This window comes from Oryza brachyantha, chromosome 5 (genome assembly GCF_000231095.2).
Source record: "Oryza brachyantha chromosome 5, ObraRS2, whole genome shotgun sequence".
Classification (NCBI taxonomy): Eukaryota; Viridiplantae; Streptophyta; class Magnoliopsida; order Poales; family Poaceae; genus Oryza; species Oryza brachyantha.
In genome coordinates this window covers 8202247-8329719 of record NC_023167.2, presented here as the reverse complement: position 1 = coordinate 8329719, position 127473 = coordinate 8202247, and the positions used below count along the sequence as shown (strand labels likewise).

At 42.6% G+C, this 127473-nt stretch overlaps 5 protein-coding genes and 2 pseudogenes across 40 annotated transcripts; 3 read left to right on the top strand and 4 right to left on the bottom strand.

The window, feature by feature from the left end:
* Positions 1-8000: 8000 nt before the first annotated feature.
* LOC102710787 lies at positions 8001-21316 on the top strand (annotated as a pseudogene).
* A 4814-nt stretch (positions 21317-26130) lies between these two features.
* LOC121054533 (endo-1,4-beta-xylanase 2-like) lies at positions 26131-29918 on the top strand. The gene is made up of 2 exons (XM_040524545.1): positions 26131-26763; positions 28536-29918. Exons 1-2 carry the CDS (start codon positions 26131-26133, stop codon positions 29658-29660), a joined length of 1758 nt encoding a protein of 585 aa, XP_040380479.1. The 3' UTR covers positions 29661-29918.
* An 11047-nt stretch (positions 29919-40965) lies between these two features.
* LOC102700337 (leucine-rich repeat-containing protein 40-like) lies at positions 40966-65637 on the bottom strand. 33 transcript variants are annotated; one of them, XR_005811795.1, is made up of 40 exons: positions 65627-65637; positions 65169-65534; positions 64994-65087; positions 64770-64883; positions 64401-64571; positions 64206-64270; positions 63654-63766; positions 63123-63201; positions 62728-62798; positions 62523-62607; positions 62339-62418; positions 59513-61521; positions 59142-59194; positions 59004-59060; positions 58753-58834; positions 58614-58663; positions 58439-58538; positions 58087-58184; positions 57932-58016; positions 57281-57401; positions 57026-57188; positions 54959-55096; positions 54527-54693; positions 54265-54452; positions 53934-54062; positions 53365-53540; positions 52740-53263; positions 51864-51958; positions 51463-51590; positions 50206-50304; positions 49878-50116; positions 49573-49778; positions 49443-49496; positions 49205-49276; positions 48631-48721; positions 48335-48517; positions 48168-48235; positions 47940-48007; positions 47710-47845; positions 45271-45335 (listed from the first exon to the last, which is right to left on the bottom strand). XR_005811795.1 is itself a non-coding variant. In XM_040523885.1 (8 exons), the coding sequence occupies exons 3-8, from the start codon at positions 48493-48495 to the stop codon at positions 41455-41457; spliced, it is 579 nt and encodes a 192-aa protein (XP_040379819.1). In that variant the 5' UTR covers positions 48496-48517; positions 48631-48721; positions 48858-49181; the 3' UTR covers positions 40966-41454. The 33 variants fall into 33 exon arrangements, 1 of the variants encoding a protein (XP_040379819.1); XR_005811806.1 differs by lacking the exon at positions 54527-54693 and adding an exon at positions 51673-51750 and having other exon boundaries at positions 54265-54526; XR_005811799.1 differs by lacking the exon at positions 54527-54693 and adding an exon at positions 50429-50549 and having other exon boundaries at positions 51440-51590; positions 54265-54526.
* A 17246-nt stretch (positions 65638-82883) lies between these two features.
* On the bottom strand, positions 82884-87181 carry LOC102710208 (E3 ubiquitin-protein ligase MIB1-like). Of its 4 annotated transcripts, none has more exons than XM_040524108.1 (3): positions 87098-87181; positions 85198-85994; positions 82884-84455 (listed from the first exon to the last, which is right to left on the bottom strand). In XM_040524108.1, the coding sequence occupies exons 2-3, from the start codon at positions 85942-85944 to the stop codon at positions 83172-83174; spliced, it is 2031 nt and encodes a 676-aa protein (XP_040380042.1). In that variant the 5' UTR covers positions 85945-85994; positions 87098-87181; the 3' UTR covers positions 82884-83171. The 4 variants fall into 4 exon arrangements, with proteins under 4 accessions (XP_040380042.1, XP_040380044.1, XP_040380043.1 ...); XM_040524110.1 differs by lacking the exon at positions 87098-87181 and adding an exon at positions 86518-86815; XM_040524109.1 differs by lacking the exon at positions 87098-87181 and adding an exon at positions 86096-86506.
* A 14461-nt stretch (positions 87182-101642) lies between these two features.
* Positions 101643-105318, bottom strand: LOC102701543 (signal peptidase complex catalytic subunit SEC11A-like). The gene is made up of 8 exons (XM_006654166.2): positions 105151-105318; positions 104407-104519; positions 102927-102998; positions 102747-102782; positions 102593-102638; positions 102354-102441; positions 102209-102266; positions 101643-101890 (listed from the first exon to the last, which is right to left on the bottom strand). Exons 1-8 carry the CDS (start codon positions 105227-105229, stop codon positions 101840-101842), a joined length of 543 nt encoding a protein of 180 aa, XP_006654229.1. The 5' UTR covers positions 105230-105318; the 3' UTR covers positions 101643-101839.
* A 632-nt stretch (positions 105319-105950) lies between these two features.
* On the top strand, positions 105951-107263 carry LOC107304178 (annotated as a pseudogene).
* Positions 107264-121219: 13956 nt separating this feature from the next.
* LOC107304177 (WUSCHEL-related homeobox 3-like) lies at positions 121220-121876 on the bottom strand. The gene has a single exon (XM_040524660.1). The coding sequence runs from the start codon at positions 121874-121876 to the stop codon at positions 121220-121222; it is 657 nt and encodes a 218-aa protein (XP_040380594.1).
* Between the last annotated feature and the right edge of the window lie 5597 nt (positions 121877-127473).

Genomic DNA, 127473 nt, shown 5'->3' with positions numbered 1-127473 from the left:
CTTAATATCCAAATTAAACCATATAACTATATACGACATGAGATATATACTAGTAAAAATTGTTCTATTATATTTAAACACATACAAAGCCTTCAATGATTTACTCCCACCATCCTTAAATATTTGACGTCGTTGAATTTTTTTTACATATTTGACTATTCGTCTTATTCAAAAATTTACATAATTATTAATTATTTTATATCATTTCATTTATTTTTAAATATACTTTTATGCACATATATCTTTACATATTTATAAAAAAAGTTGAATAAAAATGAACGGTCAAACATGTGTCAAAAATTAATTCAACGGTGTCAAATATTTAGGGACGGATGAAGTATAAAATAAGAACAGTTTGTACATTATTGTGACGTTATTTCCAAGGCAAATAACTCTTAATTAGGAGTACATTTCTAGATGAAATTATTTTTCTTTGAGAATATTAATAAAATATAGTGTCACCGTTTCATAGTATAAGATGATGTATCTCTTCTAAAATTTATATAGGTACAAATACATCTAGACATACATATATAACATATACATTGTGTCGGAGCGTGAGCTCCTTGAGCAGGAGTCGGAGAGACCCCTTTTTGAGTTCGGCCTAGGGGTGCAAGTTGGAGCCCAAAAGCCTCGGTGGGAGCAAAAAAGTAAATGCGAAGTAGATCCTGGGATCAGGCTCCCCGATGGACAGAAAGGAGTTAGACAGGTTCAGGCCACCGCGAGGTGTAATACCCTATTCCTGTTGCTTGAGCACTATGTGAGTAAATGTGTTCAAGCTTATGTGAGAATGTTCTCGTTCTTTTTGTCATCCATTGGCCAGGGCCTCCTTTTATACTAGCAATGGGACACCACGATGGCCGCCATGTTCACCAACTATCAATACATAGGTCATCATTCGGCTATGACACGTAGGTTGTCATCCTTCTTGGGACCGCTGCGGAGGCCTGCTGGTGCCACGCTGCTTCCGTCCAGTCTCATCAGTTAGAGGTTAGGCGGAGGGGGGCGTCCATGCCCCTCTCATCCGGTCCCATCGGTCAGCGAGTAGGCGGAAGGGGCGATGCTCCTTAGGACTCAGCGGTTCGAATAGGGCAGCCGCCCTTGCCCCCTTGCAGTTGTACGTCGCATTTAATGAGACGACGATGGAGGGGGATAGCCCATCCCCGCGGTGACAGAGATGTCATTGTGTTGTCAGGATGCCCTGTCCCCTCTTGCCTTTTCCCTGGGGAGAGCAAACGGGGAGGAGGGGGGCGTGCGTCTGCGCCACATTTAATACGATGCAGGCGCATGCCTGCACCCATCATGAGGGCGACGCGGTGCATCAGGCGCCCTCCCATCGCAATAAATCCAGCGGTTGGGCACCGAGGCCACGCCTGATGTGGGGTGGGCCCCGTGATACGTAGCCCTCGCGCTGAGGGGGTTGGGGGTGCCCTGACCTCCAGCGCTCGTTCAGTTGGCCCCCTTTCGGGCTTGACCCCCTTCCCCTTTCCCCTCTGGGGCTTGGGCCTTTGGGCCCACAGTCGCCGCACGCCAACCATACACAGGGGATATCCCCAGGCCCATATCTCCGACACATTGATCCATTTATAAATTTAGATATAGGTATAAAATCTTATAAACATAACGAACAGGGAGAATAGAATCTTGTGTGTTCGATTCAGGCTCCTTTTAGTTCACGAAAAGAAAATTTATGGGTGTCACATCGAACGTTCGACCAGATATCGAAAAGTGTTTTTGGACACAAATGGAAAAAAAATTCATAGCTCGCCTAGAAACCGCATAACAAATCTTTTGAGTCTAATTAATCTATCATTAGCACATGTGGATTACTGTAGCACTTATGGCTAATCATTCGCTAATTATGCCTGAAAGATTCGTCTCACGAGTTCCCTTCTATTTGTGTAATTAGTTTTTTTTATTTATGTTTAATATTTTATTTAAATGTTTAAAGATTTGATGTGATGTTTTTGAGGAAAGAATTTTGAAAACTAAACAGGACCTCAGTAGCTCAACCAATCAAACGGAAGGGGTAGAATTTTGTGCGGTCAATTCAATAGCTGAACGAATCAAGGAAAGTAGGCAGCCCAGCCCAGTGCTGAGCTTGTCCGCTAAGGATGACGGCGCCGCCGGCGTGCCCGAGTTCGCATCTTGCCGCCGCCGCGTGCATAATTAATGACGGCGCACTGCACACACTACGCATGAGCACATGCACGACCCCAAGAATATCCAGATACCAGTTCGTTGAGGCGTAGAGCGTTTGCAATACATGCCTTGAAGACATGAAAAACGGCTGAAAAGCTGAACAAAGTTTATAAATAATACTCCCTGTCTAATATTATTATACTTTTTCGGTTTTACGTAGATTTCATAAGTAAACATGCAAATCTAGATAAGATCAAAAGTTTTTATAAAGTGAAACAGAAAAAAAATATGAAAGTAGTATGGAAGACGGTGGAGCTATTATATCGATCGATCGATCAAGCCAAGCTTGCTGTGTAGTGTAGTGTGTAGGCTGTAGGCACACATACATGCATGTGCATAGTTGGGATATTTTTATCTTTCTTTTTCTTACAAACGCAGATTAAAATTAAAGTTTTTAATTTTAAATTTAGAGTTGATGTTTGTGTTTTTTTAGTTTATTTTTTGACCTTTGCATTTAAATCGTCGAGTACCTATATATATATATAGTATTTATAAATTACTTTTATTTGTAAATATATTATTTTGTTTTTTCTTAGTAAAACCAAACTATTAACTCCATTCTGACCGAACATTCTAGCTTAATTATGCAGCTTGGTGGCGCAATCGATCGGTTCTCACGTACGCTACGGGCAACGGCCGGCGGTGAGATCGTTAGGTGCGCGTTCGTGTTCAGTAAAAAGAAGTTAGTAAGACATTCCTTTGGTTAATCCACTCTTGAATACGTACGTCTTGACCGTCGACGACTGCGCAAGCAAGCCGACCGCACCATGCATTCGAGTACGACGGCTTACTCAAAAACCTTCGGCTACCTATCTAAATATACGGATAAGTCTATTTTAGCCCTGAACTCTCCTCTAGAATTATCCCAATGATACGTACTTGAGCAATTTTATAGTATTTGAGATGAGAATGTACCAGGAGATACTAAAATTATTTTAGGATGCGTTTGGTTTGTGGATGAGGTGGGTTGGGTTGGCTCCATCCCTTGATTATAAGATGAGTTAGTTCTATTTTTCTGTTTGGTTGGATGGATGGGCTGGAACCTGTTTTTTGTTTGGTGGAAGGGATGAGATGGGATAGGTTGGACCTGTTTTTTGTTTGGTTAAAGGGATGAAATGGGATAAACGTTACCTCTCATATCCAAAATAAAATATTAAATACTAGGATTAATATATGAATAACCTAAAGTAATTGAATGTATATTTATACAAGTAATATAAATAAATTTAATAAATAAAATGAACACCCCTCTGGCATCGTGGTCGTCCTAGGACGGATCCGTCCCACCATTTTGATGGGATGGGTTGGACCTAGATCTGGAAGGAATATTCTTCTTCTAGGTTCAACCCATCTCACTTATCCACCACCCAAACAGGGTCAGGGATAGGTTGACTCTGTTCCAACCCATCCCATCTGGAACCAAACGCATCTTTAGTGTAAAATTTTGGTATCTCATGATATCTAAATACTAGAAGATACCAAATTTTACACTAAAATTTTGGTACCTCCTGATACCTACTCAAGGACTATAAAATTACTCTACATATAATACAAAATCTAGATAATGAACAAGTAGAAGAAAAGGTTATCCTCAAAATGCAACGAGGCATATGCAAATATTGTGGCCTCTATGCAAATAGTTATTGCATCGCTTCCTTTGTATAAATCAACTTAAATAACCACATAGAGAAGTGTGTGGGGGTCGTGCACTCGTGCGTGCTCGGACTAGGATCCTATGCCATTATGTATTGCCATACGGTCACTAAAACGTGGGTCGCATTCTCAATTAAATTCGTACTTCAATTTCATGGGCTCTTATTTTCGGGCTCTAGAGGCTAGATGGCCAAAATAAAAAAAAATAACTCTAAATTTGGAATAGATCATTAAGAACACGAATAAAAAATTTTATTCATAAATTATTTTATTTATAAATATGTGGTACTCACCCCTTTAGTAGACTATATGCAAAAAGTTTTTTTTGCCATCCTCAAGTATCTTGAGTTACCAAAATTTTTTAGTGCAAAATTTTGATACCTTATGATACGTCTTACCTCAAGGTCCTAGATTTATACACTGAAAAATATAGTATCTCAAGGTACTTTTTTTCGATTCTTGAGAAAGTAATGGAGGAACCATCATCTATAGTATAAAATTTAGTATCTTTGGATGAGATACTAAAATTTTAAGCGTAAATTTTGATACTATGCTTTTCAAACATGATAAAATTGATCGGTGAAAAAGATCAGCTACGGAAAAGTTTCTACAATGGTTCTCAAACTTAGTGTTATTATTATTATTATTATTATTATTATTATTATTATTATTATTATTATTATTATTATTATTATTATTATTTATTATTTCAGGTTATCTAGGAAAATCTGGCCGGCGATTAGATAGATCATCCAATTTTTTCTATTAGTTATGAATTTCACCTATCAAACCATAAAAAAGCCTACAAGTAAGACTATAAAGTAGAGCAATTTTACAGTATTTGAGAAGGCAACAGGAAGTACTAAAATTTTAATGTAAAATTTTGGTAACTCTTGGTACCTAGTACTATAAGGTAACAAATTTTACACTAACATTTTGATACCTCTCAGTATCTACTCAAGGATCGTAAAATTGCTCAAAAGTATAAACTGAATGCAAATCGATATTCATTATTACAAAATTTAAAATTATTAAATCATGATCCAATCTTTTGATATTTTTAAGGGATAATTGCATATCTGACCCCACTTTAAAGGCTAATTATGGATCCGACCCTTCTTTTTCAACATTGCAAATTTGACCCTCCTTTTCAAAAGCGAACCAGCCTTCTGACCGTAGTTGATGCATGCCGTTAGGGTTTAGGGCGAATGAATTAAAATAAATAAATTTGGAATATGAATGGACTATTTTGCCCCTCAAGTCATATTTTCTCTCTTTCTCAACTCATTGCCTCTCCGATCTGAGAGGAGAGCCCGAGGGAGGACTGAGGAGGCGGTGCCGAGCGGGCCCGGGGAAGGAGCGGCATCAACCGAGGCCGAGGGAGGAGCGGCGCCGAGCCAGCCCAGTGGCGTCGTCGGGCAGTGGGCGGCTGGCCGCCAACGGGCGCGGTGTGGGAAAGCCGATGCATGGGGGAGGCGGCGGTGTGAGGGGAGGCGACACCGGCGGCTGTCGGTCGGCAGTGGGGGAGGCGACGGCAGCCACAACGGGCAAGGAGGAGGCGGCGCTGGCGATGGCCGGCTCGGCCACAGTGAGCAGTGAGGGAGGAGGTGGCGCCGGCGGCCGTCGACAGTGGGGGAGGCGACGCCGGCCGCAGCGGGTAGTGAGGGAGGAGGCGGCGCCGGCGGTGGCTGGCAGTGGGGGAGGAGGCTGTGAAGACCCGATCTGCTCTCAACTCACTGTCTCAACTTTCTAGGTGCCGCCGTGGATAGATGAAGACCCGATCCGCTCTCTTCTATACCTGATGTTGTACTGCAACGTAGGTAGAAATATTGTGTGAATGTTGTACTGCAACCTAGGAAGAGGAAGAGTTGCAAGGAGACAATGTGCTACTAGAGATGGTAGTACCGATTCTCCTACAACAAACACATCTAATTAAGTTCTTTATCCTCCTTCCTTTATTTCAGGTTGAACGTTTTTGCGAACTTTAACTCTCATAATAGTGCAAGTGAACGTAGAGATCGCGGTGGTAGAGGTGACGGTGGTAGGGGAAGGGGTACAACAAGAGGAAGAGGTGGCAGTGGTTTAGGTGCATTGTTTGGTGCCTAACCGTGGTCTGATTTGGATTGGGAGGTGCTTTGATCCATTAATGCTTGATGCTTTGGGACTGATGATGTAGTATGTGACTGATGATGCTTTTGTTGGGCTTATTGGACCTTGAATGTGTTGTTGGAGACTTGTCATTATGTTGATCGATATGTGGACTTGCATGTGTTGTTCAATCCATGTTCTTTTGATGTTGGATATGATTATGTTTTGAAAATGCATAGACCTATGCTTGTGCTTCCTATATGTTGCTCGAAATTAAAATAATACGTTGTTATGCTGTCAAAATTTTGTAAGATCATCTAACAATGATTGTACCTATTACATTCAACTATTTCAAACCAATAATTTTGAATTTTATTAATTCAAGTTGAAATTATATATATCAAATTAACCTCAAATCTATCAAAGAAAACTCAAATTTTGAAGTACATTAAGTTACATATCAAATTTATTGAATTTAGAATTATATATATCAAACTAACCTCAAATCTATCAAATAAATATCAAATTTCGAATTATATTAATTTAAATTCAAATTTATCAAATTTGAAAAAATATATATATTAAACTAACATCAAATCTATCAAATATAGTTCAAACTTTATTCCAATCTTTCTGAATAACTATTTACATTTATTTCCTATAAGTTAATATACAATAGGGTCAAAAGAGCAAGGGCAAATCGGTCAAGTTGCCCTTCACTTAACGGTGTTAAATGACTTAAACGGAGTAGGGTCACTTAGCTGCTTCGTTTTTGAAAAAGAAGGCCAAATCTGCAAAGCTAAAAAAGTAGGGTCAAATTCATAGTTCGTGTTTAAAGTAGGGTCAGATTTGCAATTGTTCCTATTTTTAAATATCCATAACAATAGCCATGCACGTACATTAGCGACCGGTAATGATAATAGTGATTCAGATGGACTGGTAGAACTAACATAATGTGTTACGGCTGACGATTTTGCGTGCTTACATAGCCTTGGCCGAGTAGTCAGTACAAATGCACATATACCCTGTTTTCTTGTAGAGACAACAGAGGGAACACTGTCTCCACCGTTTTTAATTGTAAGAACATTCATTCACATCCTCACAAACTTTATATACTTTTTTCATAGTTAAGGGATACTGTTTTTTGAACGTAAGGACAGGAGCTCCATCTGCCAATCAGGATTAACCTGGCCTGATCTCCTGTTTTGCGAAATCTTTACTGCTACTCAATCTCAGATTCACCGCGTGCGTGGCCGCCATGCTCGATCCGTGGAGCGTGATTCTAAGCTCTCTCGCGTTTCCTACTCGGTTTCTCGTGTATTACATGTTATCTAAAATCTTTTTAGAGAAGAGTATTTTTACCCAGCCTTTATATCCACTCGGATATATATAGCCATTTCTCGTCTTTGTATTCTATCTAAAATTTCTTTCTTAGATAAGGGTATTTTTACCCGGCCTCTATATCCACTCGGATATATAGCCATTTTTTATTTTGGAAACTTAGTCTAAGTAGGGAACTTAGCTCCTCAAATACTCAATCTGAAATTCATGCTCCTATGGAGATTTGAACCTAAAAGCTTATGTGCTACTTAGGTCACTGCAAACACTAGCCTACATGCCCTTTCACACATACATGCTATCTAAATAGTTATTAGAAAATATAATTTTTTTTACACAAACATGCAGGATAAAATATAATTTTTATGATTCATAACAAAAAAATAACAAATTAAACTGGAAATAATATATATATACTCACGATCATATATTCGTTAGTTTTGATATGGATTGTAGAAGTCATATTTTAACTTGCATGTTTGTGTAGCGGATATATAACATATTTAATCTATCTTCACAAAATTTTTTATATTTTTTAATAAATATTTAGATAACCTACGATAATCGAGGGACGTCCGTCGAGAGCTTAAAAACAGTGTGCGCACTCACCACCACCGCAAGGCAGCAAGCAGGCAAGAGAAAGAGAGAGAGAGCGAGCTCATTTCTTGCACTCTTGCTAACCGGCTAGCTAGCTCACCGAATCACCGATCACATTTGCCATGGCTTGCACCGAGGAGGTCGCTTTCGGCGTGAATCTGATCGGGGATGGCGGCGTCAGCTGGGCGCCGCTCGGCGCTCGCACGACTCTGTCCAAGGAGCACTACACGTCGAGCAGGGTACGGCCGTGGCCCTGGACGTGCACGGCGAGCGCGGCCGGTACGTCCTTGCGGTGCGCCGTGACGGCGAGGACGACGGCCGGGCTGCGGCACGAGGTCCCGGGCGGGCGGGCTCGTGCCCCGCGTCACGTACGTACCGTGTCGCCGGCTGGGTCGCCGTGCAGGGTGACGGTGGCTGCGCCGGCGGCGAGGTGAGCCACGTGGTGCGTGTCAGCCTCCGCGTGGACGACGGCGGCGACGGTGGGTGTCGGTTGCTCGACTGCGGCGCGGTGTGTGCCGGCGGCTGGGTCGAGATCAAGGGCACGTTCCGGCTGAAGGAGACCCCGGCCGGCGAGGTGGCGGTACACGTCCACGGCGCTCCCGCCGGCGTTGACGTGAAGGTGATGGACCTCCGTGGGTTCGCGGCGGACCGCACTACGCCAGAACGTCACACCTGTGACAGGATACCACTGACGGACCAAAGGTCCGGTCAGAGCTATCCATCATTTCTGACGGGTTGTAACCACATCCGTCATAGGTGTGGCATCCTGCCACGGACTGAGCTAGGCCTGGCAGCGGCCCGTCATTGGTGTTCGATATCAATGACGGGCCAACGTGGAAAGCCGTCACAGGTGATATCCCATCACTTGCGACGGGCCGTACAGCTTAAACCGTTTCTAGTATGCCATCACCTGTGACGGTTTTTCTAGTTACAAACCGTCACAGTTAACGTCTCACTATCTTTGGCAGGTATTTCTATAAAGATTAATTAGATCGATGCCATTATAAATATGCTAGTTTAGAAAAATGCCATTAAAATTTTTGTATTTATATAGATACCATTATAATTCCTTCTCCATCATAGAAATGTCATTTTCTACGTCTAGAAGACTACCGGGCCCACGTATAGGCTACTGTAATTTCGTATTCTCCGAAATACCCCCTCTCTCCACATCACTGGCAGGTGGGTCCCACCCCACAGCCCAGTCCTCTTCCCCAACTCCGGTGCGGTGACGTTGGAGTGGCGTGATGGTCTCTACTCGCCGAGTCGACGGCAGCGGCCATCCGGCGAGGCGACAGCGTGACGGCGAGGGCCAGTGTGCGACGACGGCTGGGGTGGCTTCTGCTGGACGAGAGGACGGTGACGGTGGCAGCGCCGTCGATTCCCTTGCGGCGGCCGTTTCGCAAGTACACCGGCAAGGCGCCGGAAGGGCATGCTGGCACCACCGTGTTCCATGCATGCAGCTCAACGAATCCCTGAGCTTTTTCCAAGATCTTCCTGTGTTTTTCCTCTTAGAGAAAAAACTAAAAAGATTTCTTGAGCTCCTCGTGCTCAGCTCAATCTAGTACTACCAAATGCCCAAATATAACATTGAGATTCCTCGTTCGAGCTACTCAATAGCCCATATGCCTAAGAAATGTCCAAAACCACTAAAAAGATGAGAACAAAGCAAACGAAAGCTATGAACAAATCCTGCGTAGTTTCTGTTTCTTATCTGAATCAAGCATCGTCCAAGATTTCACCCCACACCGAGCATTGCCACCAATAAATCGACAAGAAACAAAAAATGCATCGCGCGGAGAGAGCGTGCAGCACAAGAACTTGTTCAAAACCGCAGGAAATCCACAGCCACAGCCACTGGGAGCAGCAAATCACCCAAGGAGGGAAATGGACAGAGCTAGGGGCGGAGCGAGCCCTGTGCCTCATAGCCATCGATCGAGCAGAGCTGAGCTGAGCTCCTGGCCGCTGCTCCTTCCTCCTTCCTTGGGTTGCTTGCTGGACGAGCTGAATCGAGGGGAGGGAGGATGGAGAGCAAGGCACGAGCAGCGCGAGGTGACGAGATGAGATGAGCAGTGGAGCGCGAGCCTGCACCACGCCGTGGATGGAGGAGGGGGGCAGGGCTGTTGGGTGGGGCCCACCTGTCAGCGAGGGGGTATTTTAGACAATACAAAATTACAGTGGTCTGTATGTAGGTCCAATGGTCTTTCAGTTGTAGAAAATGGCATTTATACTATGAGGGAAGAATTGTAATGACATCTATACAAATACAGAAATTTTAATGGTATTTTTCTAAACTGACATATTTGCAATGGCATGAATCTAATTAACCCTTTTATAAAACCGTCTAAGACGTGTATTTGTGCTATAAATACCCCCACTGCCAACTGTTTTCTATCTCGACCAGTGCATTGTTCATAGTTGGGTTGGGAGGACAAAGAAGGCGAATTTTTGCAAAACTTGGAGGTAAAATAAGATGTTTGACTTTTTTCTTTCAATGTTTGACCATTTGTCTTATTCCAAAAATAATGAAAATATTTTATAATATTTTTTCAATCAAACATCATATAATATTTCTCTATGTTATTTATTACAGATGGATCGGAAGTGGATGTACATTGTTCATCATTTATCCATGGAGTATAGGGAGGGGGTCACTGAATTTATTAAATTTGTGGACAATGACAGAAAAAGCAGGATGAGCCTGTATATATGTGTCCATGTAATGACTGTAGGAATGAAAAGATGATTCCTGATAGTTCAGATGTGCATTCTCATTTGATAAGGAGAGGATTCATGGAGAATTATACATGTGGGAGCAAGCATGGAGAGCAAGAGGAACCTGATGTTGATGCTCATGAGGAAATGTCGGATCAAAATACAGTGAACGTCGTCGCAGCTCCAGAAAGCATGTTTGTATCGTCTCCGTTAGGTGGAGATACCATTGATTTCGACATTGAATGTCTATCTTAAATGTTGCATGATATTGAAGACGCAAATAACAATGACAGAGACTTTGAGAAGTTTAATAAGTTGGTGGAAAACTATCAAATGCCCTTGTATGATGGATGTAAGTCAAAGCACACCAAGTTGTCCTGTGTGTTGGAACTCATGAAGCTTAAGGCAAGTAATGGATGGTCCGATAAGAGTTTTACAGAACTTCTTAAGCTATTAAAGGACATGTTGCCAGAGGGGAACAAATAACCACAGATGACATACGAAGACAAGCAAGTGTTATGCCCGTTGGGTAAGTTAGAAGAATTCATGCATGTTCGAACGACTGTATTTTGTATTACAAGCAATATGCTGACCTGAATGTTTGCCCTGTATGTGGGGCTTATAGATACAAACGTGCAAAAAGTATAGGTGAAGGAAGTAAGTCAAAGAGGGGATGACCTGCAAAGGTTGTGTGGTATCTCCCAATTGCGAAGCGTATGAAGAGAACATTTGCGAATAAGGAACAAGCAAAACTAGTGCGTTGGCATGCCGAAGAACGGAAAGTCGATGGCAAGCTAAGACACCCAACAGATTCAGTACAGTGGCGGAGAATCGATAGGATTTACCAGGAGTTCTCAGAGGACCCAAGAAGCATGCATTTTGCTATGTGTACAGATGGCATTAATCTATTTGGTGATTTGAGCAGCCGTCATAGTACATGGCCAGTTCTTCTTGTGAACTATAATCTTCCTTCCTGGTTTTGCTTCAAAAGAAAGTATATTATGCTTGTCATGCTCATTCAAGGACCGAGACAACATGGCAACGATATTGATGTGTTCCTTGAACCAATGATCGATGACTTCGCGACGCTTTGGAATGAGGGCACACGTACATGGGACGCATATGGACAGGAGTATTTCAACCTCCATACGATGGTGTTTAATACCATCAACGATTATCCAGCCCTTGGCAATCTTTCTGGCCAAACGGTCAAAGAAAAAATGGGCGTGTTTGGAGTGTATGGAGGAAACAAGAAGCAAATGGTTGAAGCATTTACATAAGATGGTCTACATGGGTCATAGGAGATTTCTCCCACGGTATCACCTTTATAGGAATATGACAAAAAATTTCAACGGCCAAAGAGATACAGCCAGACCCCCACAACAGCTAACAGGGACAAATGTGCACAACTTACCGATGGGAATAGCCAACAAGTTTAGAAAAAAGAGAAACGCTGTAAAGGGAAAAGATAAGAGCATGTGGAAGAAAAAGTCAATATTTTGGAGACTACCATATTGGAAGGATCTTGACGTTTGCCACTGCATAGATCTGATGCATGTCGAGAAGAATGTATGTGAGAGTTTGATTGGGTTACTGCTTAACCCTAGTAGTACAAAGGATGGTCTGAACGCCCGACGAGATTTGCAAGACATGGGTGTTCGTCCGAAGCTACATCCCGTTACCATGGAGTCCAGCAGGGTGTACCATCCTCCAGCCTGCTACACTCTATCGAAAGATGAGAAGATAAATTTATTGACATGTCATAGTGGTATAAAGGTTCCATCTGGTTACTCGTCAAGAATTAGTAGGTTCGTTTCACTGCAAGACCTTAAGCTGGTAGGAATGAAGTTGCACGATTGTCACATTCTTATCACACAGCTGTTGCCCGTTGCAATAAGGTATATTTTGCCTCCAAAGGTGCGACACACGATAATGCGGTTGTGCTCCTTCTTCCATGCTATCGGCCAGAAGATCATTGACCCCGAGGGACTAGATGAACTACAGGCAGAAATTGTGAGAACGCCATGTCATTTGGAGACGTACTTTCCTCCTACTTTCTTTGATATAATGGTACATCTTCCAGTGCATCTTATCAGACAAACAAAGTGTTGTGGCCTGCTTTCATGACGCAGATGTATCCGTGTGAAAGGTATATGGGGATCCTAAAGGGTTTTGTACGGAACCGATCCCACCCTGAGTGAAGCATCGTTGAGAGTTACACCAGTGAATAGCTCATCGATTTTTGTGTGGACTACCTGTTAGAAACCTCTTCAATTGGATTACCACGATGTCATCATGAGGGGAGGCTTGACGGTGTGGGTACCGTTGGACGGAAAATAGTTAGGATGGATCGAAAGGTGTATGACAAGGCTCATTTCACGATACTCACACATATGACCGAGGTAGTGCCGTATGTTGATGAACACTTGGGATTTCTCCGACATGACAACCCAGGCCAATCAGATAGTTGGGTTTGAAAAAAGCACATGTCTTCCTTCAACGAGTGGTTTAAGAACAAAATTGCGATCGAGCAGAACTTATCCAGTGAAACACTGAAGTGGTTGTCACAGGGTCCTGAATGGAGTGCCACAACCTGGCAAGGATATGACATAAACGGATACACCTTTCACACAATCAAGCAAGACAGTAAATGCACAGTGCAGAGCAGTGGGTTGCGCATTGAGGCCGGTAGCGATGATGGTGGTAGGCGTGATCAGTACTACGACAGAGTAGAGCAAATATTGGAGCTAGACTACTTGAAGTTCAAAGTCTCGTTGTTTCGTTGTCAATGGGTCGATCTTCGCAATGTAAAAGTTGATACGGAAGGTTTCACCACTGTCAATCTGGCTAACAACGCCTATAAGGATGAACCTTTCGTTCTCGCCAAACAAGTTGTTCAGGTCTTCTATATGCTTGATCCGTGTAACAGGGAGCTACATGTTGTTCGTGATGACAAAAGAAGAATTGTTGGATTGGATAATATCATAGACGAAAATGACTACAACCAGCACGTGCATGGCATAGGTCAAGAAATACCTCTAGAAGAGGAGGAAGAAGAATATGGTGTTCAACATGCCCGCGTTGACCATGAGGAAGGATTATTTTTGTAATTTATGTCCACATGCACGCGCAGAAATGAAGTGGATGAATTTTTCGATGAATTTTGAATTATTATGATGAAGTGCATGAATTATGGATGAATTTAGGATTATTTTGATGCAGTGGATGAATTTTTCGATGAATTTAGGATTATTTTGATGTAGTGGATTAAATTTTTGATGAATATTAAATTATTATGATGAATGGATGAATTTACGATTATTTTAGTGCAGTGTGTTTTTATTTTACTAATTAATTAGAAAATAATACACTGGGTTAACTTTCAAGAGGCCGAACCCTAGGTCAACTAGGGTCAACCTTACCTTTGACGGGTTGCAACAATAGAGCCGTCAAAGGTCCTGACATCTTTGATGACTCCATATCTTCAACCCGTCACAGGTATGTTTACCTGTGACGGGCCTGTTGTTGGCGCCCGTCACAGATATCTTTGACCCATGTTGACTTAGGGTTCGGCTCTTCAAGGTTAACCCGAGCAGTGCGTCTCTCACTCCCTCCCAAACTTCGTCGCCGCCTCCCCGCGCTCCCTGCCTCCGCCGTCGCCACCGCCAACGCCGAACCTCACCCCGACCTTGTCGTCGGCTCGCCTCCCCAACCTCGCCATCCTACTGTGCCGCCGGCTCCCCGACGTCGCCCTCTGCGCCGCCTCCACGACGCCGGACATCGTCTTCGTCGCCGCCTCCCTATCCTCGGCATCGGCTTCGGCTTCGGTGCCGCCCCGACCTCCACTGCCTCCCCGACCTCGGCCCCAACCTCCACTGCCTCCCCGCCTTCCCGCCCGCCCTCCCTGCCTTTTCTCCGACCAGGTAGGCCGCCCCCCTTTTGATGAATGGATGTTTTTTTGATGTATGAATGCATTTTAGTTACTGCATTAGATGAATGGATGATTTTTTGATGAATGTAGTTAGTGCATTACATGAAAGGATGAATTTTGGATGAATGAATATATGAATTTTGGATGAATGGATGCATTTCAGTTAGTGCATTAGATGAATGGATAAATTTTGGAGGAATGAATGGATGAATTTTAAATAAATGAATGAATGGATGAATTTTAGACACATGAATGAATGGATGAATTTTGGATGAATGAATGGATGAATTTTAGATAAATGAATGAATGGATGAATTTGCGATAAATGAATGAATGTATTAATTTTGTATGAATTTGAATGCAATGTGTACATTTCTGTTAGTGTATTTTAGTTCATTGAAATAATGTTCCTGTATGAATTTTGCATTTCAGTACATTGAAATATATGTGAGAATGTTCGTATGAATTTGATGTATTTATATTTTTTTATTTCGATGGATGAATGGTCAGTGATGAATGCTCAAGAATGGATTAGCTACACTTGATTGTTTTGTTAGTTTTAAGGTTGCCATTTTTTGCTTAAGAATAGATTACCGACAATTGGTCTTTCTAGGTTTTCATGTCAGCTGTTTTATGCTGACAAACAGATTATGTCAACTTGGTCTTTTATAGGTTTTAATAACGGATTTCTGCATAGCTCAAGAGCATATTAGCTACACTTGGTTATTTTTTTGGTTTTAAAGTTGCCATTTGTTGCTCAAGAACAGATTACCTGCTTAGTCTTTTTTAGTTTTCATGTCGGCTGTTTTATGCTGACAAACAGATTATGTCAACGTGGTCTTTTATAGGTTTCAATGACGGCTTTATGCTTTGCTCAAGAACAAATTAACTACACTTGATTATTTTTGTGGTTTTAAAGTTGCTGGTATTTGGCTCAAGAACAGATTATCTACACTTGTTCTTTTTTTTGTTTAAAAGTTGGTTGTTTTAACGTCGCATTTTTTCCTTTAGGCAAATGATGATATTTGATGCATACTTTCTGAGCAAATCTGAGGCCATACCTTAGTACAATCAAGTTCTAAAAAAATATGAAATTACATGTTGTAACAATGATAGAAGGCTTGTAAGCGTTTACAGATAAATTGACCATGACAACGCCCGCCGCATCCCCGTCCGCCGCGACGCCATCGAGGCAATAGGCAGAACACGACCAAGCCACAGAGGCGGTCAGGGCAATTGAACCGACGACGTCAGTGCTGCAGGCACAAGAGGACACAACTCTGGAGCCGGTCCTGGCTGGTGATCCATCGACGATGACGGCGGCCGGACAACTCGAACCTTGAGGTAAATTGTAGAACAAATTTGCAATACATGACAATTTCGCAACACCAACGTCCTATCTATGTTACAGCTGCGCCGCAGGAACAACAGACCTCGATGTCGGGGGGACTAGTGCAAGTAGGTCGAGTAGAAACCCTCAGACACAAAACAAATGGCCGACCACGGTGCAGGTCATAAGAGATGTCGATGCTAGTGGTAGGCCCACAGCGCCGAGAAGTGTCATAGCAAGATGGTCTAACTGCTGTGGGGTGGCGGCACGTGACAATTTTGGTATCCTACACAAGGATATAGGGAAGGTCTCAGAAGCCGAGAAGGAGCGAGCTTGGACGACTATGGAGAAAGGGTTCACATTTTCGGATGAAGCAAAAGACAGGCTTAAGCGGAAGGCAATCCAGAAGATGGGTAAAGCTTGGAAGAATTGGAAGTCCAAGCTCCTAAACGAGTACGTCATCCCGCCCGGCAATCGGATGTCGTTCGCTGAGTACCCACAAATTATAGATATAGTGTGGGAGCAGTTCCGCCAGCTGAAGAACACCAACGAGTTTAGGGAGTCAAGCGAGGCACATCGCCGACTACAATAGCGGAATGAGCACCTGCATCGTCTGGGCACGGCCGGGTACATTGGCAAGGAGCAGATATGGGTCCAAGAGGATGCAGCCGCTGTAGCTGCGAATCTCCCCGCCCCGTTCTCGGACATTCTAGAACCTCGAGCTCGCAACTGGGCAAGGGCAAGGGGTAAGGTCAACCCGGACGGCTCCATCACATTTGAGAACAAAAGTGATGCCGTCGTCTATCAGGACCTGGTAAGATCGCACCTTAGCATTAGTAATTCACGTTAGTACGAGGTGAATGATTATTAAAACTTTTCTCACTTTTTTATAGTTGAATTTGGTTGCCGAACAAGCCTCATAGAGCGATCTGAAGTCTGTGCCAAAGATGCGCGAGGATGACATTCTTACGAAGGCGCTCGGGACCAAAGAACATCCTGGCCAGACACGGGGAATCGGCGTCAACGTGCCCTGAAAACATGGTCTGCCACAGTACAACTCACAGTACAGGAAACGTAAAGTCTCCAAGGAGGAGAGGGAAGCTTGTTTGAAGGCTGAGCTTAAGGTGGAGGTCATTCAAGAGCTACAGGCAACCATGGATGCCAAGGTGGAAGAAAGGGTTAACAAAGTCTTGGTCGACATGAACATACCCCGAGGCACACCACAAGTTGTTCATCCAACTCCTCAGACACATCATGACGCGAGCCCTATCTCTGGTAGGAGCAGTTGTGCATCCACAAAGGTGCGGCCCCTGGTCTCCCTATCGCACCACCACTAGCGGCAGTGGACAATATAGAGGTAATTGATGTTATCCGATCCAAATGTACTCCAACACTTTTGCACGTTCAAATATTAATTCATAACTTTACAAATGCAGAACGTAGTGCAATGTGCCCTATTGGTGAGGGTCCACCCAACTTTCTCTCAGGAAGTCGCCGAGGGCATGGCTTTCAAACCATCGGTGACAAAAAAAGTCCATGGCGCAGCACTGCTATCTGGGTACGTCAAGGTGTCCATCGATTCAGTAAAAGATAACTGGTCAGCCTATCCACTGCCTGTGCCCCCCAATGATGAAATCATGACTTTGGGTGATGCGTGCAAGACATTCATACAGTGGCCTAAGGAAGACATAGTTGTCAAGATGATTCCTTGTCCAAGTCGACCGACGGAGCTCACACCTCCCAAGTCTCCCAAGTCAAAGCTTTCTATCGAGGGACCACTGAAACATGACCGCGGGGGCGCTAAAGGCAAGGGGAAGGTCGAGGAGTCGGCGCCGGCACCCAAAAGGGGGAAGGCTGCAACTTCAGCGGGGGACACCAAATTGAGGAAAGTCGAGAAGGCGCCGGCCCAATTTGAATTGGGCAAGCCATTGGTGGACGACCATCTGTTAGTCATGATGGGCATTGCTTGTAGAGAGCTACATAAACAATACATGGAGCTGAGCAATGCCAAGCGGAAAATGAGGGACTCATCAATAGTAGGACATCACGACCACCAGCCTTTCATGTCAGCGCCTACCTATATAACTATTGGCTTTGATGACCTCCTCGACCTGTTCAGGATCCGGAAGTTGGACACAGGTCTTCTAAAATGCTACTCCTTGTAAGTGCAAAACTTACTCCTTCCGATATTACTGAAGTATGTCCTACTTAAATTAGTGCTAATACGTACATGATTTAAGGTTGTGTTGGATCGAGAGTCGTCGCCTTGGTAACCAGGTTGGGTTCCTTGATCCATCGATGATCAACGAGGTTACTTTACGGTAGAGCTTCAACGACGTAGTTGAATATGTCAACCGATGTTTATGGGCCCACCAAGACAAGGAGTACATCATGTGCGCACACAACCAACAACAAGAACCCAATACTCTTCGTGCATATCACTTCTGAAGTTACGGTTCTTAGTACTAACGCTAGCTAACCACCCTGCAGGCAACATAGGGTTCTCCTAGTCATCATATCTAAATGGAGTAGGGTCGCCTATCTTAACTTCAATAAGGACAAAGAGTATGATTTCATTGAAATCATCAAGGCCTTAAATTTGGCTTGGGGCCCATATGTGGCAAAGGGTGGTAGGCACAAGGACGGCAAGAACGAACTTTATCATGACACCAAGTTCGCATGCGCACAACAGATCGGAGACCAATGTGGGTTCCATGTGTGGCACAACATGTCAACACTTATAAGAGCGGTGAAAGATTTTGACCCTGAGGTTGTTGCTAATGGCAAAGCTCATTTTGACATCAACTTTATTCTTCTAACCATTTTAACCCCTGATTTAATTAACAGAAAGGTAAAGCTAGCACGAAGATTGCACTCATCAACCCTCCTGCTATCAGAGGAGAATTGTGTGCCTTCATTCTTACCGAAATAATGAACAAGAAAGGACGTTTCCGCGCCACTTAGACATTTGAAGTAGTCTAATTTATTGTGATGTACAAATTAACCATTAGCTTGTGATGTACATATGAGCACAATACAATTTGTCCTTGTTTTTATGTTTCTGTGCTATGGAATGCTATGTAATTTACTCATTTGTACAATATTACGGCAGTTTGCTAAATTTTCGTCAGTTTTAATCAATCACTGATTATGTTGGACTATTCAAATGGTTTCTCAATTTTAAATACGACAGGGAGGTTCACAACGACGACATGATATTTGCAAGGTATGAATGTGTGGCTTTCATGCATTTGTTGGGTAAAATGCTGTCAATTTCAATCGTATATGTTGGGCAATATGTTGATATGGATGTGTGATTTGTATTGCCGTATGTGAAGTTGTGCAATATGTCAAGTTGGAGACAATATGTGAATTTGAGCAATATGTGACTTAATTACCTATGATTTTTTACTGCCATGTGTATCTGTGTATTTTCAGAGGACATGGCTAGCGAGTCTTGAGGCTAGCCAATTTTTAGTATTTATTTTTTTCTGAATTTAACTCATCACTGATGGGTCGGTATTAAAATCCGTCATAGCTAGTTACTACTCTTGCGTGTTCTCACTCAAGGACCGTCACAGGTGTGTTACCTATGACGGCTGCTACCTTTGGGCCCGTCACATGTGTGTTACATCTGATGGGTCCTAACTGACCCAAGGGTTGCAGAATTGTACACCTCTAACGGGCCGACAAATATATACCCGTCAGAGGTGAGAGTCACCTCAGACGGCTTTTGACCCGTTAGAGGTGACTCCACTCATCAGTGACCACTGATCACAAACCATGGCCTAAACTGTCACAGGTGAAGGTTTGAGCCCGCCACTGGTGATCATGTCCAGTGTAGTGCCGGAAGACGAGGTTCAAGCAGCTCAAGGAGAAGACTGACAAGGTGACCTATCCTTCGTATCGACCAAACTCGTACAACAACACTCACACGATATGCATGATCAGTTGAACACACATTTTATCATTTTCTAGGCAATATATAATAGCCAATCCTAAGTTAATTTGCTGCTAATTAAATGATTGTCCATTTGTTTATGCCAAGTAAGTACCGTGACGTCGGCATCCCATTTACTGGGTGCCTCGGCCATATGTGTCACAACCTGATAAGAGCAAGGGAGAGTGACGCAAGTGCACAAGTACATAAACATGCACCGAGTACATATTAAATATGATAGCTCTGCACAAGTACATAAACGTATAATTGTTTTTTGTATTTCGAGCATAGCTATTTTCCTCATTGAAAACAATTCACACTGAAGTACAACTTTCCAGTTCAATTACCTCAATTGACAGTAATCGTTCTACCGAACAGCGTAACTACCTAGATCACGACTATCACATCTGATGTTTTTGCAGGTTCGCAAGCGCGACGTCGTCCTCAAGTTCGGCGGCGCAGCCGGAGTAGCCGGGAGCATGTCCGGCGCGAGCGTTCGGGTGGTGCAGATGGACACACCGCCTTCCTGCTGGGCACCTGCATCAACGGCTCCGTGATCCAGGACCCCAAATTCGTCGACTTCTTCACCAACAACTTCTGCGACGGAGGCGCAGCGCGGCCAGCTCAACTACCGCGACGCCGACGCTGCTCGACTTCTGCGACCGCCACGGCAAGCCCGCGCGAGGCCACTGCATCTTCTGGGCCGTCGACGGCGACGTGCAGCAGTGGGTCAAGGACCTCGGCCGCGACGACCTCGCCTCGGCGGTGCACGGCCGGCGCCTCAACGGCCTCCTGTCCCGCTACGCCGGCCGCTTCCGCTCCAACCCCGACGGGTTGGAGTCCAACCCGTCGGGCGAGGTCATCTGCGACGCGCTCGACCGGCTCGCCACGACGGGGCTGCCCATCTGGATCACCGAGCTGGACGTGAGCGAGGCCGACGTTTCCCTCCGCGCGGACGACCTGGAGGTGGTGCTCCGCGAGGCGTACGCGCACCCGGCCGTGGCCGGCGTCGTGCTGTGGGGGTTCATGCAGAGCCGCATGTGGCGCCAGGACGCGGCCCTCGTCGACGCCGACGGCAGCGTCAACGAGGCCGGGCAGAGGCTGGTGAATCTAAGGAGGGAGTGGATATCGGACGCGCGGGGAAGCGTCGACGGCGACGGCAATTTCAGGTTCAGGGGCTACCACGGCACGTACGTCGTGGAGGTGACGACGGCGTCGGGGAAGATGCTCAAGACGTTCGCCGTTGGACAAAGGGGAGACCTCGCTTGTGGTGGACATGCAAATTTAACGGCTACGTGGAGTTATGAGATCTTTTATTCATACTGATACATATATAATCACATATAGCACCAAACTAATTCAAATTTATGGAGAACACGACGGACATTGGTACTAACGATTCTACAACGGAACAGAGGATGTTCGCCTTATATTTTTAAGTTGGTATAATGGTATTGTAAGACAAATATAAGATACTGTATCCGGTAAGATTTAATGGATATGAATAAAGTAAACGAGTTATTTCTCGTTTTATACAACTAGCTAGTATCACTGTAAGAAAAATCATTTTGCTAGGCGAGAGTATGATAACTGCACAAGAGGGCCGAAATTATACCCCGGCCCGTGCAACGTGATTGGTGGCCTAGAGCAAGCAACAGCTGCCTTTGGTATTGTCATAGGCTTAGGAGAGGAATGATGTTCTAGCCATTTGAGATGTGTGCTTAAGATAACAAGAGGAACACACGCACGTATGGCATGAATGTTCGTCAAAATTAGATCCTTGTCCTTGTGTACACACAACTATATTTTGCAATTTTGTTTTGCTGCAATTCGGCTGCAATTTGATTTTGTTTTATCCGAGTATCTTGGTGCATGCAATGATATTGCGGTGTGGAGTCCAGATAAGATACACATGACTTACCCGGTTCGGTTATGTGAAGTAGATATAAGACATGCGCTCTGATCACGTATCCTGTAACCTTTATATATACCGAGCCACCGCTCCATCGCAGAACATAGAAACAAAAAAGCAATCTAGTTTTGCCTCCTCCTCTTTACTGTCCCATCACTCGTACTCTACTCCGTCCCGCTCTTCGGCATGCACCGGTGATCAGGAGAGCAGGTCTTCGGAACCTTTTCCTTTTGACGTCCTGTACTGGAAGAACACGAAAATATGGTTTTGGGTAGCGTATGCGCGCCTGCCCACTGATATTCCACAACGGCTCGTCTACCTCTAGTCTCGAGGGTTGTGCGCGGACGACACCGGCTCGTCTACCTCTAGTCTCGAGGGTTGTGCGCGGACGACACCATCCAACACCGTACGTCGTTCCTCTAGTATGCACAATTCCTCGTTAATACGATCAACAATAAAACCAGAACACTCGGTATGTATTCATCATATCTTTTATATATGATTTATTCATGTTTTACTGTCTATTTTAGATGTATAGGTCATATGATTTGAGTATCATAGTTTATAGGTTTAATGTCATGATTTATTTATGAAATAAATTAAATATTATATGTTTATATATTCAACAAGGTGAACCTAACAATTAATCATAATGTGATCCGTAGCCTGATCCAGAAGAATCAATCACTACCACCGTAGCCGCATCCTCCAATCTGTGACGTTTGGAAGAGTCTTCAGTACTGCTATTTGGATCGTGAGAATTAACATTATTTTAATGGAAAATCGCAAAATTAGAGGAAATTCGTAAAAAATCGCAAATTTAGGGTCCTGTCGAATGTCCAGCAGTCGACTAGAGAGGAGATCGGACTAGATCGCCAGCGTTGCAGTTTGACAGGGTCTGTCTAACTTTGGCAATTAGACAGGCCCCAGCAGTTGAACGGGTGACCCTGTCGAACTCTCTCTGTTCGATTCGCCCCAGTCGAATGCCCACCGTTCGATAGACCCCTAAATTTTCGTTTTTCTCTATGTGGCCTTCACTTTTAGGATTTTCCATTAAAATAATATTAATTCTAAAAAAAATTCGATCCTCTTATCAGTTTCAATGGTGGAACTTACAATGATGTTTGCCCCCTCCCTGACATCCACATCCATGCACCATAATCCACATATATAGAAATGGGAACAGTTTTTAGCACACAGGCTATCTAAATAGTCATAAAAAATATGAAAAAAATTGATAAGATAGATTATATGAGTTATATCACTCCACAAACATACAAGTTTAAATTTAACTTCTACAAGTTGTAGAAAAAAAAACTAAAACTAAGTATACGCAAGCATATTCATAATTGTTTTTGTTATTTTTCTGTAACCTGTAGAAGTTGAATTTAAACTTGCATGTTGGTGGAATGATATAAATCTCATTAAATATCTTGTTAAATTTTTTTATATTTTTTGATGACATGCAAACAACGGGTGTAAATACATCCATGTGCTAAAAAACTACTTCCATATAGAAATCAACAGATAAAAGGTCAAGAACTTTCACAAATCAAGAGGAAGAATATCCACATCAAATACATTGATTAGTTATGTTCAACTAGCATCATCAACGAGACCAAAACACATTGAGGTCTAAGCTTGTAACAACAACAAAAATCTCTTTGTGTCATGTTCCATAGCAATCTGGTATGTAGATCCGTACGAGTATTAGAGTGAAAAGCTTAAAAAGAACATATGGATTGAGAGAGAAGAGAAGGAGCACCATAAGGGATGAAGACTTAATTATCTCGTTCCATCCCTATCTATAACCTTGTCACTCATATGCACGTGGAGAATCTACCACCTTTTCCGCTGCCTTGGAAGGGAGTTATCACCGTCAAACATGCCGCACTGCTGATCTGACGACGCCCAAACATGTGGAAACCAAATTCACACTTCCATTTTTCCCTTTTGCTTATGTTTATAAACTAAAATTTGAATTCTCAACCTTAGACTTGGAGTCGATTTTATGTTTTTTCACAGAAGTTTATTTTCTATTGGTTTTTAGATCGCTAAGAATATGTTTTTTTACATAAGTTTATTTTCTAGCATTGGTTATTAGATTGCTAAGAATACGTATATATCAATTTTATTCATAAATTATTTTTTTATTTGTAAATATATCGTTTGACTTTTTTTATAAAAAAACCCAAAGAATTACCCCCTGAGCTCATGGCAACTACATCAAGCTCATGGCAGCTAAATTGGTGATGGGACTCATGTGGATTTAAACGAATGCTCACCGAAGCTATGGCCCCAACCAGGGTGGTGAGGGAGATAGTCATAGGGTGGTGGGGCATTGGGACTTGGGAGGATGACAGAGATGGAGAGCAAGAGGTGGAGAGGAAAGAGTTAGGCCACGCTCGGAGTTGGGTTAGTTATCTAAACCCAAAAAACATACTAATAAATTAATATATGATTAATTAATTATTAGTTATAAAAAATTAAAGAATAGATTAATATGATTTTTTAAAATATATTTACTATATATTTTTTTTAAAAAAAACGGAAGCGTGCACGTGAAAAACGAGATAATCTGGATTAGCAGGAAGGGAAGAAGAACGCTCAAGTTGAGAGACTAGAATAGGGAAAGATAAGAGCTAATGGGGACAGGATGACTAATTAAGCTTAGGTCTTGTGAAAAGCAGTTTTTTTAGCACACGGGTGTACATACATCCGTTGCTTGCATGCCATCTAAATAGTCATTAAAAAATATAAAAAAATTTAACAAGATAGATTAATATGAGTTATATCACTCCACCAACATGCAAGTTTAAATTCAACTTCTACAAGTTGTAGCAAAAATAACAAAAACAATTATAGATATACGTATACTTAGTTTCAGTTTTGTTTGTTTTTTGATACAACTTCTAGAAGTTGAATTTAAACTTGTATATTTGTGGAGTGATATAACTCATATTAATCTATCTTGTTAATTTTTTTTTACATTTTTTGATGACTATTTACCCGTGTGTTAAAATCTGTTTCCCAGGTCTTATGAGATCTGCTCACTTTTCCTGTATCGACTATTTACGTAGGTAGACCGGCACCGATAAGAAGTCATCAATTAAGGGTGCACTGAACCGACACTCATAATTCCTCTTCACCAGCACTGGTCATTTGTACGGGTAATATATAGTTTTACGTTTTAGCAGTTATGCATCAGTGAATTGAATATGGTTTGTGGGAAGAAGAGAGAGGCTGCATGCGGTATTTGGCCCGCAACCGCAATGCACGAGATGGCCGGTATTGTCGTCAACGCATTAACCCATCCTCCGTGGACACGAACGGATCGAGAGGAACGAAGAGCCGCAGCCGGTTCTCCACGATGACGCCTGCATTTCGCCCCGGCCGTGTGATCACATCTCTATCCTTTCCCACAAGTCAGCGACGAGCTAGGTTCAGAGCGCAGCGGCATCTGAATCCTACAAGTCAGAACTTGCTGCTTCGCACAAGCTACACAGTTACTCATAAACACGGGAAAGTATTCTAAGCTCTTCAGGATCCCCTCATCTATTATATGCTATCTAAATAGTTATTAAAAAATTTAAAAAAATATGAAGATAGATTAATATAAGATATATCACTACACAAACATAAAAGTTCAAATATGACTTCTACAATCCATAAGAAAAATAATAAATTAAACTCTGAATAGTATACATATACTTATAGTCATATTTGTTATTTTTGTTATGGATTGTACAAGTCATATTTGAACTTGTATGTTTGTGTAGTGATATATCTTATATTAATCTATCTTCATAATTTTTTTTCAAATTTTTTGATGACTATTTGAATAACATGCAATAAACGAGATGATATGGTTTAAAATCCACTCCCATAAATAAGCATGCATGCATGCATCCATATGCACAGAGAATTAGATTTTGAGATATGCATCGTTGATCTGCAGGTAGTTGCTTCCCAGTCTCTACTCCCTGTTTGGGCATTCCCAACCCAATGGCTAGAATAGTATCTATAGGATTAAATAAGTTGTCACTTATGATGAAAAATGATGTGGCAAGTGAATAGATGAGAAAAGAGAATGAAACCATATCTCGCATGAGACATGGTTTCTACATAACATCCAAGATATCATGTGAGATAAGTAACATTAAATTTAAGTGAAAAATAGTGGTGTTTGTATTGGAAGAGTAATGTCTAATACTAGTTTCTTGATGATAGGGAGTTTATAGAACATATCTAGTGTTATGGGTCGGGAATGCACTTATTGCATTCGACTATCTATCCATCGAACAGTAGACGAGATATAGCAATCCGCCGGCGACGATGTCACCTATAAATACGTACATACTGCAGCCATGTTCAAGCCAACGCAAGCTAGCCACTAGCAGGTTAATTATTAGATCTTAATTGCAATGGCGTTAGCGCATGATCAGTTTGCCTTTGGCGTGGACCTGATTGAGGTTGAGCACGGCCTCGCCGGCTGGTCGCCGGTCGGCGCGCGCACGGCGGTGTCCGCGCACGTCGAGCGCGAGCGCGACGACGCCGCCGTGCTCCTCCCGGCCGTGGCCACCGAGGGGCAGAGCGAGCGGCGCAGGCCCAGGCCCAGCGGCCCGTACGTCGTCGCGGCGCGCCGCGCCGGCGAGGAGGACGGGATGCGGCACGCGCTCCCGGCCGGCGCGCTCGTGCCTCGGGTCACGTACCGTGTCGTCGGGTGGGTCGGCGTAGTGCAGGTGCAGGTGCAGGTGCGGGTCGAGGGCGGCGGCGGCGGCGCCGCCGGAGGCCAGCAGCACGCGGCGGCGGTGCGCGTCGGCCTCCGCGTGGACGACGACGACGGGTGCGGCAGATGGATAGACTGCGGCGCGGTGTCGGCCGCCGGCGGGTGGGCGGAGATCAATGGCGCGTTCCGGCTCAGGACGCGCCCGCTCGCCGCGGCTGTTCACGTCTGCGGCGCGCCTGCCGGCGTTGACGTGAAGGTTATGGATCTCCAGGTGTTCGCGACTGATCGGAAGGCGCGGTTCAGGCAGCTGAAGGAGGAGACTGACAAGGTGAGCAATAAGCGATAGCATGCAGTCATCAGTCGTCACAATCACTCCATATAATTTTGCACGATCGATGTATTTTGCTGCAGCTACTGTGTTACGTAAGTTTCGGTTAATAAGGAAAAAGAACTTCGATTAATTATATCATACAAATTGAGACAAACCCCACAAAAGGAAAAAGAAGCATGCTGTAAAAAGTATTATATTTTAGTGAGGATAAAATTGTGAGGGTAAATTTTAGTACTTAAAGTTATTTTCTTAAGAATGACAAAATGCTTAAAAAAGTTGAGGTCTTTCATTGTTACTGCGTGACCTAGACTAAATATATCTCCCATTGTTTCATATCAAAAAATAGTTAAATATTTTGACATGTACTTTACGTTGTAAGTTGCAAATATATATTTCACTGTAATTTCATACATGCCTCGTAAGGTATTCCAACTTCCAAGTGTATAAAGAGGTGAATAGTAAAAGTTAACACATTACCCATATAGGGCCGTGTTCGGGAGTGTGGGTGGAGAGGGTTAGTTATTTGGCGTGAAAAACGTAGCAATAAATTAGTACATGATTAATTAATTATTAAAAAAGTAAAATAGATTAATATGATTTTTAAAACAATTTTCCTATAGATTTTGTTTTGCAAAAAATACACTATTTAGGGGTTCGGAAAGTATGCACACATAAAACGAGGAGTTTAGATAACTAGGAGCAGGTACAATAGCAGGCTATAAGCCAGCTATAAGCATATTTTAAAGAGATAAGAGAGGAGAGAGGAGAGAAGTGGGCTACTAATTTGTAGCTAGCTGCGCATAGATTCCAAGACAAAATGTCTGTATGATATGTGGGACCATGTATTGATGTTTTGTAGGTAACTATTGTATGAGTTGGCTATTAGATTAACTATAGAGAAATTAAAGTCAGTAGTTGGCTATACTATTAAACTTGCTCTAAGCCTAAGAGTGAACGCGACTTAGGTAAGACAACAAAAATAATCAATACAGTAAAAATTAGCTGGAAGAAATACGTAGACCTGCACATGACAGAAAGTTGACGACAACATTGTACTCGTTCTCTTTTTATTTAACGTTATGAATTGATCTTTAACCGCTCATCTTATCTAAATTGTTATGCAAATATGCAAAATAAGTTATGCTTAAAGTTTATTTAATGATAAATCAAATTAGAACAAAATAGTTAATAGTTATATAATTTTTTTGATAATATGAGTGGTCTAACGTAGACTGAAGAGTCAATGACATCAAATAAAAAAAGTCGAACGACATAGTAGAATAATTATATTTGAAAGTTTCCTCCAAAGACTATTAATTGTTGTATAGCTACACCTTTGGAAAAAAAAAAGAATGAAACCAATGAAAAAAACAAGAAACTATTTTTTGTCGCTCACGTGGATTTACACTCGTTTTATGCGTGCCATCCAAAAACTTACCAGTACATTTGAAACTTGGTCGGTAAGATCAAACATACAAATGCAAGATAAACTTGAACCTATTTGTTATGTTTGTTTCTATCTAAATCTAATTTAAATTTATATATTTGTACAGTGATATGCACATATTAGTCTGTTTTACAACAAAATAAAACTTTAACGACTTTTTGGATATATAAGTATATAACTTGCATAAAACGAGTGTATGTGAAGGATAAAATGCAGTTCCGAGAAAAATACATAGAATGAAAATGAAATAAATGCAAAAAATATGGCACCACCTCTTCGCAGTCACCAAAATGAAATACGGTGCGAACTTGCGTGCATGCAGGTTCGCAAACGAGAAGTCGTTCTCAAGTTCGGCGGCGGCACCGGCACGACCATGTCCGGCGCGTCCGTCCGCGTGGCGCAGCTGGAGAACCGCTTCCCGTTCGGATCCTGCATCAACAAGACGGCCATCCAGAACCCTAGGTTCGTCGACTTCTTCTGCGACAACTTCGACTGGGCCGTCTTCGAGAACGAGCTCAAGTGGTACTCGACGGAGCCACAGCGCGGGCGGCTCGACTACCGCGACGCCGACGAGCTGGTGGGCTTCTGCGAGCGCCACGGCAAGCCGGCGCGCGGCCACTGCATCTTCTGGGCCGTCGACGGCGACGTGCAGCAGTGGGTCAAGGACCTCGGCCGCGACGACCTCGCCTCGGCGGTGCACGGCCGCCTCAACGGCCTCCTGTCCCGCTACGCCGGCCGCTTCCGCCACTACGACGTCAACAACGAGATGCTGCACGGCCGCTTCTACCGCGACCGGCTCGGCGACGGCGTCGCCGCGCTCATGTTCCGGGAGGCCGCGCGGCTGGACCCGGCGGCGCGGCTCTTCGTCAACGACTACAACGTCCTCCGCGGCAACGACCCGAACGCGACGCCGGAGAAGTACGTCGAGCTGGTGGACGCGCTGCGGCGCGGCGGGGCGGTGGTGGGCGGGATCGGCGTGCAGGGCCACATGGACAACCCGGCGGTGGGGGAGGTCATCCGCGCCGCGCTGGACAAGCTCGCCACGGCCGGCGCGCCCATCTGGGTCACCGAGCTGGACGTGAGCGAGCCCGACGTGTCCCTCCGCGCCGACGACCTGGAGGTGGTGCTCCGGGAGGCGTACGCGCACCCGGCCGTGGAGGGCGTCATGCTCTGGGGTTTCATGCAGGGGCTGATGTGGCGCCAGGACGCCTACCTCGTCGACGCCGACGGCGCCATCAACGAGGCCGGCCGGAGGTTCCTCCAGCTCCGGAGGGAGTGGAGGTCGGACGCGCGCGGAACACTCGACGTCGACGGCCATTTCAGGTTCAGGGGCTACCACGGCACGTACGTCGCGCAGGTGACGACGGCGACGGGGAAGATGCTCAGGACGTTCACCGTCGACGAAAGAGATAGCTCTCTCGAGTTGGATTTGGATATGGAAATTTGAAGCTGAAATGTCATCTCCGTCGTACTGAACTACGTACTGTTCATAAATATGCTACTTTCATTCTAAAATAGTAAGGATTTGAATAATATGAATGTACAGTCAAAATATCTTCACTGGAGTTATTGAAAAATGCTGTAATATTGAAAATACTACTGTGAGAGATAAATGCTATTGATCAGACGCATATTCCCAGTTGAATCAATTTAACCAGCATTATGAGAGATAAATACTATTGTAATATTGAAAAATGCTGTAATAAAGGCCTTGATAACTTTGATCAGACGCATATTCCCAATTGAATCAATTTAACCAGCATTCAACCAAAATTTTAGGAAACTCGGACATATCTGATATATGTGAACCATCTAGGCCGTGTTCGTTTAAGAGCTAGTTAATTAACTTACACCGGTGTGGAAAACGTAGTAATAGATTAGTATATGATTAATTAATTATTAATTATGAAAAAAATATAAAATAGACTAATATGATTTTTTAAACAACTTTCCTATAGAATTTTTTTTGCAAAAAGTACACCGTTAGCAGTTCGAGAAGCGATCGTGTGGAAAACGAGGGGATAAGTTAACTTAGAGGGGTGGCCGATCGCGGCCCTAGTACTATCAAATCTAGACAGAGCAAGGTATTTTTTTGACCTAGTAGTGTAAGGTATTTTTGGATAGACGGTATATTTTCAAAATGAAAATGTAAACGGCACATCATATATCAAAAGGCTTGTCTCAAAATTAAGACGGTCGTTATAGAAATATCTTGTACATATGATTATATAATTTCTTTGTTTTTTTTCTTATTTGAGATTTCGTTTACTTGACCATTTATCTTATTTAAAACCTTTTTTCAAATATGTAAATTATAAGTTTTTTAAAAATTACTTTAGTAATAAATCAAATCATAACAAAATAATTAGTAACGAGTAAAATACATGAATCGTCCTTAAACTTGGAGCGGATAACATCTAAATCCATAAACTTTAAAATTGAACATTTAGGCCCTTACACTTAGGAACAAATCTCATTTAGGTCCATAAACTTTTAAATTGTACATCTAGATTTACCCTCTTGGTTTAATGAATCGTAGTTGGTTCAAACCTCGTTTGACTAAAGTTGCCCGCGGACGTGGCATTCCATGTAGATTAATCATAATAAAATAATTAATAATTATAATAATAAATAAAATTATAATAAAATAATTAATAGTTATATTTTTTGTGAGGACGTCCCAAAGCCTAGGTGGTGCAACGCTCCGAGGCATGTCAGCGTGAAATATTTGGATGGATGGGGTCTCAGATAAAACCCAAATTGTTGCAGTAACCATCCAACCTCATCGCAGACCCCGACATATCTTGAAGAGGGTACTACAAAGGCTCTAAGCCATCGGATATGAAATAGAAGACATAACTATTGGAATAGCCACGCCAGTCATCTACGTCATACGTCCGTCAACCACTCGATGGTGGCAACCAAAAGCGTACCCCAGAGATTTGATCTCAACAAAGGCATATTCCTTGGTTATCTCAACCATTTCAAACCCATCCTCATGTGGGACTAGTCGCCCAGGAATGCAAAATAGTTTCACATAAATCATCTCAAGCATGATATCCGAATCATAAGTGGTTCTAAGCATAAAGCATAAATAGTCTTAATAAGTTCTAAGTAGTACTTGGCAACAAGCCATACATATTGGTTCATGCGGTAAGCGTGCTACCCAAAAGCCCATAGGTAAACCGGCTAGGGTAAATCCCTAGTTAGAACCATCCTGGAAATCACAAGCTGCATCAAACTCCTCATCCAAATAGTCATTACCTGCAGCAGGGTCTGAGCCAAAAACAAGTAAAAGAAAGCAAGAAATCAGTACATTAATCAAATTAATGTACTGGCAAGTCGGTGACAACCCTAACATGCTACATGTTGGCCATATTCAAGGATAAGTTGTGTATAGGTAAATTTTTGCATAAATGCCAATTTTTGTTCACAACATGTTTCGCAACGGAAATTTTATAACAATAGTATAGAGTAAGTAAAACTTGTTATGTAAATAAATAAATAACACACATCTACCCCTCAAGATAGATCATCACCACTTACCATCATATCATCACCATTCACCGAACTTTATCCAAGTTCACCAACAAAACATTCCAACCATTTTCCAAGTTCACAAGAGTTTATCAAAATCACAAACTATACTCATGACACTTCACCATGCCGCTCATGACCGTGAGCACGGCTAATCGATTAGTTTTAGACTCTGCAGAGTTTGTACAACTTTTAAGCCCACATGATATGGATCGCTCTAGTTTATCCGATACCCGTCGGTATCGCCACACTCTACACATTGAGTGTGACCTAGAGGTCATAACGAAACCGTTACATTGTTTATTGTCTAGCCTTGCACCAGCACGATGTGTGTTTTACCCAGGCTACTAGCAAAGTAGCGCCACTAGGTAGCGGGCCCACGCTTTAACCTAGCGCCGTAAGGAACCCTACCCGGAATCCCTCACGAGGCACGGCACCGTTGTATTGGACAGACTGCCCGCTCAAATCATCACATACCACATGTCATTAATCAATTTCAACAAATCACAAACCATAGAAAGTTCCGATAAGTTACCAAAACCCGATAACCCATACTCTTCGGCCTACCAAGATGTAAGGCTAAACTCTAAACAACTTAATAGGTTAAGGCCAGCCCATACTTAGCATATGTGGTTTGTACTGTTTTCATTTGTTGGTGACATAGAGTGAGGTCCTTAATCGACCCGGGCGAACGCTCCCCCTATCGGTGCACATCTATCACCATATGTACACCACTCGCCGCCCAAGTCTAAAAACAAGTCTTCTCCATTTTCTGTTCACAATACTCACATATTTAAAATTCTGTCCAGCAGCATCAAAATAATTTTTTTACATATAACATTTATCAAAATGAGTACTTTGTAAGGCGCTAACCGAATATATAAGCATATAGCGGCAATATAAGCATAGCATAATCCCAAATAACACAATAATTGTATCCAAGAGAACCCTATGGTTGCAACCAGCAAGGATTCAATATTTTAAGGTGGGTTATGCAGCAATTAGGACATATCTACCATTCCCATATTTATATAATTTATTTTACCAAAATTAATACTAGCCAACGTATGCATGTTTGCAATAGAATCATTTAGCCCAATAAAACATAGGATCAAAGTGGTCAAAGGAGGGGCTGATTTGCCTTCGTCCGCAAACACCTGAACCTGGTCTTCAACAAACTCACCCTCTTCTTCTTCGACGTATTCTCCCTCTATTCAAAATACGCGTATACGATAAATACAAAAATGCATAAAAATAAAAAATGCATGAAAATGCATAAGACTTATGCGGTGAGTGTGTGCTGGTCTCAGGTGGCCTCTAGTGAAGGAATTTTTATTTTATCACTTTGTTTTAAAGAGATATGCATTTAATAATTAAAAAGGTTTAAAAAGGGCTAAGTTTTATTAAGCAACATTTTTGTACAGAAGTGAAGAAAATTACTTTTACAAAGTTACACAGCATGAATTTAGAAAATTAACATAAGTGGTTTCACAATTTTTAGAGCTATTTTCGATTTGTTGTGGATTTAACAAGCTCTAGGAGACATTTAGGGCAAAACAAAAAAAGGAAAAATTTGTACAAAAAGTACCAAGTTTTATATTTTTCTAAAATATTCCACAGCTTCCCGGATCTAACAAAACTGGTTTCACAATTTTCGGAGTTAAAATGAATTTTCTACAAATTTTTGAATTCTGCTTATTCTCAGCTTAAAAAAAAAAGAAATCAGTTTTCAAAATTTAATTCCAGCCGGGCCCACATGTCAGTGAATGGCGTTTTCTGAAGTGAGGGGCGTTTTTCAGAAAGGCCCTCGGAAGATATGAAATCAACCCGCACTCTCTTGCTACAGTAATATATGTTTAGACAGTTTTCGGATAGGACCCTAGCTTTAGTCGAATTCTCCGAAGAAGGTCCCCGGTCGGCTCAAACAAGGGGCAGCCATGTGTGAGTTGGATTTTCAACTCGCCGGCGACGATTGGTGGCCCGAATCGATTCGAGTGCAAAAGAGAAAATGTAGAGGGGGTACTTGTGCATCCGTGAGTGGTGGTGGTGAGGGGAATGGTGGTCCGTAGCCCATGGAACATGAGCAACAACAGTGGTATGTCTTGGTATGCCCATGCATGTGCTTGCAATGGCTTGGTTAGTGCATGCAAGGGCTCGGTTAGTGCAAAAGAGTTAGTGCAAGAGCTGTCTCAAGATACTAGGGTGCTCACCAAGCGAAGAAACGGAGGAAACGATGTCCACGGGAGCGGCGAAGACGGTGGTCGGCGGCGAGGTCGTTGACGCCCACCACTTGTTCGATAAATTGCTTCTTGGGCAAAAGAGGCACGGATGAGCTTGGCGTGATACATAGATCACGTTCCATAGGAAGAAAGTGAGAGGGACTCACCGAGGATGGAGAACGACGACGCCTAATTTGCCGGTGCCGGGAAAGACGGCCGACCTCCGGGCAATCTAGGCATGGGATGCGTTTGCTCGGGCTTGGAACGCGATGTGTGAAGGATGCCTTTGCTACTGGCGCGCTAGCTTGAGAAATAAGCAAGAGTGAAGTGGGGGAGTGAGAGAGAGGTGGCTGGTGCTATGATGGGGTTTCTTGGGTACCCATTAGGCATGGAGGGCGGTGTAGGTTGTGAGGAGAGAGTGGGAGGCTGCCATGTGGGTCCTAGGGGGTGTGGAGCCCACTTGTAAGTGAAAGAAATTTAAAATCTGGCTTGGAGGCTAAGTCAAGGAGAGTTGGCTGCAAAGTATCTTTGGAGAGGATTTAAGGGAGATTTTGTGCAGCAAGAAACCTGGACAAGTGATCCTCTTGGTCGGGGGAGATGTGGAGAGTAAAAGGGCTGAAGTGGTTTTGGTTAGAAGTCTTTGGTTTAGGCTTAATAAAGGAATGAACATGGGTTGACAGCATGGTTAGCAGACGTTGACAGTGCAGTTAGCAGCTGATTCGATTTTTGGAGGGAGCGAAGAAAGGGTTAAAGAGTGATCCACGGTGTGCCGCTCCTCAGGCCGTTAGAGTAAAGTTAGCAGAAGACTTTGGCTGAAACAAAACTTTAGAAATAAGTTTTGAAATAAATTTTACAGAGAGAGCAAGTTTGAATCTACTAAGCAGTTTTTCAGAATTTTGGAGAGATTAAAATAGATCAAAGAGATAGCAAAGCTTAAAGAAAAATTTTGAAAATTTGAGGGTTGATTTCTGACATATCAAGTATTTTTCAGAATTTTTGTAGAATTTTTGGATGCATACAAATACCATATTAATTGTTTTTGTGACTCTAGGTCTATTATTGCATGTGATGATGAGATGATTAAGATCCAAAAACAATTAAAATCACTTCCAACCACATGATGCATTTAAGTTAAATTTAGTTCTCGGGTTTACGGGCTTGGGTATGTTATATTTTTTAATAAACTGAATGGTTAAACATAGACCAAAAGGCAACGTCGTCAGTAGAAAAAAATAGAGTATCAAGAAATAGGTTTTTTTTTTTGCTGCAAAGGGAATATCACGATCCTGTGAAATGTGGTGAGTTACAGGAGTAGAAAGTGCAAGCATGAGGGTTTGTGATTGGGGAGGATGATGGAATAGATTGAAGCTCTAGCTGGGAAACAGAAGCAATTAACTTCATCAGGACTCATTACCATTTGCTTCAGCATTTCCATCCATTTCAGCATCAAAAGCGGTATCGTCAGTACCGTCATTCACAGTGTCATGGTTGTTTGTTTTTTCATGTAAAAAGCCAACCAATAAATTTTGAAACGAAAAATGATATGTGAATAAAAATTTTATAAAAAATAAATTAATTTTGGTGAAAACCACCAAAAGCAACTTCAAATTTAAAGTAAAAAATTTATATTTTGCCTTGTGCTTTGAGATGGGACTTGGGCCATGCCAAGCTAGCACGGCCCAACCTATTGTGCTTCCCACCGAAACAAGTCGCGCTGGCCCAGCATGACATACTCATCATGCCGAGCCGGGACGATATGCGCTGGTGATGTCATGGCCCAAAAGCATGCTGGGCCTATTCAGGTTGTGCCGTTCCAAGAAAGCCTACAACTGGTTGCCTAGTCTGTTGACAATCTTTTTAATTTGGACTAGACAATCTTCCATTAGGTTGCTTTTTTCCCTTTACCTTAGTGTTTGCTGAATTTTGAACTAGGTATTAACTAGTATTTTTATTTAGATTAAGTTTTGTAATAATATATATTTGAACCAAATTATCAAAAAATATAGTTTTTTTTGTAATTTAGCCCTTTTGAAAAATTATTTTATAAATAGACCTCTAAATATTGCAGCAATGGATTTCTTCTCTCAGTGCAAGGGTCATTAGCATCGAGGTTCAACATCTCGGCGCAACTATATATGCTAGTGTCGACACGACCGCTCACATTAAGGGGGGCAATGACAAAGATTATCATTCAGAGCCTAGTTGTAAATAAATTAGTATACAAATAGATCCTTGATATCAATCTTTCACACCGAGGGCCTATTTATATAATAAGTTATTTACTGTTTCCCTTATGAGGATCGATTTATAAAATAAGTTATTTATAAATAGATCCTTGTCACCGATTTATTTGACGCTGACCCTCTCAATGTCAACATTGTGGGGGGGGGGGGGTGATTGTTGGCATAGAAATGTTAGAGTTCGGCGTCATATACCCTAGCACTGAGTAAAGGATATATTTATTGACTAAGTTTTTGGCAGGGTCTATATATAAATATGTTAAAATGGATAAAATATTATAAATATCTAGTTATCACAAAACTATAGATTTTGGAGTTTAAATCCCTACTACCATTATTTTTTTAGTTACAAATGTTGTTAAATATGTAGTTTTGGGACAAAGTGATTACAAAATGTGTAGATTTGTGATACTTCAACTTAAATCTACATAGTTTTGTGATAATGTTTATGTCTTTTAGAATTAATAAAGTCGATGTTAAATATGTAGTTTTATGATATAACACTTTAACCTATAATTTTGGGATAATTTGATCAGAATATTTAGTTTTGTAAAATTTATACTTTTATTTAAGGCATTCCTTGCTGCATAGTAAAATATCTTTAATTTATACTTATATGTACTCGATCACATAGTTTTCCTCGGGTTGAGACTTGAGAGGCATTGTATCTTGTGCTCGACTTGGTGTGGGCGTGAATCTAACCGACGACAGCCATTACATTAGGGCAAGTACAACGCAGAGGCAATTTGGATATGCATGTGATAAAATCGTCCTACGTGGTAGCAAATAAATGAAGAAAGAGAGTGGGATCGGCGACTATCTCATCGGCGGCCAACGCTCGTGTTCCCAGACAACTCGACGTTTGCGCCGCGCGTTGTAGCATGGGTTGCGAGTCGACGACGGCAGCGGCGACTCGATTGCGCGCGCGGTCACCACGCCGAAATCCTTTTCCTCCTGCCACTGCGCCAAGATCTACTTCCTGCCACGCCGAATCAACTGGAGAAGGTGGCAAAGAAAGGCACAAGAAAATGACAGCTCGGCGATTCCCCCCCCCCCCCCCCCTCTCCCAGCAATTTCTACCCTCCGGCCGGCGATCTGCCACATCCTCCCTCGATAGATAGATGGTTGCAACGGCAATGGCGACGTACGGCACCAAAAAGGAGCAGCTCGAGTGCTCGACAAAGAAAGGCGCATGGACGCGGTGCCGGTGTGTGGTCACGGTGGCGGCCGGAGAGGCAGCTGCTCGCGATGGTGCGGCGGTGGGAGGCAAGAGCTCGGAAGCGCTCGTTGGTGGAGGGAGGAGATTCGGCACAGCAACCGCAGCTGGAGTGCAGCAAGAGCACGGAGGCACACGTGGTGTTTTGATAAATATTAAAGGGACTGCTGCCTCCCTCTCATAATAACTTTATTTTTTGTTTTCCGTGTCTAATGTTTGACTATTCGTTTTATTTGAAAAAATTTTATAAAAATTTAAAAAAATTAATCAAGCATAAAATACTATTTATGTTTTATTATCTAGTAAGAATAAAAATGTTAATCGCAAAAAAATTTTAAATAAGATGAAGAGTCAAAACAATGTATCAAAAAACTGAAAAATGTTCTTATTTAAGATAATATGCTATTTGTTCGTGACTTCGATAGAAATTTTATATGTTGGAATGTTGTGAAGCTGGCGGACGGTATTCAACTCCAATGTCGTTCATATGCATACATGTAACTATTGCTGATTGCTGAACATTTCGACCACTGTGATGGGTGATTTAGATTTTCTACCTGTAGCACATGTAACTTTTTCTGAACTCTAAGACTGTTGAAAGAATGGCAGTTCTATAGCCTGCCTGTTTTCATATCTGTCCAGGATTTTCTGAATTGTCTATATAAATTATATGCTTTTGAAATTCCAAAATAGCAGTCAGTTGCAATTGAGCATTCAGTTGAAGCAAAAATTATAAAAATTGCTGCTATTTGAAAGATTTGTTTGTACCTAACCAAAGATCAATCACTTGTATTGATTTAACTTTGTTTGCTGCTATCTTGTTTATGCTTGATAATACTTATATTAACAAGCAATAAAATGGCATACAAAGATGGATGCGTGCTTGATCATGGATACATATATGCATTAAATAATCTATAGACAACCAAACAGACATCAGATATCTGAACTGTTGTACAATCAGTCTTTTTTGCTAACTGTGTTTGCTAAATAGACAGCTATTGTATATACTGCTCTTAACCATGTTTCCATCGAAAGAAGTTATTTATGCAGATAGAAAGGTAGCAGCCAACATGGTTACATACTTACATGGGTTGTTGAAATCAAGGAACCAAGGCGTATTTCTCCGCACCATGGACTACACGTGAAATATTGGACCGCGTCTGCTTTTTTTTTTTCATCATGAAATTAAGTACATGGTTATCGTCTGACTTTTTCAAGGAAAAAGTCAAATTACATATTTATAAATAAGAAATAATTTGTAAATAAAAGATGGAAAATGCTACTGTCTCCGTTTCATAATATAAAATGTTTGATTTTTTGATTACAATGTTTGACCATTCGTCTTATTCAAAAATTTAGTACAAATATAAAAAATAACAAGTCGTGCTTAAAGTTCTTTTTGACAATAAAGTAAGTCACAAGCAAAATAAATGATATTTCCATAATTATTTAAATAAGACGAATGATCAAACTTTGCAGGCAAAAAAGTCAAACATCTTATGTTATGAAATGGAGGAGTATTAATCTAGTGCACTGGTAGTTATATCCCATCAAATTTATACGTACGAACACCCTTCGTATACAAAATACTTCTCATTGCATATTACAAGTTAGGTAGTGGTTCACATTTTGAATAGGTAAAAATTAAAGTTACTTATAATATAAAACAGAGAGGAGTCCTATCCTTACTTTCTTAAAAGTTAAAATTTACAATATTGGACTCATTGTTAAACTTATAAGAAAAATCTAACAAATGCCATTGACAAACACTTAATTCTAAGAAATACCATCAACGAACGTGAGTTCTATAAAATACCATCATACAAACGAATTTGTCTAAGAAATACCAATATCGTTAGGGTTCCGTTTACTTTTTCCGTTAAGTGTGGTGTCTCACCTGTCATTATGGCCATGTTGAATGACCATTCTCAAACCAACATTGAACTGGCCATTCATTCCTCAAAATAAAAAGGATGGCCATTCTCAAACCAACTTTGAACTGGCGAGACTGCCGATTGAACTAGAGTTATAAGAAGAGGCAGCTAGATGGGATTGCTCAACAAGATGGCCCTTTACAAGGGCCATAATATCTTCTTTTACTGTACGCCAAGGTTCAAAGAAATAGCATCTAGAAAGTTTTTTTTTCTTTTTGAATTTTAAGGACCACTAGATAGGTAAGGAAGTGATGCGTGACGGTGAAAAGGTTAAACAAAATAAAGAAAACACATGTTTACTGTAACACTTTCCTACGATCCTACTTATGTTTTTGTTATTCTACCCTAAGCTTTGCTCAAGAAAGTACTATTATTGCATATCACTCATACTAGAAGTACTTGTAATCCTGATAATTGGTAAGGAGACAGATCATACTAGACTATTGAAGTAAAATCCCACTGTTGTGAAATTGCAAGACAGCATCCTGAAAAAGTCAAAGCATCGCCACGGCCGATGGATATCATGGCTAAGTGTTTGTTCACTATTCCCATTTGCAACTTTAGCTTCAAATTTTCATATCTAATTAAGACTAACTTCATGCCCTTTGCCAACTTGAATGTACTCGTTATAAGGTATATGTACATGACGCAATATGGAATTATACCCTGCAGGGTAAATGTTAAAGCCGCAACTGTATTTCAATTTAATGGTAAGATTTCAATTTTAACAGAAGAAAAGGTTCAGCTTACCAGCAAACAAATCCTAACTTAAGTTAATAGTTCTGGACGCTTTGCTTATGCCACCTTTTGTCAAATGAAACATCCGATCAAAAATGTTTTGATGGCCATAGTGAAACCGCACCATGCAGCCATAAGAGTGACCATTTAAATATTGCTTGTATAAATTATGCCCTCTAGGAACCAATGGGCTTGTAACAGGGAGGCAGTTTAACATTTCCAGTGTCCCACATCCTAGGACCACCTTGGGTGCTCTGCTTTATTGAATGCTAGAGGTTCTGGCTAATTGTTAAAAAAAAAAGATAAAAAGGCCTCTTATATAGAAGTTATATTTAAGTATGAATACTTCTCATGTAGAAGGAACTAAATATCTAACTCACTAACACATGTAACATAAACTGTATGACAAATCAGAAACTCAAATATAAAAAGTTAGTTTGTGCCATCACTGCAAAATAGTAAAACTATTTATATCAAGAACAAAGAGGATATTTTCACCTAAGGGGGTCAGCAAGAAATCTGTTCGATTGTAACAAAGCTTGTTTCTTGATATGGCATGAATCCTGCAAGTGAAGAAACACTGCACAAACACAGAAAATACAGTTCAAATATAAAGATATAACAAGTTTGAAAAATATGTTGAAAATTACAAACCTTCCAGTGAAGATATGCTCTCTAAGCCCAAGGATAGTTGGAGCTTTGCCCGTAGGATGCCTAACAAATTCTTGAAGGACGTTTCTCATATTGTAAGCTTCTTCCAAATAGTTGTCCTGATAGCACTAGTTATATGCCCGTGCTGACGCTACGGTGATATTTAGTAATGCAAATCAATTATGAATGTCATATCATTCACTGTTAGCATTTCATAATTCGATACAAACTGTATTGCACCATTCCAAATAGCTTTATAACAATTCATAACATATGATGTTATAGGGGGCATTTACAAACCAACATTTCATATGGTTACATACTTCCTATGGCATATATTGCAGCCTACTAACATCATGGCTCATGTCCATGGCATTCCTTGGACAAATTAATTCAATATGGCAAGCTGCATTGAAGATACTGAGTTGAGATATTGAACCACACATATATCTGAGTTCTATATTGTGGCTAACTACACAAAACCAAACATGAGTACAAACATAATGTGCCCGTACTAACGCTACGGTGTCAACTATATCAATTGTTAAATTTATTATCCTATAAAATACAATCCAGCTTAAAATTGATCCAAGTTATAACTGGAGAAACCATAAAAGAAACATGATAAGAGTTACAACTACAGCTATTCTGCTAGTGGCAACTCATATGGACATGAGATAGGTACTTCAAGGCGTGGCCGTCCCTAGCCCGGCCGTTCAATCCCCGGGCCTCCCCTCTCCCTAGGTCCCTGGCCCCGTCCTCCTCTCCCCCAGGGGTCCTCGGCCCAGCCGTCCGAGTTCCTGGCCTCCCCTCTTTCTGGGTCCCGGCCTCTCCTAATTTTATACCGAAGATTAATTATTAGTTGCATTGTCAGAAATATTAGTTGTACTGTCAGAAATAGCGCTCATGGCTACAAAGGCAAAGTTGTTACACAAAATTACTTCCCTAATTCTGAATTTCTGACTCTAAGAATACTCATGGCCAAATCATCTTCAAGATATATATTGGCAAGAGAAAAGGAAAAGGCATATATCAAAAAAATAAATCATCCTAACATACCTATTTGATGGCCACCTCATCGCCGCTATGTAGGTTTACGCCTATAACTAAATCGATCAACAATAAATCAACATCACATACAGCACTGAACAGTAGAGAGCAATTTTCCAGAAATTGTAACTCCATTTTATTTTTTTTCCTAGTTCGGGCCAATAAGCAATTGAATAACTATTCTCTGATAGCTTGTTATCATTATAAAAAACAAGAGCAAGTTATGTCACACTGGAAAATAAATATCTTTAGCAAATCACAGAACATGTGTTTTCCAACAGCCTAAAACAGTGAAATTGCACAACCACACATATGCGTGTATTACTTCTGTTTTTCATAAGTATGAGCTTGCCGGCAATAAAAGAACTGATGCTTAAGTCATTGCAAACAGTCATAGGGAAGTATTAGTTTATCTTATACCAGCATAATTCCATCGGTGCAGGGGATCTTGGCAACTATATCAATCGTTAAATTTATTATCATATAAAATACAACCGGGCTTAAAAAATCGATCCAATTTATATATCAAATATTATAATGTAAATTACAATTAGTATGATCGGCATATATGTATATTTAACCTGGCACCATCAAATATAACATTTTTATATTATGGACAAAATACATCACATAGGAAAATAATATAATGTTATAGCATTAAATATCATGTTGTCATCATAAAGAAGATCAAAACATAAGCATTCAGTAACACCATGGCTAATACAATATAACAATTTAATTAAATATATCATTTAGCATTCAGTAACACCAGTAGATGTATCGATGAATGTCTCCTCAGCTCATAGCCATCCTACACATACATTTAGTCGCTTTTGTTCTACTTTCTTTGCATCCAGTTGTCTAATGCTGTTTATTTCATTCGGAAGAGCTCAATTTGGGGCTTTCACTTTTCATACTACATAAGTTCGGTTTAAACAAGATGGTGAACATATTTATTTTTAGACCAAAGATTGATCATATTGATCCAGCTTTATAAGAAAGCCAAATATGATCATCCAGTAAACAAAAAACAGAAACTGGTGAACATACTAGCACCCGGCTCGAAATATAAACTATGATGAAAAACTGTCAAAATTAACTCGAAATATAAGTTTTATCAAATTTTAGCTTATAAACATAAACATAAGCGAAAAGATGAGATTGTTACCGTCATCACAAGGGTATTCAATCAAGACTTTTACTGGAACCGAAAGAAGACTACTGTTAAATAATAAAGAAGGCAAGTAATTGAGTTGTGTGGATGTTGTCGATGAAACCTATCCGATAATGCAACAGGTTTTTCCCCACCATAATTTCCAATTCTTTTAATGTCAGAACAGATAACTTAAGACATGTTACGTCAAGAAGCAGCCTAATAACTCAACAGAAATCTTAACTTATGGTACTCAATATACCCACTGATTAATCAATAAATCTCACAAGATAAAAGATGATAATTCCATAGAATTAAATTTCTATCAAGAAACCAAGACAAAGGTGGGCGATCGTCAAGATTATATACCAGGGAGGATGTGCAGCGGCTCCTTGGCGATGAAGTTGGCACGCTTGATGCTTGGCTGGATGTAGGGAGTGTGCCAGAATTATCTATAAAATTATGAACAAAATAATTAATGAAACAGATCTGAGAATGCATTTTTTTTTGTACTTATCCATTTTTTGACTACTGAATTCATATGGCATGCTATTACTTTATAGTACTTTCATAGACTGGTGTGTTTCTGACATAAAGGAAAAAACTTAATAATAGAATTTATTTTTAATTAAAAAGGTTGGCCATCTATCTTGATCATTGACTGAATTACTGTGCTGCTACTCCATCATCATCCTGATTTATTGAGAGCAATTTGAATGTCCCAATCGCCAAGAATCATAAAGTTTCACAAACACGAGTAGAACAAATTATTCGACAATGAAGTTTGGTATTCCCTCTAACACATATATAAAATCATAAATAGTCCGTTCAAAAGGGAACAATAAGACCGCACTTGGTTCGCTTAATTTGATTTAGAGGATTTCTGATAAAGTAGGTTCTTAACCACAACATGTTGCGAGCTCCATATTTATTCAGAATCAGCTCAACTCTTAAGGTTGAGAGATGCCTATGCAGCTCTGTTACATGCATTGCCAGCAAAGAAAATTATCATCTAGTCACCATCCCAAAGACAACCTTTATGCAAAAAAGTGAAAGCACTATGAAAAAAATAGATCTAGGTATGCAAAATGTGCATGATGGCGATTGGAGTGGGTATACAAGGGACTATCCCCTAATTAGTAATAGAGCGAAAATTAGATTTTTTTTCTTTTTTTCAAAGCAAATTAGCTCAAGCAACACCACATAAGTGAGCACAAATGCAGATCCTGGATTACATATGATGTTCTAGTAGTGTCAGTGTAGCCCTAGGTGTGCAATGGATGATGAATTGTACAGGACATCACTTGGATTGCATAATCTAAAGATGTAACTTGATGAAGTGAATAATATGCAAAAATGTTTTTGTCGTGGGAAAGAAAAAAATTTAGCCAGCTGACATGGGAGTACCAGATATGTCTACGGTGCCAACATTTTGTCATTTAGAAATAAAAAATAAATAATTTTGTTAGATATAAGCCGGAAAAATTGTGTGGCCACTTTAGACACAAGCCATCATACTTAACTTTTAAATAAAATTTGAGTACGATTGATTAGCATTTGAAATACACATCATGAATATCGATGTGTAAAATTGTGTGGCCACTTTTAAATAAAATTGTGTGGCCACTTTAGACACAAGCCATCATACTTAACTTTTAAATCTCCAATTCCTAATAATTTTCGCAGTTTCTACCCGAAACAGGGAGTGACATATCACAATTCAATACACTCTGCAGAGGTGTGTCGCTGTACCCACAGACGTCTTAAACCTTTTAATGCCCACGCCCGTCGGCGCTTTAAACACACTGCACCTTGTATGCCGGTAAGGTTAAGATCACAAGCTTTTCATCAATCCCATCTGTCAGTTATCTCTGTGGGTGATCCCCGCAACAACAGCAGATCAATCATCGGATCCCGCAACAACAGCAATCCACATCATCTAGTCGGATCCTGCAACAACAGCAATCCTCATCGCTAGCTCACGGGGTTCACGGAAGTCCTTAGCCCACAGGATAAAGCCATTAAGAAAGCATTACTAAGCCAGCCCGTCCCATTCCAGGTCATGTGGTCGACACGATCGTTACGACGCTTGCATACCAGATGGCAGTTATTAGTTAATCTTATGATATACTCCACAACACACAAGTACCAGTTGCCAACAAATAAGATCATCAAGGAACTGATCTACATATATATCCATGCACATAATTAACATTTAAAAGTAAACTTCTGGTTTTCTATGCAATGGTGAGGGTTATATAGGTTGTAAATACTTGAAATAACTAAGCAATATGATCAAGAGATGGACTTGCCTGGATAGAAAACACCAAGAGTGCCTCCGGATTCAGTCGAAATGATTGACTCCTCTGGAACTCGAACTTCTAAAAGACAATACAAAAGTCTGAATAAAAACGTATTCCGATCGTATGATATATATACGCATGCAATGTATATGCATAGTGTCTTATGAATATTAACCTCAATACATTTTATTTAATTTAACCTTGGTTCCGATGTTAATTTAAAATGTATACTTCAAGATATTTAAATTATGATGCTTAAGTGATTTATTGAATAATACTTAAAAATAGACTTTATTTAATCAACAATATGATGAAATTAAGAATTTAAATAATTGAATAGTACAGTATATAACTTACAAATTATAGTTTGGAAAAGAAATGAATTAATTCATTTGCTCAAGTTTTATTACTCTAATATATGGAATCAATTATTTAGCAAACCACTAAAATAACTCAATAGTGAATGCTCATTGTACCCCCTCACCTACTGTTCTCCTCTTATTATCTTCTTCCTCCTGCCTGCTCTCTCTCTCTCACACGCACATACATACACTCTCACCTTGCTACTGCCATTGCAGCTCCATTTTTTCACTGCTGCTGCTGCTGTGCTCTACCTCTAGTGACTCGTTTGCTGCTGCTACTCGAAGTTCCAAGCTTGCCTCCTGCCAAGCCCCTCACTCTCTACTGCTCTCTACCTTTCTCTCTCTCCTTCTCTCTCTCCCCTAGATCTGGATGTATGCAACCCCCTTGGCCGTCGGCACCCAGCTCCGATGGTGGCCGCCGTGAAGAAGGCCAGTTGCAGTTCTGGCAACTCCGGTGACCCCAACATTCACCAGTAATTTCACTAACTCCAGGATCCCCTTTTTCCCCTTTTCTCCTGCTATACAGTACACATATATATCTCCTCCTCTAAAGTTCTTCACTGTGATTGCATATATAGCTAGGATGTATATACTACTACTACAATCTGACATTTTAGTTTCTATAGCTTTTATATATTGGTTCAGAGTGGTTGCTAGGTTCAGAATAATTTTCCTCTAATGCAGTGTTCTGAAATAATGTCTAACTCTAAACTTCTAAAGGTAATTATATTTCAGAGATGATAATTATGACTAAATACTTATAAGGTTGATATCCATACTAATAAAATAAACTGAACACTCTAACTATGTCCGATTCTTATGCATGCTCTATTTCTCACTAATTGTTTCATGAATTAAATATTTATTTTTACAGAACTATAATAGCACACAGACCAACTATGATTGTCCAGTAAAAAAATATGCAATACCTTTCTCTCAACCTAAATTTACTCCAGATTGATGTGAATTTATATCCATCCAAAAAATACTAATGCTACTGATTAGTATGCAGTATCCCCTCTCCTCCTTTGTTTTTAAAGTTTTGGTTACCTTTTTGTTGCTTCTATTCTGATACTGAAAGATGTGTGGTAAAACTCCTCCTATACTTCTACTGCCACTCTCTGGATCAGAATGATTTTGCTATAACAATCTTCTTCTCCTTGAACTAGGGTATACCTGCTCCTTCTGGAGCTGGAGCCCCTGCTCCACCTGAGCTTGCTGGTCTTGCCCTCTTGCTCAGATTTTCCTCTCTCTAACTCTCCTTTGGTTGTACTGAGTTCTACGGCTGTGCTGTGTGAATTGATTTGGAATGGCTTACTGGTGACTCTTGTTACGGTAAATTTGAGAGATTTTATTACTGTGTACAGTGTTTTTCTAGGTGACTCACCTGCAAAGAACTTGCTGGCAGCACTAGAGCTTGACACCTCACATTTGCTTGCTCGGTGGAAAATTTTGAGAATTTTACTGATTTCCAGAAAAATGGAAATTTTGGCAAAATGTAGATATTTGATACCTTTTTCATTCCAGCCCCTAATATTTTCAAAATTCAGGAGGTAACTCTGAGTTTAGGGACTGATTTGTAATTGCCCAAAAACTTAGGGTTTTCTAAAAATTGAATATTCATGGAAATTTGTAGAGATAGTTCATGCTACTAATTTTGTGCCCCTATATGGTTTGGTTGCAAAATATATGGCATGAATAACTCACAATATTTCTATGGTGTCTAACATATAAATTCGTATCCTCCTAAATTAATTTGGTGTGACAGTAAACACCACATTCTTTTAACTACTGTACTATTCACAATGACATACACTAATGTATACTTAAAATATGAAAAAGAAAGTAATATGCATATGTAAACGAAATAAATGATTTTATTTGCCTTATTCTGTTTTACTATTGTGATGATATGCATGCGAGTCAGTCTTCGAATGCGAAAAACCAAACCACAATGCGGCAATTAAATGAATAAAAAAAATAAGGTCGCTACACTTCATTTAGGGGCGGAGCTAGAATATGTCATATGTGTCATTAGTGTCGGAATACAATAATCTTACTTAATTTGTAATATAATCTTCATTGCTTACATCATTTAAACATGTATTTCGTTGAAGGTCATCAGGGTCGTCTAACCCCAATAAAATACTCTAGCTCCGCTCCAGCTTCATTAGCATTCATCATCCAACAGTTGGGCTCAGGCGTACAGCAAGACCACGTCTTTTTCTTTATTTAAAATAATTCATAACAATATTAAATATGCATTTAAAAGATATCTATCTTATGATATGGAAATATGTTCTCAGAATAATTAAAGTACCTTAGAAGATAAAGATAATCGTCTTGGTGCAGCAATTTGAGCTTCTTTTGCTGGAGCGCTTCCAGATCCTGATGCAAGAAAATATGTTCATGGAGAGTTCAAGTGATCACGGAATGGTTCTCAAATCACAAAACAAAAGATGTAGCAAGCTCGAAGCAGACAATGGCAGTACAAAATACACCATTATGTAAAACAAAGTGAATCCATTGATTTAGTGATTTCAGATACCTTTGTCAGATGAAAGCCTACTGCGCAAATACTTTAACAATGTTGTTGTTGGTCCAGAAACCAAGAACCTGGTAACCAAAATGGAACACTATATTATTATGCTAGCATCCATGTTTAGAATCTTGACAGCTGCTTAGCACAAGAGGAGAATGGCATGGTCACCATACCTCCGTAGTGTCGTCATAGGATTGCCAGTAAGCAGAAGCTTTGTTAGGGTTGTCATTGCACGTTTAATATTGCATGGCAAAGCATATTTTAGTGTCCATAATTTGGAGTGCTCATGAAGATAGTAGCACACTTGCATAGAGTACCAAGTATATACACCCATGAAAAAAAAACATCTGTATGGCCTATCCAGTACATAGAGACATAAAATCATTCCATGTCACAAAATTTGAGCAAACCAAACAGGAAAACAACAGTTGCATCATGGAGAGCAGCATTGCACAGTAGGAAAACCAACCTAGTTCAGTAGGCAGACCAGATAATGAGTTGTTCGATAGATCAAGGAACGAGAGGTTTAGTCTACAAGCCCCAACAGGACACTCCTTTAGCTGAAAAAGTAGCATATAATCAGAGAAATAAAAGAACGGTCAGAATGGTGGTAATCCAAATAAGGTGATGCAATTGTTTGAATACAAATGAAACAAGAGACACCATTAATATGTTATAGCATAGTCAGTTATGTACCGAAAGAAATTATTTCCCATCAATCAATACATGACATTACTATTTCTTTGTAGTATGGAAGGCGTTAATGTGATGTTCCGTAAATCACAGGACCATTCTTTTTGACGATAGATTATAATGATGCATCTGCAGTCCCATAAGTAAGGTAAATAATAGCAATCTTTCAATATGTGTGGTTCACAAAAAAAACAATTACTATGCATTAAATTAGGAAACACAGAAACTTGAAGTATTCAATACAAATAAGATTACCAACAGAGCAAAAAACATGTTGTAATACCCCACAAGAGGAAACCACTGTTCCTTCTCTTTCTATTGCGAGTGGGTCAGTCAAGAAAAATACTTACAATCATATCAGGAATTGGCATTTTTATTTTAGTGAGCATGACCTCACAATTGTTTGCTCTTCTCATATCAACCTGAAATAAAACAAACAAGAATTCATGGTGTAAGGAAATGACGAACAGAACTGTCCATCATAAAACAAATAAGTCGAAGCCCTCAAGTATAATAATAAAGAAAATGAGAAGTCTATGTTCCAAGCAAATGTCATTCAGACAGTGCAAAGATAGCATAAGGGAATACCATGTACATAACAAATCATAATTCCATCCTGTCGTCGTCTGATCTGCCGGCTTCCTGAGCAGAGCAAGACCTGATCAAAGTCAGAGCGGATAGAGGTTACCAAAGTCCTGAGCAGAGTGAGACCCCTCACCTTGGATGTCCTGGAGACGCCGACGTCGTCAAAGCGGACGAAATCAGACCTGGCGGCAGTGGTGGTGTCGAAGGCGAGGGCGAAGAGTCCAGAGCAGAGCGAGACGGTACAACACCCGCTGGCCGCCGTGCGGGGAGCCCGCAGCGGCTGCCGTCTGCGAGTCCGTCGAGTAGGCGAAGGGCCGCCGCCGCCGTTAGGAGCACCGCCTACCGACACCATAGCCGTCAGCAGAGGCCGTCGAGCACTTGAGCAGGTGGACCAAACATGATAGGGTTTTGGAGGGCAACGAACAAAAGCGGACGAACCGGAGCGGCGAAGGACGCGGAGCAACCAAAACGGCGGTCGAGCGAAACGCGTGCCGCGTGGCACGACGCACACCGCATAGTGACCCGACGCATGGTGCCGCCAAGAGGCTATCAGCGCATCCATCCGTCGACGCCGGATCCAACGGCTGACAAAAAAGTGGCAACGTGGCCAGCACCAGCATCCGCCCTTTCCGCCACCCTTTAAGTAGTAAATTGTCTTGTCTAAGAAAGCCCTTGGACTAACAGTGCATAACAGAAATAGTCAACAACTTGTAGCCCGGGGTTTACATGACGAGTTTACAAGAAATGATAATATTTCCATACATACCAGTTCAGCTTAATGTTTGACCATGGAAAGAAGCCCTATATTTGATTTCTTCTTGGGTGACCTTTGGACCAAGCCGTTCCAAAAAAAATTTCCATTCATCTAAAACAACAGGAAACATGATCATCTCTTATGGAAAAGAATACAAAATCTCAGTGACAAAATGAAATTAACAAAAGCAATTGTAATAATAGGTGAAAGGATCAAACTATAGAAGATAAATGACCTGGATATATCTTTTGCCTGTAGGAAAGAACGGATGCCTCGTCATGATCTAAATGAAGTCGTCCTCTAAAAACCTTATCTCTTCATTTAGATGTTAGAGTGCCGTCAAAAATGCATTATACCTGCTTTATTATGATATTGTTGTGATTGTGATGTGAATCTCCAAAAACTATATATATATATTTGTGGAAATGTTGGCCTCAGGGACGACTAAGCTGGTCAGCCACCATCGTTTTATGAGTCAAGACAGTGTGGGTGTAGCAAGCTACCTAGGTGGTGGTTATGTAGATTAGTACAGCTCGGTCAACTAGGCTACACAATTGACAAATGGATTAGATGGCACAAGGGATGTACTGGAAACATTACCAAGCTTATAGGTGGTTTGTGACTCATTTGAATTGTGATATGATAGTTTCATAGGAAGACATGATCTACCCTGAGTTGGTTTTAATCATTTCAATAATATGACAGTGCTCATAGTTCACACTTTGCCATGAAAACAACTTGAAATATGGCATACCAGCTCATTAATGTGTAAAATTTAGCATACTATGCATCATGTCAGGGCATATGAGAATCATGATGGCTTCTATGGATTACATGGTGGTTTATGACAAAAGGTTTATTTGTGGTATATTATAAAAAAAGCTACAATTTTGCTATGTTTGCTAAATCACAGAAGGTATTTAGAAAGATTATCCATGACCATAAGGTGACTAGAAAACTAGATATAATGTGTGAAAGAAGTGGGTGATATGCTTTCTATATGGGCGGTCTTAAATTCAAGGGGCATTTGCAAATTTGCCACTGGTTTTTTCTAAATTGCAAGGATGCCACTCGAATGATAGTTCAAGTGGCATTTTTGCAATTTTCTAGTGGCATTTTTGCAATAACATTTTAAACCAGTGGCAAATTTGCAATTGTCCCTAAATTCAAAGGCTTTATAAAGTGATGTTAATCAAAACAGACTAAAACGAGTCTAAGAAAATTTTTGTAGTTGTACAAATATTACCTAAATGACATCATACTGCTAACCTTGGGAGCAAGTGGCATATCCATAAAAAGGGATGTGGCAAAAAATGAAATGCGTCGCGGAGCCTCTAAATTTAACGATGCTTCCACAACCTTTTCTTTAGTATTAAGCAGAAGGTAGGGCGTTTCACCTGTTCATACCACAATATGCCACCATTAACAAAGGGAAGATGAATATATCTGTCTAAATAACCGAAGTTAGCCTAAACCTACTCTTTTAGTGGACCATTGTCAGATATTGAGTTAATAGATGCAAAGAGCTCTGGTTTGTAGTATCAAAGGTTCCATCATCTCCGAGATCAAAGTTTTAGAAGAATTAGTAAGAACTAATACACTATTGAAAAAGAGGTTATTGTGATTACCAACAAATATTGAAAGCAGGATATGACTAAGTGTATTCTTACCTTTGAGCGTCTACAAACATATCTTGGACCAGAATATCAATAATATCTTGGAGTAAAATTGTCACTTCATATTGAAGTTCTTGTATGTTTGTGCACTGGCGAATCAAATAGGAGAAAATATCATTATACTAGCCAAAACATAAACAACACAAAAGAAAATTCCATATACAGGAGAAAATTTCATTAATATATTGCATCAACTTGATAACATTCAAAATGAAAGAAAATGCCACATCCATCCTCCATCAGTATAATAGTGTTGTGTTAGCTATAGTTGTTGCATTCCCTCCTTATTTATTTGACATAACATCATATAGCATTGTACTCTATACCTTCTCACTTTATAGTACAACTATGGTTACACATTTCCGTATTCCCTGAACTCCAGGGTAGTAACTATCTGTTCCTTGAACTCCAAGGAAGTATACATGAAGTCGTTGACTTTTTGGTATATGTTTGACCATTTATCTGATTCAAAAAACTTATGTAATTATTATTAATTTGTTGATTGGATTTATTACAAAATGTATTTTAACTATCACTTACATTTTCACATATTTTCACAAAATTCTTGAATAAGTCAAATAGTCAAACATGTACCAAAAAGTCAACGACATTATGAATTAAAATACATGAAATTCGGAGGGAGTAATACACATTGCCATTTTTGATGATCAAGTCTGTTACTCTAGCTACCACTATTGTTTCCTTTACTGAGGGCTAAGGTTCAAAAAAGAGGAAGAAGAAGAAGAAAAGGAATAATCGTAAAAATCCCGAAGAAATAGCTAGTTCAGGTTTTGGTGCCCGGCCTAGATTCACTTCAAACAACATTCAACTATATAACATGCTTATTGTTATGTGACTTGTGTTACTAACCTTGGGATTAGGAATGTAAGTAGTCATTAGACTGTGTACTATATATAGCCATAATTATGGGCCAATATGGGCCTAGAGAGTATGTGTTGTGACACCCCCTTCAAACTCAAGGCAGTTCTGAAGCGTTGAGTTTGAGCAAATGAAGTCGGTGCTGCTCTCGACTTTATGCTTTAGTGAAGGAATCTACAACTTGTGATCTTGATGGCACATACAGGAGAGCCATTATTTTCTGATGACAAAGAGAGCGGGTAAACGAGACATCAACACCAATATGCTTCGTGAGGCCATGCCTCACAGGTTCATTGGCAATCTGTATAGCGCCGATACTATCACATAGAAGAGGTCTAGGGGAGTCACAAGTCATACCAAAATCAGCCAATAACCAAAGAAACCATATAATCTCAGCTGTGGTAGTGAGGCAAGTGCTCGGAGTTTGGCCTATGTACTAGATCTTCATATAGCAGTTTGCTTCTTGGTCTTCCATGTAAGGGGAGAGGAACCAACAATAATACGATAGCCCTGCTCTGTAGGATCACTTGCCCAAGTGGCACTTTAGTAAGCATGCAGCTTAGGGGAGCTCCTTCGAGCATAAAACAAGCCTCGAGAAGGTGTACCCCTTACATACCTCAACACACGAAGGAGATGACCTTAATGAACTAAGGTAGGACCACTGGCGAATTGACTTAAAACATGAACGGCATGAGCAAGGTCAAGCCTTGTGATAGTGAGATAGACAAGACTTCCCACAATATGGTGATATCGAGAAGGATCCCCAAGAGGTCTACCATCATCAGGACGAAGCTGCAAATGGAGTTGCATAGGCGTTGTAATTTTCTGATTATCAATGATACCAGAACAAATATATTTAGACTGAGAAAGATAATAACCCTACCCCACCACCAACTCCCTCCTATTTTTTGAAAGAAAAAATAACCTACATATATATATCAAACCATTTTATTAACTACTTTAATAACATGCTAATAATATTTTTAATAAGATCACGTTGCAACGCATGGGTAATATGCTTGTAAATGAAAATACAATACTGGGCAAAGTCCTGGTAGTACTTCCAGTCAAAAAATACGATAGTCATGTTTTGTAGGATCACTTGAGAAGGTGTACACCTTAACTACCTCAGCACACGAAGGAGATGATTGCAACGAACTGAGGTAGGACCAAAGCCATACTAACCTAAAATATGAACAGCATGGCAAGTTCACGCCTTGTGACAATGAGATAGACAAGACTTCCCACAATATGGCGACATCGAGAGGGATCCTCAAGAGGTGTGCCATCATCAGGACGAAGCTGCAAATGGAGCTGCATAGGCGTTGCAATTATTAAGTTATCAATGATACCACAACAATCAATAAGATCTTGAATATATTTGGACTAAGAAAGATAAAAAACCATTTGCCGAATGTGTAACCTCAACGCCCAAGAAATAACTAAGAGGGTTTATTGACAATTTGTATAGCGCCAGCACTATCACATAGAAGAGTAGGGGAGTCACAAGTCATACCAAAATTAGCCAATAACCAACCAAACCATATGATCTCAGTTGTGACAGAGAGACAAGTGCTTGAAGTTCGACCCCTGTAGTAGATCTTGATATAGTAGTTTGCTTCGTGGCCGCCTTCCATGTAAGGGGAGAGGAACCAAGAATAATACGATAGCCACGTTTTGTAGGATAACTTGCCCAAGTGGCATCTGAGTAAGCATGGAGCTTAGGGGAACTACTTCGAGCATAAAACAATCCTCGAGAAGGTGTACCCCTTAAATACCTTAGCACACGAAGGAGATGACCTTAACAAAACTGAAGTAGGATCATTGACAAAGTGACTTAAAATATGAACGGCATATGAGGCCATATCGGGAGGGATACATGAGTTCCCACAATATGGCAATATCGAGAGGGATCATCAAGAGGTGTACAATCATCAGGACGCAACTGCAAATGGAGTTCCATAGGCATTGTAATTGTTCAATTATCAATGATACTAGAATGATCAATCAGATCTCTAATATATTTGGACTGAGAAAGATAATAACCCTTTGACGAATGTGAGACCTCAATGCCCAAGAAATAACTAAGAGGTCCTAAATGAGACATCAATACTAATATGCTTCATGAGGGCAAGCTTCACATGTTTATTGACAATTTGTATAGCGCCAGTACTATCACATAGAAGAGGTGTAGGGGAGTCAAGTCATACCAAAATCAGCCAATAACCAACAAAGCCATATAATCTCAGCTTTAGCAGAGAGACAAGTGCTCGAAGTTCGGCCGCTATAGTAGATCTTGATATAGCAGTTTGCTTTCTTGGCCTTCCATGTAAAGGGAGCGCAACCTCCTGGAATTTGTTATTTTGTCAATATATAAATAAATGAAAATACACTACTGGGCAAAGTCCTGGTAGTACTTCTAGTCAAAAAAATACGATAGCCACGTTCTGTAGGATCACTTGCCCAAGTGGCATCAAAGTAAGCATGGAGCTTAGGGCAACTACTTCGAGCATAAAACAAGCCTCGAGAAGATGTATATATCCCTTAAATACCTCAACACAGGAAGGAGATGACCATAACGAACTGATGTAGGACCAAAGCCAAACTGAGATAGACAAGAGTTCCTACAATATGGCGATATCGAGAGGGATCCATTGCAACTGTCCGATTATCAATGATACCAGAACAAATATATTTAGACTGGGAAAGATAATAACCCTTTGCCGAATGTGTAACCTCAATGCCCAAGAAATAACTAAGAGGGCCAAGTCTGACATTTGGAATTGGTCACCAAGTTCTTTCACAAGAGAAATATGCGCTGCATCATCTCCTATAATCAGCATGTCATCAACATATAAGAGAAGCAAAGTACGGCCGGCCACGTGAAGAACACATGAATAAACAAGGCAGGATCATGATCAGTGGGTGAAACACCAACCGCCTTGATGATAGAAACAAAGCGCTCAAACCATGCTTGGTGAGCTTGCTTGAGGCCATATAAGAGACTCATTTGATGTACGTTGAGGCATCATAGATAGCAAAAGTCCCATCAAACACTCAAAGGCAAAATAATACTCATCAGTCATCAATGGTCATATCATGTATTGTTTTCTGAGTGTATTTTCTGCATGAGTATGAAGAAGAGCACCACTGTCCTAAACATAGTGCTAACATAAACAAGACCACATGGCTTTGGCTGTCTTATGGGAAGAAAGACTTAATCATGGATTGCTTGATGCTATTGACAATGGCAGCCATCACATTCTCATCATTGATTTTCCAAGTTTTAATATCAGCAGAATTACTTTTTTTGCAGTGGGTGTAGGTGGATCATCAGTTGAATGAAAAGCAAGACCATAGCCTCTCAATGCAGTTTCTAAACAGAAGGCCCATTCTCGATAGTTCTGACCATCAAGAATGACACTGACTACAATCGCATCAGACTGTGACATGATGCAATTGCAAGGAACAAGAATTATCACTAACAACAGCACTAAGAACAGGAGCAGAAAAAATACCACCGTGTATCAGCTGCAACAGAATTCAGTAGGGGCAGGAAGACAGGAACGTGCTCTTGGGCAGAAGACAGAAAACACCGAGATGGATCTTCGATGGCAGCAGCTGCAGATGGCCAAAACAAGGGCTGCAACCGCGGCCTAGATCGGGCCAACGCTGCGACGCAGCCTGGATCGTGGCCACGACAGTGGCCTGGATTGTGGCTCTGATGGGGGCTTGATTGGTCGCCGTCGCAACCAATGATTGGCTTGAAGATGGTAGGCCAAAAAAGAGGAAAGAAATGGGGCGGGATTAGGGGATTGGATTAACCCTTACCATAAACCTGCTCTGATACCACGTTACTAACCTTGGGATTAGGACTGTCATTAGACTGTGTAGTATATATAGCCATAAATATGGGCCAATATGGGCCTAGACAGTATGGGTTGTAACAACTTGCATCTAATTCACATCCAAAACTCAACTTGTAAAGTACAAGTTTCCAAAATTTTGATATTCCAAAATTTTGATACGACAAGAAAATTTATAGAAGATTCACCTGATTGACAAAAGCCTAGAACTCGTCTGGTTTTAATGTTGTTTGTGCCTATTGAAACCCTGCCCCTAGCTAAAGGTTTGACAAGATGCAACAGTAAAATCCTCCGAATTTCAAAAACCAGAAAATAGATAAGAATATCAACAGGTCACTGTAATTAAACAGTGATCGAAACTCCAAAAAGGAAAAGAGAGAAGTATCACAATAATACTAGTGAAGTGGTTACCAGAAGCTGTGCCAATCAGTCAAACTTGTCAACCAGTGAAGACAAATGATCCATCCTAAAATCATCCAATAGACTTGCATTCTGAATACTCTTCTCGCTTTCAGTATTTGAATAAATCTGTAGAACATCGTAATAACATTCACAGGGACATGCACTGCAAAAACTTTGAAACAAGAAAATGTAATAGTGCATGCAATGATGAAGTAAATGATTACCTCTTCTCTACCTCACTGATAACCAAAAATTCCAAAATACCTTTTGTCAATTCATAGAAATCGTTGATCGCACAAAGCATGTAATTATCCTTCTTAATTTTCCTAAAGAGTTGCACACTTTTTCTAGTAAAATTGGCTACCATATCCACTGCTTCTGAAAACTGCCATTGGAAACAAGCATAAGATATGTTCTTTTGGTAGATTTGATACATAGACATATTATAATAAATTGTCCAGGACATATATGCTAGGGAGAAATTAGTAAATACTTTGAATTGTTTCTGAATAAAAGCTAATGATAAAATAATTATGTCCAACATGGTTGTGATTGATGACACGATACATTAGTGGCTAGTCCTAACTCATTAGTGATAAATAATAAGTAGCTAGTGCTTGTGACTAACTATAAAATAAATCCAGTATTTGCATTATCCTTAAGTTTTTTTGCGAAGCTGAAGTACAATTTTCAAGTATTTACCCAAAAAAATTACAGGATAAAAAAGTATTCGCAGCTTGTGTGCGAAACTACATTATATTTGAAGATGTATGCCTTTTATGATTCACTATCAAATACACAAAACTTCTGCTAGATGCCCATAGTTTGTTGGAACAAGACAAACTTATGTGGCATCTCAAAAAAGGTGAGCGTATTGCCAGGGCAACAAATAGAACATGCCAGATGCCAGCATACCTTTTTGGCGAGTAAAAGCATGGGCCAACGAATAGAACCAGACTTATGCTCTAGTGACATGGGCATTGTCATCAAGTCCATCTCTCTGCAGAATCAACAAAAACAATTAACAAAGAGTATGAGGTTTAAGTTGGAGTAGAAAGATCAGGCCTTACATATTATTTATTAGATCCTCTGAGCGGAAGCTATTTATTATCCGGTTCCAAACAAGAGCAAACTTTGTCGGATCATGTCTTTCAGCTTTACCTAAATTCTGAAATTGAGCATATGAGAAAAGAGCAATAAGGAAGAAATGTAACATGACAAATAAAGAGGGTAAATATTTTATTTTTCAAGAAACTAGGCAACATTCCCTTTTTCATTGTCATCGTTGAATGCGGAAAAAGATACGTATTGTTCTGGTAAGATACAAAATCGACTTCTCACCATTCCCATTGTACGAATCTAGATGAGTATTACAAATAAGAATGTATAAACTCCTGAAATAAATTCCAGTTTTTATGTCACCTGATCACCTCACCAAGATGATGAATAATACCACACATACGGATACCACCAAAGATGGTACAAATACAGAATACCACATCTGTGTGTCCATAAAATAGACCTGTTGGAACTATAAAGACAATTAAATAATTTCTGATCCATACGCAAATTTTATACAGGGTCACAGAGTCCTCACAAGAATTATAGGGGCCCATACAGCAAGAATAGGTCCAACGTTGCTTTTGACTGGGGCAAAAAAGAAAAAAGTAATGATTGCTTGGCCTACAAATAACATACTGAATTACTAGCAAATAGATGAAGAGCATAGGAAGCACCTTGAGGAAAGAATTCATGCCACTCATATTTATTCACATTGACCTTCATAATTTCTCATGTGAGCTCCACAAGAAGCTTAATCTGGATAAACAATGGTCATGAGGTGGTATAATTATAAAATAAGAAGTAAATTTCCGAAAACAATGGTTAGGGGGGTGGAGGTTTAATTATAAAATAATAAAATGGTCAAAGGTCGTCTATCTAAGTTAGTTTGACGAGCATGCATGCACGCACATGAGAGAGAGCGCACCTGAAAGTAGTAGCTAAAATTTTGCATGACAAGAGAATTGTCCATAATATTGTATATCTGTAAGGCATAGAAAGAATATTTTAACTCATTTATCCGATATTGAAATGAAGTATAGGAAAGATAATACACATATTTTACTTTAGTAAAGGTACTTGGTCTTCTTGCATTCCTCATCCAACATATAACTCAGGCTGCACATATCATTATTGTTACTTCATTTTGCTATATCACCATGCACAATATATGAAAGATTGAAAGGCAACTGATATATTGCACACAACTACCTAGAAGCTCGCAAAAGGAGAAGGTTTCTTTTTTGAACTTTCAGTAACTGATAGTGTGTTAGAAAGTAAAATATCAAAGCAATGTATTCTACTGAACTGGTTTCTTGAGATGAATCACAGTGTATTCCACTTAATTGATTATAACATGAAACAATGTCCAATATCAAATATAAGACACGATAAGCATATGTTCAACATTTCAACTTTGAGAAGGGCTAGACATACCTGGCACCACCAGGCTAACATATTGCAAATTCTCCAAGTAGATGTCCCTAAAAAGCTGCATAAAGCAGGAACAAGAAACAATGCCATCCCAATCACGTTGCTTCTAAGGTACAATGCAACAACTACCACATATTTTGACAAGCAGAACATCCCCAGAAAAATTTTAGGTCATCTAGTTGAACAAGACATGTAATTTTGGGAACTAGCGTAAAAAATGGGAAGAACATTGGCCCATACCACAACAATTGAAAGTTATACAACAAATCTTAACTTCTGACTAAATCTAATCGTTCTCTTGGTTCTCCGTGAGAAAGCAATATAAAGAACAACTGCACAAAAGAAGCATATTACTGAGAAGAGAAGATAGTGCACAAGAAATTAATGAATATAGCTACTCCATCCCAAAATATAAGAGATTTTGTGATACCGAGGCAGTACTTTATTCCTAATTTATCAATTTTTGTACTAATTTATTCCCCACCTACAACTTTTGTAGTACTTTATTTCCCACCTACCAACTTTTGTATTCCCCCAAGTTCTGTGACATGACTTGTACGTTTGCTACTTCCTCAATTTTTGACATAATCACTTATATTATGGGACTGAGTAGATCAGTATATAAGAAACAACAAAAGCCAAGTTAACCCTGAATAACTCGAAGTACTGCATTGGTTATGAAAATACTTAGCACATCCTGAAAAATTATTGGATCAAATAACTGAACAGAACTTTCTAATCCATGCCACGCCAAGAACCTGAAATAAAATAAACAAGAAAAATGTTCCCAAAAGTTCCTTCAGAATAAGAATAAGATTAATTATGAAAGAACCCACTCCATAACTATTATTGTAAGAACCAGAGCTGAAGCCCAAGCACAAGGAGTGTCCACATCCTATCAAAGCTTCTGAAGATATGCCAAAATGATCTGACCTCAACAAAATGTCTTTCCTAGCCACTTCTGTTGAGATGTGTCACTTGGAGCATGCTATATGCAATACCAGGAAAGATTAAGCCAAAGCTAGTGAACATTCATAGTATTATATTCATGTAAATACACTTCAATCTATAAAACAAGATAGAACTGAAAAAAAACTACATTACATGGTAGATTTATTGCCCACCAAAGCAACTTTAGCTGGACAGACAAGGCAACTTAAGTATAGATCTGTTGTACATAAATGATTGGAAGAAAATACCAATATAACCATGGTTTGGAATCACTAGTACATGGAGCACACCAAAAATATGAAGGGCAAAGACTTACATGATGAAATATGTAGCATAAACATTCTGGCATAAGTCGTAAATTTGATGCTTCTCCCCATATAAGAAGATAAAGAGCTATGTAAAGAAGTTTATGTTGCTGGATCTCCTGTTTCACAGAGGGTAACACGCGGATGCAGTACAAAGAGGCATAGCATTGTTGATACAATACTTCCTAAACATCCACCTCAGCTGACTTTTAGTTATTTTGCAAATATTTGAGAAATGAAATATTATGCAGGTCTACCATATGTTGCTTTTTTATTTGCACCAGGTCAGATAGTTTTCAAATGTTTTCGCCAATAATTCATCTACTGCTATGTCATCGAGCTAAAAGGAACATATCAGAATATTATTCTATATGGAGGAAATAAGATAGGCAAAGAAAAATATTCACGTATGGATACCATTGTTTCAGAGGATGACTTCGGGCTCAAGCGTGCATGCATATTTGCAAGCAAAAGAATGACATTTCCTTTCTAATCCCCCAAAAGGAAAAAAAACAAAACCAAATTAATGAACTGTAAAATCTTGACAACCATTTAATATAATAGTCAAAAGAAAAAAAACTTGCAAGAAAACAATACTTGGTACTAATTTGAGAATTAAACAAAGAAAAATAACAAGTCTACCTGGAATCCAAACCAACTTTGGATCCATAGAAAAATATGTCTGATTTTTATGATCTAAGTGTTAGAAAATGGAGGACTGCGAACATTAAACACCGCAGAAACTGCAACTTTGATCTGTAAAAGAGTATACAGGATAAATTCCCATTCATTTTCTGTAGATAAAAATGAATTACACATGTCCTAATATTTTTCTAAACAAATGAAAGATTCATTGAACACATGGTTCAGGTTTTTGTTACAGTGAATCCTGACAAGGTTTACAAAATTGTATACTCTTGTTATATATATATATATATATATATATATATATATAAGGTTGAACATTTTCCAGTTATCTTTGAACTTTTCCATGTTAAATTCACATATCAGAAGGCTAAATAAGAATATAACAATGTGGTAGGATATTATGTAATTGCAAAAAACATCAACATACTGCAGGGTTGAGTAGTGAAATGGCAGATTCACTACCTTTTTGTAGGAGTATAGATTATAATTAACTTCACACAAGTTAATTCATGCATTCTCAATTGAAAGGCAGGCCACAACCGCTCTAGCTAACAGGTTAAAAGGACCTCATTCTGACAATAAATGTACTGGAATACATCAATGCATGGCCTTTTGTTATGAGAAAGCATTATTACATAAACCATTATTTTATTGAAAAAATGATCTTTGCTACTTAGCCACTATTATTATTTGTAGAGTAAATATATCCTGTTGGAAGGAGGTCTGATCATTTTTCTTCCAAATGCCATATAGACAACTCGGTACAGATTGCAGTGTCATGAAAAGTTTCAAAGCCTTTTTTAACCATACGAAACATGAAGACAAACTTGGCATTATAAGCATGTCATATGTGAATTGTTCTTTAGCATATAGTAAAATCTGAAACACTTATTGATATTTTTCAGTTGGAAAAAATATGGCAAACCTCAGGGAGAAGCATAATTGCTTGTTTATTCGATCCAGTAAACAACAGAAGAATATTATATCGGCACAAGGCCAACTTATCTGCAAAAGTTTCTGTAGCAATGTGTTTATGCAATTTAATGAAAGGATTAAACATTGAGCATTTTGTACATATTTAAATCTTGTTTTGTTAAATATATCATTACCTCAATGCCAGTTCCGATCTGAACATCTTCTAGAACTTCTCCCAAGACAGGCATGAGTTCATTAAGCTCATTAGCTTGTATTTTCCTGTAAAATATACAGAAGCAAGAAGCGCAATACATTTTGGTTTGGGTTCAGGAGTTGATAATATTGCAGAGACTAGTCTACACACAATTCTGACTTGTATGACCTGAGGAAGAATCTTACTTCTTGCAAAATAATCTGATCTCTTGAGAATCACCTTTTGCCATTCTCTTGGTAAATGTGCTTTTCTCATCCTGTATGAAAAGAAAATCCAACATGAGGAATATTCTTAATCAACAATGGTGCTGATTAATGACAAGATATGCATATATGAGACCCAAAAAAGGTGAATTTGTGTTGTAAAACTAGAGAAACTCTCTAAGTTATTTGTTGAGGCAGAGCAAGCAAATCAGCGGTCGAGGGAGGCGCGCGGCGCACACCGCAGAGCGACCCTACACGTGGTGTCGGGCAGAGGCTATGACCGCTTCCTTCTGCCCACGGCTGATCAGACGGCCCACAAAATTCCTATTAGTACTCTCCACCAGGTTTGGAGAGTACTAATAGGAATTGGGACGCACCTGAGCACGCCTCCTGAAGGGTAAGAGTGTTGGACATTGACCGATCTGTAACCACGTGTAATTTTGGTGGAGAACGACACTGGAAACACAAAGCCGATATTATGAACGATTAAAAAGATGAACATTTTCAGAACTACGAATAAACTAATCGGAAGTACTCCGTCAATGTCAATGCGTGACATAAAGATAGTATTCATTCCTAGATAAAATGTGGAGAATAAGTCATTGAGAGAAGTTTTTATTACTGTCTATTGAACATTTCGACTTCGACAGAGAAACTGGTGACAACTATTCTATCAGCCCTACTGTGTTAAACAAAGTATACTTTATGTATTTATTCGTCGGGAGAAGAATGAAGCCTTTGTTGTACTGCTTCGGAAAAAATGCGCTAGGTTCGTAAGGTAAGAGTTACTTACAATTGTATAGCAGGAACAGAAGAGTAATGAAATATTATACTAACTGAATGAAGGGTGTTACATAGAGTTATCAAAAACCAACCGTAACTGGCCAATGGAATTGTGCATAACTCACCTAGATAAGAGAGTCCCGTCGGAGTAGAGAATACATCGTTCCATAGCTTTAGGATAGCCTAAACACGAAGACCATAATTGTTGTACAAACGGTGTCGAAAGGCGGACATCCTTCTGTTCGTAAAGCACAAATAAATCTCGTAGTAAGTCGAAAATATACTTAAAAACGTTAAAGGTAAACTTCATCAACTTAAAGGCTTCTATGATTAGGAAAACGGAACGTAAATCTCATTTAACACTTAAAGCACTAAGTAGCATGTCAGGGAATTCCAATACTTGCTGTTCATCATATAATGAATAACTCTTTAATAAACTGTAATAATATAAACAGAGTAAGATAGGGGAAAGAAAGAAACGGTGCACAATTTTGTTTTTAGTCGAAGCCAAATTATTTGTATATAGAAAGCGATTAGATTTAGCATTGGTAACAAAACAAATTATATAGTGCGTACACTTTGTTTGGTACTTGTAGAGGTGGTCATATGAATAACTCTTTAATAAACTGCATGGTGAATAGGAAAATCAAAAGGAAAAATTGGGCAATGTTGGTTACATCATCTGAATTTCCGTGCAGGGAAGCATGCAGACCTCCAAGAGCAGCAGAAGGAACAGTAAAGACTTGGATAGCAGCGTACAAACAGTAGGAATAATCACGCAAAGTCAGATTCTCAATTTGTAAAATGAGTAGCATCACTTAGGTTGACAGAAAAATAGTAACCAATACAAATATTAGAAAAAAGTGACTCACCTCCCAAGATGATTATCCGCTATAGACAGCAGATTAAGTGGTTCACTCACAGATGGAAGGCATTCAAGAAGTTCAGTTACACCGATATTGGTCAAGTCACAGTTCTCTGCTCTTAACCTAGAAAGTGATTTTGCCTTCCGAAGAGTCGGTGAAATAAAACAAATAAGGAATCTGCAATTTTTTTTAACATGCTTAGTCAATGTGCAAGGCTCTTCCAAAACCAATTTTGTTCAATCATGGATGTAAAATATATAGTACGAATTCATGATATATGCATCTTTCCAAAAATTTAGCAGGAAATAGTAAGAATAATTCTGCTTTCTTGAATGCTTAAGCTTGTCATGACACCTGGACTGGGTTCACTGTTACCTGATTCCTTCGTCCATGATAGAATTGTCACCTATATCTAACTCTCCTAAGCTAGGCATCTTAACTAAGATTTTGCATAGATCTTCGATATCACTCTTGTTCAAATTGGTACCCCTGGTATGGTAAATATTAATGATCAAATACTCAATCAGACCATCAGAATATCAGACCAGTAAGGAACAATAAATTCCAAAATAAGGTGGTGCAAAATAATAAAGAAATACCTGAGGTTAAGAAGGGTCAAGGAGTGCAAAGAAATAGTTGATTCCACTGGTGATGAAAAGCATGCAAATCTTTTATCCACTGTCTTTAGTCAGCCTGCAATGTACAAGACATGAATTGTTTACATAATACAATCCAATAAAGGCACAAAAAAAGAGTGTTTTCCTGTGAACCCACATTGTTTTATGATATCTCAAGAGTTTGTATAGCACTCGAAGTTTCAAGAAGAGTATGAACAATTATTTTGGCAAATGATGGCTGCATCTTAGTATCATTAAGAGAGCAAATGTAATGACCTGAATAATCACAAGGATAGAACAGTGTTTCAATAACCATATAGCAATGAACAAAATTACTCAATTCTCGTAAGGAATCCATATATTCAGAAAATCAAGTTGCATTTGAATAGCAGGATGCAGTGCTCTGATAAAAGAATGTTGTTTTAAAGCTTGATTACTTCATACTGAACCCAATTTAACCCAAAAATCCTTATTGACCGGTTCCAATATCAACCCACCCAACGCCATTTTCTCTGGCAACTCCCTGTTGTCAGAACATAAAGTTTAATCAGGTAAGCTTGTTAAGAACAGGTAGGACATGATACTAAGCTATTAAGGTGGAACAAAAAGCTTTACCAAACTATGGGGTCTAGACTGTTATTCTCCTCAATGGTATAAATGAGATCAAGACATATAGCAGTGTCATTGTGAATATTAGCTTCCCAGGGAGTGAGATGCAATGCACGATGGTATGAAAACTTTGCACCATTTGCAGCAGACAATTTTTTCGGTTGTTGATGGTGATTTACAGTGGAGAGAGACAGAGCCCGGGCAGTCACTCGACCTGCCCGGGAGGTAGATCCGCCGCTGGTTGTTGCTGTTAAGAAAAGGGAAAATGCCAAACTCTTGATGAGTGATTTTTACAGTTGTGTAGTTCAAAGAGGACTACGATACAGACAAAAAGATAATCTAAAGCTTAAGACCAGTTCTGTAAAAATCACTCTGCCTAGAGAAATAACGTTGAGAAGTAAATACAAATATTTCTAACGTTGAGTCCAGTTCTTATTGAGTGGCTACTGTTTTATGTAGCCTGAACGTTGAGAAGCAAATACAAATATTTCTAAGGTAGCAGTTTTTGCACCATGGCATAAGATATTTGCACCAGTCTGGTAATTTCTGGTACCTTATTGCATTTTCATCTTATCTCTTTAACTTCTGGTAATTCTCATCTTATCTCTAAGCATAAAACAATTAGGTGTAGACATAAATTTCAAGAGTCCAGGTTTTATTGCTTCCTTGGTAATTCTTCCTCTGCATATACATTTAACATTTTGTATATGCAAACCACATGATTCATCAACATGTATTCTTTAGTTTGGCATGCATCTTTGAAATAAGCTAGAATAATATAATGAAATCCTGCTTGGCCCAGCATGATCATGTTGTCTTCCTATGTGAACACTAAACACCTAAATGAAGCAGACAGTAGAAACTTTACAATTATGTTACACTTCATACCTGAGGTACCGTGATGATGGTTTGCCAAGGTGGAGATTGCATACAATAAGATTGGCAAGAGTTTCGGGATCTTTTGCATCCTACGAAAGTAGAAACAATGTATGAGTACTTTGTGTTGAACATGGCACCTTTATGCAAGTCAAACAGAACACAAAATTTCACAAGTTTTTCTAACTTTAATTTAATAGCAATGTTTGTCATCAATGCTAACCTTGTTTAATGCTTCAAGTAATAGAGTCTCAGACTCATCAAAGCTCCCCATGTGCATACAGCAAACTGCCTTGCAGTTTCGAACCATTGCCGTCATTGGGTATTTTTCAGCAAAGTCTTGGAACATAAGATAAGCTTCACGGATCTTAGAACCAGCCTGCATCATGGATTAAAAGTTGATAAGCACATTTTTCCAGCAATAACCACCGGAATGTTGAATCTTCAGTACTCCATCAAGTTGGATCAAAGTACTTACAACAGCAATGTCCAGCCATGCGTTTGCAAGTTGTGTCAGCGTATGGTCCTCATCAATTTGTTGCATTATCTTCACTTGCTTCTCAGCAAAGTCTGAACGGTGCATCTTAATGAAGATTTGGACATGCAAAGCATGCATGTAACCAAAGGCAACACATAGTAGACGGGATCATCAACAATGAGTACTTACATCAAGTTGGATCAAAGTACTTACAACAGCAATGTCCAGCCATGCGTTTGCAAGTTGTGTCAGCGTATGGTTCTCATCAATTTGTTGCATTATCTTCACTTGCTTCTCAGCAAAGTCTGAACGGTGCATCTTAATGAAGATTTGGACATGCAAAGCATGCATGTAACCAAAGGCAACACATAGTAGACGGGATCATCAACAATGAGTAATCCATAAATGAAGGACAAACCAATGCAGAAGATTCCAACCGTCAAGGTTTGCAGTTCATTGATCAAGAATGTCAAATCCAAATCCAGCAAGTGAAACAATGTGTACCAGAGTTGAACAACATACTAAAAATATTACCGCACTAATGATCTTGAAAACAGAAAGCATATTAAGATGTAATGGTGCATTTTCTCCAACACTTTTAACAGGATAAACATTAAGTGCATGTGGTTGGCAGCATAAGAAAGAAAAGTGAGTCGAATTACATTATGCAAGTGATAATCAATATGTACCAAAACCTTTTTCAGAAACAAAGTTATAACTTATCTTTGGATGCCAATAAACTTGAACTTTATTTTATTGTAAGGTGATCAAAATTCACAAATAACAAAATGTTGTTCTACACCTATGTTCATTAAAGACACATCTACTCCTGCAAGGATGAACCATCTAAAGTTAAGAGGACAGAATGAAACTCACAGGTCCAGGGTTCCACCAGAGTGTGTGTGCTTGAGAGCCTCAGTGTAGTCTTGCTCATGCATAAATATAATTCCAGCAATCAATCGCAGAACAGGATTGCTTCCAATTGCAGAATCACTCAACCATTCCTTCAGACTGGAAATTGCACCTTCCTTCAAAGTTGCAGGAAAGAACAATGCATAGCATTTCAATGAATTGAGAAAACTGAGGGAGAGAAGAGAAGACAATCTTGTGGAAAAACAAAGAAACAACCATTTTTATAGGCTTAGCTATACTGGTAAAGTATTCACATAATGCATTACATGCACCAAAATACAACGACATAGAATCTGAAATACACCAGTAACCAAGCCATAGTATATCGAACCTAATATATGCATTAGAGGTGAGATCACGGCCCATTTTAATATGGAAAACAAACCATAGCATATTGGAACCTAATATGTGCATTAGAGTTGAAATCTCGGGCCATTTTGATATGAAAAACAAAGACACTTGCATGCATTAGGCAGGGACGGAGGCGGCGATGTAGGTGGTGACGGAGGTGGCGGCCGAGGCGGCGCGGTGTACGGGCAGCGCGGTGGAGGTGCGGAGGCGCGGTGGAGGCGAGGGGCCGAGGCGGCGGTCGAGGCGGTGCGGTGTACGGGCAGCGCGGTGAAGGTGCGGCGGCGCGGTGGAGGTGAGGAGCGGAGGCGGCGCCGAGGCGGTGCAGTGTACGGGCAGCGCGGTGGAGGTGCGGCGGCGCGGTGGAGGTGAGGGGCGGCGCGCTGGATGGGCGGGCGGCGCGGTGGAGGGGCGGCGGCGGTGGAGATCCGAGGAGCGCGCGGCGCGGTGGACGGAAGGCAGCGTTGGCAACGGCGAGGTGGAGGTGGTAGCCTTCTTTGCTTTTTGGGAGATTGGTCTCTCCGATTTGGCTTTGGCCACGTCATTCGCTTTTCTGCGGAGGGGAAGGGGAAGGAGGCTCGAGGAGAGGCGGTGGCGGTGGAACCCGGAGGAAGAAAACGGCTCTTTTTTTTGGGTTTTGGATCCGTTGGTTGGGTGGTGAGACTATCTACTACGCAGAGTAGGCAACGGCTATTATTTGATAGGGTTTTCCTTGCATAATTCGCGAGGGTAAATAGGTTTAGGGGGTGTTTTAGACGAGGTTAAACTTTTTAGCTATATATTACATCGGATGTTTAGATATTTATTATAAATATTAAACATAGACTAATTATAAAAATAATTACAGAAATGAGAGCTAATTCGTGTGACAAATTTTTAAGTCTAATTAATCCATAATTAGCGCATGTTTACCGTAGCATCACATAGACTAATCATGGGTTAATTAGGCTCAATAGATTCAACACACGAATTAGTCCAAGACTATGGATGGGTGAATTCGGAAGCAGAGGCCATCGTTACACCACGATGTCCCGTCCATACTCCATCATGCCCACCCTTGCCTCGGTACATCGAATAAGGACAAGCTAGACTACGAGTCTTACCGTTGCTCATTCTGGCTTGTGCTTAGTATGTGTAAAACTTTCAGGGTTTCCCGAGAACTTGCCCTTAATTGCCATGGGTGCGACTCTCAAAACCATGCACCCACAACTCACCATAAGCAATATTTTAGTTGTCATTAATCCACATTGGGAAATGGGTAATGATCACAACCATTAAAGGTCTATCAAAGTCTACTCAATAATTAAATAATAATTGGTGAGCTAGTTGAACTAAGCATGGCTAAGCATTGACTAACCCTAATTCTAGTCAAATTAACCCTGGGATAACAATAATTATAAATGGGAATTCAACGGATATAAAGGTAATAGCCCAATAGGTAAAGTAAAGTAAATTGCATAAAATAATGCATGTTTGAATTTAAAGCAGGGAATTTTATAAATATTGGGCTCAATATGATCAAAGAGGGGTGCCACTTGTCTTTCTTAGATCCACGAGGAAACTTTGGCAACGACTTCAAGAACGAACGGCTCTTCAACGGACGAAAAACCTACGACAAACAGAGCAAAACAAGCTATAAAACAATTGAAACAGAGAAAGAGACTATTTTTAATAGATTCTTGGCATTTTTCTGGATTTAATGAAACTTGAATGGGCCTAAACAGACACTAGATGAATTAGTTATGAATTTTAGAAGATTAACTATGTTTTTAAACTAAACAGAAAACCTTAATGAATTATTGCGCAATTATTGGAGGCAATAATGTCAGCGGGGAGAGGCACTCACTGACAGTGGGGCCCATGGGGGAGAGAGACAAAAAGGAAAAGGGAGAGCTAAAGTTGACAGGTGGGCCCCATGGCTACAAGAGAGGTGGTGACCGACGGGTGGGTCCCACTAGTTAGTGGCTGAAGGAAGGCGGGTGCACAGTGGACCGAGTCCACGCGTGTGAGGAAAGGGGGACGGGTGGCCTAGATAGGTCCTCGGGCGATCGAACGGCCCAGAGCGAGCGGAGGGCGGCCGAGGCACGCACGGGCGTGCACTAGGCGGCCGGTCGATGGGCGGCGGAGGCGGTGCAGCAGCGGCGAGGCGGCGAGCTGCGGCGGCAAAGCGCGACAACGGCAGTGCAGGGCGTGACGCGACGACGGCCACGGCACAACCCGGCACGGCACACACCAGCGCAAACATGACGACGACCAACGGCGGCGTGACAGCGAGCGGCGTGGCGCAACGGCGGCAACAGTGAACGACGCGGAGCCGTGTCCCGAGCGGGGACGGTGCAGCGGCAGCGTGCGGCTAGGCAAGCGATGGCGACGCGACACGCGGCGACGTGCGGCGGTGCAGCACAGCTAGCGGCAGCGGCAGCGAGGGCGAGGAGAGGAAAGGGAGCCGACGGGGAGAGGAGGCGACGACCGCGGCGGCCAACGGGCGGTGGTGACGAGCACCGGGCTGTGGCCGCACGAGGCGAGGAAGGGGAGAGGCGGCGATGTCGAGGAAGGGAGGAGAGCGGACTCACCGTGGAGGGCGACGACGACGGTGGATCGACGCGGGGACGACGACGCGCGGGCGGCGATCGGCGTCCGGCGGCGAGAGGACAACGGCGCACGGGCGACAAGGGCGGCGTGGAGGAGGAGTGACGAGGGCGACGCTCCGAGGCGATCGGCGACGTCCTAAGACGGCGGCGTCGCCGTCACGGATGAGGCGGAGAAGGACGGCAGCGCGGGGAGGCGGAAGAGGGAGGCAGCTTGCCCGATGGGGAGGTTAAGTAGGAGCGCGAGGCGGCACTCGCGGGAAGGGTGGGGAGGTGGTTGGCGGCGGGTGCGGGAAAGGGGGCGGCGCCGGGAGAAGCGGGGGTGGTGGTTACGCCGGGCGACGTATTCGGTGGCGACCGGCGCAAGGAAATCAGTGTCGGCCGTTGTACCGGCGCGGGCGGCGGGGAGGACTGGGAGGCGGCGGCCAGCGGCGAGGTGTGGCCGGGGCGAGCCAACACGGCGGCGCGGCGAGGTGGTGCAGACGTGGGCACGACGCGCGCAAGGTAGAGGGGCAGTGCGGCACGGTGGGGCACATGGGCGCTGCGGCGGCGAGGCGCGCGACGAGGCAGCAGCCACGGCGAGGGCACGACCGACGCGGTGAGCGCGGCAGAGCGGTGGCTCGGTGAGATGCGCGAGGTCGTTGCACCGGTGTGATTTAGGCGGCGGTGGCTACGGGCGCGTGGCGTCTATGCGGCTCGGACGCGGCGCGACGTGTGCAGCACGAGGGCGAGCACGGGCGAGCGGCGAGACCGGCGCGGCGAGGCGATCGCACGGTGCGGTGCGGTGATAGGGCAGGCGTGGGCAGCACACGCGCGGGGGATGGCTACGGCGAGGACAGCGAGGCGTGCGTGCAGGAGGTTAGAGACCGGCCTGACAGGTGGGTCCACCTGTCGGTGTCCTGGGGAGGAGGAGGAAAAGGGACCGCGAGCGCGGGGAATTGGGTCGGCTTGGCTTGGCCCGGTGAGGTGCGAGAAGGAGAGAGAAGGGGGAGGCGGCAGTGAGCTGGGCCGGGAGAACAGTTGGGCCGGCCCAAAGAAAAGAGAGGGAGGAAAGGTGGGAACAGGGGAGACAGGCCGAGTGGAGGGAGTGGGCCGACTGGCTAGCCCGGGAGGAGAGGGAAAAGGAGGAGTGGGCCGAGAGAGGCGATAAGGACTTCGAGCGTGGGTTGGGCCATGGCTTGGGAAAATTGCGAATAGAACACATATTCGCATAACGGAACTAAAGCGTGCACGAATATAGATTCGCACGATGAATTAGATTCAAAACGCGAAACCGTGAACTGTTAGTGGAACAGCGATATGATTTAACGACGCGTTAAATCAAGATTTAACAACTCGCTAAACAGGGATCTCATGCCTTTAACGTAAAAACAATCTATGTGTACGAAATTGAATTTCATACTGTAGATCATTTTCACGCTAGCTAATTAGATTAGAAAATCTTAGCAATTAAACAGTAGATCAAAGTTAGATTGATTCGCAAGAGTAAAATATATGCGAACCTGAGATTTGGGGGAGAGATCAGCGACAGACTGTTGTTGTTCCTCGTTGTTCGGCTAGGAAACCTAAACGATTAAACAGTAGATTAATTTAGATTGATTCGCAAGAATAAAATATATGCGAACCTGAAGATTGGTGATAGATTAGATCGGCTTCGGCTATTGCAAACAGGGAGCAGCATGGCTGCTATGGCTTGCTGCGCATCTGCTGGACAGGAGGCGGCTCGAGGTGCACAGGAGAGCGAGACGAAAAAAGAAGTGAAGCTCTAGGGTGTTATTTATAGGGGAGAGCTAGAGATAAATCTAGTTATCCATCTCCTATAAAAAGGAAATAGATAAAGTTTCAAAAGGATAGGAAATAGATTCCTAATTTATTGGGATTAGTTTTTATGTGAGAGAAGAGGTGGGGCTGCACGGGTGTGAGGGTGGGCTGGTGGTGGCGCACAAGGGGGAGAGGGAGAGATGTGCGATCCTAGGGACAGGGGGAGGATCGCACGTGGCAGGGAGGGAGTTCGGCTAGGTAGGGAAAAAAAGGAAAAGCGAAAAGGGAAAGGGAAAAAGGGAGAAACAAAAAGGGAAAAAGAAAGTAAAAAGGAAGGAGAGGAAAAAAAGAAATTGTCTCTAAATTTGCCGATTTTTAAAGTTTATTAGAGCAAATTTTATTGACTGCAATTCAAATTTAAATCTTGTTAATAAATTAAAATGCTTTTGGGACATTTTAGAACATCCGGAAAGCTTCTAATTAAATTAAATTAAATTATACACTACTTTTCTCCTCAACTTTAATTAACAAATTATTTTTAATGCATTATTTAATTATTTGTTAGCTAGGGTAAAACTCAGGGCGTGACACCGCGCCTCCGCCGTGGCCACTAACCACCGCCCCGCCCTAGTCGGCCACCTCCTCCTATAAAGCCCCGACCGCCTTGCATCACCGCACTCGTTTTCCGTCACCGCCGTACCTGAACTGGCCGCCGCCGATCAATCTCGCAAGCCACCACTGTTTTTGCTCGTTGTCGGCCATCACTCCACGTTCCGCCACCTCGCCGACTCGCTTCCGGTAAGCCACCGTCGTCTCCTCTCCCCTCTCTTTTCCTCTCCGTGCGCCACCGCCGCTGCCACGCGTGTGTGCGCCCCGATCGTCGCCATCGTCCCTCCGTCCGCCGCCACCTCTGCCTCGCCGTGGCTGACGCGCCACTGCCATCGCCGGTGTGCCGTTGTGTCCGCCACGCCATAGCCATCACCTCCCCAAGCCGGCTGCCGTCCTCCACTTGCGCCGCCCCTCCTAGCGCCGACGCGGGTCCTCGCACCACCGTCCACAGGTTCTCCACCGACCGCCGGCGGCTGCCGCCCGCCCGCCCGTTGTCTTCCCCCTCCTCTCTTCGGCCGCCATCCTTCCCCCTCCTCGCTGTTTTGGGTCGCTAATCAGCGGGGCCTACCCATCGGCCTCCCTCTCTCTCACCTCCCCATGAGACCCCATGTCAGCCGGCCGGCCGTCCCCTCCTCTCTCTCCTCCTCTCAAGCCCACTTGTCATCCTCCCCTCTCCCTCCTCTCTCACTTCTCGTGGTCCCCACCCGTCAGCCCCTGTCTCTCCTCACTGACTTCAGCGCCTCGCTTTATTGCATAATGATTGATTTAGGACTTTTAGTTTAGCTTAAAAACCCAGAAAACTTTTAAAATTCATAACTAATTCGTTCGGTCTCCGTTTAAGTCCATTCAATTTTCATTAAATTCATAAAATTGCCAAGAAACCACTAAAAATAATTTCTTGTGTTGTTTCAGTAGAGTTTGTGCTTTGTCGCTTAGATTCGGAGCCCGCCGATGCGTCGATTTACTTCGAAATCATCGCCAAAGTACCTCAGGGACTAGAACAAGGCAAGTGACATTCATCTTTGATCATATTGAACCTATTATTGCAAAATCTCTGCTTTATTTATTCAAACATGCATTGTTTCAATTAAAGTATTTATTGTATTTATTTTTCGGGTAACATATTATTGTGACGTTGTTTATCCACCTTTATTCATGCTATATCAGGGGCAAATTGAATATAGATTAGGCCTAGGTTAATGCTTAGCTGTGCTTAGAACAAGTAGCTCATGGGATCAAACATTAATCATTACTAGTTCTGAATAGCTGATAATGATGATTTAATACCCGGTATGGGTTAATGCCAACTAAAATATTGATAATGGTGGGTTGTGAGTTGTCACGCCCAGAAATTCCTCACACGAATTTCTGAACTTAATTGTGTATTAAAATCCCTTTCCAGGACCAGCCAAGGTATAAAAAAGACAATGTTGATTACATAACCATCGTTCTTATAAACAACTGAAAATAACACTTATTCTAACGAAAATGCAGCGGAAAGAAAGGTAGACTAGCTCCAGCGGGTACAGCTCCAGTCCACAGGCAAAGCTTCAACGGTAGACCAGGTCACTCCTGAGAGTCACCTCCATCGGACTCAACTTCTAGCTCTGGAGGGGGAAATTGAGCAAGGCTGAGTACAAACCACTGTACTCAACAACAAGTAGCACGGAAAAGAGGGTAATTAATGATGCATAAGGATCATCAAGGACAGGCTTAGGGTTAGTTGCAATAAAGAAGCACTTAAATAAATAACAGAGAATAAACCGAATAAATGTAATTAAATACATTAAAGGATAAGTAAATAACAGTTGTAAAATACCATAACATTGTCCAACGTTACACCACGTTGCAACAGGCCTAACCACTACTCAACGTTACACCACGTTGTAGTAGTCCCAGGTGAAAACCAGTTTACTCAGGTCATTAAAGGTTCACTAATCACAGTGAAGCTGGGAGTTCGCCCGTAAGTGTGGGCACGGTTATTCGAATAGGTTATACTCTGATCAGAGGTGTACTACTATACCCACAAGACATGACTCCACTACACTTGAACGTGCGCCGACATACCACCATGGTATACCGGAAAGGAGACCGTGATAGGACTCGTCACATAACCCTCCCTATTTAATCGCACCGCACTTTAGGTTTCACACCCTCCTTTACACCAAGTCGGGCAGTCCCCTCTTGTGCCTTGGTAGATCCGGAACCAAGTCGGGCAATCCTCTCTTGTGCCTTGGTAGATCCGAAAGCAGCAGAGGCTTTCGTTACACCACAATTGTCCGTCCATCCTCCATCACGCCTACCCTTGCCTTGGTACGTCAAATAGTTCGAAGCCATGCTTCAAATCCCACCTTACCCATTTCGGCATGTGGTTAGCACTTAATTACTTCCAGGGTTTCCTGTGAACCGGTCCTTAATCGCCATGGGCGCGACTCTCAAAACCATGCACCCACAGCCCACCATAAGCAATGTTTTAGTTGACATTGACTCGAACCGGGTAATGAATCATTATTACAGCTATTCAGAGCTAATCATGACTAAATGTGTTCTCATGAGCTACTTGTTGTAAGCACGGCTAAGCATTAACCTAGGCCTAACTCTAATCAAGTTACCCTTGGTCTAGCATGAATAAAGTTGGATAAACAACGGCATAATAATAAGGATTACCCGAGAAATAAATACAGTAAATACTTTAATGAAAACAATGCATATTTGAATAAATGAAGCGGGGAATTTGTAATAATGGGTTCAATATGATCAAAGATGAGTGCCACTTGCCTTGCTCTGGCCCCTGGGGTACTTCGGCGACGATCTCGAAGTAAACCGGCTCTTCGGTGGGGTCCGAATCTAAGCGACAAAGCACAAAAATAAATAAAACAGGCACAAACTCTACTGAAACAGTAAAATAAAGTATTTTTAATGGATTCTTGACAATTTTATGAAATTAATGAAATTTGAATGGACCTAAACGGAGACTAGATGAATTACTTATGAATTTTAGAAGTTTTTTGGGTTTTTTTTAACTAAACAGAAAAGTCCTAAATCAATTATTGTGCAATTAATGGGGCTGCTGACGTCAGCGAGGAGAGAGGGAGGCGCTGACAACTGGGGACCACTCGTCAGTGGGAGAAAGGGGATGAGGGGAGGATGACAGGCGGGCCCGGGGAGGAGAGAGAGGAAGGAAGGGGGTGGCGACCGACTGACGGGCTGGACCCTCCGGTCAGGAGGAGAGGGAGCGAGAGGGGAGAGGCGGCCGGCGACTGGCGGGTGGGACCCGCCCGTCAGCGGCCCCGAACAGAGGAGGAGGAGAGAGCTCGGCCGGGAGGGGAAGACGGCGCCGGCGGCGAGCGAGCGGCGACGGCGAGGACCAACGGCGCGAGGGCAACGACGGCGACTGGAGGGCAATGACGGCGACGGCGACGACCGGCGTAAGGCGACGGGCGGCGGCGCATGGTGTCGGGGTGATGGCGACGGCGCACGGGAGGTGTTGACGGGCGGCGGCAGCGGCGGCACGGCGACGGCGAGGCGAAGGCGATGGCACTGGGGTGGTGCGTCGGCGGCAGTGAACAGCCCGCGCGTGTGACGGCGACACGCACGTCGGCGGCGGCGACCGAAGAGGGAAAGGGGAAGGAGAGAGGAAGGGAGATGCTCACCGGTGAAGGCGAAGGCGAGGGGAAGCACGGCGAGGACGAGGCGATAGTGATGACATGATCCCGCGGCAACGACCGGCAGCGAGGCGCGTGATCGGCGGGCGGCGGAGACGGCGGCGTCCGAAGTGGCGGCCGGGGAGCGGGAAGAAGCGTGGGCACTAGGGATGCCCACCGGCGGCAATGGGGCGGCAGCAAGTCGGCGATGCAACGGAACACTCGGTGACGACCGATGGCGAGGGCGGCGAGGCACGGACGGCGAGATCGATCGGCGGGGAAGGCGGTGGCGCTCGGGTGCGGGTGGGGGAAAATCGGCGGCGGCACGTAGAGGAGCGAGATTTATAGTGGGACGGCTCCGGCTAGGGCGGGGACGGCCGTTGGAGGAGATCGGTTCGGTCACGGGCGAAGGACGCGGGGGTGGTTACGGCGGTTGCGGGGGCGGCGGCGCGACGGAGTCGGACTCGGCCGGCGCGGGAAGGCGACGCAGACTTCGGCGGCGCGGCGCGGGCAAGCTGGGCCAAGCGGTGGCCCAGGAGGAAGGGAGGAGGCGCGCGCGGGAGAGGCCGGCTCGGCTGGGCCGGCCTGGAGGGAGAGGTGGGCCGACTCGGCTGGGCTGGCCCGGGAAGGAAGAGGGGAAAAAGAAAAAAGGAAAAAGAAAAAGAGAGAGGAGGAAAATTAGACTTTAGCCCAATTTGAGAAGGGAGGGAAAAAGAAAGGAAAAAGAAGGGAAAAAGGGAAAACCCCACTTTTGCCGAATTTTAAATTAATTTGCTTGGCCAAATTTTATACTTCTTCAATTTGAGTTTAAATCCAGTTAATCGATTTGCGAACCTCGATTTAATTAAATTAATTTCTTTTGGAGGGATTTTTCCTGAGTTAATTAAGCCAATTATTATTTACGAATTTCTTTTACGAATTTAGGCTTGGGACAAATCTCCGGGTGTGACATGAGTGCATGGTTTTAAGAGTCGCACCCATGACAATTAAGGACCGGTTTGCTGGAAACCCTGAAAGTTATTTTAATGCTAACCACAAGCTAGAATAGGCAACGGTGGGATTTGAAGTATTATTTCGAACTATTCGACTTACCCAGGCTAGGGCGAGCGTGATGGAGTATGGATGGCAATCGTGGTATAACGATGGCCTCTGTTGCTTCCAGATTTTCCTAGACACAAGACGGGGCTGCCCACCTTGGTTTAAAGCGGGAGCGAATCTTGCAGTGTGGTGCGATTGAATAGGTCAAGGTCCGGACCGTCCTGCCACTGGATTGTCCGGCTAGCGGGCCGGACCGTCCGGTCCCTGTTGCTTAGAAAAAAACAGCGGCAAGCCTCCACTCAACTTAGACTCAACCCTAAACACTCTTAGATGCATGCTAAGCTTCTGGTGACCCCTCTTAATAGTACAGGGTTCCTACGACTCAAAACGAAAAATAAAAACTTCTTCGAACGCCGTAGAATCGTCGCTTCTTATCACACATGCTTCAAATTTGATCGCGTATTCCTTCAATCGAATTTATCCCTTATCTTCTCTGCAATCACAACTCATTAACGCACACATGCTTGGCTAGTATTGTCACTATTCATCTAAAACTTCGTTTAGGGCTAGATGCACTTTCAAGGGCCAGGGCCAGTGGCCGGCTTGGTTGGATCGGCCGAAAGGCCAATTCAGCTAGGGTTTTGGGCTAGCTCGGCTATGAAAGGGAGGAGTTAGCTAGCCATGACATATTACATCCAAACAAAACTCAAACAAAACATCCATATTACATCCACCATATATATTTTATTAATATTTTTTGTTATTGGTCTCTTCTCATGTTGTTATTGGTCTCTTCTCTTGATATTGGATGTTGTTATTGGCCACTACATACTCTCATGTTGTTATTGGTCTCTTCTCTTGATATTGGATGTTGAGATATGGAGCGAGGAGAGAGATTCTAAATATAAAGTTCTAAATCAAATTTTTTTCCACATGCTTTATTTTTAGGGGAGATGATGGGATAGAGTATACGCTTGAAATGCTCTTAGCCCTTAATTTTGGTTTTTGGCTTTTTTTTTTTGTTCCAACATAAGTTTCCACATGAGGAAACACCGGGTCATGCTTCCTGCGATTCCTGTTCTTTTTCTGCAAACAATCGCTAAATTCATCAACTTATCCACCAGCACAGAGTGTTCCGTTAGTAAATTAGTGCTCAGTAGTAATACCCAAAAGCTGTGTAGTCCGATGGTTAAGCTGCCACGGACCCTGGTTAATTTTTTTTTCATTTTTGCACTCGTGGGTTAATTCTTTAAAATTGAATATCTACGTCAAATAAGAAAAATTAGAGGGAGTTACAAGCCCTGGTTAATTTCTTTAAAATTGAATATATATGTCAAATAAGAAATGAGGGAGACTACACTACGGCATCCTGTCGGGATACTTAAAAATAAAACGGGGTATCGTCTGCCAAGCCCGTGTCCACCCGCATCCACGTCGGCCGATGCCTGCGTCCGCCCGCGTCCGTGAGCGCCCACCATCGTCCATCGTCGCCGCGCGTCGCCACCTCCACCATCGTCTGCCTTCCTCCGTCGACGTCGCGCTCTCGCCGCAGCGTGTCGCACGCCTCCACCGCCTTCACGCTCAGATACGCCTCACGTACCAATGCATGCTAGTACCAGATGATACCACTGGTGTGATACCGGTTGGTATCATCCGATATCATAGCGTCACGCGACAAAAGGGAAACTCAAAAAGATGCAGGTATCACATGGTACCAGGTAGTACCAAGCGGTACCATATGGTTCTAAGTGGTATCATATGATATCAGTATGTATCAATAGGTATCAATAAGTATCGATAGGTATCACTTGATTTTCATATGGAAACCTGGATGGTACCGATTAGTATCATGTGTCAGATGATACCAAAAGATCCTAGAAGGTATCAAAAATATCAATCCACTAGGTTCTAAGTGGTATCACATGATATCAGAAGGTATCAGACATGTATCACATGATATCAAAATGTATCAACATATATCAGATTTAGCAGTTTTGTCACAGGCCTCCTCGCCCCACACACAACAAAAAAAACCACTGCTACAGCCAAAAAAGAAGTGGTATCACTTCTTCTCCATCTACGTCCACCACTGCGACGGCGGCCACACGGACTACTCGACGACGCCGCTGCCTTAGACCGGCGCTGGGCGATCGTGGTGGCAGCGTGGGCTCGACCAGGACGTGCTCGTGACGTTCCTGACCATAGCGTACGCCGACGTGAAGGCGCACAAGTCCGTCAAGGGCGCGCTCGAGTGCGCCGTCTGTATCAGCGAGTTCGATGACGACGAGACGTTGCGCCTATTGATATATGCTGCGTGGAGGATACGTGAGCATTAACTGTCTCGTTCGTACGACATACCGTACGCTAGACTTTCTAATAAGAAAAATCAAGGGGAGTCATGCCCCGGTTAATTTCTTTTTTTTCTCTTTTTTGCGCTCGTGGGGTTAATTGTTCTTTCCTTCTCTCTTTTGATCAGCTCGTGGGCCCTCGTTAATTTCCTTTTTTCTTTTATTTTTGTGCTCGTGGGGTTAATTGATGACTCTCTAAAATTGAATATCTACATGAAATAAGAAAAATCAAAGGGAGTAGTACTACGATAACTTGATTGAAAATGACATAACATGTTTTAATACACCTTTGTCTTACTTTGTTATCGAAAGACCATTTACTTACTTTATCTAATTTATTTTCAATGTTGAGCACAACTTATTCTCAATTACTAGCTTTCTGATGCAGCGTACGTTTTCCAAATTAATTATATGTGGACAATAATTTACTATTACTGACTCAACGAGTAATTTATTTTTAAAGCATATTTTCGTTTACTCAACTAATTTTACCAAGTGCAACACACGGGGACTTTTTCTAGTATAATTAATAGAGGGCTGCTACCCCATGGGATCCTGTTTTGAAAACAGGATGATACCGACGAGGTATCAAACACGATACCTTGTCAGGTACCAGATTCGATACTGGAAACAAGATGATTCCGACGAGGTATTAAACACGATACCTCATTGATATTAGATTTGATACTAGAAACGAGATGATTCTGACGAGGTACCAAACACAATACCTCATCGGTACCAGATCTGATACTGAAATGGGGTGAATGGGGTGATTCTGATAAGGTACCAAACATGACACATCTCGGTATCAGATCTGATACCGCACCAGTACCAGGTGAAACCAGAGTGGTAACAACTGATACTCAGCTAGTCACACCCCAAAAAGTTGCTGAATCGTCGTCGTCGTTGCCGCCGCCGTTGTCGTTGCTGCCGCCATCATCGTAGTCGTCACCGACTCCGTAGCCGCCATCACTACTACAGAACCTAGCAAATTTGACGGGTCATCCGTGACGGAACCTAGCAGCCCGTCACACCTGCACTCATCTGTGACGGGCCAAAATAAAGCCCGTTGTTGATGACTCTATTCGGTTTGGCCCGTCACCGATGACATATTATCTGTATCGGGCTAAAATTTACGTCCGACACGACTTATCCGTGAAGGGCCAAAATCAACGTCCGTCACCGATAACACTTATCCGTGAAGAGCCAAAATAACGGCCCGTCACGGATGAGTCATTCTTGACGGGCCATAGTTATGGCCCGTCAAAGATGAAATGAGTGCCCATCATGGAAGGGCCAAAATTAGTGCCCGTCACGGATGAGTCATCCATGACGGGCCATAATTATGGCTCGTCAAAAATGAGATGAAAAACTTCCCGTGAAAATTTTCCCTCCTCACCACTTCAAAATTTTTATCTTTCCTCCTCCTCTCTCTGTCTTCCCCTGATAGTTTTTCCTTCTCCTCACTCTTTCTCTTCCTCTCTCACTCTTTCTCTCCTCTCCCTCTCTTTCTCTTCCCTCTCGGCACCGAGCTCGAGTGGGCGGCGTGCGCGTGGCGGCCGGCACGTCACCCCATCGCTCGGGCTACCCCCTCCGCGGTGGCGCCGACCCCAACGATGGGTGGCAACGACAACGAGTGGGCGACGACGACGACACGGGTGGTGGCGGCGGCGTTGACCCCGACGACAACGACGAGTGGGCGGCGACGCGAGCCTCGTCCTGCCTGGATCCGTAGGTGGGAGTGAGCGGTGGGAGCAGGTGCGGCGCAGCGGATCGAGCACGGCAACAATGACCTTGGCGACGACGACGGTGGCGGGCGATGTAGTTTTAGCACACTACTAATTTACTTGGTTGTAGTTTTTATTTTAGTGTTAAAATTAAAATAATGTATGGATGGATATATGTGTGTGTGTATATATATATATATATTGCTTCATTCATTTTTTGAGGGCATCGCTACCAACATCGTGAGGCCAGAAAATAAATTAAATTATTTTTTTGTGTGTATTTCACTATCGGTGAAGGGCCGTAATAAGTGTCCATCCCGGATGAGTCATCCGTGATGGGCCATAATTTTAGCCCGTCAAAGATGAGTCATCCGTGACAGGCTATGAGCATCTCGGTGACGGACTTTACTTTTGGCCCGTTAAAGATGATGCCCATCGGTGACGGATTTTGGCCCGTCAATGATAGGATTTTCTTATCAGTGACCACTCATCACTGACCAGATAATTATCCGTGATAAATATGGGTTGAGATCCGTCACAGATAACTGGTTCTATAGCAGTGCATGCCGCGACAGGGCAGCTCCAAGTAGAGCGCAGAGCCAACGAAGCCTTGGCAGCCCGTGTTCGGTGCGTTGTCGTCATCGTGCGGAAGCGTGTGTTCGATGGGCTCCGGCACCACGTGAGAGAGTTGGGCTTGATTGGCCGTGCGGAAGCGTGCGTTCGGGGCGGAGAGAACGAGGGCATGTCGTCATCATCGGTGCATATGCATACGAGGAACAACACCAGGAGAAATGCAGCGATACATGGATTGTATGGCATGTGTGTATCGGTTCGTCCATTTCACGCGTCCGAGGAACGGTATACCGTGCTTTAGTTTTTCCCTAATTAAAAATGCCTTCGTTCTCATGGACATTTTGCTACTAATACTAAAAACTGTGGTAACTCATCAGGCATGGTATATGTTAAAAACCAATAGCATTACAATTACACTCACAAATAAAAATAGCATAGAACTTGAAAACCATGCTTTCAATTATACTCACGCTCTCACAAAAAATTACACTAACCCCATTACATTATATCAGTTCTAGATCAGAACAGCTCGCATCAGTAACACGCACACTCCCAGGCACTACCTGGTAAGAACTGATCAACTGTAGCTTGTAAATTGTAATCAGTGAAAGTCAAGTGAAGCAAAGCAAACCATGTCAAGCTGACGCAGTCAGCTGGCAGCTGACAGGAGCGAGCTTCTGAACATCCGACTCGATCGCTGCCCAGTGGCTGAATCCTCGATCGCCAGACCCTGTGCTCCTATGCAGAAGTATTGGTTCATCAGCCTGCTGTTCAGAGAGCCGTGCTTCCTGGGCGCACGCCTGATCACCACGCTGGGATCAGGAGATGCCTCGCCGTTCTTGTCCGGATGGACGGCCTCAATCCTGTCAACCAAGGACGAGGACGACCGGGAGCACGAGGCGGAGGGCGATTCGGGCTGCACGACGCCGTCTGCGAGGCCGTCTGCGAAGAAGCTCTTCTTCATCGATGGACTCGGCGAGCCGATCCTGGCTGCGAAGGCCCGCTTGTTGTTGAACAGGGAGCTCATCCTGGAGTACCTCTGCCTCAGCGTTGTCGGGGTCTCCGCGTGGCTCCAGCTCTTGGCTGAATCGACGGAGAAAGCGGCGTCGTCGTCGTCGTCGGCGTCCAGTTCCTTTGGGGCACCGGATGGCTTCTTCTCCTTGCGGAGGAGGGGCCATCTGAGTAGGATCTTGAGATGTGTCGCGGCGCTTTGCATAGAATTCAGCTTCTTGCGACCGGGTTCCGGAAATTCTGGCTCACTCTGTCCAACACTGGAGAACGAGTTGGTTCTTTCGCTGATATCCGACGCGTCGACACCTGAATGGAGGAAGATCTCAGCATCTGGGATCTTGAAGGATGTTCCCGGGCTGCCTACGATGCAGTGCATCTTCAGTTGAGAAGCAATTGCTGATCTGGTCTCATGGTCCATTGAATTTGAGATGCCACCAGCCAGAACCAGCTGCTTGATAAGTATTTCCGATGATGCTGTTGGGGGCTGTTTCCTGAGTAAATCCAGGGGAGTCATTCCATCGTCATCACGGACATTGAGGTCGATTGCCGGTGCGGTCATCAAGAGCTCAACAAGGCTGGAGTGTAGATTGCCAATCACAGCCAGGTGAAGAACCGTCCTACCATCGTCGTTTTGCATATTGATAATGCTGCTTAAATCCATGATCGCTCCACTGACCAACTGCTTCATAAGCTCCATCTGACGATCAAGCCTTCGGAAGCCTGGGGTCCGAAAACCTGTCAGTGCCATATGAAGGAACGTGTCGCCAACTTCATTTGTAGCTGATACAAGTGATGGGGCTGCAGCAATGAGGGCCTTGACCACTGGCAAATGACCTCGAAAGGCTGCTAGATGCAATGCCGTGTTCCCTTGCTCATCTACGGAGCTGGCTATATCGAAAGAAGCAACAAGATCCTTCACAACCTGTAGCATTATATAAAAACATGCAAATACTTCAGTATACATCCACTGAATAACAAATGATGAATGTAATCAAGAAACCTGATGGTAGAGCAACAGAGCAGATGGGGGAAAGACACTTGTCAAGATATCCAGATAACCAGACTATTCACTGATGAAAACAGTATCAGTTAAATTTTTCCACACATTTGCACGTCGCTAAACACTTATGTTGACAAGCATAGATGGATGGATGTATTAGAAAATTCTTGTTTAGGTCAACGGTTTACAGCTAAACCTCAGTTGCTGAGTCTCAACAAACATTCGTAACAGCTAAGCGCATTTCATTTCAGTAGGTTGAGAATATCTGTCAATGCCATCTAGTGTCCATTTCTATTAATTTAACTCGAACATGCCATATGACTGATCCCTAAGAAAACATAACATGTGTTAAACCAAAGGCAATCTGGCTAGCGTGCTCACAAGATCAACTTCAGGGACAGTCAAATCAAAGGCAATAATGTAGACATCTATCATTCCAGGGTTCCCAAATTAGCACTTAAATATGATCAAGTACAAATTACCTTAAGAAATCACAAAGATTCATGGATTAGAGCTGAACAAAATTATGCCAGATTGCCAGCTACGAAGTTAAAGAAACCAACTAATTCTGTTATCTAAAAAAACTAACTAATCCTTGTATGGAATTACCCTGTCATGAACAATTTCATAGCTAAAATTTTTCAGAGGCAGGAAGTAGCATCACCTCAAGTTGCCCCCTGGCGGCCGCGGCGTGCAAGATCGTCGATCCCTGCGCGTCCCGGAACACCGAGGCGTCGGAGCAGCCCTGCAGGAGCTCCCTGAGGACCTCCAGGTTGCCACCCCTCGCCGCGGCGTGCATTGCGCGGTTCATCATCTCACGCCGGAACATGAAGCCCCCAGCAATGGCGGCGCTGCCGCCGCCGTCTGCGGCTTCTTGCCCGTCGCCGGTCGAGCACTCCGGCGGGGAGAGCACCGAGTTGAGCAGCAGCCGGAACACGTCGGAGCTCGCGCTCCTGGCTGCGGCGTAGAGGATGTCGGTGACGCCGTACTCCCCCTCGCCGAACACCAGCAGCGGCTGCCTACCAAGGAGCTCCCGCACGAAGGCGGCGTCCCCGGCCGCGGCCGCCGTGTAGAGCAGCCACCCGCCGTAGCCCGCCCGGATGAGCCGGTTGGGGCGGCCGCCGGCAGCGGCGCCCGCGCCACGGGGGTCGCAGTCGTGGAGAAGCCGGCGGGCGACGGCGGCGCGGTTCCTGGCCGCGTCGGCGAAGCGCATGTCGTCGTCCCAGACGGACTCGAGGCGGCGGATGCGGCGGAGGGAGGTGAGCTTGATGAGGAGGTTGGCGTCGAGGCGGATGAGCTCCCGGACGACGTCGTAGTGGCCGCTCGCCGCCGCCCAGTCGATGGGCGTGGCGTACCACCACTGGTCGCCGGTGCTCTCCCACCGGAGCGGGCAGTGGGATTCCTCCGCCATGGCCGCCCCCACCTGCTACTCCTATCTCCCAACGACGAAGAAAAATTGCCCTGCTTGAAAAAAAAAACAGAAGGAAATCCCAAGAACTTGAGCTAACTCATCTCCACGATGAACAGACTAAAATTCAGGAAACAAAAGCTGCAATTTTGACCAGAAATCTCAGCTCAAAACCTCCAATTAATGAATCGCTATTACTCCATGTGGTGTGGGGGCAATTGAAGGCAAAGGAGGCTACTAAACGGAGTAATTAAACTACTGGTGTTATCAAGAACTGCCCCATCTTGGGATGTCAGCAATTAAAATTCATCCACCATCCTCTCAACTACTTATCCGGCTCAGAGATCGAGGCCTCAAAAAGGTAAAATGGGTAATAAAAACCAAGAGGAGCGAACCAAGAAACAGTTACAAGTTGGTCCCAGCAAAAAGAACTCATCACGAGAGGAAGCATCAAGAAACAGTCACAAGTTAGGCTATTACTGCAATATGCAAAGAAAGTGATTGTGCGAATGGAAGAACCTGCAATCCTAGTCCTACAACCATGGTTAACTCAGAAATCCAAATCGAAAATACCACCTCAAGAGGATATTAACACGAGAGAGGCTCCATCTCTGGGAGCACCGGTCACTGGATTGACATGGGAGCACAGGGAGAGGCCTGCATGCTTGTCCTGAGGAGGGGCCAACTCCTCCAAAGGGAAGAACCCCACAGGGAAAAAAAAAAGAAAAGGAGAAAGAAGGGCTAGACAAGACAAGCAATGGCCATGTGAACTCGAGACCACTTCAAGGCAGTGGCCATCAAGCTCAAGCTACCTCAACCGGCAAAGATCATGGCAGTAAATAAATTACGGCATGGCCCAGCAAGGACCAGGTCATTTGCTCGTCTCATCCCATCCCATCCCATCCCCTCCGGAGAAATTTATGGCAAACAACCAAGAATGCAGCCACAAGTTTCGCAATGGAGCAATGATTTATGTGCAAGAAATCGTCAGCCAAAAAACCAAGAAACCAGGCACATATTTGGGATCACCAGTACTGTTTCCTAGTTGCTGTTGCCTTAAGCAATCCTACTAACCAGAAACAATGAACAAAAACTAGGCCATTTGTCTAATCTTCTACTCACAAATATACAAAATAGTATTGGCCCAGGTGCAAACCTCTTTTTTTCTTCTTCTTTGGCAGCAAATAATAATAGCCCGGCTAGCTGTATGAACTGTCAGCCCGTGTAAGCTTTGTGAATGGCGTTGTGGTTCACATGCAGAGAAGTGGAAGCGTGTGCAGAAGAGGATAGCAGAAAGCGAATCTGAGGTAGGCAAAAGGAAGAATAGGAGTGCATCTGTGCAGGATAATGGATTTTTTTTGGACCTACTTTTTGGACGCAGAGTTCGTCCCGGCTTTGTCATCGGTCGGAAAGTTTTGGTGATAACTTCAAAGGTAGAAAAGAACATCTTGGATATTTCTTTTCGGTGTCCTTGTCACGTTCTAGTGTTGGAAGAAGACAATTCCTTTGTTTAAGTATGATTCCCATTCAATCTCTTTCCAGGAGATAAAAAGAACTCTCGAGTGGTATCGGTAATATAGCATTTAAATAGAAAATTATGAGATAAAGAGCATGGAGTATTATGTCGGGAGATGATGAGAATACCAAAGATGAACCAATTCAATTGAAGCAGTAAGCTTGTATAAAATCCCAAGTAAATAGCTCGGACTGGTTGATCTATGGGATGTGATTGGTTAGCTTTTTGATGAAAAAAAGTCAAACGTCATAAAATAAAAGTTATATATATTTATTCTTAACAATCTAAAAGCTAAGATTGAAAAATAAATTTCAGTAAAAATACTCTAAAATCAACTCTAATTGAAAAATAAATTTCAGTAAAAATACTCTAAAATCAACTCTAAAGTAAAAAATTTAAACAGAAGTGAAAACATGGAGTGCTAGTAAATACAATTTTCCTCTTCTTACATAGTGAGCTGGGAGTATTGTGTTTTACATTCATACTGCTACTCTAAATATTTTTATACATATTATAAAGAGGGAGGTTTTGTTGTTTGTAATATTACAAAGGAGTGTCGATGACGACTGCTTATAACCAGATTTATCATTAAACCAATGGTTAATTTCACCGTTCTCGATCAAGTATTTCTGAGTATCAAAATTTACACTTATAATTTAGGGAAAATTGCAAAGATGCCATTATAATTTTGCGAAATCGTAGATATGCCATCCTGGCCCACTTGTCATTGACTCACGTGGACCCTACATGTCATTGAGATACCAGTGGCATATTTCTAACTTTGCAAAATTATAATGGCACGGTTACAAATTTCCCTATAATTTAACATCTCGAGATACAAAATAACTATAGATAGCAATATTTTTCTCAAAGATAATAAAATTGCCATAAACTAATACAAGTAACCAAGGTGGTTAAGAATTCAGTGGAATTTGGACAGATTCGAATTTAAATTGAAAATAATAAAAAAATATTAATAATACGATGGATACAATAATATCTTGGGAAAACGGGTAAAAGGGAAACACATCTATGGGAACTTTGGTAGGGATCCGAGTGAGAAAATATAAAAAGAAATAAAAATTAAGTAGTGGGGCAAATGTGAACTGTTCCTAGGCACCCGTTAGGTCATGCCCACGACATATAGATGGTTCATGGCTTCACTATGCTAGGGTCGCGTTCGGCATGGTAAGATAAACTTATCCCTGACACGGAAAATATAATAATAGATTAGTACATGATTAATTAATTATTAATTATTAAAAAAATAAAATAGATTAATATGATTATTTAAAACAACTTTCTATAGAAACTTTTTACAGAAAATACATTGTTTAGCAGTTCGAGAAGCGTGCGCGTGAAAAACGAGAAGGATAAATTAACTAAGGAGGGGCCGGGAATGCGGCCTAGGTCAGACATGAGCATCCAGCTCAGGCCAACCCGAACCTCAAACAAGCCGTCTGTGGCTCCTAGCAGTCACCCTGGTATCAGCATCCTCTTTCACACTACAGGCCGAGCCATGACTTGTGCACATGCGGTGTGCACATCTCATTGCTACGGGTCTCTAGGTGGTTTCGAATTTGGTTGGATCTATTTAAGACTACTACACACTGATAGTATCGACGATATGAGAATCTGTTGACGCTGAAAATGACGATCAACGGTCACACACGTAGGCCTGGGAATCAATCTTAAACCATTCCAGTACAGAACCTAATTCTTAGAAATACCAAGTGTGCCAGGGTTTGATCCTATAACTGACAAGATATAACACGAAAAACAGTTAACCCTGAAGCCGCTATCAGCCGAGTAGCCGATACCGCCCTAGGACCCTAGCCGATAGACTAGATGATCGGCTTTACAGGAATTTTATGATAGCAATTGTAAATATGCACAGTCGGCTGAGCCAGAAGTAGGATAAAAACTGAACAGCCTAATCGATCAGTTAATCTTAAAAGATCGGACCGAACCGAGACAGTTTTAAGATTAATCAGCCGATCAGACCATGACAGGACTTATCGCACATAAGGCTAGCAGCCGACACATGACTAATCATGTAATTACACGTGAACTTGAATGCTATACTAATTATTAGCATAAAACAATAACAACCAATGACACACGTGCCCAATCCAAATATAGAAGATCGAACCTAATCGAGACAGTACAGATTTAAGCATAACCACGCATAACATCAGACGAATATTGTAGTATGCGAATAACGAGATAGCAAAATAGCGTAATCCATCAATTAATCCATTAAACTCAGCCGATCAGACAAACTTCTATGGACAGATCATACCAAACATACATAGATCAGACCTAACCAAGACAGTACGTAGTCTAGCATGATATAACCATAGAAACATGAAGATCAGCGAATTTAATCAACCAATCAGTGAATTACTCAAGATAATGCTGGCTAAAACTCCAGTGATAAGCCTCTACAAATCCCCAATCCAATCCGGCGACGCGGATGCAGTAAACCAGATTGATCGGACTAAACCGAGACAGAACCAAGCCAACTGGAACAATGTTACCAGATTGAAAAGAAGAATTTGAAGGGACTTGAACGAGCGCTATTACTATCTCAAGCTAAGATAGATCAAAACAGTAATAGAGCTCAGCCCGCCGATCAATCAAGTAGAAGATCAAACTTAACCGAGGTAGTTCTGTCTTAGTTGATCGACATGTTTTGACAAACTAGAACTTACATTGCGAAGCTGACAAACTCCGCGCCGAAAGCTCAAGCAAGTCGAAGATTTGAGACGATGCGCCAAGTTAGATTGATCTGGAGATAATTTACAAGGACCCCGGACACTTATATTTATAGCCCCAGGAATTAACTAACTTAACCAGATAATAATCTGCTACTAACTAACTTACACGGCTCGGACTTCAATCGGATAAAAGCATCCCAACCGCAATCTAAGATAAAACTAATTATCTTACACGGACACATAATTAAAACCGAATCTACCCCTAAGCTTTGATCCTAATCGGACTTAACCTCTTGTCCGATTCGGACTCCATCGGCTGCAACTCTGCCGCTTCTAAATTCTTGCTTCCAACCGATTCATCCCTTCTTGTCCGTTCAGTCTTTAACTGTGCTTTCACCTCATAACGTCAATTTGCCAAAATCTGGCGTTAACACATGCCCCCCAATTTTGGAACAACTCATTGTTCTAAAATTTCCTCTCTTGTAACGGATTTCCACCATCGGTTCACTCTGTAGTAACGGTACAATCCCAACAGATTCCCTGTTTTAGCGCACTGTGCTAACGACTCTTTCCGCCCTCTTGCGTTATAAGCCTCCGCCCTTTCCAGACTTAGTTACTGCCCATTATTGCTCTCCTCCTCCTCTCTGAACTCCGGCGATCCTTACTCCTGCATCCGTCCTACTCATTTCATTCCCCCAGTTCGGATTTCTCGTACGAGGTCACCAGGCACCCCTGCCGCCGTGCGCCAGACGAGCCTACTAACCCCATCGTTGCAAGCCTTCACCAGCAACAATAGCCTCAGCGAGTTCATCACCCGACAGACTATACAAGATCCCCAAGGTACACCCCTGCTCCGGTTTTATTCTTGCTTCCCCACTGAGCACCCTGTTTTCTGTATCTAGGGTTCACTGTTAGCGAATTTTCTTCATTGCTCCTTTAGGTTACTAATCGGCCCCATATCTGATTTCTTTTTCTGCATTGTTTTCCTTTTCCAGCATCTTAAAAACCAGATCATGATTCCTAGCCCAAACCCTACATTTTACTTCCTTGCTCCAATGGGGAATCCATACCCAACTAACATCATCTGTTCTAAAGCCAATTGGATCCCTTTCAAAAACGCCCAACTGAACACCTTCGATTGGACCCAGTCTTTTAGATCTTCCCCCACCCCCTTGGCCGGTTGGAGGGACTGGTACAACCGGATGTACAAAAGCTACGGGACCCAGTGGGATGAATTAGATATTGGCCATTACATAGGACTTAGCCTATCCGAAATGGAAAAGGATGAACCTCTCCTTGCAGCAGCCTCGTATTTCTGGTCTAACGCTTTGAATGCATTTATATTCGGCCACGGTGTACTTACCCCCACCCTTATGTATGTACTAATGTTAACTGACCTGAATATCATGGCTCCTGTCAACCCTTTGAACCTGAGAGGAAACTACCAACATCGGCTGCAAACCAAGAACATCGGGGGCTGGTCGAAGTACATTGAAGCCCACCGCAAAGACTCTAGAACAGCTGATCACAGAGAGCACAAAGCCTTTCTTAATCTCTGGTTGGAGCGATTTGTAATCTGCAAGCAAACCTTAGGCCCAACCACCAATATAGAAAACTTGGCTGGATGTCTGGCCGACGGAAAGGCCCTACCCCATGGTCAGTATCATCTTGGGGCGGTCTATCATCTGCTACACCAAGTGTCTGGCAAGCTATCCATCGGCCAACCAGTTGGCCACATTGCGGGTCCTTGGTGGTTCCTCCAATTATGGCTTCGATTGTACCTCTCCAGGGTTCTAGAGCTATCGGTGTTTAACCAACGCAGCTTCCCTTCTTTATCCTACTCGGAATCAGAGCCGGCAGAGACCTGAAGATGCATGTCATATGGCGAAGTGGTTTCCTCCTTCCCTAGACACCGCATGTCCGCAGTTCGGTTGGCCCACATTTTCAAGCTGTGCTATCTCGGACCAGAACCCAACACCTGCGTGTTGTTTGCATATCCGGATTCCAGAGACTACGAAGTCCCCAGCATATTCAGATTGGAAGAAGTATTAACTGACAAATGCTCATAAGAGAATCTTGCTTTCGTCCTTACCCCCGGCCTGCTACCAGTCAGCTTCCACTCTAGGCAATCGGCCCGACCGTCCTATGAGTTCTATCACCCAGCCATCGCAGCGCGCCAGCTTGGATGTAGCCAACTACCAGCCGATCTCCTTCTCATTGGCAAGAACGAGATGAGGGGCCACGTGACTTCGGCTTAGAACTCGATAGAATTAGTAAGATATCCGAAGCGATCCTATTTGGATCAATAACCTCCTTCTCCTTTGGGAACACGGTGTTGGACCTCTACATCAGCTGGTGGGAAGAGTTACACCAACATCTATTCTCGGCAGCAGTTGGTTTTTTCTGTAACCGGATCGACCCCGACTGTGAATATTCTGACTCTGAGGTACCTTTCATGCAGTTAATTCTTTTTTCTGAGACACGCCTTCTCCGTGACTGCTAACCTTTCATCTTGCAGCCTACTCCCGCAATCCCTGCTATCAGCAAAAGTGGCAAACCGTTAGAATATTCCTCATCGGCTCTCCCCTCTTTGGGCCACGGTGCTCCTTCTCCAAGCGAGTACATCAAGAAGTTCTCGGGGCCACCAAGTCTGGTGAAAAGGCCTCTTAGGAGTAAGAAGGTTACTTTGGCTCCGAAGAAGAAGAAGGCCAAGGCGATGGTAGTAGCCTTACCGATTCCTGCATCATCGGCCGAATTGGATGTCACCATTGATGCTGCCGCCGAAGAAGTCTCTTATGTCGCGATCCGTCAGTAGGTGATTACCTGTCTTTTTCCCTCTTTGCGGGTAATTGCCTTATAACACAACCTTACAACGGTGTTTCACCGATTGTCTTGCTAATTCTGTTCCCTGCAGTCTCCTGTTAAGCCGTCGGTCGATGTTACCTCGGCACCGACTACTAGGGATGGCAATTTTGCCCATGGGTATGGGTACGGGTATGGGCGTAATTTTTTGCCCGTGGGCGTACCCGCTCACAACCCGACTACCTAATGGGTAACGGTCGGTTTTAATTTTTACCCGTGAGTAACCCGTGCCCGACTCGAATATAATTTCCCCCCAATTGGTCCGTATAAAAAACCATATATATTTCATTGTGATATTATGGTTGGTTGGTAGTTCACTATTTTTAAGTGTGATATTATGATTTTGATATCATTATTGCTTTTATTTGTAATTTTGAGTTCATTGTTTCTTTTACTATTATTTTTTATGTATATTGAATACGAAATTAAGGATATGTTTATTTCAAAATACCCTCTGGGTACCCAGTGGGTACCTGAGCGCCCGCCGGGTGTGGGTATGGGTATAATATTTTGCCCGCTAAGCAATCCAGGTACAGGTCGAGTATTTATGGACGGGTATCGGGTCGGGCATGTTCCTGCTCTGCCCGTACCCGACCCGACCCATTGCCATCCCTACCGACTACCACCGTTGATCCAGCTCCTACTACTGACATGGCACCGGCGCCTGCAAGTCTGACTTCACCAGCTGGCCCATCCCTGAGATCCGGCATGAAACAAAAAATGGTGGTCCATCGGCCTTCCCGGCAAGCTACTTCGTCTGCACAGGTAATCGTCCGATGACTCCTCCATTATCTGATCTTGTGTCTATGGCTAACATTCTGTTTCCTTGTGCTAGCTTCCTAATGCCCCCATCAACGACTCCACCAGCCGATACTGATCCGGCACTAGCGCCCGTCTCGGAGGAAGTTCCTCTGCCTGCTAGCACGCCTATCCAGCCGACCGACGTTGCTTCCATGGCACAGGTAATTTTACCTCAGTTCATCCCCTTGCTTTACTTATGCCCTGGCTTACCTGTCGTTCCCATTTTAGGACTTGGGCGATTTCTTTTCTTTTGACGTCGGCCAATATCTGGACCCACCTGAGGCCGATGTCAACGATCCCGTCGATCTCTAGCCGACGTTCAAGCAAAGCTTCATGATATCCTGGCCAAGCTGGATTACCCAATCGACACGGTAATCAACGACGCTCGCCCGTTCAGATTCAGGATCAAGGAAGTGCAAGACCGGCCGCCTGATGACCTGATCGATGCCATCGCCCCAACGGGTTATATAGAGTGCCACAGACTTTCCGTGCTTAGAGCCCGCCGGCGAATTGCGGATCGTGCTTCCCGGGTCGCAGCCCAAGCGAAGGTACACGTCAACTGAGACAAGGCCGTCTCCGAAAAAACCAAGCTGGACGAGCTTCAATCGGCTGCTCCAGGTATCTCGGCCCTTATTGCTGACTTGAGGGTACAGAAGGCCGACTTGGAGACGAAATTGGCCAAGGTCGTGGAGCGTCTTGTAGCCGAAAAGGAAAGATTGGCTAATTTACCATCAGACATCACTTCTCAAGAGCAAACTCTAAAGTCGGCTGTTCGAGCTGGCATCCATAGCCACCGATCCTTAAAGACGAGCACCGGCACCGACACGGATGACTTGAAGATCATCCAAGAGGCCGATAGTGTTCGCCTGCGTGCGATCACCGCCTTGAAGAAACACTTGGGCCTGTAATTGCTTAATTTTGCTTCTGTGATCGGCTTGTTTATATAACTTGATACTTTTGTCGACCTTTGGCAACCTTTGGCTTAATGATATAACTTCTGCTTTTCTATCGTGACTTATCTTCTGTCTTGATCTATGATGAATTTTTTCTTTGGTCTAAGGGCGATGTATTAACATCGGCCATCTTGAGGCGATACCTGCTTCTATCGGCTTTTATGTTAATTGGGTTAGCCGGTTATGAGTTGATCCATACGCTCGGATAGTATTTCTTTAAGTACTTTCCGTTTAATGCTCTACCGAACACTTCTCCATCCAATCCTTCTAGCATGTATGCGTTTCCGGGCACACACTTGTGAATCCGGAAAGGTCCTTCCCAGTTCGGTGACCATTTGCCGAAGACGTTGTCTCTGGACCCGATTGGCAAAACCAGCTTTCAAACCAATTCACTTTCTTCAAACGGGTTTTTGACTTAACTTTCTTGTTATAGTGCCTTGATACTCGAGCTTTGTTTTCCTTTATCTTCTCTAGCGCCCTCAACCGGGATTGGGCAACTTCTTATGACTCGTCCATCATGAGGTTGTAGTATTCATCGGTCGTCAACTCATCTTGCAAAGCCAACCTCCTGGAGCCGATGTTATTTTCCCATGGGAGTACTGCTTCATGCCCATACCAACTGATAAGGTGGGGCCTGGATGTATCCGTGACATGCCATCCGATAAGCTCATAGCTAATCGGTGAGCGAAGTGTGCCATCTCCTAGGCTGCTCGGCTATCTTTCTCTTTATCAGCTTGATCAAGCTCTTATTTGAAGCTTCTGCCTGTCCATTAGCCTGAGCGTAGTAGGGAGACGAGTTAAGTAGCTTGATTCCCATACCGGCAACAAATTGTTGGAACTCCTCTGAGATGAATACCGATCCTTGGTCGGTAGTTATTGTTTGAGGAATTCCGAATCTGTACATAATATGTTCTTTATAAAATTGATCACATCAGCCGAAGTTACTCTTTTCAGTGGTATGGCTTCGACCCACTTGGTGAAGTAATCCGTGGCTGCCAGTATGAACTTATGTCCGTTGTTTGACGGAGGGTATATTTGTCCGATCATGTCGATGTCCCGGCCTCTGAATGGCCAAGGTTTGATAATCGGGTTCATAGCCGATGCTGGGGATCTCTGCACATTCCTGAACTTTTGACAGTCTTGACATCTTTTGTAGTACGTGAAGCAATCTTCCAGCATGGTTGGCCAATAGTCCCCTACTCTCCGTAACAACCACTTCATCTTGTAGGCCAACTGATAAGTGCCGCATATGCCATCGTGCACCTCGCACATTACTACTTTGGCTTCTTCTTTGTCTAGGCATCTTAGCAGCACACCGCCAATCGTCCTGTAATACAACAGATCTTCGAGTAGCATATATTTGAGCGCTTTATACCTAACTTTTTGATTGGCCGATGATGACAGGTCTTTCAGATAGTCGACAATTTCTTATCACCAGTCATCGGCTTCCGCGCACGCTATGCTTGTTTCTTCTATCTGCTCCAGCTGTGTTATCTCTGCTTCTGTTTCCGAGTTCATCGGTCGGTAACCCGACGCTCTTTGGGTGAGAGAATTTGCTTCGGCATTCTGCTCTCGAGGAATATGGGTCAGCGTGACCTGCTTGAAATCTCCTAGCAGTTCTTTAGCCGCTTCGTGGTAGGACTTGAGGACATCATCTCTGCATTCATATTCCCCAGATAATTGCTTGATTACCAACTGGAAATCTCCCATGACCTCGACTGCCTCGGCACCTATTTCTTTCAGCAACTCTAACCCCTTAATCAGCGCTTCGTACTCGGCCTGATTGTTGGTCCGATACGGCTTGATTGTGTACGCAAATTCAAAGCATGCCCCCCGAGGCGAGATTATCATCAGACTGATGCCACATCTGTGCCTACAGACTGATCCATCGAAGAAGACTGTCCAAGGCATGACTTCGATGTAATCGGCCTCCTTGTGGTGTTCGACTATAAAGTCGGCCATCACTTGTCCTTTTACCGCCTTGGTCGACTCATATTTCAGATCATATTCTGTTAATGCCAGAATCCATTTACCCATCCTTCCTTTCAGAACTAGGGTCGATAGCATATATTTTACCACGTCGGCTTTGCACACTACCATGCACTCGGCCGCCAGTAAGTAATGTCTTAACTTGGTGCATGAAAAGTACAAGCACAAGTATAACCTTTCGACCTCTAGGTATCTGGTTTTGGCGTCTAATAGTTTTCTGCTCAGATAATACATCACCCTTTCCTTGCCTTCCATCTCTTGGATTAATACTAAGCCAATAGTTTTCTGATCGACTGATAGATAAAGCTTGAAGGGTACCCCTTTTTTGGGTGGCATGATAACTAGAGGGCTCTTCAAGTATTCTTTGATCTTGTCGATCGCCTTCTGGTGACTCTCCCCCCACGAGAATTCTTGAGCGGCTTTTAATTTCAGTAACGGAGAGAAGGGTTCGATTCTTCTGGACAGAATTGATATGAAACTCCGGATGAAATTAATTTTGCCGATCAAGGATTGTAATTTTGTCTTGTCTTCTGGGGGTTGAGTGTCGTTTATCCCTTGGAGACACCCCTGAGTTATTTCAATTCCTTTTTCGTGTACCATGAACCCTAAGAATTCTCCGGCCGAGACAACAAAGGCATACTTGGTTGGATTCATCTTCAGTCCATATTGCCTTGTTCTTTCTAGTACGCGCCGAAGGTTGCCCAGGTGTTCTTCCACTGTTCCGGATTTGACCACCACATCGTCTATGTAGATTTCCACCAGGGAGCCGATCAGATCACGGAAGATGTAGTTCATGGCCCTTTGGTAGGTTGCTCCGGCGCTCTTATGCCCAAATGTCATCACGACCCATTCGAACAAGCCAATTGCTCTAGGGCACCTGAAAGCCGTCTTGTGGATGTCCTCTTCCGCCATAAATATCTGGTTGTAGCCAGCGTTGCCATCCATAAAACTTATCATCTTGTGCCCTGAGGCTGCATCCACCAGCTGGTCGGCCACTGGCATTGGGTATTCATCCTTCGGGGTTGCCTTGTTCAGATCTCTGAAATCCACGCAGACCCATAGTTTGCCGTTTTTCTTGAGTACTGGTACGATGTTGGATACCCACTCTGCATATCGACAAGGCCGGATGAACTTAGCATCGTATAGCCTAGTAATTTCTGCCTTGATCGATTCATGCATGTCGGGTTTGAACCTTCTTGGTGGTTGTTTGAAGGGCCGATAACCTGGTTTAATCGGCAGCCGATGTTCGACGATTAATCGGCTCAGACCTGACATCTCGTGATATTCCCATGCAAAACAATCCACGTACTCTTTCAATAAATTTATTAATTGCTCCCGGAACTCCGGGGTCAAATTTGCACTTACGTATGTCGGCCTTGGCCTGTCTCTAGGTCCTATATCTATCTCTGCTAACTTATCGGTCGACATGAACCATTGACCTAGCTTCCCATCTAAGTCATCCACTGCTCCGGTCAGGGTATTCACTGGGACTCCTGATCGCGTATCGGTTGTATCCTAGTGTCCGATACACTCAGGAATTCCCCCAACCAGGGCTTCCCGGAGATGCATTCATAGCATTCTGCTTCCCATGTGGGAAGGTCTGTTGTGGTATGTTCACTGACCTATTGGCTGCCACCACTTCCACTTGATCTCCATGCCATTGTATCAAGCTTTGGTGCATGGTAGAAGGAATGCAGCAGTTGGCGTGGATCCAATCTCGCCCGAGGAGCAGGCTATAGGATCCTTTTCCGTCGATGACGAAGAACGTAGTCGACAGCGTTTTGCTTCTGACTGTAAGTTCAACGTTAAGGTACCCCTTGGCTTCTGAAGAATTGCCCCCGAAGTCCTTGAGCATCATGTTGGTCTTGATAAGATCTTCAGGAGTCTTGCCCAGCTTTCTGTAGGTGGAGTACAGCATTAGGTTTACTGCTGCACCACCATCGACTAGCATCTTTGCCATCGACATGCCCCTGGATATACATCGGTCGAAGGTGCTGATGGTTCTTCTCTGCCAGCTTCTCGAAGATGGCTGGTTGTGGGGGTAGTACGAGCTGGGCTGTTGCCTCTTGTACCTCGTCGTTAGACCAATCAACCCTGTATTCTGATGGTAGTATAACTACCATGTTTACGTTGGCCGACGGTTTGTGGACTTTCGACTTGATGCGCCATTCTTTACGTGTCTTCTTGGGTGCCGGTGGTTGTTCTTCATCTTGTTGTTGCTGTAATTCGCGTTGGCGGAGCCGCTGCAACTTTCTCTTCTGGTTCTTAGTGAATAGGCCGCTAGGACACCATTGGTTGGGCTTCATCGGCGGCGGCTGCTCCTCGCAGTATTGGCCGATCTCCTCTTCATCGTAGTCTTCGTAGTCCTGCTGCCGAGGACCCAGCCTGTCATGTACCATCACGTGGCGTCGTGGTGGCGTTCTTGACCTCGTGGGGCGGGGCTGCCGGTTAGTGTTGTCCCGCTCTTTACTTTAAATGTGTCATTCCTTGTGACTTTAACACTTTCTCCAGTCTGTAACTGCAGGCTCTAGATCTTCTGTAAATTCAAATATGGTGACCTTTTGGGACCCTCAAAAGTATTGCCATCTATATTTTCATACAAAATTTTCCATTAGCTAATCCAAATTTCATCATCATACATATATTTTATTAATATTTTACCACTACACTATTTTACATGTTATCAATATCTACTCTTGTGATTGGATATTGAGATATGTAGGGAGGAGAGAGAACATCCATATTTAGAGTTTCTCTTTTTAATATGGATAATGCTCTGTTTTTTAATGATGGATAGATGATCTGCTGGAACACTTTTTTCCTCGTAACATCTATTTTCAAGATGGATGTAGGAGAGATGATACGTTGGGTTTGCTTTAACAAGCTGTTTAAGTAGGCTATAGAAATTGTATAAATCTATATATGCTGAGTTGCAGAAGAAAGAAGGGAGAAAAAACTAAAAGGCAGGGTCCAAAAGGCTTTAAAACAATTAGGTAAGTCCAAGTAATAAGATACCAATGTTTATTACTCCCTCCAGTACTAGAAATTGGAGATGTTAATACTTTCGAATGGATGGAGTATCAGGCTTACTCTAATGACGACAAGGCTGTATGGGGGAGGTCAACTATGTGAACGTTCGCGCTCCATCCACTGAACTTTATATACAAGAACAATATTCGTACATATAAACTTTATACATACCAACTTTATTCGTATAAATCTTATATATACTTTACACAAAATATTATAAATATAAAATTTATATATAATATTATAGATATAAACTTGATATATAAAAAAAATTTAAAACACAAACTTTATACATGAAATCATCAACACATAAATATCTCGTATAAAAAATCTCATGTATCTTAAAGCCAAACAACCAAAATAAAAAATATTAAAGAAACAGTAAAAAAACAGAAAAAAAACCTCTGTCGCCCTCCTATTGATTTACGGCGCGGAGCCCGTTCGGGCACACGCATTCACTTATCATACCTTTCGGGCAGTGATGCTGGTCAGTAATGTCTACAAACCTATAAATAGAGGGTGACAGAAAGCTCGTGGCTTATTAGCTCGCTTGACTCGTGACAAACTCAGCTCGGCTTGGCTCGTTTTATTTTTCTAACGAGACGAGCTAGCATTTTAGCTCGTTAGAGATAACAAGCCAGCTCAAGCTGGCTCGTGAGCTGCTCGCGAGTCTAACGAGCTAGACCAAAGATACACGATTCACCGGCATTCATTTATTCCACCCCGGAATGCATGTGTTCAATACTTCATAGGTTCACCATATAATTTGTTGGTTCAAACTTTAATATTTAGATACAATTTCATATGATTTATATGTTTGAACTAAAAATTTATTTGTATAATTTATTGAAAAATTATTTAAGTTAACTTTTCATGCATGGCTCACGAGCCAGCTCGAACTTTGTAACGAACCAAGCCGAGCTAGGTTTTAGCTCGTTACGATAACGAGCCAAGCCGAGCCAGCTCGTTATCTTAACGAGCTAGATTGAGCCGAGCCGAGCTGGTTATCCACCCCTACCAGCAAACTACGGTGATATACTAAATCTTTGGTTGCTTGTCAACAGCTGCAGAACTCATCCTCGGTTTCTTAACTTTTTGCTACTTTGTACGAGAAGAGTTTAATCCAAAACTTATGATATAGATACAAATTTGTTGCCACACACGGATAAAAGTGACAAAAAAATTAAATTTCTCCTCTTCTGCTGTTACCCTTCAACATCTACCACAAGTGAAAAGCTGAGGACCCTCGGTGGTCGGAACCGCTGACCACTTTATCCGTTTGGTGATTCTCGATGCTTTGAATAAGGTTTCAATTAAACTATCAAAATATAGGGCAAGTATATAATCCAGCTATAAATATATTTTAGGTGATAATAGTGGAGAGATGAGTAGTAGGGTATAGATTTGTAGCCAGCTGCAGCACGAACTCCAAAACATATGTTTGTACAACAGGTGTGATCGGATATTAATTATGTAGTATATGACTGTTGTGAATTGGCTATTAAGTTGGTTATAGACAATTTGTAGCCAGTAGTTGGCTATACTATTGAACTTGCTCTTAGACTATTCATAATTTTTAAATATCTATTCATAATTTTTAAAAATATTTAGTTTGAACACATTAAAATATGATTTGTAGATTGATCTTAGAAATTACTTTCATAATGTTAAATATTTACTTAATTTTTGTATATATTATAATAGAAATTATAGTCAACGTATGTTTTGGAGACCGTGATATTATCTAAAACATTAAGAATCATGAAACTGGAATATGGGTATAGTTTATAATGACATGCAAATGCAAGGAATTTTTATAAGCATAGTAAATTTTACCCAATGCAATAAAATCAGATCTTACCATTATACGAGATGTTACGCGAGAACAAACGATAGACCTTTTTTTGCATTCATGGTGTAATCATGTCTCTTTTTCCCCAACACCATGCTAAAACAAAAGGAATCCTCCCTAAACTGTATAGGACACTGCTCTAATGTTTGTGCTAATTTTTGGGGTGTTGACGATGTTACTCTTTCGATGTAATGACCAGCAAACCCAGGGCACCGATGAGCAGGTACTGCAACAACAGACCACAAATGTCAGCCATAATAGCTCAACTGAGTTACAAACAGTATTCTGAATTTGAGTTCTACTCAATTAGTCTCATACTGTAAGACTTCTAATCATGTCTAGATTTATCCATTGATCAACCTATGTGGTTTGTATATGTATGTAGCATTCATTAGCATATCTATTTACAATTATCACTGTAATAATTGAGGACTAACACTTATACCATCAACTTACAAACTATTCCCACAAGGATAATGGATTAGAGTAATGCGATAATGGTAGTTTAGTCTCCAGGTCAACCAGTAAACAAGAAAGAAAGTACCTTTATAATTGGTTTTTCAGTCATGATGATTGTAACCCATCCGACATATGGAAGAAAGCTGTTCACAGCAGAAATAGGGCCAATTGAATTAATCCTTTTACCAGGAATGAAAATAGATACGTTTTCTGAAATTGAGTATACTTACCCTACGGCCCGTCCCATGATGTGATGTTGCTGAAGCCAAAGCTGCCCATGTGCATAAAGAAGACGGTCATCCCCAAAATTATTATCACCTGAAATGCAGTTCATTAGTTAGAACAAAATATTGCCGTGACATCCTCTGTACATAAAACATTTGTTGATGTTGGTTATTACAGCCAGCATTAGACAAATCGATTTCCCAGAAAGAGAAACTTATGGAACAACAGAAAATGTGGTTAATACCTTTCGTAAGGATATCAACTTCTTTACTTTCCTGGCGTTCATGGACCTTACACAGAAAAAAGAAGACTCAATGAAGCCACATAAAAAGGAATGAAAGAAAACATTGGCTTAACATCTACCGCAAAAAATAAGATCAATGGATGAAGTTTATTACCTTAATCACGCGGTGAACAATAGGAATTTCACGGCCCTAGATACAAAACAGCCAAATGCAAAATCAAAACCTTCAGGAGCATACTTTTGCACACTAAAAATGATTTATAGAGCAATTGATAAATTCATGATTTAGCAAGTACTTACAGCTAATAAGTTACAATGATTCAGTAGGACTTACATCAACATTAAAAACAACTATTTCTCCTGTGCGAATAGGGTCTTTGCTCATGTGCAAAAAAAGGATATCACCCTGCAAAGAAGAAAATGCATCATTCAGGCATACCAGTGCAAAAGCTGATCGATGGATGCAAAAATGAAGAATGGAAAAAACACCAAAGACTACATACATGATATTGGGAATAAACATCATCATATTGGGAAATAAACAAGGAAAAATTGGATGGCAGGAACAAAACAGGCGATAGCGTAGCAACATTGCCAAACTAGACTAACTATAGGATGTGTGTGGTTACACTCAGGCGTCAGTGTTTGGTTCAAAACTGCATTCAGAAGAGAAGGACATGTCATTTTCCAAAGATCTTTTGGTCCAAAAGAGAACATAGTAGATATTGACTTTCATTCGTGTTTGGAACTTGGAAGGTTTTCATGGTGAAAGATCATCATATTGATGGATTCAAACAAGTGTCAGAGAAGTCAGGTTATTCACAGTTAGTCCCTTGTGCAGAATTTATTTTGGTGTGAGATAGTTACAAGATCTCTGGAAAGCTAAAATCCTTTTGATTATTATGTTTCTATTGAGTTAAAGTGAGAGAATCAAAAGAAAAAGTGAAAGCCACACAACCTGATACCAAGGTTTTGCATGTCATGGAGCTCTGAAAAGAGGGAAAAAAAAACATTACTGTTATACAAAATGAAGCACCAGGTTGCTACACTAAGATAAACCACTTGGTAGGTGAGAGTGGCCACTATCTTCCATGGCTTAAATTAAGCTGCCAAAAGGGGAACTGGTGTGTAGGAATCAGGCATCTCAGAAAAATGTGCTCTAAGTGGCTTGATAGAAGATGAAAATTGTCTTTTTAGTTGTACTGTGATTTCAGTACAGCACCAACGAACCTATTGGTTTCTGATGGCTTGGAAAAACTCCATGGCTGGGTTCAAATGAAGAATGACTGAGAAGTCAGATGCTGGATCATAGGATTGGCCACAGTCAATTTAGCCAACCAAAAAAAGAAAAACAGAAATAGGAGGAAAATGGATCTGACAGCATGCTGAGATTTATTTCCAGGACGGTTCTTCCAGGAAGGTGTTTCTAAAGCTGGTGACGGATAAACTGGAAGCATTGGCAGGAAATTGAGGAATGACTGTTACACCTTTTTTCTTTAGCTTTTATTATATCCTAGTGCAGAGTTGACATAGCTTTTACTATTTCCTGGTGCACAGTTGATAATCTATTGTTTTACACTTTGGGTGATATATTTGGCATCTTTACTCTCAGTTCTGTGTGCTTCCATGCCCTGTGCTCTGGTGTCCCTAAACTATGTTGCTTCAATATAAAGTGAAGGAAACCCTTGTCAGTAACAGCAAAAATGCAAAACCTTCATAGGAGGAGACAGGTGAACAATTATATGTTCTAATGGAGCGTGTAAACACTAACTGTAATTAAGAATAATTTCATTTTCTTTTAGGTGGAAACTGACCCTTTTAAATCCAGGCTCCATGCTACCAGAAAGTACCACAACCACAGGGGACTCGCTCCCTGTTGCAACTATCAATCCCTTCCATATGATCAATGCGGAGGTAACAATCATTCCTGAAAAGTAAATACATTTTTGATGACCAATCGGCAACCAACAATCAACATATCCAAGAGAACTGAAAGCTCAAACCAAAAAAAAAAAAAAGGAAGCACATTTACTGATAAACGCTATGCCCTTACTCTTCCCTGAATACCACGACTTACAATGTAATCATATAGAATCAAGGAACGGTGAGTTTTTCACAACTAGCTGTAGATTTAAAACAAGATTAAATTTAACATCTATTGGAATTCAACAAAGGACGCGTATAATTCACACTCAATATTAAACGAAAGCAGAAAAAAAAAATCACAATTCGCTCCTCTTAGGCTATCATATCCAATGCAGCGGCTCATCTATGTATTTCAGGAAAAGGGAAAGCTTAATAAGCTCACATCCACCAGATCAAGAACCCCCAAAGCCTCCTTCCCAAAATCCTACTGGCGAAACCACCCAAACGCTTCAAAGAACCGGACCATTTCGCATAATCGCAGGCTTAACCACCCCCGACTACCTTGGAAACCACAAACTACACTGCGCCCGGCAATCCACTGATCCGAACGGAAAATATTCTAAGGAAAGCTCAAGAAACGAAGAGGAACATAACCAAAGGAGTAGAAGAAGAGGTGGGGCTGCAGGCGTCACCTAGGCCGATGATCTGCGCGAGGACGCTGCGGATCTGTATCGAGCGGATCGACTCCGCCGTGTCGCCGATGAACCCCATCTCTCCTCGGCTCTCGCCGTCGCCGGCGAACTCTCGAACGCAAGGGAAGACAAGAAAGAAAGCAAATCTGCGCGTCGTGTTGTTGTTGTTTTTTTTTCGGACAGCACCCTGCGAATGCTCGGTATTGACGTTCATGCCCCGCTCGGCGCGGGGCACGTCACGGCGCCGATCTGTGACCGACGGATGTGGATCCGACGACTAGGGGAAGCGATGCTGATACTTTGAATTAAGTTTACGATGATATTTATAATCTTTTAGTCAACTTTTATTTGCATGCTTATGAGAGTGACATAATTGCGGTCATCCGTACGATCGAGCTATTCATGCTTATGCTTAGTGTATGCTGCTCTAGTGAGTTAATGGTATGCAGGCTATTACTATATACAGTGTTTTTAGTTCTTAGATATACTGGCATCCGAATTTATGAGAATTGGACGAGTGCGAGTGTTGTGGTGACCAATGTGGTTTAGAGAAGCTAATGGGCTTCTAGGTTGCACAATATTGGGTAGATGGTGTGGTGGATTGAAACACACCTAACCCTTTATATTTGGGACAAGACCAACAATCACAGGTTCTTTAACTTGCTAGGCAGGTCTTAGATGAGTTTGGGCGGTATTAAGTTATATTATACTCATGCTTGCAAACTATGAATATCGTGTGGATAACAATAGACAAACTCTGCAGAGTCATTTAGTATTTGAATACACCGTGCTCCACGTTAATGGAGATATGTTTATGGGTGAGTCCAGAGTAGTAGTAAAGGTAGATTTGGAGAAATATTTAATATGGTTAAGTGAATGATATAAAAATATGAATGATTTAGATTGAGTCTGGTTTATGGATTGGGTTTACTCGTAAACTATAGCTAAGGGTTAGAGCGTTGAACCAATTATCTTTCTTGTTATTTTCCATGTTAGATTAAGTTTCACTGCATGCGTTGCGAAGAACTTGTGTAGCCAGTCTTCCATACCTTTAGGCTCCAATTGTTTGGGGAGCTGGAGGTGAAGCCTCTAGTGAAGAAATTGGGGTTTTGCTAGAGTGTGAAGAAGGCGGCTTCGAGTTCTAGGTCAACTCTATGCTTAGGCTATTCCTGGTATGGACTAGGATTCTCGATCTTCCGAAAGGTTCTGATCTCTCGATTTAGTAGAGTCGCGACACAACTCGATCCGGCTTCTAAATAAACACGCCCTCGAGCCCTGCGATTGCAGCACTATGTCTCCTCTAGTTATCAATCGTGTCGAAACCCAGTTGACCTCGTCATGAAGGCTAATCCTTGCTTGTGAATCGAAGAACACAAACAAGAATAAGATAAATTGCAACCAAATTACAGATGAATGATTAAACTCACAAGTTGAGGTCTCACAAACCGAACGAACGATGAACTGTTCTAAGAAAAACCCAAACACTAACTATGGCAGCGACTACTAATATATATAGTTCATGATGAGGACATCAATACAACCGATACATCCTGCCTCCATAAGTACAGCTTCATGGTCCTATTACCTGCGCTCGTGCACGTCAACTCAACTATCTGGTGCGTTCATTCCGAAAATTCAAATGCTTCTTCTTTATACAACGGAGATGCTTGCACTCTTGTTTTACTCAGGAACAATGGAGAGGATCTAATGGGGCGAGGATTCGCGCAGGATGGATTCAGACTGCAGCACGACGCCAACTTCTGATAGCCACCACGACTTCATGTGAACTCCGATTTGGGCGTGCAAGTACTTAATAGAAATCTTGTCAACTCTACTTTCAAATGGATCTAGCCCCATATCCATACCAGTTCTGGAGCGGCTGCAATCTGTGTTTTACTACCGAGTCTTTTTTTGTCCACGATGTTGCGTCACCTTCTTTGGGCCTAATGGGCCGTGTATCTAGTTGGGTCCATTAGGGACGTGTCCTAGGGTTAGAGAACAACCCCAGACCCCCTATGGTCATCCTCCTCCTCTTCTTATAGCTTTAGCCACCGCCAAGAATGATCAGGTTTTGTTTAGATCAAAGTATAGTGTCGCTACTTTGCCAAGCTAATCCCGTGATCGATTAGATCGCTGGATTGCTTGTTACTGAACCCCACTTATTCAACTTGTGTTGATTCAATCCATCATATTTAATTCACAATTCAGTTGCTTGTTCATCTTGTTGCTAGTTCTCGATTGCTTGCAGGAACAAATCCCCTCGTTGTTGGGCTGATCGTGCATCCATCGAGATTCATGATCGCATCTGAAGTTGGTGTAACAATTGCTAAGGCGCAATATCCCTGGATAGTTGTAGTCGAGTCGCACAACGTCATTCCATCCAATCGACTTATCATTCTCACCGAAAGATTGGGAGACCCACACTCACATTAGTTTAGGGTCGTGTAAACACTCCTTGACGCAACCCTAATGAACTCTAACACGATATGCGGCCCAAAGGCCCAAAATTCGGTGACGCAGCCCCATGACAGATTCTAGGTACTAATTGTTTGGTCGATTTCCGTTGACTCGCAATGAATTTCGATGTGGGACTAGAACCATTAGAAATGTTATCTTCTTAGATTTCTCTAGATAAAGAATGCCACAATCCAAGAACATATGTGACATAGGCACCCGTTTAGTGTAGACTAGTTCCGGACTCCGAATCATACTCGAAGTCGACTTAGTTTGAGCCTCCATCTTGACTTGTACGTCCTTGCTGGTCCTCCACGCATCTAAGTCCCTTTCTAAGTATTTTCTTGTCCTCTCCATTGTTTCTAAACATAATATAATCATTAGGTAGCAATCTATTCTCAAAATCATATAAAGAAGAACTTAGGAACGAGCTCACATGTAAATTCAATTGTCATGTGTGAGCTCTTGTGATTGGACCTTGAATGACCAACGGATGATTGTTGTGTTTATCCCAAGGAGCGATGTTCTTATCACACATGATCACCAGCACTGAATGAAATAAGGAAAAAGGACGGACAACGAGACACGTTACCCTGATGATGGGTGACTTGTTAACAACTTTGATGGAGCACAACACAATTTAAGGCTGTCAGTGTAGGAATCACAACGATGATGGCAAAACGTACAACGATGACTAAAAATAACTACCAACAGAACACGAGAACAAAATCACGCAAGAATACCATATTCGCGCAACAACACATTCTCGGCTCACACGAACAACAATGATCAACAGTAAAAACACGCACATAACACGATTTCACACAGATGAACATAACCTCTCACGAATTTCAAATTGGCACGGATGATCTAAACTTCGCATGAATTGTGGGTTCGCACAGACAACAAATGATGGAGGGAGTTCATGGTGGCAGCACACAGGCACAGGCACACACGAATGCGATATTTGGCTAGCGACTGGGTAGTGAGCAGCTCAGCTGGACGACAGGGGGTACTGTAGGGAGGGACTAGGCCATGGGTTGGCCTCAGCACCAACTGGGGCTAAGCCCATGGCCAGGAGAGGAAAAGACAGAGATGGGAAAAAGGAAGAGAAAAGACTTGCACTACTACGGAACCCTCTATCCGTAACAGGCAGCAACAGGTTTCACTCATGGGTATGTGGACCGTGACGGACAAAAGGTTACAGAAACCCAAATGTTTCATTCACGCGTCAACGGACCGTTACAAATAAACAATTCCCGTAGCGGTTCGTCAATTTGAACAGTGACCTATAATGATATAGGACACCATGGTATGCGGAGAATACCCATGACCGATAGTTAGCTGTAACGGCCCAAAATTTAGAACCATGACCGATAGGAAGTATCTATCACGGTCTGTACATCTAGAATCGTGACAGATACTCTCCTATATGTTACCGTCGTAGATTGCGGTACGTTACCGATAGGAGAGTATCTGTCACGGTCTGTACATCTAGAACCGTGGCCGATACTCTCCCATCTATCACGGCTAGTTGTTTACACCCGTTACGGATATCTATTTATTAAAAAAAAAGAAAATCTAAAATTCGACTGGCCTCAGGTAATGCCAGCCATGCCCTCTGTAAACAAGCAATAATCCAGTAATATGTGCAACAAATCGGTATGATTCAAATTTAAAACGTCATGCCAAATATTATGGTAAGCAAGCAATTAGCAACACACAAACATTAATGCACGATGTAACAACGAATATATACAATCAATCAACTCTTCCATCATAATAAATGACAGTTAAATAGGTACATTGAAAATTTTGAACAAAATTTAAGACATTCAGTTATCCCTTATACTTGCTAGCGTGAAATTGCCCCCTTGGATTGATTACATCGGTTAACAAGAATGTGGCAATTTCTCCTCGGATCTTGCTCGCATCAAAGGTTGTCGACTTCACGAAAGCTAGCTGTAGGATAAAAGGTTTAGTTATTACTTAAGTTAGGAAATACGTAAGATGGTGGCATAGTTCGGGTGCTTTGGACAAACCTCAGGATCTAACGTGTTCACCTGCTCGGATAAGTTGCTCATGTGGTGACAAACATGAAAACCACGCATGAGTCCAGTTTGTTGAGCGATGGGGAAGTCGAGCTTATGATTAAGACCCGTTCTCTTTGCATCATGCTTCCCACCCTTGGTGACATATGGTTCCCATGCTCTGTCCAAAGCTTCTGTGATTGGGACCCATGTGTAAATCGACGATATGGCCGAATTGAGGTAGTACACCATGTTCCACTTTGGGCATATGCATATGAGGATCCAATGTCTCCTATAATAGGTGAGAGTAAATTTGTAAGTACATCATAATAGAATGGTAAACTCAAGTAATGAGACATGACCCTTACTGTTGATTGTGAGCCAAAAATATGCTTCCTTGTCTTGATGGGCCCACAAGCTCATCCCAATGTACTCAATAGTGGAATCCAAGTTGGACTTAAGAGTTGTCTCATTGATGAGGGATGGATCTAAGAAACCCACCCTCAAGCCCTTCTTTCGACTCTCTCTCCAACACATCCTGGAGTAATTGTACTCTTCAAGGGTTAGATTAGAACACGTAATAATTGTGGGTTATATGTTGATAAGTCTAAAGGACTTACAAACTGTAGCACTTGAGCAATCCCGTGTCGAGTTGGGTTAGGTTGAACAAATCCCATAGATCATTGAAGCCGACGACAAACATGGCCGATGGAGATAGGAAAGGCTCGCACCCATGTGAACCGACCATAGACTCAGACATATTTTGGTGTTTCGAAGCGGTCGTGGTCATGTACCAAGCGTGAAGGTCCTCGCATGCCTGACCAACTGATCTTAGTGTTAGGTCGTCCACCAAAGGCCAACCTAGCACAAATTGTTTAGCTTTGCCCTTATTAGACACACTCGATGATATGGCTCGTTTACCCATGTCAAGTTTCTTGGCCAATGTTGGCTTATCGGAACCCTTACCCCGTCACCTTCCCTTAGTATCTTTTTTCTGGTACATCATGGAAGGGGAGGAGGAAGCCCAAATAATAGTCTTGATAGGAGGCAAATTAGGCGGGACATCTTCGACCTCCAAAGCTGGACCATAACCAAAATGAGGATCCGTAAGGGCTTGACCGATGGAGGCCTCAACATTCGACTCAACTGGAGGTGGCATATCCTTGGGCGGGGGAATAGGAGGAGGCCTGGTTTTCATCCTTATGATGATGTCGCATTTAGGCCATTGTATGTATGTGCCCTTTGCAGCACCCAAGGTTAGGATCTCGTCGCTCGTAGGGTTCTCAAGTGGAAAGGTGACCCAACCATCCAGAACTCTATCGACTTGGACCTTACCATGGCCATCCAACAATTGAGCACCGTGTACTCTAATTGTTTCGGAGGGCTTGAAAACAAGTCCCTTAGCTGCATCAAAGCTGAACTTTGTTGTCACCCTAACTTATAGCACGCACGGGGCAGTATCCTACACGAGAAGGCCAACAAACATATTAGTATAGTATGATTAAAGTTGGGGGATGTATCAATGGTCGTACCTCATTCATGTGGTCGACTGCGGAGGGTACCACACGGTCTTGAGCATCCATGCCCATTGACGCACAGCTGCTTGGTAGACCTGTGGGGCTAACATCAACCCGAGGACCTGCATGTACGACAATAGTCGTGCCGGCTTGACTACTATGAAGCTCTTGCCTTATTTTGGCGACCTCGCGTGTGAGTCGTGCATTGAACTCCTCTGTAAGCTCTTGGCTAAGTTGAAACCTTAGTTCCTCCTTTAAACGGGCTTCTTTCTCCGCCCTTGATATCTTCCGCTTCTTGTACTGGGCAAGATATTTGAGCATTCCTATGTTCCAAGGCACAGTTGAACCAATGCCTCTTGTTCGGCCCCCATGTTCAGGGTTTCCTAACGCCCTCGTTAAGATGTCTTCCTCGCGTCTGACCGATTCTATCTCACTTTGGGAAGATTGATCTGACACCGCAAAGTGTTGCATTTGTCTATAGACATCAGCATCGGCTTCATTTGGGAACATTACGGTGCCGTCCGGGTTTTGCTTTGCCCGAGCCATTGCCTAGTTCCTAGCACGTTCCTCCTCGAGGTCAGTAAAGGGGACAGGGGCCCCCGACCTTCTAGCAGCCTCATCTTCCTCGGCCCATGTATCCGCCTTTCCAATATATCCACCCGTTCCTAGTCGGTGTTGATGTACGTTCCTAGCCTGGAGTAGTTTGTGCTCATTACTAATGTTGATGAACTCGGAGGAGTTCTTCAACGTTAGGAATTCTGTCCACACTTCCGTCGTAATTTGGGGTAATCGCTAGTCGGGTCTAGAGGTGGGTCCACTCTATTGAAGACATACTCGTTGACCAACATTGATTTGAACTTCTTCCCGAAGCTGTTTATCTTGATCAACACTTGTCGTTTCAATGCTAACCCCGCTTCGGGAGGATAGTCAAACTTATCCTTTAATCTCTCCCAAGCAAGCTCTTTCTCCTCATCCGGCACTTCCTTGAAGCTCTTGTGTAGTATCCCAATGCACTCCCAAGCTACAACCCCACACGAGCTTGCAAACTTACTAGCTATCTTAGGGGGTTGTGTGGGGTTCCCGTTAAGGTCAACTACAGTGATTGTAAGCTTTGATTCTGGCAACCTGTTACGTGACTTGGGGGGCCGGCCCCGAGTTGTTGCACTTGTACCAGCCGATGTGGTTATCTCTTGATTGTCCGACATGGCGGACTAAGAATATAACAAATACAATTAAAAGTTAGTTGCATACACAATCCATATCTGCGAGACACGAAGGAGTAACAATCTTTAAAACTAACAATGTAAATTAACCTAAGTCACGAGAAATCGAGGGCATGTACATGTGTTATCCATAAACTAACTATGTTCGCTAATAGAACATAGTTACTCATGCTCTTGGGGCAGGCATGCACACTTCGAGATGAACACCCAGACATACACCGCGTAAACCTTGCATTTTATTTGTTGTTTCAGTCTTTACGCGGTGTACCTCCGGAGGGTAAAGGCAGTTATCATGGTCTATAGATCTACTTGATGGCTATATTTGCATAGTACAAGACAACTACAAAACCGTTGGCCACATAGCTACATGAACAAACAAATAAGCATGTGCCAGTCAACTTCAACCTAAGACGTGCCCGTCAAACCGCACGATGGCGGCAACCAAATTAGTTACACATCTTAGGAGACTAGACAAAAAGTGCTCATGACAGAACAAAATTCTCATTTGCTCACCACTCAATTCAACCATACAACATATCTTTCAAAAATGTAATGCATGCAGCAAGAATAGAGGTCAAAACCTGCGATGAAGGGCGGCACGGTCGGGGTCAGGGTGAGGGGAGGTAGGACTCGGGCTCGGGGAGGACGCCAACAGGCTCAGGGAGGATGCCGCTGGTGGGGTCAGGGATGCAGGCTCGGGTGGAAAGGGCGCCGCCGACTCCGGGGTAGGGGACGCGGGCTTGGCGGTCGGCTGGATCTGGCGCTCCGAGCTCGGGGAGGGGGGCGACATGCTCGGAGGTCGGCCACGCGGTCTCGGCCTCGGGGGTCTGGGAGGCGCGGTCGAGGAACGGGTGCCGCCGCCGCCGGAGTCGGGGAAGGGGCGCCGCTGCCGCGGTTGACCGGATCCGGCGGTCAGACCTTGTTGAGGCTGCCGGCCTCAGGCTTGGGGAAGGAGCGCCGTTGCCACTGGGGTCGGGGAAGGGGCTCGGGGAGGACATCGCTAGCGGGGTCGGGGAAGGGGCGCCACCGCTGCCGTCGGCCGGATCCGGCGCTCCGAGCTCAGGGAGGGGGGCCTCGGGCTCGGGGGTCGGCCACGTGGGCTCCGCCTCAGGGGTTGGGGAGGCACGGTCGGGGAACGGGCGCCGCCGCTAGAGTCGGGGAAGGGGCGCCGCTGCCGCCGTCGGTCGGATCCGTGCTCCGACCTCGTTGAGGCCGTCGGCCTCAGGCTCGGGGAAGGGGCGCCGCCGCCGGGGTCGGGGAAGGGGCTCGGGGAGGACGGCGCCGGCGGGAGGGGGCGACGGGCTCGGGGAGGAGAGGAGGCCGCTGGAGAGGACGAGGAGGTGGGTTTTTGGGGTGGGTGGAAAAATAGCATGTCCTTGTATTTGTCACGGGCGGTAGTACCTAAACCGTGACGTGTATGCCTTTCGGTCACGGTGTAAAACGCACGGACCGTGACCGAAATGGTGTACCCGTCACGATTTAAAACGCACGAACCGTGACGGATACATTGTACCGTGAAATGTAAACAATTTGTTTATACATGATTTATCTATATCAATTATAGTATTTACCATTTTACATATAGAACATTACATTTTATATCAATTAAATTTATTCCATAAATTCATAACAATTTATGTATACATGAATAATCTATAGAAATTATAGTATTTACCATTTTACATATAGAACATTACATTTTATATCAATTAAATTTATTCCATAAATTCATAAGTATTTATGTATACATGAATAATCTATAGCAATTATAGTATTAACCACTTTAAATATAGAATTTAAATTTGAACCAATTAATTATAAGGACAACACAATTAATTTTAGGGGTACCACTTGCACATCATTTCAGAACATTTAATTTCAAAACAATTAAGTACAATACATAATTTATTACACCTCGACGGTAAGGCCTTCAGCATGATCTACTCTCGCATACACATTACTATCTTTGGATGACTCCTCTTCTAGAGGTAGCTCTTGCGCTGCGTTAGCACATTTGTTGTAGTCCTCCTCGTCAACAACATGTTCAACCCCAACTATATACTCCTTTTACCTTCTCGGACAACATGTTGCTTCTTATTTGCTGGGTCTTTGATGTAGAAAACTTGGACTACCTGTTTCGCAAGGATGAAAGGCTCATCCTTGTAACCTATCTTCGAGAAATCGACTAATGTGAAACCCTCTTTATCGATTGTCACCCCACCTCGGAGGTTATTGACCCACGTGCACCGAAACAACGTCACCTTGAACTTCACATAGTTGATCTCCTAGATATCGTTGATTCGGCCGTAGTATGAATTACACCCCCACCATCCTGAATGGAATCTATACGTACACCACTATTTTGCATGGTGCTTTTGTCGTCTTGTTCACATGTGTAGAATGTGTACCCATTGATGTCAAACCCTTGCCATGTTTGCACATCCCATGATGGACCATGCGCCAACCATTTCAATGTGTCACTGACGTTTTGCGAAGTACTAGTCGCTATTCTGTTCTTAAACCATGCATTGAAGTGAGTCATGTGTTCTTTGGATATCCAACCTTCCGATCGACCACCGTTATCTTTCCGTATATGTGACAGGTGCTCTTCAATATATGGGCCAACATCCACCATGTGTTGTAGAAACGTCAAATGGACTTTGTCATACAACGATCGATCCAACTTAATAATCTTTCTACCAATAATGCCTACACTGACGTGACTTCGGAACTCCGATGGCCATTTGCTCTTCCATGTAGTCAACACAGAACTCGATGACCTCCTCTGTCATGTACCTTTCCATAATATTTCCTTCTGGACGCGCTCTGTTATGCACATATCCCTTCAAGATGCCCATGTATCTTTCAAAGGGGTACATCTGCCTCATGAACGCAGGACCACCATTCTTCATCTGCTTCACAAGGTGCACGATGACATGGACCATGATATCAAAGAACGAAGGCGGAAAGTACATCTCCAGATGACACAAGGTTTTCACTATATCTTCCTGCAATCCATCCAACATATCGGGATCTAGAACCTTCTGGCCAATTGCATTGAAAAGAAACACAACCGCATAACCGTGTGCCAGACTTTAGTTGGCAGAATATTCCTAATAGCAACTGGAATAAGTTGAGTTATCATGACATGACAATCGTGTCACTTCATACTACCCAACTTGAACTCATCGTCGGAGACAAACTTATTGATCCGTGATGAGTATCTCGTAGGTAGCTTAATACCACTTATGCAGTCCAGGAAGGACTTTCTCTCTAGGTCTAAAAGCGTATAGCAAGCAGGCGGTAGGTACACTTTTCCCGTGTCTTCATTCACTCGACCTGCTAGTCCAGGTCGAATTTTCATATCCTCCATGTCCTTCCGTGCATTGAACCCGTCCTTTGTTTTCCCTTTGATGTTGAGCAACAATCCAATGACATTATCTGTCACATTCTTCTCGACATGCATTAGGTCTATGCGCGAACCTCCAGGTGCTTCCAATACTCTAGCTGCCAGAACACAGACTTTTTCTTCAATATTGTTTGTTCTTTACTGTTGTTGGTTTTACTTCTTTTTCCAAAGACATGCTCAATGTCCTTCACCATATTATACACCTCATGTCCAGACAATGACCGAGGGGCCTCACGAAGCTCCTTCTTACCATCGAATGGTTTTGTCATATGTCTGTACAGGTGATTCCGCCTAAGAAATCTCCTGTGTCCCATGTATACCATCTTGCGGGAGTGTTTCAACCACGTGTTGTGTGTTTCTTCCATGCACTCTGTGTAGGCACATTTTCCTTTGACGGTTTGCCCTGAAAGGTTTCCATGAGCGGGCCAGTCGTTAATGGTGTTGAACAACATAGCATGCACTTGGAAGTTCTCCTCTCTGTACGCATCCCAAGTATCGACACCACCCCAAAGTACTTGAAGGTCATCCACGAGTGGCTATAGGAATACATCAATGTCATTTCCAGGTTGTTTTGGTCCTTGCACAAGCAAAACCAACATAATGTGCTTTCTCTTGAAACACAACCAGGGGGGTAGGTTGTAGTTAACAAGCAGAACAGACCATGTGCTGTGACGGCTGCTCATATCCCTAAACGGGTTTATACCATCTATACTTAAACAAAACCATACGTTTCTTGGATCTTCTAGACGATTAGGGAATAAGTTATTGATATTCCTCCATTGCATGGAATCTACGGGATGTCTAAGCATACCATCTTTCTTTCGATCGACATCGTGCCAACGAACTAACTTAGCTTCCTGTGGATTGGCAAAAACTCTTTGCACATGTCCTACAATCGGAAGATACCACAGAACTTTTGCTGGACCACCCTTCTTGGACCTCTTGCCATCGATGGAGCTAACCTTCCTCTTGTAACGGGAAACATTGCACACGGGACAACTATCAAGATTTTCATATTCCCCATAGTACAGTACGCAGTGATTGGGACAAGAATGAATTCTCCGTACTTCCAATCCTAGAGGGCACAACACCTTCTTAGCTTCATAGTTAGTACGCGGCAGTGTATTCTCTTCCGATAGTAGATATTTTAGAACAACTAGAAGTTTTGAAAAACTCTTATCTGACCATCCATTGCTAGCCTTTAGTTTCATAAGCTCCAGGACAGCAGACAACGTGGTGTACTTTGTCTTGCATCCTGGATAAACCGGTGTCTCCGCATCGGAGAGTATTCGAGTGAACTTTTCATAGTCTCTCTCATTGTACTCTTTCTGCTCAACATCTCGTAACATTGTGTCTAGTGTGTTCCGGTCCACATCAAACCTTCCCCCCCAATGGTGACGGCACAAACGTATGCTCAATTCCTTCTTATTCTTCGTGTTCATCTTCGTTTATTTCTATTGCATCGCTCGTCGCTTCGATTTCCTCACTATGCTAGATCCAACGGTCGTAACCTGCCATGAAGCCTCTTCTCACTAAGTGACTCTGTTTCTGCACTCGACTTTCCCATGACTTCTCATTCTTACAGTCCGTTCATGGGTAACGCATGAACTGAGCATTTCTCGCATGCTTCTCAGCTTCTGCTGCATTTAGAAATTCCCCAAGTCCACTTCTATATTCACTGCTCAGACGATTCGTGTTGTACATCCAGGTTCGATCCATCTAAGATAAATGAAGATCATTATCAATTACATAATACTTGTAAACTTACTTAACTTAATTATGCAACAAAAGTGTACTCAATAGTACCTTGCTCTCTTCAATGTTAAATTTAACTTTGCAGTTTTTTGTTGCAAAAAATCGCCCCCCTAAGTCTCCCACCCAAAATGTGAACAGTCAAATGGGCTGGGATAGCCAAAACTTTAGTTCATGCAGGTATATAGTGCCACATTATGGTTCACGGTTCTTACCAGAAAACCGTTTCAAATATTAACTAATATCTCTCACGGCTCGTAACATTACAACCGTGATGAATAGAGGAGTATCTGTCACGGTTCTATACAAGCGGACCGTTACGGATATTGGCCATCGGTCACAGTCAATACGGTTAGAACCGTTACGGATTTGTACATATCTGTAACGGCTATTAATTTTGAACCGTTACGGATATATCGGTCACGACTCTTTTACTTGGACCGTGACAGATACTCCTCTATCCGTCACAGTCCAATTTGGTTTACGTTATCAGGCACGGGCCTCGATATGGACCGTTACTGTATAATTCACTCGTAACGGGCCGAGTTGAGCCGTTACGGTTGCACCGTTCCGGATAGTCTGATCTATAGCAGTGTTGCCTTTTATTTAATTTACATCGAATGACTTTATTTGTTAAAACTTAATCTAAAAATTTTGCTAAAAATCCTGTTAATCAATTTCAGCACAACAAATACAACAAAATTATTCATAACCTTTTAATCCTTTTATTTATTAATTTATTTTGACTTAATTAACTAATGACTTAATCAAAATAATTTTTTAATTCTTTTTCAATTTTAATTTATCCTAGGAAAAACTCGAGCTGTCACATGTGAGCACCAGATGCCATGCAGTGCCCGCCGCCTAGCCAGGTGTCCCTACAGCCACTGGATCCACCCTTGCTTCCGGCATTGAGTCCAGAGAATCCAAAGGAGAGCTTGAGTGCCCGTCAAGAGCATGTCACACAGCTCGGGGATCTCATTGTAGCTGAACCCAAACCCCAGATCTACGCACCCCTTCAGCTGATACCAACTCTCTATAAGTGAGAACAAGAGGTAATGCAAGATTCATGTATGATGCACCCACTATATCTATACCTATACTAATTGGGTATTTTCTAGGAGCTCTCACGTTAACAAGGGAGATCTGACCATTGATTAGATAGATTAAATAATCTTAACCGTACAATTTGTGAAAAATAGCATGGGTTTTAATCTATTTGTGACCACCAATCCAATCTGATATCGGACACCCAACTCACTACAACCGCACCAGTGCACCGCCATGAGGAGCGAGCCCCCTGCTCCTGCTGATCGAGGCGCCACGATGGCCAGGTTTGGTCGAGCTCGGAAAACTCCGATATCTGGATGACTCCAATCTGGAGTCAGGTGCTTATTTCCCCAATCAAAATTGACTTTGGATCCCATCAACGCAAGTCTCCAGTTTGGATTTCAACTTTGGTGCTTCTTTTCACAATCAAAATTGGTTCCTCAATCATTAGACAATTGACTCCATATGTACCGTCATGTAATAATCAAATAAGTTTGACAGATCAGTACATTGATTTGCTTGCACCTCCGTTATTCCAACTACTGCACATCTTTTGTTGCATGGACAAATTAAAAAAAAAATCTTTTGTTGTCGCCGTTTCTGCAATACATACAAATAATTATAGGGCAATTAGACCAAAATAAGTTTTTGATTCGATTGAAAGAAAGAATCTTTTTCTAATCTTTTGCCTAACTTTTGTTGAGTGGACTGTTTAGTATTCTGATTAACTTCCGTGCTCCATATATTATTGATTTCCGATTTAGACCATTCAATGGAATTGTTAGTAATTTAGTGAAAGGCACTATATATGGCCATAATGTCATCCTGCAACGCACGGGTCAGCGGCTAGTGTATTGTAAACAACTCTAAAAGCATTCACCACAAAGGAGGAACTTCAACTGATTACGTTCTTCGTTCTGACCATTGCAGCCATCCAGAAATACATCCTGAACAATTAGACAAAAAAAATAGAAACACACTCAGTTTTCAAGCGATTATCAGCTCAAAGGTACAAGAATGACGAATCAACATCACAAAAACACACGTTGAAAACAGTTTAAAAGTTCTAAGAGACCTACATCAACAATGCTCCGAGAACTCGACAAGGATATCCTACTTCTGCTAGCTTGGTCTTGGTCCGAAAAATGAAAACCCAACGTCATATAAAAAAAAGAGATGCGTGAGGAAATGATTTTTTGAAGGTAGTCCTTTCAAGTACCCCGCATGTAATAATATGCTTATTATTATAGGCGAGTCTCTTAAAAGAACTGCCTACAAAAGATTAATTTTCACATATTGGCGCCCTTGATCTATTGTGTTTTCATTATTTTTGCGTGCGTGGGATTTATAGATTTGCATGGGATCTGTTTGGGGATTATCCGTGTAAATAATATTTGTAGTGTTGCCGAACAATTAACATAGTGAATGAAAAATTTTAGCAAATCATGGCAAGACAGTATAATGTTGAAACCCTAATCCGATCCAATTAATAAAATAACAATAGGCCAAATTATAAGTCATGAATTCTTGGGTTTCTCAAAGTCTTAGCTTAAACATTGATGATGAAAATAATTAATAGGACCATGAAAAGGCCAAGGGGGCTCTGATAGCACAATGTTGGAGGAATTAATGGTAGATCCTTATTTACATATATGCATGCAGTACTTACGCCTTAGACTAAACATGATCACCGTCGTACTGATTTTGTGCGGAAGAATAATTACAGACTTGCCAACGAAGCTGTCTGTATCCCCTTCTCTCTTTCTTTAGATTGATCTACTATCTCTTCTGTTAGTGGAAAAGAGACAGTGATATTGTGATCGATCACGGAAACAACCATCGGTGTTTTATGTTCGAGAGAGATGATGGTGGTTATATCTCATTCTAATTCACAGCAAAAGCCGCTAAAACAACCAACACGTACTAGCGTGGGTGCATTTGTTTGGGCAAACGACAGACCGAGCAACATTCTTTTTTCTGTTAGCACGCTCTTGAAGCGTATATTTTTAAAGTTTCTTTACGTACGTGTAGGTTGTTTTAAAAATTAAATAAATTTATTTTCCAAGATAAAAAATAATTATGGTTTAATTAATTATACGCTAATCGCTTGACCCGTTTTGCGCGCGTGCAGTAAAATTGTCGTACGGTTTTGCCCAAACGAACTCCACCTGCATATATACGTAGCATTATTTTCCCCCCTGTTTGGAGAGCAAGTAATTAAGCAATTCATGGCATTAACTAGAAAACGAAGCATCAGCATAACATCAAGCCATGATTAGCAATTGAGTTCACTGACGTGGATAAGTAGTTGACGCTAGCTACGCTACTCATCAGATTACATATAGATCGAGATACCGATCGAGTGAAGCTAATTAAAAAACCAACACACAAATAATGGAATTAAGGAGCGATGACGACACGTGCATGGCACGTACGTGCTTGCTTGCATGACGAGACTCTGTCTGCAATGCACGAACACACACAAGATTATGCTTGCTAGAGTGGATCGAGCTAGTTGGGGCAGATCGATTAATCAATATGTTGATTTATACTAATAGCTAGTAGCTAATTAATTAAGGAGTAGATCGAGTGGATTATTACTAGGTAGGCAAATGCATGCATGCGATTAGCGAGCTAGTTGGTGGAGGTGGAGCAGGAGGAGGACTTGGAGCTGCTGCAGCAGTCCTCCTTGAGGCCGCCGGCGGTGCTCTTCGTCGGGAACAGCTCCAGGGTTTTCAGCGGCCGGCAGCACGGCGGGACCGCCATGTCTGCCGCGGACTCGGAGGCGGAGGCGATGCTGCAGTAGTCCACCATCGCCGCCGCTGCTGGAGCCTCGTGCCCCGCCGCCCAGTCGGCTTGCTGCAGGTGGTGAGGAGGAGGAGGCATGAAGCTGCAGTTGCTCGTGGCGGCGGCGGCGGCGTACGGGTGATGGTGGTGGTGGTGGTGGTGAAGCTGCATCACCGCAGGGTGCACGACGGCGCCCGCGGCGGCGGCAGGGGTAGTAGCGGGAGGAGCCGGAGGCGCCGCTGCCGCCGAGGTGGGTGGCGAGGGCTGCTGCTGCTGGTGGCGGGCGCAGAGGCGGCGGCGGAGGCGCTGGCGCTCGCGGGCCTTGTGGTTCTGGAACCAGTAGAAGACGTTCTTGCCCTCGATGCGGCCGTAGTAGGCGAGGTGCGCCGTGATCTGCTGGATCTCCGCCGCGTTGGGCGTGCGCACGCCGCTCCGGTACATCTCCTCCAGGATCATCAGCTGCTCCGGCGTCGGGCACCACCGCGTCGAAGGTGTCTGCGGCATCTCTCTAGGAGTATCTATCGAGATCAATCACTAGCTGGCTAGGCTGCTTGCTTTCGATCTGGTAGAGCTATAGCTCTATCTGCCTAAGAAGAAGATAGATCAAGCTCACGTTCTGAAGGAGAGCTCTCTTGCCTGCAAGCAGCTTATGTATATATAGGAGTATAGCTTGCTCCTAGCTAGCCTGCTATACTTTGTGCTAGCTGTTCTGTACATTTCTAGGGCATGGAAATGCATATATGACGGAGGCTGCGTTCGGTTGAGGTGGGAATAAGTTAACTTACGGCGTGGAAACGTAGTAATAGATTAGTACAAGATTAATTAATTTCTAATTATTAAAAAATATAAAATAGATTAATATGATTTTTTAAAACAGCTTTCCTATAGAAAATTTTTGCAAAAAATATACCGTTTAACGGTTGGAGAAGCGTGTGCGTGAAAAACAATGGAGATAAGTTAACTTACAGACTTGCCGAACGCAGCCGGAGTTAGGGAGAGCGTTAGGTCTAGCTGCAGGGAGGCTTTGATCGAGCAAGAGACCATCTATAAAGCAAATTAAAGAAAATCTTTTTTATTTAATTAGGGATATATATAAATATAAATTGGTTTTCATGATGGTTTGTATCTCTACTTCGTCCATGGAGCATGCCTACAACGGGAGTCAGTAAGTCAGTAACACTGTCGAGCGTGAACAACTATATAGTATTTTTTTTGTGATCAATCAATTTTTCCGGACATTAAGAAGGGTTTGTATGGGTGGCTGCCTGACTTGACTGTGAGCTAGATCTGCCAGTAGTCAGTAGAGCAAGACCCATCCATAGCTTAGCAATAACATACAAGCCGTACCAAAAATTTAAATTTCTCAAATCAATTATAAGTTGATGTAATTGCTTTTGTCGCTGCTTTCTATTTTTTCACCGTTATCTTTTAAACTATTAAGAGTGGAAGCATAAAAGTTTGGCCCTAAAATTATTTCTCGGGTACTTTTATGTATTATTTTTCTAGTCATGTACATGGATTAACTTCTCACTGATGTCTTGCAATATTTTGCTATTTTAGGTTCTCCTGAGATATTATTAAGCTGGCTGAAAATTTTGGATTAGGGTACGTATATTTGATGAAAGTTCATTTATTTCGTATTGCAAGTCTTACTAGTCTTGTCTAGATTTATATATTGATCAATATATATAATTTGTATATATGTGAAGATGTATTAGCATTCAAAGATAACACTTAAAAAGTCTTATATTATGAAACGGGTGTAGTAAATTTTTTAAATTTGGTTCAAATTAAATAATGTAATTTCTGTCAGCGCGATTTTTCTGTCATGGCAAATAAAATCTAGGTGAGACCAATCGATATAACGTAACTAGCTTGGTAAGTATATATATACACGAGTGTACTATGGCTCTGTTCTTCTCCCCTCCTACGTTTTTCGCGCACACGTTTAAACAGTGTATTTTTTGTAAAACATTTCTATAGGAAAGTTGCTTAAAAAAATTATATTAATCTATTTTTCAATTTTTTATAGCTAATAATTAATTAATCATTTACTAATATATTGCTATGTTTTCCGTGCCATATATATAAGCTACAAACGAACGAGGCCTAGGTGTGAAATCATTTTACAAGGCCCTGTTTAGTTCCCAAAAAGTTTTCTCAGAAACATCACATCGAATTTTTGGACATCTAAATGAAGCATTAAATATGCATGAACATTAAAACTAATTACATAGCTATGAGAGAAATCATGAGAAGAATCTTTTGAGCCTAATTAGTACGTGATTAGCCATAAGTGGTAAAGTAACCAACATGTGCTAATGGCAGGTTAATTAGGTTCAAAAGATTCGTCTCGCAGTTTCTTAGCGGAATCTGTAATTTATTTTGTAATTAGACTACGTTTAATACTTCAAATATGTGTATATCCGATGTGATGTTTTTGCAAAATAATTTTGCAAACTGAACAAGCCTAAATGGACGGGGTTGAGCTAACTAGAAGCTGGAATGCATGCCTGAGAATTTTGTTTCTTTAATTTTTCTTCCCTTGGATCGCGGTGCAGGCATGTAATTTCACTGCAGGTTCCTTTCCAGCTTTAAGAGATGTACCTTTTTTTTCTTCTTCTCTCTTCTACGTTGAATTGACAAACAGTGCGACAGCTGCAGTGCAGTAGTAGTAGTACTGGACTGCTGGTTATGTTAAATGAATGGCTAGACGCTCGATCAGAGAGTGGTCAGAGTGGAAGAATGGAAGAGCCGAGGCTGCCTGCCTGCCTGCCTGCCTGCATCTATAGCTAGAGCGAGCTAGCAGCAGGGACAGGATGCATGGCTGCTGCATGGATCGATACGTAATTGCATGCACACTGTTGTCCTTAGCCGGCATTCAAGTGAATTCTTGAATGCGATCATCGAATGCCCTTCAATTCTCTCTTCCCACAGCCCTCTTCAATTTACTCTCTCCAGCAGAGTAGCTACTATTGAGAGAGAGAGGGGGGGTGTTTAGTTGGAGAAATGAAAATTTTTGGATATCACATTAGACTTTTAACTGGATGTCGAAAGGGTTTTTAGACACGAATAAAAAAAAACGAATTTTACGGCTTACCTAGAAACCGCGAGACGAATCTTTTGAGCCTAATTAATCTGTCATTATCATACGTAGGCTACTGTAGCACTTATGGCTAATCATGGACTAATTAGGCTCAAAAGATTCGTCTTACGATTTCTCACGTAACTGTACAATTAGTTTTTTATTTTATTTATGTTTAACGCTCTATTTAAATGTCCAAAGATTCGATGTGATGTGTTCTTGGGTGAAAATTTTTGGGAACTAAACAGGGCCAGAAAGAGAGAGATCAAGAGAGAGAGATGAGTGAGAGAGAGAGATTAATGTGGAATGCATTCATGTAGTATGCAGGAGCGTGCATATCCAGTCTAGCCTGTGTGTAAACACAACCCTTCTGCCTTGAAGCTGCAGTTGGTTGGGTACTGCATCATAAGGTGATGATGGAGAGAGACACCGCCTCTATATGTCTACAGTCCCTTCAGTTGATCTCCGTTGGAGCTCTTTTTGTTCTTTTTCTCCTACGTACTAGCTGGACCCTGAAGGTCACCCATACATGCATCGATCCTTGACTGACACAAATTAAAGAATGACCTCGAGTAGAGGGTTTTCACGAGAAGATGGACAAATGAGAAACAATTTGTTCCCTGCTTTACCAACTTCAATGCATACTTAAAGAAAAAGTCTATATGACAAACAAGCTAATAGCAAAATATACAACTTTTGTTGGTGGATGGGATGATACAACTTTTTGCTTACCTGGATGGTTAATAATGGTTCGATATAAAGAGAACATTAAATTAATAATTAATAATTAAATATATTAATTAGCATTCATATTATGATAATTAATACTAGTTAATAGCAAAGTATACTGACTATTCCTAATCCACACTAATGTAGTTTGAATGGTAATCACAAATTGATAACAATATATATACACACACTAATTGGAGGCTGTCTTAGGAGCCCTCACTTTAATTCGGTGTAACTTTCCTAATTTCCTAATGAAGGTAACTATCAATATGTATGGGTGTGGTGAGCAAGATGTAAAGTCTGATGGTATGCAAGAGAAATGGGTTATCCAGATTCGGGGGCCTTTGAGTACGAAATAACATCCTACTCTTGCCAGCTAGATGACAACTTTGTTTGTTATATTTGAGATGACCAATGCGACAACGGCAGTGGCGGGTGGCAACGATGGATGGCCACCGGGGTAGTGGCAGTGCTACACGGTCGACCAATCTAGAGGTGGCCCAACACGGTGGCGGCAAAGTGAAGCGGTGGCGGCCGACGGTGCCAGGACAACACGATGACGTGACAGCGACACCTTCTACGGCAATAGCGGGGCGCATGTTGGGAGAAGTGCTATGTGGCAATGGCGGCGGTGTGGTGGCGGTGCAGGGGCGACATGCGATCGTGGCCGAACCGGCCGGTAGATGGCGCATGGCAGCGCAAGTGCGCATGCACGAGATGTGGCGGTGTGCTAGTGCGAACATGGTGACGACGTGTACGTACACCACGAGCGGCGGTGCTTGAGAGAGAGGAAGGGGAGCGGCACAACGACTCACCGGCGACGGCGGTGAGTAGGTGTGTGGGCGATAAGGAAAATGAGTGCGAGTGAACGGCGAGTAGAGGGCAATGTGGATGAGCATTTATAGAGGGAGGGGGCAGTGGACGTGGCCGGGATGGCGATGTGGGAAGGTGGGGGAGTGATGCTGGTGCATGGGCGGAGTGGGGAAGGACCGAGTCCTCCCTCCCATTGGTGATGCGTGTTTGGAGAGTGGGGTGGCGGAGTGGGACGGTTGCGGTGTGGAGGGGCGACATGGGTCGGCGACATAGGTGCGGGCGTCCGGCCAAGGCGGGGACGGTTGGCGGCACGTCACTGGCGAGCGACCGAGGTAGGAGCAGTTGGAAGTGATGGATAGGGACCTGGACGGAGGAGGAGGAGAGGGCCAAGCGGTGGAGACCCGGGGAGAGAAGATGGGAGTCTGGGCCTGGGTAGATGAGGGGGTTCCGGGGTCGAGGACCCTGGGGAGGAGGGGAGTTCGAGGTCAGGGCGGGCGACAGCTGGCAGTGGCCTTGGCCAGCGGAAGAAGGAGAGGAAAGGCCAGGGAGAGGGGATGGGCCAAAACTGGCCCATCGGCCGAGGAAGAAAAAGAAGGGGAGGATTTTGACTTTGCTCCTGAATTTTAATTATTATTTAACTCATTCCTTGAACTGAAACGCCACTTAAAATCATGTTAGCACATTTTGGCACTTGTGGAATATTTCAAAATATTCTGGTGAGTGCTTCCATTTATTTAAATGATTTTAATTGGGGTTTGCTCCTGACCAAACTTAAACGAATTGTTTTTAACAATTTATTTTGGTTAATTTCGCCAAGAAAAGAACTGTGGTGCGTGACAAGTGGTGATCTCGTCCCCTCGCTAGCTGTATTTGTCATCGCTAAGTGGTGATCTTTTACCCCACGTTTGTCATATTCACCGTCATCCCTGAGTGGTGATCTCCCATCGGTCACCTTCACCCGCACCAAGTGGTCGATGACAGCTACCGCCAAGATGTATGGTCGCTTGCGCCTTTGCCAAGTGGTGACCTCATCGCCACATAAATTGCATCCAGCGTGGCATGATCAGTTGCGTCCATAATCCGCCATGCCTACCACTACCGAACTTCATTACCTTCATGACCGGCCGCCTCCAACGCTAAGTGGCAACCTTGTCTTCACATGGGTTACCTTCTTCGCCACCTGTTAATGCCAAAATTTGGTAAGATTCTGTGGTAGATTTGGTTAAGGAAAGGGCGCAATCAGTCAATCAAAAGCTTATCCAGAAGAGTCCGAGTTCAAGAAGAAATCATGAAGACCATGGGATGACAGTTTAATTCTATCTATTTATTAAGCAATATTTAGTAATTTCCTTTATCTTTAGTAAGTTTTGTCTCATCTTATTAGGACTTTGTTTCCTTCTATGCTTAGGAAATACGCGTTGAGTTTGATTCTTACAAAACATGTGTTACATCTAATAGGGACTATGTTTAGAGT

Bases quoted from the DNA above. Each gene is read 5' to 3' on its own strand.
- LOC121054533 (XM_040524545.1), top strand. From the start codon at position 26,131: ATGGCGTTAGCGCATGATCAGTTTGCCTTTGGCGTGGACCTGATTGAG. The intron at 26,764-28,535 runs GTGAGCAATAAG...GCGTGCATGCAG, and splicing joins TGAAGGAGGAGACTGACAAG to GTTCGCAAACGAGAAGTCGT.
- LOC102700337 (XM_040523885.1), bottom strand. From the start codon at position 48,495: ATGGGTGTATATACTTGGTACTCTATGCAAGTGTGCTACTATCTTCAT. The intron at 48,236-48,334 runs GTATGGTGACCA...TTTGGTTACCAG, and splicing joins CCTATGACGACACTACGGAG to GTTCTTGGTTTCTGGACCAA. The intron at 45,336-47,939 runs GTACTTTAATTA...ATTGTCTTTTAG, and splicing joins GATTATCTTTATCTTCTAAG to AAGTTCGAGTTCCAGAGGAG.
- LOC102710208 (XM_040524108.1), bottom strand. From the start codon at position 85,944: ATGGCGGAGGAATCCCACTGCCCGCTCCGGTGGGAGAGCACCGGCGAC. The intron at 84,456-85,197 runs GTGATGCTACTT...ATAATGCTACAG, and splicing joins CCGCCAGGGGGCAACTTGAG to GTTGTGAAGGATCTTGTTGC.
- LOC102701543 (XM_006654166.2), bottom strand. From the start codon at position 105,229: ATGGGGTTCATCGGCGACACGGCGGAGTCGATCCGCTCGATACAGATC. The intron at 104,520-105,150 runs GTGACGCCTGCA...TTTACTTTTCAG, and splicing joins CGCGCAGATCATCGGCCTAG to GAATGATTGTTACCTCCGCA. The intron at 102,639-102,746 runs GTAATAAACTTC...TTTCTGTGTAAG, and splicing joins TTGTTCACCGCGTGATTAAG to GTCCATGAACGCCAGGAAAG.
- LOC107304177 (XM_040524660.1), bottom strand. From the start codon at position 121,876: ATGCCGCAGACACCTTCGACGCGGTGGTGCCCGACGCCGGAGCAGCTG.